A 144,179-nucleotide genomic window follows, 5' to 3' on the forward strand; every position below is an offset into this window, starting at 1 on the left:
ATGCACAGCTCCTGTGACTCATTTGTTCTTGCTTGGGTTTGTAGTTAAGCATGATGGTATTATAGTCTAAGCATCCTGGATTGGAGTATGATTTGTTTGTCCATTTGTGCTGCTTCCACTGTAATCTCCCACATGGTGGAAAATGAAGAATAAGACTCTAATAAAGACTTAGACTCCAAGGCAAAAACTGTTCTGCCACATCAGTGTACACAGTGGCTCATAGTCCCTTAACTTCCCCCCCATTTTGTCACACCACAACCACAAACTTCATTGTACTTTAATTCAATATTATGAGATCAACCAAAATTAATACAAAATAGAAAGAAAATATGAAAAGTGTGACATGCATTTGTATTCACCCCCTTAATACTTGCTTCTGAATTTAGTGCATCCAAATGATTTCAGAAGTTACCTAATTAGTCAAGTGTAAATTACCCAGTTAGTCAAGGTGTTCTGTAAAATACCTCACAAGATTTCTACAATGATCAAGCAGAACCACCAGAACTGAGGAATGCACTGAACCAGTTAGGGGAGAACTTCATAGGTGGGATTACTTTGTAAAACAGTATCCTAAACTTTGAACTTGCTAACTTGTAGAAGAAGGTGTTTTATTTATTTATTTTTGCTTACATGCAAAAGCTGTGTGTGACAGATGTCTTAAAATACACATTACAAAAGTGAAACATAGTCATGGCAGCATTATGCTGTGGGGATACTTTAAATTATCAAGGAAGCTGAATGTTGCTGGAAACTCTACTGGACTGTAAGTGTTCACTTTCCAGCAGGACCACAATGCTAAACGTACAACCGGATCTATTACAGAATGGTTTAGAGCAGTGGTGCCCAACGTCAGTCCTCGAGGGCTGGCATCCCGCATGTTTTAGTTCTCTCCCTGGTTTAACGCACTTGATGGCTCATTAGAAGGGCTAAGAAGAACATTGACTTGCTGAAAAGGTTGTAAACGCCACCAGAGAGAGAACTAAAACGTGCAGGACCGACTTTGGGCCCCCCTGGTTAAGAGCAAAGTGTAGTCACATGTTAGAATGGCCCACCCTAAGTCCACATATTAATCCAACCAAGAATCTTTGGCAAGAGATGGAAGTTGATTCACAACCTATTTTCACTGGGCTGGAGTAATGCTCAAAACATAAACCATGAAAAAGTGGCAGGAGTTGCAGGAAGCTGCTAATGAAAGTTTACTTGCAGCAGCATTAATTTGATTATTATAATTTTTGCATCTGCTCAGACCTCATCCAAATAGGTGCATAATTCCAGGTCAGCGGGGTGTCTGTTTTGAAATGCTCCTCTGCTCAGACGGAGGCATTTGAATAGGATGTGGCCCACATGTAAATGACAGGTCGGCAGAAGTTTACTGTGAAAGCAGTCAGGCAGGTGCAGAGCAGAAACAAGTCCAGGTGTGCTGAGCAGGACAAAGACCCAAACCCAGTCTGTGATGCTGCTAGCCTTTTGTTTATAGACACCGGTGATATATAATTTAAGGTGGAAAGGAAAATGACTTGACTGAAATATTCATGCTCCTTTGCCGAGTTTTATTTTTGCAGCACAACTCTCATCAGACGACCCAAGGAAAGAGGGATTTGCCTAATTTGAATGGATCCTTTTTTTTTTTTTTTTTTTTTTTTTTAAGTCAGCCGAGCATTTGTCAACAAAAGCCAGCAAAGCGAGACAGACAGCTCTGTGCTACGCAAACTGACAGCAAATTAAACAGTGCTGGATTGATTACCGCCGGCCGTCCAGCCTGGATTCATTTTACCAAACAAAATCAGAGACGGATGTCTTTTATTGAGATGATCACGTGAACGTTAAACGCCAGAGTTAAAAATAATATTCTAACACCAAAGTTGTGCCGCATATACATTGTTTTTTTTTGGTCACACTTAAGTGTTTAAAATCTTGAAATTTATTTTAACATCAGACAAATATAACCAGAGTAAAAACATAAGTCTGTTTTTAAATAATGATTTAACTGATTAAGAGGAGACGGCTGAGCCTACCCTCGGCAAATTTTTGACTGAACCATAACTGCCATTCGGTCTTTGCAATAACTATTAATGAGTCTTTTATATTGTTGTGGAGGAATTTTGGATCCATCTTCTTTGCAGAATTGTTTTAATTCAGCAACATTGCAGGGCTTGCAATTGAGCTGAAAGTCACAAAACGACAGCTGAGCATTTTACTTCCAGATTTTATGGTAGAGAGTATACTCTTTGGTTCCATTAGTTGTGATAAGTCCTGAAGAAGTCCCATACGATCAAACTACAAACACTATGTTTGACTGTCGCTATAACGGTCGTTTCTGAAAAAATTTGTAAGTTTTATGTTAGATGGTTCCATCTTTGTTTCACCAGTCTGCAGAATATTTTCTGCAGACTTTATCCCCAAAAGTCTTGGGGATAATCAAGCTGCTTTTCCACAAGTGTGAGAAGGACTTTTGAGTACCTTCTGTTAAGCAGTGGTCTTGTTTTGTCCCCCAGCTCTTTCTTATGGGTTAATTAAAAATACTGATCTAACTTTGAGGCAAATAGAGGCTGCAGTGCTTTGGATGTTCTGGATTCTTTTGTGACCTCCTAGACAAGTCATCAAGGCTCTCTTGGAGTAAGTTTGGTTGTTTGGAAACTCCAAGGAGGGCTCACCTTTTTTCCATATTTCCTCCATTTGTGGACAATGTCTCTCGCTATGGAATGCTCTTCCAGCCTTCTCAGGACTGATAGATCTTAACTACTCTGTTTCTAATCTGATCTTGAATTTCTTTGAATTAAGGCATAATGTGCTAATTCACCTTGTCATGTTGTTCTCTTTAAGGGATATTTTTGATTGTACAAGTTTAGCATTAATTAGGACTGGGTGTGACTTGTGAAATGTCCTGTTAAGGTATCAACTTGTGATGTAGAAATAGAGGACCATCTCTACTTTGGCATCTTTTCTTAGAAAACTATCCTGTTGTCGCACTTCTTAACAGCCCCCAGGGGGTGGTGTGGGGGTACGAAAACATGTTGGTGCCAAACATATCACCTGTTGCTTGAACAAAAATAGGCCACGACTCAAGAATCAGCAATAGCAGTCAGTAGTGCTAAGTAAGAGCAGCGGCAGGCGTGTAACGGCTGATGGTGAGTGATGATTGCAGGCCTTCATTCACAATGAGGAGTCCCCAGTGGCCTCATTTCACTATACCTACCACTAACGGTGGCCTGCCAGCAGCCATACCCAGAAATAATAACCCTGGATTTGGTTTTCTATTTAGACCTCAAGTGAAATTACCAACAGGATAAATGCAATTATTTGTTTGGAAGTGGCAGTTTGTGCTCGATGGCTGAGGTCATCTGTCCCGTAAAGAAAGGATTAGAAAAGACAGAGCAAGCTAAGTGGAGTAAATCCTTTGAGGGGAAAAAAAGATGAAACTCCCATTTTCCCTCTGAAATCTGTATCTGAGTAACACAATCAAAAGATTAAAAGTGAAATAACCAGCCCTGATCAGTAATCAAAATCACAAATCTTTCCTAAAGTACGATTAAGTCATGGCTTATTCGTAATTGTCAAAGACAGTGGACTTTTTTGTTGACTTCCGCAGCTGCTTTTGACTTTTTCCAGGTTTCAGCTTGCGTCTCATCTCGCTGCCATATTAAAACACAATAAACCACAAAACAAATATTTGTTTTTGTTTTTGCTCTGTGGAACCTGAGGGCTTTGAAATCCAAACCAGCAACATTGTTGCTCAAACCAGTCCTGTGAAATCTAAAGTGACAAAGCATTTTTCTCTCTCCCAACAAGCCTTTGGCCTGACTTTCTTTTCTTTTCTTTAAATTTAGCAACTGCAGATGTTTTTTTTTGTTTTGTCTTTTTCATCGTTTGGAAAATGTATCCCTGTCTTTTTTCCTCGGTTGTATATTTAATCCTTTGTGAAGGCTTGTGGTTATTTGCGGTCGTAATTAGGCTGTTTCCATTAAGAAATATTACTGCTAAATGGATCCATTACTCTAGACCCCACTTCGTCATCGGAAAATGCTCGACCACCATAGCAAATGGGAGAAGGCTTAGCCAAGACCTCAAAACAAAAAAGAGTCACACCTGAGGGAGACAAGATGCAAAAGTAGGGCTGCAAATTGTAATCTGAATCAATTATCTGCTGCTCATCATAGTCCAGATCAAATAGTTACAATGTCCTTTCCAGCCTATATCTTTTCACTTGAAAATGTGGAGAATGCTTATGATGCACCAATATTATTTTTGGAGACAATCCTAAAATAAGTTTTTAATGGGTGCAACATACTTCAACTGAAGTCACTGAGTGTTTGAATAGACTTAGGACAAAAACTTGTTTTTTTGTTTTTTTTTGTTTTTTGGTTAATGTCTTTGATTTTTGTAAAAATGCTCTTTGGCAATAAATCATCCACATTATAAAAAGGCTGTCTATTTGTGGATTGGGCTCAGTTGAATATTTGTGTTTCACCCATGAAAGACCTACCAATACCAAACAACTGTTGGAAGCATGCTAGTGTGAGGTGGAGACTGTCTCAATGAAGAGATGAGTTTATTCAACGGGCGCAATCTTGTATCACCCCTCCAACCTTCAAGATCTCAGTGCTCTCATGAACTGAAGGAAATCCAGATTAACAACAGGTGTGTGGAAATAGAGATATGAGGTGTGCCAATGCAGAACACCAAACAAATTGAGATAAAGACAAGAATTACTGTTGTAAAATTAACTCAGATGTAAGTCACCCAGTCCAAGCAAGAATGAAGAAAGGATAAAATAACTAGGCTTACTGAATCTCAAGTTGGCATCCATTTTGGAGCAAGTTTAACCTGTCAATGGTTGTGTAATGGTGCATGATAAAAATAAATCCACAGATAATTTCAGGGTGCTGATTTCTGTACTGCGGAAAATCCAAAAACAGCACCATTAAAACAATGTATCACAAAGCGTTTTCTTGCTTACGTTGGCTGAAAAAACAACTATATATAAGGAAAAAAATGCATCCTAGTGTTACATAAAGTCCTTCTGACTTAAGAAAGGTTTTTCTAATAAGTCATGTGAAAAGTAAATAACCAGTATGTTCAGAAAATGTTCTACAAGTGAAGTACATTCAACACATTGCCAAGACGCTTAATCAGAAACACGCTTAACTTTTGTTGAGGAGAACACCTTTGCTCTCTAGGAAAAGCAGAAAAGCCAGACTAAACTTTGCCAATATAGAAAAACACCATGAGTTCTGGAACAATGTTCTTTGGACAGATGAGTCTAAAACTGACTGACAAACAACAAAACTGTGGACATGACAGCCTTAAAGCTGGGATAAGTAACTTTTATTTTAAAACAAGTTGTTGTTTTTTTTGTTTTTTTTACATGTTTATTAAAACTGTCACAATGTTGTTACAGGATAATAACCAGATAATCTGTGAAAAAAAATAAAGCTCCTCTGTTTCCTCCCAGTGCTTCTACTGCACTCTGAAGAAATGCAACATTCCCAATCTTAAACAACCAATCAGAGCCAGGAGGAGTGTCTTAGTGCTGTCAGTCATGCTTGTGGATGTGCTGCTTAATGTGCTAATGACAGAGAAACAACCTACCATTTATTTGCCATCATCAGTGGCCATGCTAAATAGTCTGAGCTCTGCTGTCGGGAAGAAGCTGCAGCATAGCAGAGAGCAAGAAGGAGGACGTGAGCAGTGGATACATGAGCATGATTGACAATGCTAAGATTCCCCTCCTGGCTCTAATTGGTTGTTTCTGACTGAGCTGTGTATTTCTGTAGTTAGCACTGGAAGAAGGCAGAAGAGCTTGATTTTTTTCACATATACTCAGTCTCATCCTGTACTGTCACAACATAATGACCGTTTTGACAAATATTTAAGAAAACATATTTTTGGTTAAAGCTAAATACCTCAGCTTTAAACAACATATGGCATTCCTGGAAATGACCTTATACAAACTGTGAAGGGCAATTAGGTGGAGGCATCATGATTTGAGGGGCCTTTGTTGTGTCTCATTGAAGTAATTGCTGCTGTATTTAGAAAAATTCGTAAAACAATGTTAACCATAGGTGTCTATTTTTTTTTATTATTAAATCAGTTTGTATTCCAGGAATATGTTTTTATACACTGATGTGTAAACATTTCTTAATAAAGAAAGGAATAGAGAGCCATTTATTTCACACAGAGAGAACTGGGTTATTCCAGAGCACCATCAGATTAATCAACTATAAGAACCACCAGCATTTCACAATAGGTAGGGACATCTACCCAATGCACATTGTCTTCTTAAAGTCTCTGACTCTGCTCCTCCCTATAAGGATCACACCACCACAGACAGAGTCCAAGAGCCCGCAGCATTTTGTGTTGCTGATCCGGCTGCTCTGTCCCCTAAATAGGTGACACCGACACCTGAATGTCTCCTGGACTTTGTTCCTTAACATCCCTGCGCCTCTCCACCCTCACCCCTAAGGGTGATTCCCAGCCTCAGCTCCGCTCACTCCTCCCTTTTTTATTGAGAACAAAACAATGCATCCTAAGGCCTTAAGGGCATTTTTCCACCTCCAATCTTTGTCTCGTCTTCCCTCCTCATGCTTCTTGTGCAATGTGAAAAATTCAAAGGCACAAAGAAGGAACTCTGGAATAAGTGCACAAGACCCATAGGACTGTTCCATAAAAGAAAGCTTCATTATTGTTTGTTTTTTTTTGCCATTGTGGAGGCATCCATAGCACAGCTGCACTGTGGAAAGACTTCCTTTCAGTGACAACAACATTCATTTTAATCATAGGGATAATTATTGCCAATATCAGAAAGTTTTGTCATTGTTCTATAAAAGACAGAACAAAACCGTTGTTTTGGTTTGTCATAATATTATGACAAAACAAAACAATTTATAATATTAGCAAGAACAAAACCCTTGTTAATATTATGTTGCTCCTCGGTTCTTGATTTAGCTGATGGAAGGAAGTTTTCCCCAAAAAAAGAAGAAAAAAAAAAGAAGCATTACTGTCCATTATGACCAGAATGAGCTTATTTTCATAACTATGGCATGAGCGGTTTGGTCTTTTACATTAAGCTGAAATCAGATCACCTCTCTAAAATAAACATACAGCACTGCAGAAGACCAAAGATCCTCCGGCAGACGAACTATGTTTTTCGACCTACTCGAAGTCATTAGAAAATAATGCACTTCCTTAAATTCTGCAGTAAATGCGTTCCACAGAAGATCATGCCAACCCGCAAATTAGCTCTAGTATTCAAAGCTGGCTTTGATTCCATCCAACATTATGCCCATGAAGCGTATCTATGGATCTTTATTCATTGCTATTAAGTTCATTGTATCCTTTTCCTGGGTTTAACTGTGATGACAAAGTTTTTCAAATCCCAAACATTTAGAGCCCAGTAAACAGATTGCCGCTTTTATGCGAGCAAAAACTAAACAATAAATACCCGCCAATAGCGCATATAAACAAATCGCCATAAGAACCTGAAAAAAGAAGAGAATATAAAGGAGGAAAACTTTCCGAAGGTTGGTTTATCCCTACAGTAAGTCTGGAACAAACTACATAAATACTACCATGTGAGTGCTTTGGAATCGTCTGAACAGGGGTTTTGACCGTCTAGAATCCATAAGAGTTTGAAGCAGTCGGGGTTGCCGGCCTTAATTCATCATACTCTTCTCAGCTTAAAATCCAAAATTTATTTGATATTCAGAGTTCTGGGACACACACTGGTAGAGGAATTCATAGGGAAATGATCTGTCAAACCTAATCCATGTAAAGTCATGCTATTGCATCTCAATTATATTTAACTTTGGAATTTGACTAGGCCACTCCAATGTCTTCACTTTGATTTGCTCTTTAAGTTTGTTGCTAGTATGATGTTGTTTTTTCTTAAATGCTATGTATTTTTGATGCTTTATGTAAGTGTAATCTTTCAAAAAGCTGTACTTTTGTCTGGTCAGTCAACAAAGTATTTTCAACAGAATGTTTAGTGGAAAACCAAAGAAGGGTCTTTTTGGTCAGCTGTAGTTTTGGATTCGGAACTCTTCTACAGATACAAATTTTGCTCAGTTCTTTTCTTATCGTTGAATTATGGCCATTTACCTCCAGTTCCTTGATGTAATTTTGTTAGACCAGACACTCCTGAGAAGGAATGCTGCTATGTTCTGTTTTTACATTATCATTACATTACATGTAATTACATGTACATTACATTACATTATTTTATTCACTGGAGTTTCAAAAGCTCCGTCGTAGTTCTTTCCAGATACATGGCAATGACTTTGGTTGCAATCTGTTCTTAAATGTATTCAGATTAGAAGGTGATGTGCTGTTTTGTCTTGCCAGTTAGGTTCTATGAAATGATTTCTCAATTCTACAGGTTTAGACCAATTAGGTGTAGCACTAATTGGTCCAGTGCAAATGGAAAATTACCTCAGCGTTTCAGGATGCGTGTTTGTGTGTGTGCATAATAAATATAACCCTAATTTGAAATGTGTATTTTGTATTCATTCCAGAGATATAAGTATGTCTGATATTAAAGTTTGTTTAATGAAATCAATTTGAATAAATATAACTATTTCCAATAATAAAATTTGAATTGCTGTTTTTTTTTTTCTTTGAGAGACCTCAATTGCAAAAAACAGTAATCTATTGCTGCCACAGAGTTGTTCTGTCAAGTCAGCAGCAGGGGTGTAGCACTTTGGAAATTTTTACATTAGCACTGAATGAATTTGTATCCACTTTACGTTCGACAGTTGGAAGCTAAATCCTTTATACTCCACAGTCTGTGCCTGAAGCAAACTCAATGGTGGATGGATTATCAATCAAATTACTTCCAGACTATTTTTAAGATTTCAATCAATCCCCGACACCCTTTTTGGATCAAACCATCTCTTACTTTAGGTATAGCAGTAAACAATACCACATTGCTATGTGGTACATTTATAATTTAAAAGATTGTGCAAAATTGACATAGACTTAGTAAATATATATTTTAATTATTTATTATTGAAAACACTTTTGTGTATATATATATATATATATATATATATATATATATATATGTATTTTTTTTTTGTGGTTAGAATTTCATTAAGTAAGAAATCTTCTTTCTTTCTTTTCTATGAAATGAATACAGAAGTCCAGAAAAGACACAGGGAAGGAGGCTTCTGTCGAATGTAGATCCTGGCAATCTTCCAATCGGAGCAACGTCTGCCTCTGCCTTCAGCCTCATTTGTGTGTGTAAATAAGTCTGAGATGTGACCACAAAGGCCTTTGGCTCAGACATCAGCAATGGAAATGAGCTATAGCGTGTCAACAGGCCACAGAGCAGTTTTTATCAGCCTGCTCATCTGTCCGTCATGCAGTATCTTCTGTTTAGTCAAAGTACTCAAAGTATGACTTGATGTCCGCCATTTTAGCATGTCATTTGTCTGAGTTTTGATTTGGCTTTAGCAAGTTGAACTTGCAGCAGACGCAGCCAACATCTGTTTCACTGTCAGCTAAAGTGATTCACTGAAAAATATTTTCATAACCAGCCACCACAGATAAAACCATGCAGCCACCAATTTTCTGAGACAGTTTTGAGATTTGAGTATTGAAAGCAACTCGGTGAGCGAAATCCTCCTGTTTGAGAGTTCAGAGCCTGCTGGCCAAATATGTAGCAGCAGGATAATGGTTGCAGTGGAGCTGACCTCCAGCAGCCCAGTCACTCCTGTTCCTAAGAGATGGAGCCTGTCTTTTATCAGTCCCCATTAGAGGGGACAGCAGTCTAGCATGGGTGTGTTGGTGTGTGTGCTTTTGTGTGTCTTTCTCTAGCAGCCACATTAATCTCCATGAGTGAGCGCTAGCAGGTGTTAACCTATGTCACTCCTAATCCTCATAGCAACCGAGTCGTGGCACCTGGAGGTGTCCGCGAGGTTGTGTCACGTTTTGATCATCACTTCCACCCACATCAGACACAGACATGTTTATTGCACTGTTAGCATTTATATAACTTGCATGTGACTCTTTTAGCATTAAGTAGGCAATTAAAAACAAAGCAAACGAATAGCTGCACAACTTTGAGAAAAACTTTAAACGTGAGCACTGACAATGTGGTCAGTTTTTGTAAGCAAAAAACTTTTTTAGTAAAAACTAATTTGCTAAAAGGTTTTAGTACCTTTCTTAAGTGATCAGGTTTTCTAATTTAAAGAATTAGGACATTAAACATGACACATATGGTGTAATATTCAACTGAACAACAAATTAACTATTAGTAAAATTCAAAAGTGTCAAATACCCAATTAGACACTTTTAAAAGAATACTTTCTTAATGTATTGTTTGATTCACAAACAGCTTTCAGTCTTCTTTAATCCGACTCCATTAACAAATATGTTGTACCCGCTCCCTTGCAGAGTTTTCCAAATCTCCCAGATTTTGAAGACATCTCTTGTTCACAGTCGTCTTAAGGTGAACCCTTCTGCAGTCTTCAGTTCTGGCTTTTCCAAAATTTTACTTTTTTTTCTCTGTCAAGGCCATTACATACTACAGGAAAAACATAAAAAAATAAGTCCTTCATTCCTGAGTGCATTTCCAAATTTGGTCTTTAATGTTGCCATTGGAAAAGAAAAATAATTCATCTCCTATGGAAATTTGGTCCATGTATGTACAAGACTTAGTGAGTATAAATGCTGACTCTTTCTGTGGTTAAAACAAACATTTCACACGAAAACATCTGCAGGACTCAGATCCTTCTTCTTCATGGACAGAATAAAGGCTGGACGTTTGCCTGGTGTTTATGCTAGTGACTAAATGTTTGAACAAATGAATCTAGCATCTTCAGAGACCTGGAAATTGTACTGGAGATGATCAAGAGAATTCTGATTAGGCCCAGTATTCTCTTCTAGGCTGAATTTTTAAAAGTTTTCCATGATACATGCGAGGAAACAGTATGTTTGAAGTGTTGCCTAGCACATATCCACAAGTGTGCCTCCATTAAACTCAAAACTTTCCCAATGAGGGTTCGCAAATTGTTTATACATGAAAGGATATGTGAAGTTCTGACTTTACAGAAAGTAAGTGTATTTTCCAACCAAAAACATAAATTATTCTGACAATCAGCAAAAGAATTCTCTTATACAAACTGGATACTGATTTCACAATGCTAACTGTTAGCTTCCAAAATTAATACCAAGCTAGCATAATAATTACAATAGTTATGCACAAACAGAAAGAGGTAATTTCCTTAATATTCCACAGCTAGGTGAATAAGGAAAATAAAAATGGATTTGGTCATCTGCCTCCATAATAAGCAACTAAAGAATAGTATAATTTCCTACAAGGGATGTATCAAGCCATCCCTTTTTTAAGTCCTTTAAGCTAAAGATGAAACTATCTTTTGAGATTGGCTTCAAATATGTTCCGTACAGTGTAATCTTTTCGTCTGAGGTCAAGTGCTGATGGTTTTTAGGAGAGCTCCCTTAATGCGGGTTTAAGTCCTTTGGCTCTTTTGCTACCATTGGCTGGCAGACAGAGGTAAGCGATGGTCTGCGGAGGAAATGCTTTGGGAGCACTCGGGGCAGGAATGTGGCGCAGTGTGTTCCCAGAAGGCCCCGCTGCGGAGGCCCCAGTGTGGCTGCCACACGCCATGATTGCCAGGGGTCACTGCCTGAGCCTCGAGCCATCGGCTCTGTACTCATCACGTATGATTTGGGGTTAACATGTCAGAATATTTCTCCGCCTACAGGCTGAAACCCCCCACTTACCATTCTTGGGGGGGACTGGGAGAACTCAGGAGGATGTGACTAAGAGAGATGAAGAATGTAAAATAGGCATATTCAGATCAGAGATTTTTTTAAAAATGAAGAAAAATTAAGAATAAGATAAACTGTGACACTGCTGTGGTGGCAGCATTGTTTCCCCTCTCAAGGATATGCTGATGAAGCAGCGCGCAGCTAGCTAATGCTGGGTGGCAGCTCTCTGAGGCCGAGTTACCCCCTGGGTTTTGTGTTGGCTTGGCCCAGCTGTCATCTTTCTAATGATTTCTTTATTTTGCAGGAAGAACTTGTCGCCAGGGGAAACGCACCACTTCCGGCATGGGGAAACCCGACGCTGGGCCAGGCCGACGCTGGGACCCGCTACGTCTGCGGCCACATCACAAGGGACTAACACACCCTTTCATCCTGCCTCTGTTTCTTTGCTTTCTTTCTCCCTCTATCCACACAGTCATCAGTATCACCCTTTCTTTTAGAGCCCCCACTTGTCCTCAGGGGTTTAGCTTTACTTTTCAGTAGTAATAGTTGTCTTTTGACTACTAAAATGATTATTTAGTATTTGTTATGCAGCAGGTTTGTTGATACTTTGATAAAATCTCATTAAAATTTTGATTTGAACAGTAGAGAAAACATGATGTAAGATAAATATTTGAAGGTAATGCCTTTCCAAATATTTGACGCTTATAAGGTCAAGACCATTATGGTGGATATTCAACCTTTCATAAAAGTTTAATAGTCATACAATACATTTTACATATTGTGACGTCGGTGTATTTGATGAGGATTTTAGGTGACAAACCAAATGATGTATGGCTACCAAAAATAATAATAAAAATCCTTTAGTATCAATTAAGTCCTGTATGATAACTAAACAGTTTTCGCTGATGTATATTTTTGCACACAGAATAAATTGGCTTGTTCTGTGAATACCTAAGAGAGTTCCAAATGTGCATTCTCTGGATTGAAGGCCAAAGACCGTCAGGCATTTTGAACAAACAAGTATAAATGCTAAGATAAATAATCGTGTGATGGTTGCTAAGATTTTTCTTCAGCAGTGTAGCATGTTAGAGTAGAAGGAAAGATAGATGGAGCTAAAGACAGGACAATTGTGAAAGAAATCTAGTTAGACCTTACAAAGGTCTTGCGACGGGGTTGGTAGTTCATTTCTAGCAGGGCATTTTGGCAGAGGCACTATTTTAATTATAGTTTTAAATTAGCTATAAACTCAGGGGATTGTATACGCATGCAACGCAACATTCAAAACTTTACATATAAATCAATAAAATCCTTGCAACATTTCCACTCAAAAAGCACTACTTTCTGTTCTTTTTACTGTCTGTAAAAAAAACAAAAAACAATTCAGTAGTGTGAAGATTTGTTCAAAGAAGTTAAAAAAATAATTTTGAACCAACTTAGAAAAAACATGAAGGAAATATTTCCACTCTTGGAGACCTCACGGCAGTAAGACACACAGGTTTCTGTCTTAATCAACCAAATCATTTCAATCAAATCTGAACCTTTGTGACTGATTTAGTATATCTGAAATCCATTAGTGAGTTTGGCCCTCGAATCATGAGTGGGATTACAGGCCTGTAATGACTGATCTCACCCTTAGTGAGGCTTCTCTCTGAGGCAGCGCTTGTGCTGGTCCCCGGAGTCCCCCGGCCCTCCATCAAAAACCTTGAGAGGGCCTTGAAGAAAAAAAAAAACAACTCCTTTCTCCTAACCCTAGTCAAGCATAATCAGGCCCAGCCTCCCAATCACAAAACCCCAGCTAAGTGCGGCTTACAGACATTTCTCGGACTTCTCTCTGGGCCCCTGCTGCTGATTGTTCCAGAAACAACAGATGGAAACTGTGAGCGTAAACATGTAAACATTGGAGGAGTCATGGCTGAGAGCAACATGGAGCAGAGGTCCTCTCTGTTTCATCGCGAAGAAGATATCAGAACATGAAATGGTGTAAAGCCTTTGCTTTACACAGCTGTTCTGTGTTAGTTATGTCCCCCCAAAAAACAGGAGCATAAATATCTATTCACCCAAACATAAGACCAGCTAAATACACCTGAATGACAGCATCATAACAGTCTTTTTTTTTTCTAGTGGTTGTTTATTTTAGTACAAGTAAAAATGTGAGGAGACATCAAACAAGTACAATTTCAAATTAATGTAGGATCACTAAAGATTTTTAAACAAAACTCACCCATCTGAAAACTAAAGACAAAAGGTTGCATAAAGGAAATATGTCGACATGAAATATGTCGACATGAGCGAGGGTGTTCGGCATATAAAATTGCTCTAATTTTGGCAGATCTTAATTATGGGGCAGCAATCAATACAGGGGCACCTGAGAGTCAAAGCACGCAGCACCGCTGAAAAATGTAAACATTTTGAGAGACTGATTGGTATCCAAACCACAAGACCGTTACCTGTCAAGTCCCAGAAGTGAGTACTAACCTGATGACTCTGTGTGTGTGCGCGTGCGTGTGCGAATTAGTGTGTATGTACGTGATTATATCTGATTGAAATTGAGGTCTGCACGGGACATTAAAAAAAAAAAGAAAAAGCTCTGGTTAAAATCAGGGACTCTACTCTGCTCTGGACTGACACATCATTATATCATTTAAATTCTCGCAGGTGTGCATTTGAAAATACGGGCGAGTCTCCATAAATCAGAAAAAAAGAGAGACTCCTTTAAAAACATGGCATCAAAAATAGAAAATTAAAACGTAATGTGTGCACACGTTTTGAGGTTTTTTGTTTTTGTTCCAAAGAAATAAACAGAAGCATAATCTGTAAGAAGTATTTGAAAAGGTTTAAGAATGTAATTATGCATTTCAGTTTTTCTTTTTATATTTGAAATATATATTTTTAAATATAATTTTCTTCTTAAATCTAACAACAAGCAGAAGATTCAAAATATTTTATATGAATAATAAACATTTTCAAACAAGTGAAAGGAGTCAAATCAAATGAAAATGAAGAAAAATTATCATTATTTTTCCTGTAATATAATTTCATATTCTACTTTTTATATTTATAATTTGTCAAGTCAGCTGCGATCTGACTGAAACAACTGGCTATCAGTACAATGAATGACAAAACACTGTCACATCAGTTGCAGTGATTCTTTTACTCTTATTTTTTCAGAAGTCTTGATTTTCCTGTTGTGGTTCCTTGAGATTCATTCCCTGCGCCGACGCTTCCGTGTTAAAGCGTACTGACGAACAGCTGGGGCGAGCCTGGAAACGCTGCTTGAGGCTCAACACTATGGGGAGGCTGCCATTGATATCCATTGTGTAATTTTCTATTGGCAGGTGGGGGATGACGGTGATTAAATCTGGGCTTTGGCTTCTGCCGTCCGCATTATTGTGTCGGGATTCCCCGGGTCCCTACTCTGCGGATCCTCTGTCACATTCTGTCATGCCAGCTTTGGGTCCTGCCAGCTGGCCCCAGGAGTGTGGCATAACACTGACTCCCTATGAGATGCCCCACCTTTATTATTATTTGTCAAAAAATAATAAAATAATAAAAACAATTTAAAAAAACTATTAGATGAATATACTCCGTACCAAACTCAGAGCTCTTGCTTTTGTCTGGAAGCATCTTTTGATTTAGATTACTGCTCTGAAGCAATGCATCCAGGCTGATCAGCAGCAGAAGAGATTCTCCTGTGGGTTTATAAAGTTGTTCATGTTGGTACTAGGGATTATTTCTCAAACATGCAGGTCTTGTCTCGGCGGACACACACTGGGACAGCGGCTAAAGGTCAGGCATGCTCAAACAGAGGCGCTTCCTATCGGTGTCTGACTGGGTTGTTTGTTTAAGAGCAAGGAGGCGAGGAGAGCCACAAGAGCTCTCATTGGCTTTGAATGAGGCCACTTTACCTCACACATATAATTGAGGAGGCTTCAGCTTGGGTTTGAATCATCTCTGGAGCCACAACAACATAATTATCTCATTCACCATCCAAACACGGGCAAATTATTCTGAAGTAATCTGACCTTCCCTGAACATGTAAAAAGGGTTGATTCACTGATTTTAATTGTCAGAGAAACATGAAGTTATATGTCCCGAGTATCTTTAGAGAAATTACTTTGAAAGGGTCAGATTTGCTAAGAGCCAGCTTGATTTTCTAACAATGTATTTATTATCACTTAAAAATATATATATATCAGTAACTCACACTAATTAGATACAGTATGTGTGTTAGTGCCACAAACTTACATGGACATCAGCTAAGTTGGGGAACAAAACTGACCTAAAAATCAAAAGTGGTGGTTACCCCCACTTCTTGATCACCTATTTTTTAAGTGTTTCAGAACATCAAATTAATTTAAATTTGCCAAAGACAGTCCAAGTAAACACAAAATGCAGATTTTAAATGAAGGTATTTATTATTAAGGGAGAAAGAAATAGAAAAATCTACCCTGGAGGGTTTTCAAGGATGAAAGGATAAGATTCAGGTCAGGACTTTGACTAGGACATTCCAAAGTCTCCGTTTTGCTTTTCTTCAGCCATTCAGAGGTGAAATTTCTGGTGGACTTTGGCTCATTGTCCTACTGCAGAATCCAATCTGGTTTCAGACTGAGGTAACCAACAGCAAGTCTTCCAGATATGAAAGCAGCGAAACAGCCCCAGACCATCACACTAACGCCACCATGTCTCACTGTTGGGCCAAAAATCAGCTACTTTTATGTCGGATGCAAGAGTTTGTTCGCAGAACATTTTCTCAAAAGTCTTGGGGATCATCAAGATGTGTTCTGGAAAAATTGAGATGTGCTTCAATATTCATCTTGCTCAGCAGTGGTTTTCCTCTTGGAACTGTGCCATGCAGGCCGTTTTTGCCCAGTCTCTTATGGTACAGACATGAACCTTGACCTTAGCTGATGAAAGTGAGGCTGGCAGTTCTTTGGATGTTGTTGCGAGGTCTTTTGTGACCTCCTGGATGAGTCGTCATCATGTTCATGGGACCACTATTGACCACCATTTCATGTTTTCTCCATTTGTCGATAATGGCTTTCACTGTGGTTCACAGGACGCCCAAAACCTTTAGAAATGGCTTTGTAACCCTTTCCAGACTGATGGATCCTAATTACTTTCTTTCTCATTTATTCCTGGATTTGTTTGGATCTTGGCATGCTTTTTACCTTTTGAGGATCTTTTGATGTACTTCTCCTTGTCAGGCAGCTCATATTTAACTGAGGTCTTGAATGAGAACAGGTGTGTGGATGTGGCTAGAGAGAGTGAACTCAGGTGTGATGAACCACATTTATGTTTTAACATGGCCATGTGGGTTGGGATCGTTTTCTCCCTTGGCAATAAACATCTGCATTTAAAAACTGTATTTTGTGTTTACTTGTGTTGTCTTTAAATAATATTTAAAATGGTTTGATGTTTGACACACTTAAGTTTTGACAGCCATGCAAAAAAAAAAACCAAACAAACAAAAAAAAAAAACAAAGATCAGGAAGGGTCAAAGATTTTTTCACACCGGTGTAGGTGGGCGATTACACAAGAGTTGAAAAATAATCGACAGAAAAAAAAATATCTACAACCAAAATGAAACTTTGATTTCAATTCTTCTTACTCACGTAATACGATGCAAATTGTCACATACGCAGTTATATTTCAGCACGAGTGCTGTGCCAGGTATGTACACAAATATATCTGTGCATACTTAAATGGTTTTCTTAAAGTGACTTTTATTAATTATTCATTTTGCATTTTGTACTGTGATCAAAAATAATTGATTAACAAAAGATTTATCAAATATGAAATTAAATAATTTGCGCCAATCAGAATGAATCTAATCTCTCTCAGTTCACGGGTGTTATTTCTTCGGTTTACATCTCCTCAAGGCTGAGCTTTCTTTAATTTTGTCACATGACCGAGGCTGTTCACTGGTTCAAAATTAGCCAATGACACGTCAGCTGGGTACAGTATATCGCCAGTGCCTCGGACTCTCGAATAGCGCACCCCATGCTGTGAATGTGTCAATGTTATGAAGTGCTGTTATCTGATCTATTGGGGTCCATGTCGGTGGACAAGCTGTGTCTGCACACACACACACACACACACACGCACGCACACACACACACACACACGGGTGAATGGGAAAACCAGTTACCCTGCTTATTCCTGGTTATTGTTTTAATGAAACTGTTAATCTGCTCTCAGTTTGTTGAATGCTGCTTTTCTGACTGAAAATACATCTGACTTTATTTTCACTACTATACGATCGCAGCCCATAGACACTCAAGCTCTGTCAGCAGTATTTGCTTGAAGCCCCACGGATGTTGCTGTAGTTCTGTTGACTCAAAATCAAGGCCGGAAGGTGTAACGTATCGCAGCCGGTCCTTGGCTTGTCTGATGTTTGAAATATAACATAATGAACACTTGGAACACAGTGTCATTTGAAAAAATTGGTATAAAATTTAAATCTCCTTCTTCTGTGTTTTCATACTGTCCTGGGCTGTGCATGCAGCAAATGCCAAAAACACACAAGAGCCATTTCAGACGAATGCTCGAATGTCTACCTGATTTCAGCACTGACAATATTTACAAAATAAGTAGGAGAATGGAAATCCACTACGGGTGATGCTTGTTTTTATTCCGGTTGATGTCATACAGTATCTGTAATTTATGTTGGCTTACAGAAAACTTTCTTTTATGTTTATCTTTAGGACACAAATCTGTTTAGCTGGGGTGTGGAGGATTCCTTTGGGAGCTTGAAAGGATTTTGCCAATGACCCCATCCAAGTTTGACACTTGTCAACTGAAATGCGAGTGTGACAGATCCATGCAGCACATTTTGCTGGAGCATTCTTCAGTAAAGCAGATGTAAAAAATTGTGAGAAACTTAACTAGCGCTATGTTGAAAATAAAAGCCTGTTTATTTGTATTTGTAATTTTAGAACCAAGAATTTAGTTTCCATTTAAAACTGAATTGAAAGTTTCTCAAAAGATAAATATTTTTTAGGATTGTAGTAATAAAACCAATATTATTATGAGTGGAAAGCTTTTTGAAGGTTTTCCTTTTTGACTGTTTATCTTTGGTGATAAACTCCCAGTCTTTGAGGATGGAAGGCTGGATTGCCATCATCCCAATCTTTAGTTCTCAAGTCTTGACTCTGGTAGGGCCTCACCAAAAAGATAGTTCTACTTCCAATCAGAAGCAGCATGTAGATAAATGCTGGTGTGAATTTTATATTATTTATATTTTATAAATTATCTTTGTTTTTTTGCTAATTTAGAAGTGTGGCAGCTTTAACATAACACTTCATGCGTAATTGATAACTTTAAAATGGAAATTTGTGGGTCAAACTGGGATTGCGGACATCTTTTCATTCAAAAGAAATGTATTTAAAACCTTGAATGTAAAAACTACTCTAACGAGAAGACATAATTTTTTTTACAAGGATAGTTTGTCACCATTACGAACACAGTCTAAAGTATAAAACAAGAAAAAAGTAGAACTGCAAGCATTTATCAATGGGTTCCAAGTCCAACATATCCTGTCAGGCATAATTATTAATTTATTTAGCACAAGGGGGCTCTCAAATCTGAATGACATTTGCAGTACTTTATGGGCAGGATGAACTCCTCTGAAGCTCCGGCTCCTGGTGAGCTGACTCTCCCAGAGAGAATGAGGAACTGGACACATAAAAATCCTGTTCCTGGTCAAGCCAGAGGCAGAACTTATCACACTCTTGATACTGGATTGTTATGCATGTTTCTCTTTGATTAATGCTGAAATGGATGGATCCTATAGGCTTTCCAGAGGTTTTGCAGTTACTTTTTTGTGAAATATGAAGTGTTTGAGTCAGAATTTTTTGCATTTTGGCTTCTCAAGTAAACAAGACAAAAATTGCCTTTAGGCCTAACAATCCTAGGTTCTAAAATCATTTATTTAAAATCTTGAGTGTGTGCTAAACTTTTAGACATTTTATCCTTTTTATTGAAAAATAATCAATTCCTTGAGGGAATTTTGATTTATTTAAAGAATGTTTTTTTTTTTTTTTACATTAGAGACTCTTGTAACTTATCAAGAGTACCCTGGGAATCAACTCATCAAAGAGGGTAAAATTGCTTCTATAGCATTTTCAAGCTTGACTTCACTTACAGTCTCTTTGAAGAATTGCCCAAAAGTCTAACAATCCAATCAATGATTTGCGTAATGTCTGAAATTATTAGACATAATTTAAATCCATGTGTTATTCAAATACAAACACACACAATCTTACTTACTCCACCCGTGTCTGGGACGCGGCGAATATTGCATCGGGGGAAACCACATTAAAGGTGAGTGTTGTTATTCTGCCTTTGGTCCTGCTAGACTCATCAGTTATCCTCTATGGCCTCCAGAATGTCTGCCATCCCCTCCCCTCCCTTGTGTTTGTTTTAAGAAAAATCCTGCTCCAAGATGGGAGCGCGGAGTCTGACACAAAAGTAAAAACACATCTTTCATGGCTAAATAAATCTGACAAAGAAATGCTTTATGGACTGCCACCTGAAGGTAGTCCTAAAAGCCGCGGTGAGCAAAGTGGCCGTAACGTTTAATCCAATTGGCTTCCTCACTCCAAAACAGTCTTAGCAGATGGTAGGGCGTAATATGAAAGTTATTCACCCACTCACTACTGCAGCGCGTCTGTTATATCACCATGTCCTGTTATTCTTTATGGGTTCCATAGGCACTAAAGAGGAGAGAAGTTATTTTCTTTTCATTACCCCTCTCTCTTGGGGACTGCAAGACTTGGTCCAGCTCTTCCCTTTCAGTCCAGAAATTCTTTTCAATTAAAGGCCTATCCTACCAGATGGTAGAGACATTAGACCAGGGCTCTGCTGATGTGCAGTCCCTGCAGCCAATGGACAGCCATTTCATTTACCAGGCAGTAAATCTTATGGCACCAATGCACCCACCGAACAGGCAGGCGGCAACCCATCAGCTCGCACCAGCCTGACAACAGTGTCACAGATTGGATTGAGTTGAACTTTTGCTGTGCAGATTTCCTTGCCCTCAATCACACATGTATTGTCTTTGCTACGGATCAATTAAAAGGAGGAGGTCTAAAAAAAGGGTCCATTTGTAAAATGGACGTCCTCTAAGAACTGAAACAGCAGCAGAGAGCATTGGAAGCGTGAATAATTTATCCCGAAACCCTATCACAGTGTTTGTATCAGTTTCCATCATAAAGCTTTGGCCAGGGAGCAGGGTGGAGGGGCATACATCAGCAAGTGTGACAGGCTCTGCAGGGAGGGTACAGTAGTGGGTTCTTCTGGCCAACCACATACACATAAATCCATTTGCTGTCACCGGAGGAAGAGGATAGGAGGAAATGGTGCAGTGAAAGTGGTCTTGGCTAAATCACATGCATTCAAAAGATCTCTTTATATAGATAGCTGTTTTACAGTGTTGTGCCTTGTACATAATTTATGTTGTCCTTGGCATCTGTTTGTCTTGTTGTTTTACTTCTTAACTATTCTTTTTGTTCATGATCATAAATTACTGCCTTGCAAAAGTATGAATACTGTGTAAACTTTTCTACATTTTAAGTCACAACCACAAACAATCTGTTTTAGTAGGAGTGTATGTGACAGATCAACACAACACAATGCAGCGTAGTCTGTGTGTTTGTTCAATGTCCATGTCTTGACAGAACAGCTGGATTTACACAAAGATTAAATTACACACTAGTGGTATTTAAAAGGTACTGGTTGCACCGGATCTTATTTAGGCATGGCAGAGTAAAGGAGACACTTTTTAAACTTTCATTTTCAAAGACGTTTTGAAAACAAGGCTTAATTTTGTATTTCCGTAACAGCTATGTGCTATCTTATGTTGGTCTATCAAATAAAATCCCCCTCAAATTTGTGTTTGTAATATGACTAAATTGTAAAAATATTGAAGGGAAGTAATATGTTTGACATTGCACACATTTACCAGTATGCAACTTCAGCAACTTGCACTGTGTTTTTGCACTTTGCAAGTCTGGGTTCAGCTATAGCATTGCACAAACATGTAAAGGAAGTGGAATCACTCTTCACCCGTCTTCTTTCTGTTTGCTTTCCCTTACATAATAAAACTCTGAGTCAGGGATCAAACCTGCTCCTGCGCCAATTCTGACTGCATACCACTTACATCAAAAATACTGCTTATCACAGGAATGTGCAAGAGCCAGAAAAAATTATGCATATGTTCTGTGTTATTTTAGTTTGGTTAACATTATTTGTGTGCAATGAGAGACAGGCTCCACCCCACTGGGAAGAGGAAATTCAGTTGGAAGGATTAATGATGACATTTTATTTTTTTGGGCCAAAATGTAATACTTCTGTCAGCTATGTCTAATCTCGTGGTACATCATTACCCATGCTCATTTTTTTCTAAGTAGCCCACATGGTGGGGAATGATGTATGTCAGGCTGAATCCTTATCTATTCTAAGAATAACCACCACAATCTCCTACCACTCTATCACATTACAGTGGAAAGTTTCACATTTCCTTGGAAGAATCTTTTAAAAGCACATTGACACCCATTGACTTGATTACCAGATTGATAAATCTTTTTTTTTATATGATGATAACAACAACAACTGTGGTTTATACAGATAATTTATCCCTAATTGTTTCTCTTATTGCCGTTAATAGGATCAGTCACCCTAACTTTGCAGATGACAAACTTCTCTATAATAAAATGTCATCAGTTGACTATGAAACCATTGAAGCACTGAACGGATGCATAGAACAAATAAATGCTTGGATAAGCCTTCAACTCAATAGAAACAAAACTGAAGTTATTATCTTGGGACAAAAAGAGGAACAGTCAAGAGTCAGCACACATCTTCAGCTATAACAACTGAAACTTACTGATCGGGACTGAAATCTTGGAATAGTCACAGACTCAGACCTGAACCCCAACAGACACATAAAGACAATAACAAAGTGAGTCTTTAATCACCTAAAGAACAGTTCCAGGACACAATGTTGTTGAATGTGCTCCCACTAAATCTAGTAAAGTAGAGCACATCAGCTTGGTTCTAAAGTCATTACAGTGACTTTAGCTCAGAAAACAAATTTTAAAGGTGCATTCACAACACAATAGCTGTGATTAGTCTGTTTTGATCAAACCCTACTTTGTTAGCCAATAACAGCTTGTTTGTTCTAAATGCACAATCAATCTGTGATGAGAACCAAACTAGCCAAACTCTGGTTCACCTAAAAACCTAGCTTCTGACTCAGATGAAGTGAACTAAAGCACAGTTCGTTTGCATATGTAAATGTCAAGCAGAACAAAAAATGCTCCAAAAGTAGGAACAGGACCATAGCACACTGCATTCTGGGTTAAGACAAGCAAAAAAAAAAAAAAAAACAATGTTGTACTTTCTTCAGTAGTTCTTGGTGCAGCGCCACCATAGGGGCCAACAAGTTGCTCTAAATGTTTTGCTAATTTGACACACTGCAGTGTGAAAGTGAACCGCACCAAGTGAGTTTTCGGGACTTTCAGGTGAGAAAACACCCTAAAAGATTTTTGATAGTTTATAAATCACTAATCTATTCTGGTTTAGCGCCAGAATAGATTAAGGATCTTTTGTTGTATCAACCTTCCAGACCACCTAGGTCTTCTGGTTCAAGTCTATACCCAGAAAAAGAATCAAACCTGGAGCAACAGCATTCAGTTTTTATGCTCCACTAACCTACAGAAAACAAAACTATCCAACAATTTTTCTGTGACTTGTTTGGACAAGAAACCCTCTATTAATATAGAAAATGTTTTCATTTTAAGTTGATAGTAAGTCATTTAAGTAACATACTTCATGTATTAAGTATGTTACTTAAGAGCTACGTCAGAATCCAAAACTGTCATAATAAGTGTGGCAGTTGGACACAGGTGGAGCCAGACGTACACTTGAATATTTAATAAAGATACTAAACTTACAGGCAAGGAAGTTTATTATCAAGTATAAATCCAGGAAGAACAAAGAACAGAGTGAACCATCCACCTATTCATAGGATGGATTCTCTGAGTTAGTAGCTATCTACAGAAAAGCTTTAACCTGACTTTAAGTGAAGTTTAAAACTATTCATACTGCTGCCGGTGTTTAAAATTACCCAATACATTTGTTTCTGATTAGAAATGGCTCAGGGATTTGCTTTCCTCACTTTGTACTTTGAAGCATCAGTAAAGTAAATAACCATAATGTAGCAAATACAAATAGCCAGTAAATAATGTTTATTAAATAGTTTACCAGTTTTCAGTCAGAACTTTGAAATAATCACAAGGAAAGATACTTCATGTTAAATTGGTACTGATAACATATATATATATATATATATATATATATATATATATATATATATATATATATATATATATATATATATATATATATATATATATATATATATATATATATACACTGTATATACTGTATATATAGAGTGTCATAGCTGGCATGTTGAAAAAACAGAGCTCCTGGTGAATGAAAAGCAACTAGTCTGAACTCACATCAGCTCAGTCCCCGCTGGTGATTCCAGACTGTAACTCCCATTGGTTTCAGCAGCTGGAAGAAAAAGAGAATAACGGTTTCAGTCTGATAGACTGCTGCTGCCAGAAAACTCTCAGGGGTCAGCATCTGAGGTATTGGCCAAAATTGGCTCTTCTCAGGGAAAAATGGCTTTTTCTGTAGAACTGGGTTTACATCTGGTTCCAAACGAGAAGCCAGCTTGTTAAGGAGGTGACTTTTTTTTGCTCAAGTTGATTAACAAGACTCTTGGAATATTTGAAGACATCCTGCAGAGTTAAAAAAGAGTCTCAACCAAAATATGCTGCAATTATTTTCCCAAAGTGTCTGCAGTTACTTCATTTATACTAAGAATGGACAGACAGGGTAATGAAGGGTAATGAAGGGATGTTCATTACCTAACCCCTAGGCATTTTTGGACAGCTGTATTACATTAAAAAATAACCTTGTAGACTGGTTATATATTTTATATACTTTTGTTTTGTGAGTCCACAGAAAATGTTTCCAAAAAACGTTAGTGATTGTTTAAGAAAATAGGAAATCCTCATCTTGTCTTTAGTCAGTAGCGACTTTTTCCCATAACACACACCATAGTTGCTGTTTTTGCCCAGTTTATTTCTTATTATTGAGTCATGAACACTTATCTTAAATGAGGCCTGCTGTGCTTTAGCTGTTGTTCTGCGTTGTGTTGGATGAATTATGATGTGCACCTGGAGTAATTTTGATACATCAGGACATCATGTTGAACCCTTTTTTAGAAGAAGAAGAAGAAGAAGAATTACTTTATTCATCCCAGCAGGGAAATTATTTCGCAGTTACAGCAAGAATTTTTTATACACAGATTAACACACACACGACAGGAGCTGCGTCTGCAGGCAGCCAGCTGAGCCGGCGCCATTTTTGAAGAAGGACATGCGGCAAAGGTCGTCGGGACCGGGAGTCAGACTAATGACGGGACCGGGAGTTTTTAGCGTATTTCATGGTGGGAGACAGGTTTGTTTAAGAGATTTTCACTCTGCAAGTTAATAGTAGGCTGGGGATATTAAATAATAAAACATGGCAAATCACTGCGAATTACTTATTTAACAATAACAAATTTTCACAAAGGGCTAGGCTTTTTTGGACAGCTGTATTAAATTTAAAAAAAAAAATTTCTTGGGTTGGATGTTGAACATTAACAATAACCGACAACGTTTACTGGCTAGAAAAAAGTAGAAAACAAAATACATCTGTAAAAGGATGACTACTTCTGTTCAACACTTCAAAAATGGCTTCCTGTATTTATGACTTTACAAAAGTTTGCATGTTTTCCCATATATATTCCAAATATTCTCTTTTTATCTCCTCTGGGTGAATATTTTGAATAGCTTAGCACTGCTACGTACGCAAGAACAGCTTGAGTCTGATTTCTGCTTCTGCAAGTCTCGTCCCAATATGTCCCACATGTAACATATGAAACTGGTCTGCATTTTCCCCTCTGTTTCAACAACACATTTTGAGGGTGAAGTGTCATTTTACTCAACATCCAGAAATAGAACATGCACAGCATATCCCCAATGGAGGTGAATGCATATCATGTTAGCAGGGCTGAGTAGGTGCTAACCTGCTGCTGGCAACCTCCACGCTAAACAATACTTGTTACAGAGAAACACAGAAACTGGATCACTGTTGTGTGAAAAGTGAACTAATGTTATGTGGAGTAAAACACAAGAAAGTGTAACGCAATCTAATGCTTATTGTTGTCAAGTGCTAGCTCCCTTGACGGAATTATATTACAAGCAAAAGAAACAACACGGATGTTTTTGGGTTGCGTCGTGGGACGTATGTGATTGAAGATAAAGTATAACTATGAGCTGAAACTGAAAAAGTCACATAAAACACTGGGTTGTCCGGTTTTCAGCTGTGGTCTTTTTGTTAACGTCAGTGGGACAACAGATTGATGGCTTGCCTTATCCTACTGGCACTGCCAGAAAGAAAATAGTATTTCAACACAAAAATGTGACATTTGCTATACAATGCAGCAAATGTTTGGCCATTACAAAGTATTATCTTATCTAGCCAGTGCAGATTAACACTGGACAAAAAAACAATGATGAACTGGCATCTAAATTTGTTATGGGTATGAAAGATTAATTCAATGAGAAAAAGGTATATACATTTATGTGCACATGTTTTTTAAATAAAAAGAAAATCCATATATATCTGGCTACCAGCTTTCTTCAATAAGAAAGAAATTAGTATTCCATAAATCTTAGATATCAGTCCCTATATCTTGCGTAATCATGTCTGGTTTTTTTTCCTACTGTGATCACTTCAGACCCTAAACAAAAAACTTAGGCTTGTGGTTAGCCAAGCAACAATGTGTGAACATCTGATGCAATAGGACAGCTTCAATTATAAATACCGCAGCACTGCTTTTAAAATAGAGCACAGACAGCACCATTTTCATCTTTGACAATACACACATGCAGGTATTCACCTGAATTTCTATTGGAAAGTCACTCACACCCCAAGATATAGCCTTAGGCTTAAAACAAGCTGCCTGCAAAACCACTAACAAGTCTGCTTCCTTTCTGAACACCATCTCTTACCCAGTAAAAGTTTCCAAGCCATTCCACTGACAGAAAGATGTGATAAGTAATGTAGACTTGGCTACCCTAAGCATACCCTAGGCAATCACAAGCCTATTGTTGTCACGCTCTTTTGAAGCCTGGGAAAGATATCAAAGTGTTGGAAGCAGAAAGAGCTGTAAACAATTAGTTTCTGGCTGGCTGTCAGCAAAAATGTTAGACAACGACAGTGAAAAAGAGTGAAACTGGCAGCTGAGGAGAGAAAAACTTGTGTATCTGCAACAATTTTCTTTTCCCATTTCTGACTGATGAGACGAGGCATGGGTGTGTGAACTGAGATATTAGTCTCCTAATGCATGACAGCTTGACAAGGCAGTCTTCAGTTTAAGCTTCACAAGAAGGAGCATGATGTTCACAAGCCCTGGCACATGAGTGGACTGCCACAGATGCAAACATTCAATACTGTCGCACACCAACACACACATCGACATGTTCAGGAATTTGTCTTAGTATAACAGTATACTGCTACAAGATTGACTTTTCTTTAATGTGTTAAGAGCAGACAGGACAGGACGGATGCCAAGCGCCTTGGTTCATCTTGTTTCCAGAAGAAATATATCTGCCAACTAGGTATCTATCTCATGACAGAGCAAGAGAAGAAGAGGAAGCATAGCAGCTGAGGAAGGTATGGTCTAGCTGAAGCCTGTGCTGCAACCTGGTTCCCAGCCAGTGCAGGAAATGAAGAAATAGGATCACACCAAAATATGCAAGTGCTATCATCCTCAGTACACGTTTCCAAAGGCCACACACAAACCAAGCACTTTTAGTGTTTGTCCAGATGAAACAGTTTTATACCACTTATTGAGAAATGTGTTGTACAAATTAGCAAAAATCACTGTCATGATTGTATTATAAAAAAAAAAATTCAGTCAACTTGTCAGAAATGCCCACAAATACTTTTAAATAAAAGGTATTATGAATGGTAAACAAAGAACCTCAGACTGAACACTATGACTAACACATTTTCAAAAACTTTAGTCACTGAAATCTGACTAAAGTTGATCTGAATTCAACACCAAGTCAAACGAGCACAAAGGTTTACTTGTATTGAATCAAGACTATTCAACAGCATTATAGCAGAATTACATTAGTCTGAGCAATAAAAATGTTTACTTTAAAAAATATTACTAAATATAACAGTTATAAAAGTAAACAAGAAATTTAAAAGGAGCCGGTTGAAACCCAGCATTCTGATGCTGACAATTAGCAACAATGCTAAGGTGAACTAAAATGTAGTCAATACCATGAGAATCATTATAGTGTTCATTAACATGGACTTGCTCCATTCAATATGCTAACATTAGTGTATAAACAAAAATTAGCCCAAATGAAATGGTTAGCTTAAATGTTAGTAGTAACATTTAAGACAGCCTTAGCATTCAGAATGATAAACATAGCTAGTAAATTAGCTAAAAAGCTTATTTTAGGTACAAAACTAACGTTAGCATTAGGCCAATCGCCAGCATGTAGAGTGAACAGCATGTTGAGACTACCAGAAGGATGTGAAACTGAAAAAGCATTTCTGGAAAAGAATATCATGCTTACAGTTCAACAGTGTGGCAAAGGCGTGATGTTCTGGAGTTGCTTCAGTGGACGACTTGTTGTACTTGACGGAGCAATGAATTCACCAACCGACCACCTCTGAATGGCAAAAAAAAATAATAAAGAAACAAAACAAAGATGTCATAAATGCCTATTCAAAGTATGGCTCTAAATGTAAGGTCAAATCACAGCATCACAATTAAACATGCACTTTATAAAACAATTTCATAAAGTGTCTAGATTCCAGTGATGAATAAAACTCATCACCAAATGTCGCAAACACTGGAAGCCAGTTGTTGTCAAACGCAACACAACTAAACAACTTCCCTTTTTTTTTTTTTAACATCGAACCAGGTTAGTTTAATTTTTTGCTCTGAATGACATTATTATCAGAACAAGGTATTTTGTATGTAACCAAAATATTTTTTGTCTGACGTTAAAATTTAGTCCCAATAAAGGAAAATATTTACCTAATTTCAAACTAAAATCTTTGTTATTGACATTTTTGATCAAATTTAAATCACCAGCAAGAATTTGACAGGTTTCAGGACAAAAGACGAAGTCAGAAAGCATTAAGAGAATGAGTGGTAAAGAGAAGGGTGTAGGGGGCACAGGAGATGAAGATGTAAATGTATCACTCTGAAGATCTATGAGAGGAGGAAGCTGCATGGAGCGGAGCAGGAGCAGAGGGCTGGGGGGTGGGGAGGTGGCTGCTTCTCTCTTAGTGTGCAGTGATTACTGTTGGCTGAGGTCCACCATGCCTGCAGCTAGCAAAACATTATCTATGGCTTGGTGAATTCTGTTTTATTCAGTCTGATTTGTTTTTTTTTTTTTTTTGAGGGTGAGGGATGATTTAGCTCCAAGGCAGACAACCATGATGCTAAACTTAGAAGTCCAGAAGTTCAAAACAAGACTTTTGGTGTTATCTTAAACTTTCTACCACTTGTAGACAATTGCTAGAACCAAGGGAGCTAGACACAGGCCCCTGATCAGTTTACTGTTCATTAGGAAACACTTACACCGTTCTCCTGAACACTATCTGTCAGTTCGTGACACACATTCGTAGAACATTTATCAGGATTTCCAATGTCTCCCAGAAGAAACAAAATCTCAGTTGGGGTCCTTAAGCTTAAATATTTGTTATTAAATCCTTGGAAACAATAAATGTTGTCAGGATAAACTTCTAAAGGGGTAAAAACTGAGTCATGGGTATCAGCTTGGCTCCATTCTTCCCCTTTCAGTCAGTCTCTTCATTGAGATGTGGGGAGCTCATAAAGAGACAGCGAGTGGAGGATCCGGGTGATGTAATTTGCTCTTAGCGTCAGTGGAGGAGCAATCCAGTGATTTAGCGGGAGTGCGCTGAAGACATGACAAAGACTAATTGCTTTCATTAATCACGTTTCTGCTGGGCCCATTCTGAGGTAAACTAATAGAAATCCTCTTACCTGTCAGGATGCCAAGCATTGTGCACCCGGCAGGAGTCACGGAGGAAAGAGGGGGGCAAAAAGGTGCAAGGGAAAGAGTGCAGCAGAAGGAACAGACAGGAAATGAAGCTCTAACTACAAATAAACCCTGTCTTTGTCTAGACAAATCTCTTTTCAAGCCATAATGCTCTCTGAAATGTGTTAATGTCATGTAAAGTCTTTCAGAGGGCTGTGGAGCTGAGGAGAAGCCAAGCACAAATGTGGCTTGGGAAGAAAGGCTCTTTTCCAGCATAAAATACCAAATCAAATTATTCCCCTGATCCAGCTGCCAGCGGCAGCGGGAGAGAAAGAGAAAGAGGCTTGAGGTCTTAATACCTTTGTGTGTGACAGGGGCCATTACTAAGACCCCTATATGGAGGAACACAACAGAGACGTCAGGACAGGCAGATCTTAGCAGACAGATGGAAGGTAAGACAGGCAAGACAGAGATGGAAGAGAATGCATTCTCCGGCAAGGAAAGACTGCAAATGGCCTCCAGCGGTAAACTACTTTCACCATCACTTTGTACTTAAAATGAAGCACTCAGAGTGGCTGACTGGTGTCTTCATAAAACGTGAAGAAAAACAGGTTATACATTGGCAAGGATGCATCTAGAAAGCGTTGCAGAACAAGAACATTGTATGTGATTGGAATGGGAAAAAAAAACAGCTTTAAGAGACAGAAAGCGCCGTGATGTTACAGGTATCCAGTAGGCTACCTTATGACTGGAGAAAATGACTTTTTCTTTTTTATTGAAGCGTGCAGCCTGCAAAGCAGTTTCTTTTTTCACTTTTTTGCCACTACTTGCAATAACCAAATCTAATTCCTCAGATCTAATTGAAATTGCACCTTCAATGTAGATATAACATTAACACCATTGGCTATAACTGGTGCAAATACACATACCTAACCTTAATCGAGCACAGCCTCTAGTTTTCTCAAGACATTTATGGATGACAGAACCAGTCATAGCAGGAAAAGGTTTGTTTTGTAAAGTATTGACATGATGTCACCTGTCAATCATTCTAATGGGTTTGTCAGCAAGTGACAAATCGGTGGTCGCTATTTGTCCCGAAGTACACACCCCTTATCTGGAACTGACCATCCCTCAACCTGTTGGTTTATGACTGCAGGCGCTGCAGTCAAAAAGATTTTGAGGAAAATGACCATGGCGAGTCATGGTCAAACTTGCCATGGTCATGGCAAGTTGATCGGAGCGTGTAGAGGGCGGAATACGATTTATTACATTTCCAAAACCCAAATATAGTCCAGAATAATGCAAGAAATGGATCGAGGCCTGCAAAATGTATCCAACACAGAGTTCACACTCACATCCAATGAGACTGTGCCAATCATTCCTCCTCTGGCTGATATAGACCTTTAATGTTGATTTCTTATTACTCTTGATTTTTAATGGAGGTTAAAAAGAAACGTGAAGCATTTTAATGGTCATATATCCGTTTTTTCAAATGACCTTACAGACCTGATGTACTCTGCTACTTGTTAGCCGCTTGCTCTACTACCGCATGGCTTCTTCTTCTTTTGGATTTTTAGAGCATTATCGCCACCTAGGCATATATATATATATATATATATATATATATATATATATATATATATATATATATATATATATATATATATATATATATATATATATATATATATATATATACATATGTCATTGTTTTTTTTATCTTAGATAACAGAAAAGTGTATTCCTTCTGTTTGAGTTTTTAAATTTTGTTTATGACTTATAACTTTAAGAATTATTTTCTTATTCTTTTAAAATATGCTCTAGCTTTTGCTTATTTTTATGAACAATTTACAATTTTTTCCATTGAAAATGTGTGACTTTGTTGTGCTGTTACTTGGCTACTCTGCTCCTACTAATCAGTACAATACATTCTCCTATATGAGTAGTAAATTAAAAAGATACCCCCACCTGCACATGCATGCACTCGTAAGCACACAAAAAGACACCTTTTTGTCTGGCAGTGGTATTCAGGAGTTGCGTGGAGGACAAATGCAGTAGTGATTGCCGTGTGAAAGGCCCTCCTCCTGCCTGCAGAGTGCGTCTCCAGTTACGAGGTCACAGACAATTAGACAGAAAGGATCAGACAGCTCCAACGTTGTCATGGTACTGCGTTGTGACTCTGCTGCAACATACTCATGTGAACCAGCAAGCACGGTCGTAATGCATAAGCAGCACACAAGCTGACAGCTATTTACAGTGACTTCAGCACTCTATGGTTACACACGAAACAGGGTCATACATGACCACATCAGCTAATATGTAAACATGCGTTTTTACTGTTTGCAACTACTGTCAGCTCACACCAAGTCTTGCATTTCCTCTTCCTACTGCACCAGACAGACATTGCCTGTGGCTTTGTGAGGCTTTGAAAGGTGACTGTAATATAAGCATCAGGAATGATTTTATGCACCAAAAAAAAAAAAAAAAACATATCTGCTGATTCTGGGGATGTTCACTTTCCTCTGAACGCCTCTTGTCAGTAATGTGCTGCCTTCCCTGCTGTTGCACAGAGGTGGAGTAGGGCCTGCAGGGACATGGGCAGACTCAAGATCTTATCGCTGCTACCATCCCGTGTTAGGTTACATCCATTTTTTAATTTAGCATACTGGGAGACAAGTCAGCATTAACAATGAAGCCTTTATGATCCGTGTCACCTCGGTACTAGCTATGAGTAGCTCTCCTCATAACCTGTTACTCAAATTATTTAGCGCTCAATCTTGGAAATAAATAGAAAAAAAAATACATACAAATTGATTTATTTCAACTGTTATTTAACTATTTTATTTATTTTATAGACACTATTTACAGAATAATTGGATTGGAGGATATTTAAGACAAGAGTCGCCTTTTGATGATGTAACTTTTTCTTATCTCCTCAAAATTAAATGTTCATTTGTAATTATGTTTGTTTTAGAATTTCAAAAGAGTTTTTAATGCTGTTAATTGTTAACACAAATCCTATCAATTGTTAGAAATACCTTAGATTGTAGAAGACAACTTCCATCCTTCTGATTCTTTGTTGCAATTTCTAACTTTATGTGCTTAGTTTCTGGATATGTTTCCAGGAGGTTTAGTCTGATAGGTGGTGACAATATGATGATTTGCCAGCTGTACATTTAAAAGTGAAATTCTAAATGATTGTTGAAAATCTGGACCAATTTTTGTCCTTGTTGTTGGTAAGTGATAAACGACAGTAAATCTTCTTAAAATGTAATTTATTTTTTTTGCGCCTTTAGTACCAACGTTTAGGTAGAAGTTTCATTATGGATTTATTGAGTTGCTATACATGGGACACCCTGATCGACAGTAAAACCATTTACATTTCGAAGATATCTTTCTCTAAGATTGGTCTCAAATCCAAATAAATTCTCAAAGATGTTGCTTGGCCAAGGTAGCCAACGCTCAATTTTGTGAGGTGAGACTCAAACTCTCATGCCACCCACTGTAGACATCTAAGTTTATGTACCTATCAGTGACGAGTTGAACATAATAAGTAGACAATTAAGTCTATGTTATTAATTATTTAAAATGAACGAATAAATAAAAACTTTCTTGTAAGTAACATGGTCAGTGACCTGCATTTGCGTTGCCACTGGGCCATCTGACTACCTCCAGCAAGCAGGGCAGAGGAAGTGTCCGGCCCAAGGAAGCAGAGACTGAGATGGACAGAGCGGGAGTTCAAATCAACAACCCACCAGTTACAGGACAAACCACTGTCACCTTTATGAAAAACTACCTTGATTCAGACTTTTCCGTCTCTGTCTCTTACAACGATTTTGTATTAGAAATAAAATACGCCACTCAAAAATCCTTGACTGTGGTCCTTGGGTGGGGTTTATCCGTCAGAAGGTAGGTCACTGATCTGGGTATAACGACTGAACAAAATGATGGTATTTGTTCCAAAATATTTTTATTGTTAGAATATTGCTAGGGAAGGGTAAACATTCAAGTGAGTGTAAATAGGTTGACTTTTTCTCTGGTTTATTGCAGCAAACCAGCAATAATTACTTATGGAGTAATTATTGCTGGTTTGCTGCACATCAGGAGAAAAAACCCCTGAAATTATGAAAGATACTAGAAGTAACTTCTAACAAGGAAACAAGGAAAAAACAACTTTGACACTGGACTACTGACATCAAGAGGTTACAGTCTGGTAGAGTTGGAGAATCCCACTGGTCCTGTTGCTCTGTGAGCTGATGCTTCTTAAAAACATCAAGCATCACCAAGGAGACCAGAGGTATAGGAAGACAAGGGAGGAGATAGACATAAATATTAACATGGAACCACCCCAAGCTCAAAAACATTTATAATAAGAACAAAATAAGAAGAGGAAATGCAATCAAAGAGAAATTTCTGCTGGTCTTACATTTCTACTACTTAATGACTTTCATGGTACTTTTAGTTGTCCTCTTCTTCTCCCACAGTTTCTTCACATTCTTAACATTACACTGTATTTGTAATTGGCCCAAAACGCATTTTGCCATTATGAATGATCCACTAAGGAATAAGTTGAGGTGAACTGGCGCAGGTTGTGTGACTGTACAGTCTTGAGCAGCTCATTGACAACATGGTCCAGTTAGCATAGTGGACTATTGTCAGTGCTCCAGTCTTCTGTGTTGGTGGTTCAGCAGATACACTGAGCATATAGTCAAGTATCTGCTGTATAATACTCCTCAGTTTATTTAAGTGAGGTCATGATGCAACGCATGCATCCTTCACAGTTAAAGGTAGAGGAACAAGCCGCCCATCCTCTTATCATCCCTGCCTGGATGTGTGTTTTGTATGACACATTCCACTGTGTGTTCTTTCACAGAACTACAAATGATCAGTGAAAGGGTTTAGCATAGGGTGATGACAGAAAGAGGGCACCACATTTGGTGAAAGTGGGGTGTGTGTTGCAGGGCAGCTTGGGGCATGGGGAATGGGACTGGGGGAAGTGTGGGGAACAGGGGAAAGGGGAGGGGGGGAAGCAGCCTTGGTTTCCTGTTCCCCAAATTCCCAGCTCCTGTCTACAGAGCAGGTACACAAAGCCTCCCTTGAAAGTTTTTGGAGACGGGCGGCGGGATGAAACGCAGCCACTGATGGTTAACAGATCTGTCCCCCTGGACTCCCTCTCCCTTCCTTACACCCTCCCACTCCGCAAACCAGCACTACCAGTTTGTTTACTCTCCTCCAAACCTTTTTAGCATTTTCTGGCCAGGTCCGTTGGTCTTGGCGCGGCTCCATGCTGCTGATTGCTATATTCCCAGACCAGAAATGTCACTTACCACTTTACTCTCCTTCATCCGCCAGTAAAACCCTTTGTAATCCCCAAGAACAGCAGAGTCACCCAGGATATAGAATATTTTATCCTGTCCCCAGTGACCCCTCCATCCCTTCTGTGTCCCCAGCCCAGCTAGAGGCAGAGCAAACCTTTTTCAGCCAATTGGAACAGAACATTAACATTCCTACTAAACCAGTCAAGACAGCCTAAGCCAGACAGAGGAAAAATATAGTGAAATACAGTGATGGTTTGTCTCTGTAGGAAAAAATGTGCTTCCTGATTTTTATGCTTTTGAAAGCTGAGACAAAAAGATAAATACATCTTGATTTAAGTTTATAAAGTCTACAAGTCAACATATTTCTTGTGAAATTAATATTTACATTTTGAAGCGGTTCTGCCAGAGTCTCAACTTAAATTTGCGGAGGAGGCTAATGATTAGGGTGATGGCAAGGAGGCCCTCCAACTAGTGGAGATATGCAAAATGCTGGTCAACTGGTTGAGCCATGAGACAAAACCTCTGCTGTTCTTTGTAAAAAAAAAAAAAAAAAGGTACTGAGATGTTAAATGTTTAGAGGAGGAGTCCTGTTGTTGGATAGTTGACTAAAGTTGGAGTGGTCACACCAACAAGCTGTCCATCTAAAGGATTCATTAAAATCAGTTTGAGAAGATTTTATGTAGAACATGTTTTGGGATTTTATTGGCTGCTCAGACCAGTGGTACTCAACCAGGGTCCCCTGAGCCCACAGTCCTTCAAATTTTAGATGCGTCTCTGCTCCAGTACACCTGATTCAAATTATTGAATTACCTCCTCAGAATGTCATCAATGGTTGTAGAGACCTCTTGATTAAGTCGAGAGTGTGTCAGCCCTAAAATTGCAGGACACTGCAGAGGACCAGAGTTAGAGAACACTGTTTTAGATCATCACATCTAAAATAATGAGGCCTACTGTGGAAACAAATGTATTTTGGTCATTTGAAGAGAGGAGGACTTTTGATAGTGAATTTTGTGTCATCAGCTAAAAACATTGAAGTGTGGGGGAAAAAAGAACAACATTTTAATAGCATTGTGCAGCTAGATGAAAATATTCTGGAGTGTGCAAACACACAATGTGTTAGCTGAAGTAGAAGATAATGGCATGTACGTGGATTGGGGAAAAATGTGGTTCTTTGGACCTGTGCTTGGACAAATTCAGAGGAAGCTAATTCAATTTCCTTTTTATGATAATAAACAGCAGCAGCCGTTCCAAGCCTTTCAAGGAAATACATGCGATTCAAACACAGCGAGTTCACCTTAGAGGTAGAGCTAGTGTTTCTTTTCTATTTTAACCAAAATATGGACAATGTTCCTGCTTATCTATTAAGCAAAAAACAAACTGAGCTGGAACACGTGTGCATTAGTGACGGTACATTAAAACAGCTCCTTTAAATGCCGGTTTGAAGGGGGTACTGCCTGGCCCAGAACCAAGGCTTGACCAAGGAGCAGTGTTAAAATTAACAGCAGAGAGGGACAATGTTACAAAGATACTCACACATGCTCACGCCCTCAACACAGGGAGGTCCAAGGAGATTGCAATTATAAACCCGCAGGGACCTCGTAGCTCACAGCTCATGAGTTAGCTGCAGAAGTCATGAACGAGGACACCGACACACACGTTCTCACTGTAGTGGGGCGGCCTCAGCTCTCCTTATAAATCTTTGCCACTCACCTTTAGATGGACCGGTGCGGTGGGCCCTGTAAATAGTAGGGGGTGTATGTGTGTGTGTTTGACCGCAGATGCAGGTGGAGCTGTGGTGTGGTTGGGTAGATGGCAAGCATCGGTTCAACTCTGGGCTGAGCGTTGCCACTCAATCTCGTAACAACCCAAACACTGCAGCCTCACAGTGGTTATGCACTGTGGGGAGAGGTTACATAAAAGTGTTGCTGAGTTTGTTCTGCCAATTAGTTTGAGTCCAGACAGAGATGTACCTTCATCTGTATAAGGAATACTTTGTAGGAGCAGTTGGAGGGGAATTTTAATTTCCAAAGTACATGAAGAGGGGGGGAAACTTAGTAGGCATCAACAGAAACGCCAACATCTCTAGCTTTTTATAAACGAGGACAGACTGGACAAAGGGACTTTATTCGTCCCCAATATGGACGTTACTCATATTGTGAGACCTATTCTTTATTTGAATCACAAATAAAACTGATTTTACTGATCCAGGTCATAAAATTACAAAGCCTTGTTAGACAATGTTTCATCCCTTCTTATAATTCAAATGTTGACACTCTGTGGCCACACACTTTAATGCAAATAATTTTAAGTTTATGTAAAGCTTATGTAGACCAGCGAAAGTAGTGCACAGTTTTGGGAATAGTGGGACTTAATTACAATTCTTAAAGGAGTTAATCGAGTTAACCGCAGAATTTGTGATCTTTTAATGGTAATTAAATCTTTTCCTTACACTTTAAGAGTGTGACATGGTTTTAACCCATGCCACACTCTTAAATTTGTCACCTGTAAATAAGATACAGTGTTACCAATTGAATGTGACTTAATAAGTATTTCTGTATCCATGATAAATTTATTCTCTGAATAAAATACAGCTGTTCTGTGAAGGCGCCATTAGTTTTTTTTTAAGAGATCTGGTTTAGTGAACCAGCAGCGTCATTAAAACCAAGGAACGCACAAGAAACAAGACCAATGCTATAAATTGGTCGAAAGAGAGTAAGTGGTTAGTTTTATTCTCCCTCTTTCTGGCAAATGTGATGTTTTTTTGCATTGTGTGATGTCACTAATGTCGTGTAATAGAACTTTAGTGGTGAAAAAGGTACAGTAACAGAGTTCTCATCTTGTTGATCCCTGGATGTGTAGGGTGGCCAAACCTTAAAGACCCCTAGGCGGCTCAACCGGCTCTCTGGCTCTATTAACCCCAAAGACCACAGCGATGTTGACCCCATCAAACCCTCTGCCAAAATACATTAATAGCATTTGACAATCCTAACTCATTTGGGAATGCCCAGTCTGCATTGGACAGGCATAGCTGTGGACACAGGCCCACTTTGGACCTGGCACTCCTGGCTGAGATCCCTGGCATCCGCGGCTTCCTGATGACCAGCTGTCCCTGCCCAGCTCCGTCGTTCAAATCCCAGGAACTGAGAAATAAACAGACGGTAAACAAAGAGTCTAGTTTAGCACCACCGACTGCTACAGCATGACAACAGGTTTGCTACCGTCACTGCCTACCACGGCTGACTGAGCGAGCCAAGGACTGGGATCTGCTCAACAGGACCAAGAAGCCTGTCTTTTGTTACTGCAGTCAGTCACTTTGGCTTTGTCTACCCGGCTTCAAGACAAGCAAGATGAGTCAAAAACAAGAATAAAGAAAAGGATAATGAAGCCCACAGGTTGAGCAGAAACTTCTAAGGATGGTCTTTTTGTTTAATTCTTCTTTTTTAATTCCCTCTTTTGCCTATTGTCTCAATCTGTGGACAGCTGCTCTCTACAGATGCAAATTCCCCTAACTTGAGACACTTTAGCCACCAAAAGAACACAACCCTATTAATAGGCTTCCCGCTCGTAAAAGAGATGTGGCTCATGTGCATGTGGATCAGGTTTTTTGGGGCGACTTTGATACGTGTGTAATACGATATCAGTTCAATTGCGATGCATCGTCAGAGGGCCCCTTCTATGGAAATCTGCATGAAATCACTGTCTGGGCAAGGTCGTAAATCATCAATGGCATTGTTTGTTATTGCAGTACAGTTTTATGGAGGGTGGGCACTTTGGTGGGACGTCACAGAGAGGAATGACCAAATCAAGATTTAAGAGGGAAGAGATGCTTTATTTTTATTCTGTAAATGTAGATGCGCAGGAGAAACCACCAATAATAAGCATAAAACTCAACCATCCAGCAGCCACAAACATTAAATCTACGACGATAAATCTCAGCAAAAATCAAAGCTATGACAGAGAAATTGAGAGTAAGGTAAAAGAGACGAGTTGAGCAGAAAGAATCTGGCTCCCCTCTGTTCTGCTAAAACAGCCAGAGCGGCTGGCTGGCTGGCGCGCATCGACACCCACTCTTTTCAAAGAAATGTCTGGTCTGGTCCTGTCTGGCTATTTCTTCCAGATCTCCAAGCATCAGGAAAACTTATCAGAGGGAGAAGACATTTAGTCTGCGACAGAGCAGTGCTTCTCTCCAAGAAGGAGAAGCAAGCCAGGATCTCAGACACTTTCACCTGTTCAGAATTTGGAAATGCACATTTAAAAATCATTGTGATTCTGATGAGAGGATCCAGAGTTTGCTCGGCTCAGTCTTGCAGATGTCCAACACTCTTCCTTCATATGTTAACATAATTCCTCTGGATATTAGACAGTTTGTGCGGCTGTAATAAAATTCCATGCATTCTTAATCATTTGTAGTGGTTCAGGAGGCCGGAGGTATGAAGCACAAGTCTTACATATCAAGACTTGTGCTACATACTGAACCCTTTAAGCAATGACCACCTCATTAAAACCTACATCGCATGCATATGCATTTTCTTTTCATATTGTTTAAACAGTACTTTAACCAACTCAGCTCTCTTTGGATTTGAGTGGTTTGGCCATTTTGCACACAAGACTCCAGACATAAACAGTGATTTTCTTGCCTGGGTTTTAATATATTAGGGATATTAGGCAGAGTATTTCCCAGCTTCTTCTAGGCCTTATGAAAAATACAGTTAGCAGATGTGGGACTTTAATAAAGTTGCTTATCCAGTGGATCAAAGCTGTATTTCGAGTAGTTGATGTATATTTGAGCATTTTGAGCATAGGGCAAGTGCGCTCAAACAACAGACGTTCTAATTCAGATTTCTTGAAGTGTTCAGAGGTACAAAACAAGTGAGGAGAAAATCCTTTTCATTAAAATGAAAAAAAGGTAAAGACAAAAAGGCACCTAATTCCTGGTGCAATTGTTTGTGCATGAGAGTAAGCTGCTCTAATTGCTCTAAACATTTTCTAGAGCAACTTTTTTGTCTTGTGATTGTGCCAAATTAAAAAACAAAAAATTACCTTGATAACTTCATTACTTATTTTGGTTTTTAATTTTTAATGTTTCACAAAGTTAACAAATGTTTGTCCTAAAAATATTTGATCATATATTTGAGTGTAAATTTCAATGGCCCAATTAAAAAAGAAAAGAACAGAAAGGAGGAAAAGAAACATTAATTGTAAATTAATTTTTCTAAAACTGTTAAAAAGTCCGTCAGAAACCTACGAAAAAATTTTTTTACAATAAAAACAGAACAGGTGTCGAATACTTATTATTATGAGTAATAATCATTTTGAAGGTGGTGAAGGTTTGCTGAGGTGATACGTAAACATTAGCTTGTTTTATTTTGATTTGGCTTGTTGATAGTCTGGATCATAAAACATTTAATGGTGGTTCCAATGAGTTGTGTGGACGACACTTCGTTACTTGCATTATTTATAAATTAAGCACTATTAAAAGCCGATATTGTTGGCCTTACTTGTTACAGTAGCATGATCCATTGCACGCAGGTTTGTCACACGAAGCAGCCAGTGAAGACTCAGCTGAACATGTCTTAAAAATAAGGGGGGGTCTAGATTGACTTGCTATTTGGTCCACATCCAGGTTTGAGTGCAGACTTTATAAATTGATGGTGTATGGGATGATTGCTTGCTGCTAAGCATTACTGGATTAAGTTCTGGGCCCTCCGATTTAGTCTGAAGTCCAGCATGATATCAGTGAACCTTTTTAATCTTGTAACCACATTAATTCACATTTGAAAAATGAGAGAAAAAACCCCCCTCTATTTTAGAACATGCTAAAAATACGCTTTTGCATACCAAAGAAATCAGACGACATGCAACAGCTCACAAATCAATTTTATTAATTTAAACACAATCAAATAATAATGTCAAAAACATCTGTACACATATTTTTGCAGACACAACAATCTTTTGCGTTTTCACGATGAGGCCCATGAAGTGTAAATTATTTCCAGTTTGCATTTATGATTGCAACATAATAAAAAAAAAGCGTGCTGTATGAATCTATAAAACATTTTCTCTATTTACCTACCTTTACCTTGATCTAGCAGCAGTATGTGTGTGTCTGTGTGCTCGTGTAGGCGTGTGTGTGGAGGTTGTTTCAACACAAAGGGGGGCTCTGTTCGAGCAGAGAGGGATCTGAAGTTAAATGCGAAGGCCAAGAGTGAACATGTGCAAAGGAGGGAAAAATTAGAAACACAACAAGTCGGTTTCTATTTAAGAAATTCACAGTTGATAGCACATGTCCTGTAAGTTCCCCAATCCCTTAAAGTTAGTGGCTTTTCTTTCACTGTTAATTATGATTACCCCGTCGAAGTCAATGTTGAAATAAAAACACTACATCATACAAAATTACGCTCACTGTACAAGAGTTCTTATAGTGCTTGTATAAAAGATAATAAAACCTATTCAAGCTTGCTTCTTTAAATATCAGATTTATCCGAAATGCAGTTAAAATGCCCCTCAGGAGGCAGGAAACTGCCTTTTGCTGCAATTCTTTAAACCTTCACCAGAGTTAATTTTGTCTTTTTAATATGTTGAGATCAGGGTTGCAAGCTGGTGAAATGCCATGAGGACACAAGTGGAAAGCTTCCTCTCTGAGTGACTAAAATAAACCCTTTTCCCCTTCAAATATGGAACATATAGTAGAAGAGACAAGGATGAGACACAACTCAGAATCAAAAGAAAGCTCCTTGACACTTTGATATCAACTATTTTGGTCTTGACGAACAATTGATCACACAATCCCAATATCTACACCGTTTTAACAAAATTCAACTTGAATACGTCCAACACTTTCAGGTGTCCTCCACAAGCTTGTGGGCAATTTAATTCCTTTATAGTTTTACTTCAATTAAAAAGCAAAGCCACCTTTCAAGAACATGTACCTAAATGATTATAGGAAGGAATAGTCCAGTGATTACAAACTTACACACAGAAAAAAAGGATTTCCTCTGTACACGATTGTCTTAGCGTTGTAAATAAGTTTTTTGTTAATTTTCTTAAATTATTAGAAAACCCCCTTTTATTTTTATTTTTTGATTCTTCCATACATGTCTTCCTCTCACCGTTTCTTTGTAAAAGGCACAAGTCTTATCGAGGTACCTTCTCAGTGGCGCGGGGGCCACTTGCAAAGTCTGTTCATAAATAAGAAGCACAGGACTCCCACGCTGAGGCTGACAGAAATCACCCCAAGTCTGTCGGTCCGCTTACAGAGAGAGGAGACGTAAAAGGTGGTGAATCGAAAGAACAACTGGTAAAGAGCAAAGTATGTGGAGAAAACGGCGGAAAGCTTGGCCGGCAGCTGAAGCTGAGTTCTGCAGCGCGGAAGGCGAGGCCATCAGTAGCTCTGCTCTCCTCTAAGGTGTGAAACCTGACGGAGCCCCGGCACAAACGGGAAGGTGTGTAGGGGCCGTAAAACACTTTGGCAGCTTCAGAGAGCAGCCGATTCACAGTAACCAGGGTGAGCAGCTGCTGCACCATAAATTCACCTCTCTCTCCCGTTCTTTGTGTCGCAGAGAAGAGAAATGAAAAGTTTCAGGGTTAAGACAATGCGTGACTTTATGTCAGCACATTAACCGCGTGCTTCTTTTTTTTCCCACTCGCCTCTTCTTTTCTTTTTCATTCATTGTAGCGAAAGACAGACGGGCAGCCGGGCAGCACATGAGGAAGAGCTGGGGTTTGTGTGTGAGAGTATTGTGGGGGTGCTTTTCCTATTTTCTGAGCTCTGGAAGCCACAGCAAAGCAAAGGATAGGGGCTAGAGGGCAAAGGTGAAAGGTCGCTCTATGTCCTGATGTGCAGAGAGGGGTTTACTGTGGTGTTGGTGTAGTGCTACAAGTACTCCAGGTCGAGAGCGTGGTGAAGGGCCATGAGGTCCGAATGACTGGAGATCCTCCAGAAGGGCATGTTGTGCTGTGAGACAAATAGAAGCATCATGTTAGGACTGCATCGAAACATTCTGTCATGATGCATGACTCACTAATGAATAGAAAATCATCAGCTATTAGCATTGAAGAGCTATGGGAAATGTTTAATACTAGACATAAATGTCCAAAATCAATGCTTTGAAAAGCTGGGATTGAGCTTTTCAATCTTGAAAAGTATTTATAGCCTTTGATTTTTGTTTTCTTTACATTTGGTCACATTACAAGAACAACAATTGGATGTAATTTATTGAGATTTTATGTGGTTGACTGACAAAGTAGTGCATAGTTGTGAAGGAATACATCTATAGACACACATTTTTGCTTTATCTTCACAAAGACTCAGATTGGGGAGAGGGGGATGGTGAACATAGTGCCTAACTTGTTGCACTTTGAGGATTTATCAGCATTTTTTTTGCACGGCATGAAGCTGCCACCAACATGCCGTGGTGTCTTCAGTGTGGTATGCAGTGATAGTTTCCTAACATGGATGGTAGCTAGCTTCAATGGGACTTCCTCTTGCCACTCTTTCATCAAAACCAGGTACGGGGAGTGTGTGAGTAATGATTGTTGTATCAACAGAATCCGACTCCAGAAATGTGAATTGTTGCACCTCCCTAAGTGTTCTTGTTTACTTCTTTAATGTTAAGTTTGCAGTTGTGTCATACTCCTTGCCCTTTAAGATGTCAGACTGGACAGTGCTTTATGAGATATTACATTTGAGATTTTTTTTGTAAAATTTTTTGAAAATGTGCCCTTTCCCTGAGACCTCACAGTTAAGCAGTACTTTGTGTTGTTGTATCACATAAAACCCCAAATTAAACACCTTAAAAGGTGAAGTTGTAACATGACAAAACATAAAAAAGACTTCCAGGGGTGTGAATACTTTTGAAAACAGCGAGCAATACTGATGTATAATTATAAACCATGAAAGTATTTATTGTAGATTTCATTTTTTTATTTAAGGCTGTCCATTAAATAAACCAGGACCATATTGTCAACTTCCCAGAAAAACAGTTGTAACTCTAAGACACATCATACCTCAAAATTACTTTTTCTGCAGCATCAGTGAATTGTTTTATAGCCCCGATCTAAGCCAGCAGCTTTTTTCAGGCATAACAGAAGTGAACTCCCCATGGTGTCTTTTCACTGAGCTTCCTGCTTGCCAGTGTGTTTTTAGGACAGTGCAAATGAGCTGTTGTTCCCGAGCAAAGGACGGAGGAGAAACCCGAGTCGCAGAGAATGAAAGGAGCTTGTCAGGTAGAGTCCTCAGCTCTTCAGTGTGTGGAGCCCATTACCCTCCCCTTATTAAAGGTATGGCCTCTCCCAGGCGTATGTTCCGCTTAGGAGAGCCTGCACTGACCCTTAAAAAGCTCTTTGCTTTTTGTTTTGTAAATTGTCTTTGCTTTTAAGTTTAAAAGCTGGAGATGTTATCTCAGCCTTTTCTCCCAGGCGATGGTAATAACTGAAGACAGAATTGTTTCGGGGATTTTTTTGTTGTTGTTTAAAAGGTGAAGGAATGAAGACTTTGAGACTTTTGCTTTTGTAGTTCCACGCGGTGTCACGTCTGATATGCGCCTCCTGACGGGTGAAATTGTCGTGTTATTCCACGTCCTCTCTGATGTTGACACAGAAACCTTTTACTCTGTGCCGTCTCATGGGACTCGCACCACTCATATGGGAAAAATAACACCTTATCCTTCCATCAATGTCACACTCCAACAACTCAAGACTGAGCAAAAGTATTTGCATCTATTTCAACAATCGTTTCTCAAGATTGGATTCCCAGAGTGTGTTCACTTTTCATAATATAGAGCTATTGCTTTACACTTTAACTCACAGTAAAACGTTGTTTACTCTTCTCTAATCACTGTCCATCTACCCCTGTGCTTCTGCTAAGGGTTTCCTGACACACAGGTGAAGGGACAAGGAGCTGGAGACGTTTCAAAGAAAATGTGAGTCTTCAGCCTGACAAAGAGCTCCATGGTAACTGTCAGGAAGACATGCTTCAAAGCCGCTAATAAATTTCATAATAAGTACGTCTGCAGCAAACAGCCTTTTGATTTGCATCTACACTTGACAGAAATGCTGAATACACAACAGAAGGAGCAGAAGCCAGCTGGCAACATTTAAAAACGGCAAGTCGGACTCGTCTGAAGAAAAAAAAAAAAAGTTGTTTCCGCGAACGGCTTTGAGCCCAATCCATCTCGTGCTAACAGGCCTGTCATTGCAGTAAATATTCTAATTTCATCAACAATGATTTAAGTCTTCTTTATGTGCGCTCTATTTACGATGCACCTTCAACATGCCTGAAAGGGCTTGTCTAGCATTACACATGCAGCTTTCACACTGCTCCGAGCAGCGAGCAGGAATATATAATTATGCCATCTCCCTCCTCCCCGGCTCTGTAAACCTGAGATGGAGGAGGAAGAGCGCTGATTACAGCCTACCAACTTTCCTTCTTGTACTTGGACGCCTAATAAGAGGATAAACGGATGAGATTGTGAGGGAGAACTGGAGTGCTAATTACTTTCTTTGGAGTGGTATGGCAGGTATGTTTTGTGTGTTCTCTGAGTGCCTATAAGAAGCTTCTGGCATTATGGAATGGAAAGTTGAAGGAATAAGCTGTTTTGTGCCTCTCACCTTTTTTGAGCCTTGCTCTTCTTCCACTCCGTCTCCGATAACAATGTAAACAACTTTCCTCCCGAATCTTTGAATTACTCTCTCAAAGCAGCTTTCCTTCCCTGCGAAGAAAGTCAGGATGTTAGTGGAGCGTTGCATAGATGCAAGCACAAACCCACTCCCGCAATGGCCACCAAGTCCCAAGTTGATTCAAAGGCACGGTGTGACAAGAGCCCCTTTAAAAACACCACACTCACAAAACAAGGAAGAGTGTAAACATTGAGCTCAGGAAATAGGTGTGATAAGATCAGCCCTAAAATCTTAAAAGCATTATGGTTGCCTCATTGCTACAAGAATTTGGGACAAATGATTAAACCACTCTTGAGTTTGGTCCTGAAAGAGGTGAGCACAGCTAGACGTGGGCAAAATGCTCACATAAAAAGAAAATATAAGACATGATAAAACCGCTTTAATTTTAAAAAGAAAGGCAACACTTATTACTATTGAAGCAGAAAGTCAAACACATTTATTTTTATATTTATCATAGCAGATTAGGAGTTTTCAAGTCCTTATTGCACAGAATAATGTTTTTTTTGCCAATGTGATTTATATAAGGCAACACAAGTTTAACAAACATTTATGTGGTGGACTTTTGTCTGCCAGCACATTGAAAGACATGCAAACCGAAAATGTATTTTTTTAACCTGGCTTTTACTTTAAGTTTGGTAAATCTAACAGTAACAGCCAGGCTAAGCTTTCATTTTTTATGTTGATCAAATCTCATGAACACATTTTTTATTCTACTCCATTTGTAATTAAAAATGCTTTACATGACTTTATTCGTATATTTTTTCAGTTTATTATTTTAGATCTCAAAATAAATCAAAGTTTGTGCGTATGCTTTATTATTAGTATGCATTTGTCTTATGGTTAATAACGATTTTCTATGTCAGAGATTTTAAGTGTTTTATGTTGTTTTTCTCCTTATTGTTTATTCCTTAGTTACCCTTTTTAGAGCACTACATTCTAGTTAGTAATACTTGTTATTTTATTAAATAGATTAGAATTTTGTTTTTTTGTTGATCAATATTTGCTAGATTTTTTTTTCCTTTGTCTGAGTAAAGCACTTTTTGCTACATTTGAAACATGAATAAAATTTGATTGATTGATAAATTGAAGCTATTTATTCCTTGCCAACTGCAGTATGAAAATAATCTTAACTTCAATGTGATGGGTGGCGCTCAACCCATGACAGCCTGTTTTTTCTCACGCAGAAAAAAACAGCTTAGTTTTTCCTTCTTGTGAGCAAAATGTGTAATAGCCCCCAAATCTGCTCCAATATTCCATAAAAAGGATGCTGGCTATTTTACCTCCTTTGCGTGGTTGGTACACGATGTACCAACCATTCGTCAATTAATTCCCACCAGGGGTGTCATAGCTGGTTTGCCAACCAACGGTGTAAAGTAATTTGCTAGATTCTGCATATTTTCTACTATAAGGAAATGTGTTTATATGACTCAATTAAAAGTTTAATTATTTTTGGTTTAATCTGGGGTCAAATACTGAACCAAATGGTGATTAAAAGTACAAAAAAAACAACAAAGAGCGCTACATAAGGTTTTTACATTATAACTTAATTCTAATTATATGTAAGGTTTCAGCATCTTGATGACCATTTAGCTCTCATTTATTACCTACAATAAGAAAAATAACTATTTACATGAGTGCATAACTACATGAGCATACAGTAGTTTGTTGGTGTGCTCAAAATGGAAAGGACACATTTAAACTGTATGCCTAAAATCAGGATATGAAATTGCAAAAGCATGAATTGATCCAGAGACATTGGAAAACCTCCCAACAGGGGAGTTTGATGTTTATTTTGTATATGAAACAGTGAAACAGGGCAAAAGTGGAAGGAAAATTGGAGGAATAAGAGGAGGAGGAGCAGGAGAGGGGCTTCTGTTTCTCTAGAATGACATAAACGCGCAGAAGTGGTTTCATATGCAGAGGCGAGGACCAGAGGCCCAGCACAGGTCCTGCTCCAAGAAAATAATCCCAGGTTGATTAGGACTATTCCCTCACTGAAGAACATCAACCCTCTCCGGTGACAAAAATCCACGCCTTCCACCCCATCCCCCCAGCCGCAGTCCTGTCACTGAGCGTCTCTTGGAAGCTTACACTCACAATGCTAAAACAATAAGCATGTCCCAAAGCAAAAGGCTCAAAATAGTGAAGCAGATAAAGGAAAGCATACTTTACCTATTTTTGTTGCGCTATAAATATTCTCTATGGGGAAGACGACTCCCAAGCCGTAGAGCAAGACCTTTGCCAGGGCTGGGATGAGCTGCGTGGTGGTCACAAGAATATTCACACAGTTTGACCTGAGGAGGAGAGTGGAGCGGTGACATCATTTCAAATCACTTTGAGAGAGGAGAAAAGAAAACACAATGTGCTGCATAAAAGACAAAGCAATGTATCAAGTCCCCAAAACATGTCTTACATTGAAGGATTGGCTCGTTTTTCAGCTCAGATCTTTTAGCACACTTATTTGTCAAAATTAGAATAGGCAGGCTGTCCAAAAAAAAAAAAAAAAGATCCACAGCAGAGTTTCTTTTCTTTTTTAAATTGCCTCAGACACACTTGGCTTATTTACACCATATACAGGCTTATAGATGTGTGTTGTGGATCTGGGTACTATTTTGTTCTCTGGAGTCCTACCTTGAGTGGATTAATGTTAGTGCTTTTAGTGCCAGTGTTAACCAGGAGTCCGTCAAGGCTTCAATTTCTGCTCGCAATTGCAACCAGGCTTCCCTTTTGGCAGGGCCCAGCAGACCTGAAACACAGGGTAACAATGTTTGGGTTGGACCAGCCATCCGAATACCACTGAAATTTTCAAAATTTGACCCCCCCAAACATACGCAGGCACTCACATAAACGCCCACACAAAGAGGGCACACAAGCACCCACACGCATATGTGCAGACTCATTTTTGCCCAGCAGAACTGTGAATGCAGCACTGCTTGTTGGGGATTACCTCCAACGTTATTTTTGTAGGTGGTGTAGATTTCTTTTACTCGTCTGTAGCGGAAGGCCAGTTTTCTCATCCAGTCCACGCCTCCCCGAACGCCTGTGGCCAGACACAGGTTGGCACTCGTAGCTGCTGCGTGGAAACCATCAGCGCTGAAGTTATACGTACTAAAATAAAAACCAAGATGAGATGTGTTAGCTCTAGCTACTCCACTGTTTTTGACAAATCATCAGATATTATGAACCTTAGATCCTGGCCATTATCATCCGAAGACACATCATCAATATGTACCTGGTCACATTCCTGAAACACACAAAGCGTTCATCTTAGATTATAAGACTATCAAGACATTTTTGATTTTGTTTTTTTCGGAAACAGTTTTGTTTTCTTGTGAAAATACTTGATAGAGATTTTTTTTTTATCTGGAAAGTGTGCTTTGGCTTTAAAAGTCTTTCCTTCAGCTAAAAAAGCTTTATACTTTTTCAAACCACTCTTTGCATTTCTTTGCTGAATCCTCAAAGTGGCCCCAATCAAATTTCAAGTGTCAAAGTCTTCCTTTTTTAACTGATTGGCTGGTATTGAGGTCACTAGGTGCACCTTAACTCTTGATTGCCAGCGGTTTACATAATCCACACTTTAATGTGGCTTCCCCAGAAAGTTGTGGCAGGAGTTTTTTTATTTAATTTTTTACTTTTTGTCTGCTCAGTAGAAATATGCTTGAGAGGAAAACAGGAAACATTTTCTGGCAATGTTAAGAACTTGTGAAACATGCCTGAGCAGAAAGTAGCTTCAGAGTACTCGCAAGTTATTAAAGTAGAGTGAGATGCTAGCATGGTAGTTAAGCTAACAGCTGTTAGAAAGCAAGACCGGCACTTTCTAGCATTTTTAACCAACTCATTTAAGACTGCAAGTAACCATTTGCAGTTTCCTGTTTGACATTTTTACGTACAAAAATGAGAAATTTTCCACAGAAGGTATTGTACAGCAATTTGCCAATTTGTCCTCCTGGGCTGCTTTGTACTTATTGTTACAACCAAAGACTTAAGGTAACTTTCTAAAATTTTGAACTCAAGGTATTAAATATTATAAAGTAAGATATAATTAAGATATATAAAATTAAGGATTTAAAACCTTTAAGGGTTACTGACCTCTATAGTTTAATAAAATATCATGAGAAATAAACTGAACTTAACTGCAATGTCAAGTACAGGAGAATGAAATGGTTTGTTAATAGATACAAATACTGATTTCATTCAGTAAACTTCAAATAAAAAACAATAAAATAAAAAGAGACTTCACAAAGTTGTTCTGCCTTCAGTATGTCAATACTAGTAAAGACTGGTGCATTTACAAATAACCTGTAACAATATGCAAAGAACAATATGTAAATTTTGTTGAGAAAATCTATGTTATGCATTTTTAATTTCTTTCAAAATTATATCAGCATTATTCTGAAAGGAGTAATTCTTCGAGAGAGGTTTTAAAACAAAGAACTTTCATATGAACATCTGTTGTAAACCGCAGACAAACACAGAGATTTATATACAAAATGTTTTAAAAGAAGATTCATAGTTAATCTGGTTTAGGGGTTTTGGGGTTTTAAAACTGATTAACTTAACGCTAATAGACTGCCTGAATGTGTCTCTGTCTGTGCATTTTCTAAAGTCTTGCATACTGGAGTTCTCCTTTGCGGTTGCCTGGCTTGTCTTGGAAAGGTAGAGGGATCCTACAGCTCTGCACTGATTCCACCGTTACACAGTAACACAATCCAGACTTTCTGGTAAATGTAACCTACTAGAAAAATTGAACCTGATGCTAACCGCCAATGAAATTATGACCTCTGATTGCTGCTGCGCCACACACCAACACTGCCCCGGGGCTAGTGAGCCAGCCAGCCGGCCGGCCAGGATGCAGCAAGCAGAAGAAAAAACCTATTAGTTTTCCATTTATAGGAGTGCTTTAGTGCCTATCCCCTACTTCCACTCTCTCAATACCATCATCATGTTTGAAATGCGAAGTTATCCTGCCTTGAAATTCAGTTCAACACACTGCATGTTTTGCAGAAGTAGTGCAGGATAGCTGAACTATTTATTTTTACTAAATGTTAATTTAAAAAACTCATGTTAATAGAACAGGAGGTTGAGCAATGTGTTTATTAATTGTGAAGGATGGAAATTTGTGAAATATTATGATTTAAATTTGTTTCTGGCAGCTGGCAAATGCTGTATTAACAGATAGAGTACTAGATATTACAACGATGCAGGTTATTTTCCAATTTATCTAAAAATCTGCAGCCTTTTAAAAGGTAAAGTAACTGCCAAACATGTCAGTTTCACCTGTTTAACATTATGTGAGAAATAATCATTTCTCATGGAAATTGATACTTGAGGAAAAGAATTTCCCTGGTTTAAAGTATGAAAAATCCATTAAAATTTTTTGAGCTTTTTAATTAAGTTTTATCCGGTTGTTAAGACACCCAAACACAAAAAGAACTTCCTTGTTTTAGGTCAGTCTAAGCGAGGCCAAATGCTGACGTTATTGCATTCCTCTCTAATGCTCGAGCAGGGTAAGGGTAAGGGCTTTGGACCGTAAACCTTTTTTATTTTACTGGTTCCCCTCTGAACAAATTTTTCATCTCCCTGGATTTGTGGAGAGAGGGAGGGAATAGCGACGTGAGGAGAAACTCAAACCAGCTGTTCTTTAACAGAATTAAAATCTTGACCCCCAACCCCAGCTCTAATGCAGCCATTCTCTCGCCAAGTCTCTCCCAGCAAGCCCTAAGATCCAAAGAGGAAAAGACTTTGACCCTGTGACCCCTAGCCCCTCCTCTCGGAGGCTCCGGCACCCCGATAAGGGGGGAGCAAGGGTTGAGAGGAAGAAACAGAGGAGCGCAATGGGTAAAATGCTAGGAGTCCATGGTGACCTCACATGGAGCCAGCACACAGAAGATGGACTGCCAACTAACACTGGCGGGGGCTCATTGCTCTGTTGTTCTAACATGTTTCCACTCGCTTGTAGATTGTTAATAGTTGAGGAAAGTTGTGGTTGGTCCCATCTTGAGCATCTTGAGCAAAAGCTAACCTTGATGTTGTTGTTCGCAATTCCTCGATTGTGAAGGCAAACCATTTTGTTTAGAAAAAGAAAAACAACTCGTTGAGCTAAGCCTCCAATAGAGGATGCCTCAAACTACCCCCCATTCTGGTGCAAGCGACTGGAATGCTTCTATTATCAAGCAATTATCTGCCATGAATCAGACACAATCTTCCAACAATCAGCTCCCACCACGTCTTTCACTACGTTGGAACAGAGCCATTCACTTCCACTCATTTGGCACTGGATCCAAAATTACACGCTGTCTCCTTGTACCCTGTTGACAATAGCTGCCCATGTTTGTTCTCCCCATGTAATTTGTTTCTTTCAGAGTGTGACAGCCAGCATGGATCAAAACAGATATTTGAGAACAATGTTTTTCTGTGTGTTAATTATAGACCCATTTAAGTTCCTACAGCCAAAAGAATCCCAAACACATACATATGGCTCAGTAATTAGGCCAAACACAGCCGCCATAACTGCAGCCTGATTATGAATGACTTTTTATGGACTCAAAGCTAATAAACATAGCAAACCTCAACAAATGTAAAGCATTTAAGACTCAAAAGGCCAAGAACAATATAATAGCCTGAACCTACAACTTGAGTGTCTCCTTTCCCTACTACATTGTTTTTGTATGTTTATTGTATCTGAACTATGAAACAATGCCCAATTAAATGATGGACATGGTTTTGGGACCTCCAACAAAGAATTTTGTCTGTTTGTGTGCACATGGGAAAAATTGGGGAAACTTGCTGGAAGAATGAGCAAGACTGCAGGAATTACTATTCCCAGCTGGTGCTGGTATAAACCTCTGCACCAGCTCCCTGTGAGGACTGGAAAAGCTAATAGAGAAGGTGGCTGCGGGGAATGTTGTACAGTAACCCTTACACGTACTCATTAGGAGCCACTTCTGACGCCCTCGTAAACACCACAGAGCCATGAATGGAGCTGTAAGAAGCGGATGCAATTGAAAGAAATACTGTTAGGTGGTGAATTTTACTGTTCAGACTATCATTTGGAATTTGACAAATTAACACCTGGTAGAGAACCTGCAGGTATAATTAATGTTGTAAATTGTGGAGAGAACAAAGTCAGAGTTCCTTTTGTAGCAAAGTGTCTGATGCAGATAAAGTTATTGGAAGAAATGCACAGGTGAGAATTTTGTGGTCAGTTTTCATTCAGGTTTTATAAAGCTTTGTTCAACACTGATAATGATTTTAACCTATTTTTATTTCTCATCAGCAACATAAGACGACTTAAGAACCATAGGGCAAACCCTCATTCTACTGACTCTTGTTTTTATTATCATCATACAATGTCCCCAAAGCTTCTATGAACTTAAGTATTTAAATGATCAAATATATACACTGAGTGGGGATATCAAGGCCAACTAGCGGTATGTTCACACAGCAGGAAAATGCAACCCAAAGCCATTTTTTAGGGGTAGGGATCCATATATGACTTTTTCACTGTAGACCCAATTCGGATTTTTTCACCCAAAAAGAATATAGGATTTGTGCCACTTTGATATGTGGTACTAAACAGGATACATATCTGGTAGTTTTTAAGGCGTCTCAGATTTTAAGTCATTGATGTGAGACATGCATCATAATTCTGCACCGGAAAACACCAGACATGTTAAATCCGTATTTAAACAATGGCTGAAAATTTAAATGATGAAATTATGAAAAGTCTGTCAGAGATGCACATCACATCCCATGGTGCACCATTCCTGGTTATGACTACTCATCCAAACAGACTTCTCTACAGAAATTGCAGTGCATGCTCCCCAAAAGCCCATCACTTTTTTATCACCTTCTTTCATCAAGATGTTGAGCTTCCTTCATTTCAAGATCTTGTGACAATACTGTCAACTCTTTAAAATCAGTTCACTGACAATCGGATCCTTTATTTCTTCTGTAAACAGTGTGCTGCTTTGTGACGTCTATGTTCTTCTGCGGATGCGAGACACTTTGGAGTCGTAAACTGTTCACAGAGAAGGCTGATTGTGGTCACATTATATAATATGTCTGACCATGTGCATAAAAAAAGCTTAATTTACACTACAAATATCTTACCAGTACTGTATCCAGGCAGTCCTTTGCGATTGCAATAGCGCAGTGAATTTGTGGGAGTAACAATATATATTTCCTGGAATAAAAGAGCTTTTCTTAACAATTAGAAAAGGGTTATAAACATTTCAAAATTGAGAATGTTCTGTGACAGACAGGCTTTTTTTTATTTTAAATCTCACTCTGGTTGCCTGAATAAACCTTAGAAATGTGTGTCCTCTGACTTTAGTAATCTCTCACTGATACTGAAAATAGATAGCAGAAAATGTTCCTCTCTCAGTAACAGCATCCACACCAAAAAATGTTGACAATACTTTTGCTTATGTACATTATGTGCGATCAAAATATATGTTTATATAATAGTGGCACGTTAGGGGGCAATCTTCTTTAATTTCTTAGAAGGTTTAGAGCATTGCTCTTCTATTGAATTCCCTTTTTTGCTCCTCACCAAGCTCTACAATTATCACTAACTAACACCAGATGTTCTTACTGTACCAAATAGTGAAGACCCTCTAACAGAAGCCATTGCTACTGGTCTATCCAAACACTGAGCAGCTTTGTTCCTTACGTAAGCAACATTATTTTCTTTTATCTATGTTCATTTGACTTTCAAGCAGCTCAAGAAAAAAAGAAAAAGCCAAAACGCCAACAAAAAATCCCATAAGAACTCAGGATGTTCACTGTCTTCCTTTTTCTATCTCTGTCTTTCCACTGGAGTGCTGAAAGCCTTTCACTGAGGAGGAGGCTATCAGAGCCCTCTTTGTTCTCTCAGCATCTGTCATTAAGCAATCAGCAATGACGGCCCGAGTCTTCCTGTAGCTCTCGAAAGAGCTCAGAGTGGTGACTGGAACAGTCATAGGCATGGAGAAGAAAGACAGGGCAACTCTGCCAAAATACATACAAGGAAGGCCATGTTCATTTTCTTTGAGAGTTGTTTTAACTTCTTGAAGGCGTACTTCACTCAATGACATACAATGGTGTCAGCTTTTTAGAAATAGCGCCCTCTCTTCCTCTGTTATGTCTATCAGGTGAGCTGCAACTTTGTCAGAGTTGGGGTGGGGAGCAGCAGCCATCATGGCAAAAGGTATTGTGACCCTCCAGGCTAATGCCATGTGAACATGGCTCATCAATTGTTCACAGGTTCTCAATACTGCCACTCTACTGGCAAGAGGCTGTCATCCAGCCCCCTCCCGCCTCTTCTGCCCCTTGTCTATGACCCCCAGCAACTTCCTTGTCCGTTCCCACCACAGGGAACCCTGTCCAGAGGTGGGTGGAGGAGGGTTGTGATTATCTGGGGGTCAAACACAGGATGTGGGTAACAAAGGGAGAGTTCTTCAAACCCTCTTCATTCCAGTCCGCAATCTTTGCTTGAACAGTCATGGAATTCAAACAGCAGTGCCAAACAAAGCACAGGTACAGAGATGTCTATGCTGGTTTTACAGGAGGGGGGGAGAGAAATCCCACAGCTGGGCATGGGGATACAGGGAGGAAAACTGTATTTTAACAAAGTGGGTCTTTGAAGCCCTGTTTCTGAGAAGTTGGGAAAAGAACAAGACCCCACGCCTCACAGGTAGGCAGTAAATTAGTTACATCTGATAGATGAGCTGCTGCTCATTATTTCCTAATTTTGGCATTTTACATCCAAACCACACCTCAAGGCAAGCAGCACTAAGTGCTATATCAAATCTCAGTCACATCAGCATTTTCTCCTCACAACAGTGAAACAGTTTTTTTCCTGCCAAGTAGAACAAATCTGTGAAAGTTAATGCTCATTTTTCCCATCAAACCCATGTTGAACAGGTGTTCTGTCTCCCTTTTTTAGAAAATATTAAAATATAATTTGTCATCAGACAGTAATGCAATATTTTCCACACACCCTCAGCACTGATTGGCGTGTGGCTGCGAATTGGTGCTACAGAGTGGATTTGAAGTGGAACGCTGCAATGTGATGACTGACAGGGTGGCTTTAAAACCTCCACCTTCTGTCTGTAGTCTTTCCAGAACACATCAGGGGTGCAACCTTGAGACTTGACGGAGGAGTATGACAGAATTCCTGCATCAGTGGCCAGGCAAATACTCAAATGAGTGTTTGGAGTATACCTGAAAACACATAGCTTCTTGCAAAGATGTTTGTAACCCCTCAACCTCTTCACATCTTGTCAAATCACAACCAATATTTGGAGACCGACCAAAAACAAAGAACTGCTTGGTTGTAAAGTGAAAGAAAAAGGAGACACTGTTTTTAAATGTTTTTTTTTTTTTGTAAGAAAATTGGAAAAGCTTATGTTCTGTTTTTGGATTCAGAGCAACGCTGGAAGACGAAACGTCCATGCTATGTTCCAGACTCCTATCTGGTGCAAATCTTAATGATTTGAAAAAGGTATTGGTCTTCATTTTAAAATAAAAATAAATAAGGCTGTACCGTTTTAAGTGCTTATAGGTAGCTAATCAGTAGAGCAACTTATTATCCAAATTCAAAGAAAAGCATCAGGTTCCACCTTAGGAGGAGAGAAAATCACAGAAAAATAAACCATATGGGAGAACATAATTAAAGCTACCACTCTTATGGCATGGCAAGCACAGGATCTGACTCTTGGCAGTGGGATGTTAAACTAACAGAACGGCTCCAACCTAAGAGGCTCAGGAGGACCATTTCAGCCACGAGGCAAAGGTAACCGTGCATTTCACTGCATCCCTCATTAACAGTCAGCCTCTGGGTGAGAGTGACAGAGGAGGTTTCAGCCCTGCAAATGCAGACTGGGAGCTATAAATGGGAGTCAGCATACAGTGTTATAGGACTGCTACACAGATATGTGTGCGTTTGTGTGGGTGGGTTCACTAGCATGTGTAAAGTAAGTACATGTCTGCATATGTGACTTTGCAGCACCACATGTTTTCAGGGCATGTGCTGCAACTGTTGCACATAGAACATTCTATTTAAAATGTTCCCACCTTTAAAGACCTCTTACCCTTTCCCCCTCTCTCTGAGTGTTTTGCCCCCATGGCCTTTTTTTTCCAGACAGGGAGGGTTGTTTTCTCGGCAGCCCTCGTACCCCACTGAGAGGGGATCACAGGGGGCTCGGTAAGCTAGAACGAGGCCCCCGGTTCCCACATACTGTTCGGCACTGGAGTCCTGGCTGCAGCAACACACCTATAGTAAACCCTCCACCCTCCAATGACCTGAGCAATGGCAGAGCTGTCAGTCTTCCCAGCAAACTCAATCTCAGTGGGCTTCATTATAAACATCACTTCAGACCATCAGTTAACTCCACTGTGTCACAGATTTTCCAGTTTAGGTGATTTTAATAGATTTCACAATGTGGACAATAAATCCTCTTAAGAATCCCCTCAAATAAATCAGTTACACATACATAGAGGCAATTACAGTGTTGTGCAAAAGTATTCATGCTGTTTTTGTTCACATAACTGTAGCTGTCAGTGAATCCCGGACCTGAGCTGTTGATCTCTCTTTGTGACAGCATCATTCCTGGGCTAATTTTTTAAAACCACTTCTGATATCTTTGGGCTTGGTCTTCATGATGCTTTCCTTACAAATGTCTGAGGCCTCCAGAAAATGTATTTATAGCGGAATTAAACTATATGCAGGTGGACTCTATTTTCTATTTAGGTGATTTCTGAGAGTGACTATATTTTATTTAATGGTATTAGAGTAAATGGGATTGAATTCATATTAACGTCACACCTTTCAGGTTTTTATAAAAACAAACAAAAAAATTAAAACCAAGTATAATTTTCCCTCCACTTCAAAGTTATATGGTACTATCTGTTGTTCTGTCACATAACATGGTGAAATCTGTGGTTGTAACATAACAAAATAAAAAAGATAAAGTAGAACAAATAATTTTATAAGACACTGTAACTACATTGTTCATATTAAGTTAGCATTATTATGATTTTGTAAAAAAATATGTTTGATAGATGCTTTGTCAAAGCAATTTGCTCATCTGTGATGCAAACCTTGATGATGTAAAAATAGTACAGACGGAATCACATCAATGAGGATCATATTGCCTTGAATTACTTTTCTCATGGCTTCACTGAGAGCATTTCTGATGCTAACCCCCCCCAAAAAACAATGTTGATCATATAATACTACACCCGTCCTTTAAAGGGCTGAGCGGTAAACGGTTTGTGCCAGACAATCAATAAGAGATCTGCAGGGGAATGTGCAGAATTTTTAGGAGTCTTTATTAGGAGTCTTTTGGTGAAGCTGTAGTATTTCTAAGACTCACCTAAAGAAAAAAAAAAAAAAGGCAACCTAAAAAAAGTGTGCCGATCCAGAAAAAGTTTGAAGAAAATACAGGGAGAGAGAAAGAGAGACATAAAGGTGAAACTGATCCCTGTTGACCCCTTCGGCATGCCCTCTTTCTTTTTATGACTTTCCCCCGAATCATCACTCATCAGCTCTATCAACACGGGCTGGCCTCCACCCACACACATCCACACTTGAACACACGTAGAACATTAGCTAATATTGTGCCTTTGTGGTCTCTGCAGACTGGGGACATTTTTATGCTTTAAGGTAACGGTTAAAAAAAAGTCTCCAGAAAAATTGAAAGCTATAATTTATCTTTAAAAAATATTGCAAAATTCAAACTGTGTGCAAAATTTAAGAACCTTATCTGATGTCTTTGTACAAAGGCCGGCAGTGTTAAAACTTGGATGCACCATTCAAACACTATTTGGCCACTAACTCTGCACCTGTGTTCCTGCACAGCCTCTGGGGTCTCCCTTTATGGCTTAGACTAAATTAGATGGACCAAATGCATTTCTGCACATGCTTAAATACATAACTGCTGTTGGCTCCGGTATTTATAGTGGGACTCTATTTAGCTCTGTTTGAGATGGTAGACTGTAAATCAGGAGAGAGGAAACACAACTGGTAAGGCATTGCTGAGAACTGGTAATTAACACTCAGATAGGCTGGGCTCAGTTTAGGAGAGAGGATGAATATGCCTTTGAGAGAATGTCACCCCGTCTCTGGTATGATTATTAATGACAATCAGTGCAGCGTCTGTAGAGTTTGGTCATCCTGGAACGCGTTCCTTGAACTGACCACATCATTTTCAGTCATCACAGTTTAAAGTGGAAAAAACGCTGAATCTTTAAAGTGTCAAAACAAAATCTAACAGTTTTGTTCCTGAGAAAGAGCAGAAGAAATACACATGCAGGGTTTTCAAATAATTTTTAAGTAGTCTGAGCTGCCAATTCATCTATGAGCACATGAAAAGAAATCAAAACACGGGACAGATGTTGAGCAAAACCACATTTAAGAGTTGTCACAAACTGCCATTTTTTTTTTCTCAAATGATTGGGGCACATCTATTAAATAAAGTGCAGCTAGATGGATTCTACACAGCCAGAGCATAAGGAAATATTTAACCAGCCAATTGGAGCCAATTAACTTTGATCACAATGACTGCATTTGGAATCTCAGTCACTTGTCCATCTAAGGGAGTTTGCACATATTTTCCTGTCTCTTGACTCTCTGTTTGAGGAGTTTTCTTTTTCTTACTGCTGGAAATGCTTTGTGTAGCAAAGCCAAACATGGCGGTAAGCAATGAGACTTGGCAAACTGGCTACAGATCTCTTCGCACTTCATTATCAAGAAAAACATTTACTCTTTTGTGACGTGAGAATAAAACAGGACACTCTGGAAAAGAGAGGAGCCATTGTGATAAGACGGAAGAAATTTGGATAAAATTAAGAAAATTCTAAAGCAACAAAAGCAGAATCAATTACTGCTAAATTATGTATACAAAATGATAACGGACAGGGGCAGGGACAATGTTCGGATAAAATGTGTATCCGCATTTCAACAAATGCAACATATCATTTCTGTGATACTGGTATGTTGCCACATACCGTTTCTGTACACTCTGAGTATCTTAGTGTGGAAAATACCACGCTAGTCTGCCTGTCAATCATGGTCGACAACAACCTATCAGAGTCTTAATGTGTTGGAACTTTCTAGAGTGTGGCAGAACGTTTTTTTTTTTAAGTAGTGGCTTGCAGTAGTTCAATAGTTTAGGAATTGTATTATCAAAAATAAGTTATAAGTGTGATATTTGCTGATCATTTAGTTTCGTTGCATCAATAATTGTAAGTTGAGCTATAATAAAAGGACGCCACATCTTTGAACGGATGCCTGCAGTTTTTTCTAATACAAATCACCATGCCCTTTAGGTCACTGAGTCTCTAAGTTTTCTTTAGTATTTATATTAAAGAAATTTCAGATATCCAAAACACACAAAATTACAGAGCCTTGCAAAAGAATTCACTGCATTTTCTATACTTTTTACATTTCATCAACTCGAAACTACTCACTTTATTTTATTTTTCCTGGGATTTTATATGACAAACAAACATAAGATTACAATTCATTGTGAGGGAATAGGAATCAATACATGGTTTTCAAAAGAGGTGCACTGATAAACCAACCAGCCGATAAATATGCCCCAATTTTCTTACTTTTGGGAGACTGGTGATGGGCCGATACTTACATGTGAATCAATTCTTATCCAACAATCTTATCTACCTTGACAAAGATCTAAAAATCAGCTACTGTTCTCTTTTGCTCTGCGGTGAGAGCGGTTTAACTGACAGACCCACCCACCAGGTTATGACTCTCTATTTGGAGTAAACAATAGTCACTCCACTGTTACCAACTCAGCAACTTTCTTGCTATATTGAGCAACATTTCAGACGAAAAATCAGTATCAACCAAAATCGTAGTCAACAGGTGCACCCTTGGTTTCAAAAGTTTTAACTAATAACAATCTTATAAGTATGCTATGCGTATGAATCCAGGCCTTTAGTCAGTGCAACCTCTCTCCACTACAGCATGTAGCAGGTTTTCTTGCAGTGTGTCTCTCTTCCTATCAACACTGACTAGCTTCACTGTCCCTACTGAAAATAAGCATCACCACAGGATGATACTGATACCACAATGTGTTTAAGGAGCTGTGCTGTGTTAGTGGACTACCACACAGTATTTTGCATGTAGGCCAAACTGTTTAATACTATTCTTTTCTCACCAGAGCACATCCTTGCTATTTTGTATTTCCCTTATATGGTTTGTGGGAAACTGTAAAATGTTCTTCTTCTATAACTTTTTCTCAACACAGGCTCTCTTCTTGATACTCTTGACACTTTATTAATGTCTGATTTGAATAGTGCATCACTAATAATTATCCTGTACACATACTGTCACATTTGAGCTTTGAATTTCTGCAGCTCTTGCAGTTACCTCCTTCAGATTGCTCTCCTTGCCCAGATTGCCCAGTTTACGTGGAAAGTCACATCTTGGGAGGTTTGCAGTTTTGTATTTTTAAAGACTAGGATATTGTTTCACAACCTAAATCAGCTTTACAATTTTCCACAACTGTCCCTGACTTTTCTGCTGTGTTCTTTGGTCTTCATGATGCTTATTAAAAGATTTGAAAACCATTTATCATTTTCTCCCAACATAATTGTACACTACTTTGTTTTGGTCTACCACATACATTTCAATTGAAATACCTAGAAGTTTGGAAATACAAAGTGAAAAGGTTCAATGAATCTGAATACAATATACCTATCATGGGTCCTATCATGACCCATGTATTGATTTTCCCCCAGGGGACAATCTTACACAACATGAATCAGTGAGGCAAAGACCCCTGAGAGGGATGATGGTAGGGGATTGTGTGCTGTGATGGTGGAGTTTGTGGAGTAGAAAGCCAGTGACACCAAGCACACAGCATGACACACCGGCAGACAGGAGAGCAACAGAAACATTAGAGCCTGACAAATTGCACTGGCGGCCATTAGAGTGGGAACGAACTGGAGGCGGGGGCAGGGCTGGCAACCCAGGAGACTGACAGCACATGTGAAATTCACTGTATCCCTTAGGGACTGAGGTAATACTTCACTGCAACGGGGGATAGCTGAGAGAAAAGCTCTATGTAATACTGCAGTTGTTGCTTCCATTACTACAATTGGACTTATTCAGCTTCCTTCCAAATGTGATTATGCCTCTACACCCAGTAAAATCAACTCAATGTAAATGGAAGAGATTTGTACATTATCAAACAACAGGAGAGTAAAATAGGACCAGAGAAACTCACCTCTAAGTCGTTAAAGAATAAGTGTGTGTCTGCCAAGTTGAAGATCATTTCTTCCATCCTTAGTCCTAATGATACAGACGTTGGAGGGTCCTTAAACACACAAAAATATCTACATCAAACAAAGAATTATTAGGTTTGAAGTGTGTTCTGGTGCTTTGTTCAAAAAAGCAAATTAGGCAGATCTGGTAAATGCAGTAAGTTACGATTTTCACTCTGAGTCACTCAATTAACACACAATCCCTTTAAATTCCACTGCAGGCCTCTCCCATAAAAGAAGACTTGAAAGTTTCAGCCTCTTTTTTATGGCCCTCTCAAAAGGACCAGAATAGTCATCAGAAATGCCACAGACTTGAATGAAGGCCATAAAAGCATGTGTCTTCTCAGGAAGGTTGGTTGATTTAGAAGAGCCAAGGTCACAACCCAAAATCGTAAACAGCCTTGTTCTCCACATATTTGTGCTAATGCATGATTTGACTATATGTGTAGGTGATATAACTCTGTTTGCTTAGACATTTTACAAGTAGGAGGTTCCAAGTATGGCAGAGAAAATAAGCTGAATACAAAATACAAACTTCAAGAATTTTCATTTTAATTAATTACCGTAAAAATTATGACATGTTAGTAATCTGTTTATTGCTAAAATGGCAATATAATCCCACCACCTGTGAGGTAGGACCTTTTAAAGATTTACCTAAATAGTTATTGAAACTGTGACAATGTGAGCATCTTTATTTTTAAAAAGGTAATTTATTTTTTAAAGATTTACATCCGAGAAAAGAATGACTTCAGATATCTGCTTCTTATTCAAACCATGTTTTTGTCTTAACTCTAATCAGCAAATTGTTTTTAGTAAGTAAAGGATGAAGGAAGACAATAGCTGTCTTCCCAAGCAGCTGGATGAGATCTGCCTTTAAGTCAGGCCAGGCAGGACCAGAAGCAGGGATTACCGAGTTAAACCACCAAAAGACACACCTGAGCTCTCCGCTGATTAGCTGTCACACCCCACAATCCTTATGTTTTCACTAAAATGACAGAGTGCAAACCACACAAGTAGAGCTCAATCCTCCACTTCTCCAGGCTTTCTCCTTCCTCTCAGCCTCCCAGTTTGAATCAATCTTTCAGTAGGAATTCATCAAAAACAATTACCCCCCTCCTTACATCAACAAGCTACCTCCCTCTTCCCAACGTCTGCCACTGCTGGGAGATTTAGCATTACGGACGGGATCGGTGGGAAAAGGCGATCCTCTCTGGCGCAAGTGAATCCTTTCCAATTAAATCTAAACAATCAGTCAGTGAGGGAGTTAAGCATACAAGCAGGCCAGAAGGCCAAAGTGCTGCTGCTGTCAGTGCTGCAGGACCACCTGTCCTGAGATGTCACTGCCTCCAGGGGGGTGCCAATATCCACCCCCACTCCCTCCAAACCCCTTAGCAATAACACCACCCCCACCCACACACATCCACTCTTACCCACTTTGAGCCTGAGCTCTAGCCTGCCCAATAGCAGCACAGCTGGCCTCAGCCATCAGCTTTATGGGGTGAGTGTCTTGATGCCAATTAAAAGGGCTGATAAAAAGAGCAGTCTGTTTATGTGTGCATGTGGGAGGGAGGGGAAGAGTTAGAGAGAGTGGCTATGAGGTCACAGTGAGTAAGAGAAAGTGTGCATGTCAACTTGCTCAGATACTCATCCATTTATAGTAAGTGCAGAGCAGCAAAGAGAAAAGAAACTGCTTTGTAACTTTTTTGTATATACCCCTAAGATATCTGTCAGTCAAATAAATTTGACTGACAGATATGCAGGAGGACAAAGAGGGAAAAGGCAGGTTGATGAAGCAAAGTGGTGGTTGGGAGTAGAGATGCAGCAAGAAATCAACAGTTGAATAGAATTTGATGCATTTCTTGTTAGTCTGTAGGTGGTTGTATGTTAAAAATCAGTAAAAACCACCATTGTAGTAAATGTTGTTAGGCTGCACTACCAACAGTAGTCTTCTACTGAGTAGACTAGCTATTTTCAGTGACTTTAAAAGTTATTTCTACTAGATAGTTTATTTGAGCTTCAAAGAGCAAGAACCATGTTCCCATCTAGGTCAATTGGGGACAAGGACTCAGATCTTTCCAATAACTCTTAAAAAGGCAACTGGCACTAAATCTAACCACTTTTGCTGGTCTTATTAGGGACTTTTTGACATAACAGACTCGCACATGAAAGCATGTGTAATTTTTAGTAGAACACACACCACGCCTTGACTCATTATTGTAGAAACATCAGCACATCTAAAACACGTCAGATTTGTTGTGCTAAAGTGCACAAAAATAGATCAGATTACTGGACGTCTGGTGTGTATTGTTTCATAGTATAAAATAATAAAACAATATATTTTAAAGTGCATCTGACATCACCTTTGTGCGTCAGATGCACTACTGTTATTAATGGGCAGTGGGGACTGCAGTGGGTTCCACCCCATCCTAAAGAGCTCACAGGCAGCCCAGTCCTTGTGAAGCCGTACATCCCAGCTGCTCTCAGAAATAAGATGTTCACCTCCCCAAGTCTAGGCTACAAATAAATCAAGGTTACCATTAATACTTTTTTCTATTGGCCCTGTTTGGTCAGTTTATTTTGTATAGATTGCAAAAAACATAAGGATGTTCATGTTCACTGTGACTTGTGTACTGTAAGTTCCTGATCATGAGAGTTAAAATCAAACAAGACTTAGCTGAAAATAAGAGCTAAAAGCTTAAATAAAAACACAAAATTAAAATCTAAAGTAACTCAACCAGAGTGTTTTGTTTGGCCCTTTCTACTGCTCCTAGCTCAGATGAAGAAGGTTTTTAACTGTGACATAAAAGGAAAGCTAATATGAAGGTCTAAATACATTTAGGATGTTTTTTTTCTCACGTTTGTTTTCCTTTTCCATGATTTCATTCGAGTATCCTAAAACATTCATTACAATTATGTGTTAATGGTTAATTGTGCAAATTAGCTTATTATTTTATGTAGCGACTTCTAGTAACCTTTAGGACAGCTAATATCTTCTTTACTGAGAAATTAGGATTTGAAAATGTCAGCAGACTTTTGGAAGTCTTAGTGTTAAGTAAAAGGAAGACAAACAGAAAATGTGCTTTTAGTATTCTTGGTTGCAATAACTGCCAATATAAGATGTCATAATCATTTTGTCTTTTTTTTACATTCATAAAACCAGTTGGAGCCTGACAAAAAAAGTGAAAAAGTGACTAAACTGTGCTTGAAGGAGAAAAAGAGGGAACAAAAGGAAAAACAGGGAGTGAGAGAGGGGCTTTAGTGGTTGTCACATCCCATATGAGCTCTGATGGAATGGGCCCTTATGGAGTTAGGAGTGTTTCCTGTTTCAGAGGAGCCCATTGGAGAACCCTATGGGTCTTTGCGTGTCTGTTCGTGTGTTTGGGTGTGTGAGTGTTTGGTGTGAGTGCCCCTCATCATGGAGCCAAAGCTCCTGAGCTTTAGGTCTCCCTTTACCCAGCATGCAGGCCTGAGAATAAAGTAAATAAACAGTGGAGGGTCGTGGGGCAGTCCTCCTTCACCCCAGAAACAAAACACTGCCCCCATCAAACACCCCCTCAATACCAGAACAAAGGCACAGAGCATTGGCTGCAGACACTAAGCTTTCTGACACTTGAGTAGTAATATTTCACATCTTGACTTCAAAACCAGTCAAATCCATAGCCAAAACAGGTGATAATTTGAGATGGTGCACACAGGCTAAAACACATCAAGTTTGGATGTATTGATGACTTTACCATAAACAATATTTCTATTAGTGTTCTACATGTACAAGGAAAAAGCAGAGAGATAACCTGTGACCTTAACAAAACCATGAGAATATAATTCTGCCTTATTTCCCAAATAGTTTGTTTTGAAAGTTTAAATTTAGAGAAGCAATTTAAATGAAACAACAAATAGCAAAGCCTGGAAAAGCAAATTCTTTATCTTATGAGAATCCACATTGACCTGGGTAAGAAAATGACCTTCTTCTTCTACAATAAATAGAGAGGCACCAAAATAAAATCAGTTCCTGACCAGAATATGATCATTTTTAGCTTGATCAGCCTGACTGATCACTGGGTATTTGGAAAATCAAAATTCTCCTTTTTTTTCTCTTTTTTTTCGAATTGGTGAACATACTGTCAAGAAAAGTCAATGTTGGCAAATTTTCAGATGCAGAGAGGAGTTTAAAATGAAGTCAGTGGAAACATTGAAAGTATTTTCTAGGATATGCTAAGGCAATGTCTGTGGTTCATTTAGGCTGTCGGAATAGGAGAGAGCAAAACTTTTATGCAGATTTTGCATAAACCTAGTGAGTTAACTTGAATTAATTCAAAATCCACAAAGTTGATGAGCCGTCAATAACTGAAAATACATTTTCTTTGCCCCAAGTCCAGATATAGGTAGGTCCTAAAATAATTTGTATCAAACATACTTTTCCACTCAATAAAAAGAAGACCTATCTGTCTAGTCTGAACCCTCGCTTCCAACACTCAGGTCTTCTTTGGGCTCCCGTATCACAACTGCTAACCATGCTAATTGCAAATAAACATGCTAAAGACATTTTAAAATGTCAAAATTATAAGTCTTTTGCCATTGTTTAAAATTTTGTTTCATATTGTCAGATGTCTTACACATTTCATGTTTATTAGTCATATCTGTTCTTAATCAAAATAACTCTGCTCACAAGAGAATGGCCCCCAAAATACTTGAATGCTGATCTTATATCTTTTTATGTTATAGTTCCTAAAGAGGAAATGGAACTGACAAAAAAATCTTCATCTGAATTACAAAATTTGGAGCTCAAACAACAAAATATTAATTAATACATTTCTAATAATAAATTTTTTAGGATTTATCATCCTGGATGTTGAAATAAGCCAGGTTTAAGATAATCTCTCCATTTGAATTTGAATGAAAGCCGTTTGTTGGACTCAGCCTTGTACGGTCTCCAGGGAGATCCTTGCCTGAAAAGAACGCATTGAGCAGCACTTAATTAAACTAACAATGTGGCATTTCTGAAGAAGAAAGAAACACTCGAGATGTGTCAAGAGTCAGTCAGAGTGCAACTGTTGCGAGCTCCTACAACCAAGCCCTGACCAGCCATGCATAGCTCCAACAGCTGCAAAGAGAAGTCAAATACTTGCCAGGCCTCATTGGACATATTAAAAAAAGAAACAATTATCTGCACATTGAGTTCCGCTCTGTCGTCTTTAGACCAAAAGTGAACTTTACCCCCTGCTCAATGGCCATTTCCACCTGCTGGACCTTGTTCTCTCCTTTCAATATTTAAACATTTTTGCTGATGAAGTGCACTGCTGCCGCTGCCACAGACTTGATGTCACTCACCCGTCCATATCTGTTGGCATAAGACCCCGTGAGCAAGGAATGGAAAACGATGATTGTTTCATCCAGGTCCCAGATGAAAACTCGCTAGAGAGATGGCATCATGAGGCGGGGTGTGGGGTTGGGAGAAAGACACAAAAACAAAATAGAGAGAAAAGAAACAAAATCAATGGTGCACTCTGTAGGGTTGCAAGGTGATCCTGCTGGTCAATAGGCCAGGAGTGTGTATTTGTGTGCCACAGGGACCGGGATCCATTTGCTTGGACTGGTCACCGCAACACTTCTCTCATCACCCCACTACACACATTCCACCCTCTTACCCTTTACATTAGCTTAATCAATACTGACAAACTAATTAACTAGATATGTTAACACGCCATGATGTCAGCGCTATAATAGCAGCTATTATCCTTATTCAAATTAATAAGGTATTAATGAGATAATTCTGGGTTCATTTTGACATATTGTCCCCATCAGGTAGCAAGCAGCTCAGAGACTACAACATATATTCTCCTCACTGAGTGATCACTCATCGAATTACAAAGCCTTGTTGTTTATTTAGAAGTTATACACATGAACTTTATATATGATATGCGTTGAGTCATATATTCCACAATGCTTTTAATAATTTATTGGTAGTTAAGGAACAAAGCGTTAAGATTTAATGCCCATCAAGAGTTTAAGTGGCAGCCATAAAGTAAGTGGATTAACGTCTATGCACTTCAGACAGGGCGAGGCCGTCTGTCGCCAAGGTAGCGGGCTCATCCTACCTCAAGGTCAGAGTCGGGCGGTGGTGATGGGTTGTTGTTCCTTCTTCCACGGCCACGTGACTTTCCATCCGAGGCCCGGCGCAATCGATCCGAATCTGAATCTTTAATGGGGGTTGATGGACTGTGGATGGTGCTGTACTCTGCTGAAAGGAAGGAAAGGCCGAGGAAGGAGATTATAAAAGGGAGCACATCAAAGATCAGCTGGTATTCACTCTTAGAAAAGATGTCTGATTGACCATTTGTCTTTATGCAGGACAGACTGCATCCTGCGTGAGACATTTTTCAGAAAGAACTGATTTAGAAAAGCAGATAACATGATAATTCAGTTACGGAACAGAAAAGCTATTGTGCACTGGTCTGATTAAATAAACAAGAGGTAACGGAGTGCAGAACAAAAAGACATTGAAGGGACTTCTTTTATCTTAATTGGATGAGTGCGTGAAACGATGTTAAGTTAAAGCTGGCTGTCGTCTGTGTTGTTTGCTGACAATTTCAAATGCAGTTAAAAAATTTGGAGTGACTGGCACAGATGCAATCTTAATTGCCAGGTCATGCATTAATGTCACATGAAATTACAATGAATTCCACATCTGATTTCAGTTTAGACTGAGAGTTTTTCATACCACAGAAATACCTTCTCTATTTCCTAAAATGTAGCGTTAGTACCACTATTTCAATCCTATTCTTGGCACCACTGAGCCTGAATCGGGAATGATTGTTACCTGCAGGGTTGTCTGTGAGAGCTTGACTGGTGATACCAGCAGGAGGTTCCTGGAGAGTATATGTGGTGGTGGTGGAAGGCGTGCTGGGGCTGGTGTTATTACTTGTCATGTAGGGTGAGGTATACGGGGAACTGTTGTAATACTGAGCGTACTGGCCCTGGCCAAAGCCTGGATATCCGGGGTAGTCCTGTAGAGCAAGACAATAGAGGAATAAGAAAGTTTAAATCTGGATTAGAACAAAAGTGAATGTGAGATGAAAGTTCAGGCTCTTCTTTCTTGGCATTTTGTCAAATTCTAGGTATTTTGTAAAATAGATGTTAGTCCAGGTAAGCAATCCTTAGTATTTTTAGGCTGCAAGAGAGTACGTCTTAAACAGAAAACAAGAGGCTAAATAAAGCTGCTCTTCTTTATTTCGTCTGTGCTGGGAGGACTTTGTTTTGATACATTTAGTACATAGAGAACAAAATAAAATCTGATTCTTCAAATATTAGACCCGATCTGAGAAGCTCAATAAGAAATTGAGGAATTTGGATCTCAGGATAAGGGTATTTGTAAAGATTTTTAATCAAAAAGGTGGAGAAAAAGAGAGAAAATGTAGCAGAGTAGAAGAAAAAAAATAAGTGGGTGGTTTGGCAACGTAATCTGAGATATGCCCTGCACCAGTGTTGCTACTTTACAGAGGAGATTCCAAAAAATAAATGCAAACACATGTCTGTTCGCCCCTACATCTGGACAGCGATATGTCTTGTTTTTTTCTCTCTTTTCACTGTGGCATAATACATATGTTCAAGAGGTACAATAGATAATCCTTTTGTCATTCTGAGTGATTTATGATGACTGAGTCATGGCTGAAATGTAACATACTGCGTTTGCTTGTTTCAAGATTTCAAGGTTGGAAGTTTGAAACACAAACCTTAGCTGTATTTTCAGACCAGGTCAGATACTAAGAAAGATAAGAAAGATGTGTACACATACCTGTTGTGTGCTGTTAAAGCCTGTCGAGTTTGTCAAAGAGTTGTTTCCTGCGTACAGCCCTGATGTTGTTGTGAAAGAACCACCTTCAGGGACAAGAAAAAAAAAAAATCAGGCATATATGCCATCTCAATGTGAATGGTTAGAATTGGAGAGAAATGCAGTTGTACATATAAAATGACATAGTGTTAAAATATGCCGCTTTTTCCCTTTTTCTTTTGAAACATCGATTTGAAAACGTGAACAGAAGGAATCTTAAGGGAGTGCATCTAACAGTGGACTTATCTTTCTCCTCTTCCTTTCTTATCAGTGATTGGATCAGGTCTGATGAATGATGGGGTGGGTGGTGGGGGTGCAAAACCAGCTATGAAGCCCGCACAATGCGAGGAACAGAGGAGCCTGTTGTGTGTGAACTACTGAAGGGTAGCGTGGGGTGAAAAGAAAACAGGGTGAAAATGCTGGGAGTGTGCATGAAGAAGAAGGGGACAAAACAAGGAAGGTCTGAGCTTGAAATGAGTGGGGTTGAGTGGGTTTGCTACTGAAATCTAGTCCTAATGAATATGTAGGCTTTTCTTTTCACTTGCTTGAGGGGTGGTCCTCCTGGGTAATTAAGTCATTCAAAAGGGTTGATAAAATCTAATGGCTTAATTATACAGAAGCTACGGGGTAAACAGAGAATAGTTACGTCAGGCTTTTGGGACAAAATATCTACTTAGTAAACTTTAGCAAAATATTTCAAATAACTTTGTAGCAATTTTGTCTTTGGTTTCAAATAAAAGTTAAACCCTGTTTAACAGGCATTAACCTCTCTCACACAGTGTGACATTACCTTTTCTTGTAATATAGAATAATGAGCACTCATGGCGGGAAAGATAGAAACCAGTACTTTGAATAGTATTTTTGTATCTAACACTGTAGTTGTTAAAGAGAGCTTCTTACAGGTGAAAAAAATAAAAACAACATGAGGTCAGAAATTGGCTAGAAAACTAACTGTTGCAACTTTAGTCAAATAAGTTCTGACTAACACAGAGAGCTTGGTTGTTCCTTCTAATTCTTGTGCACAGAAATAAAGGTATATAGACATTTAGCCACAAGGGACAAAAATAGGCACTTTATAAAGACCATTCTCCCGTTTCATCGTAGCAGAAAAGGTATCCCACAGTTACAGTGAAAACCATTCAGGAGATAAATTTACGGTACTGTTTCTAAATGAGGCCGTAATTACACCTTTGTTGTCAGAGACAAACAGAGGGAGCTCCTTTCATCCTCTGGTCATTGACCCCATCAGAAGGGCCCTCCCACACCATGACAAATGTGAAGCAGCTTTCAGAAAGAAGGAAATGATTTGGGGATGCTTTTGGATTTTTTATTTATTTTTTTGGCCTGGATAGAAGCAAGGGCTTGAATGTTTTGTATAGCAACATAAAGAGAAGACACAGTAGTGTTTGGCCTTGTGAGTAACAGCTAGAGTCTAAGCATGAGATAACTCTGTTAAGAGTTTGGTCTCTATCAACAATTTTATCAAAACGCTTCACTCGCCGTGTTGTTTTGTTTAATTGGTTCAAGATGAGCTGGGGATTAGGAACAGATTTTTGATCTGCGTTGAAAGTTCAAAATCAAGTGAAAGTGCACCAGAACAATAAGAGCAAGAAAAGGAGGAGTAATGCTGTGAAGGACAACAAATTAGCCTAATACACAGTTCAAACAGTCATAAAAACTCTCACTGGGAGTGTTTGAGGGTTGCTCTAGGGAGACTAAGGAGCCACATGAAAGCTTCGGGGACCCTTACTACCCAGTGAGAATGAACCCATGCTGTTGGGAGGGGTGGTGCTGGTTATGGAAGGGGAGAAAGAGGGAGGGAAGCGGGACTGCTGCGGTTTCCCGGGGGGCATGTTTTCTCTCCCTCCCCCTGTCCTGCTGTAGTTAGTTCACTCACTCAAGACCAGACACCATCCCTCCCTCCTATCCTTCTTCCCTCCTGCCTTCTGGCTCCACAATTGGAAGTCCATTTGCTTTGCTTGATCAGTCCCTTTGCCACAGGCTATGTCTATCATCAGTGCACAATATTTGTAGCAGAAGTTTGTATGCTCCACTTGGGAATAGACTATCAGGACCAGATGGGGTTTTACTTTCAGAAAAGGTAACTGAGGCTTCAACTTCTTCAGTTTGCTCAGACTTTGGGAAAGAATGCTGGAATCCAATTATTCACCTAATTAGCATCTGCATGGTCTTACTTTCTGTAGCCGTTTTAAACTAATCTTAGGTTATAACCTTTTATTGACATTAAAATTCCCAATATGAAAAAAAAAAGGATTCCAAAAGTGACTTTGTCCCTTATATAATGTTGGTTTTGGAATTGCACAAACTTCTAAAGGCAAGAGCTAGAAACATTAATTTGATCATTTTGTGTGTTGACAGCTGGCTGGTTGCAGAGACATTGATAGAAAGGGGAGTATCAGATGTGGAAAAAGTCTTTGGTTTGGGACACCCAAGCCTGAGGCGCATCGCCCAGGCAGATCAATAGGCCACAAAGAGTAATGATGATGGTGTGGCAGTAGGCCAGAGCCACAGTTAGAGAACCAAGGGCCAGAAGAGTGGCCAATCTGTCATCTAACATGCCTGTCAATTACTGGTGCACTTAAAACTAACAGAACATGCAACAGTAAGAGATAGCTGGAGAGAGTGAGGGAAGCAAAAACAGGAGAAGCATAGTACTTAACAGATGAATGAGCACATACTTAAGTCATTTTAAGTCAAATTGCCAAGAACAATATGGCAACTTTTGTATTTCCCTGTATTTGTTCTCACTCTTGAGTCCAATTTTAGCTACTTGGATGCACACTGCAAAACTCTTACTGTGGCCAACTGTATTTGCTTAAGAGGTGTGGAAACAAGGTTTTTCCATAAGACATCTGCTGCTGAGCTGGCGTTACGTATTGTGAAATGCTCTGGAGGCTTTTCAGCAACATGTAGAGATATTTCAAATGTGACACTTAGAGATATCACAGGAGAGAAAATAAACACGGAGCTAGCTGCTTGCTAACTGTTCCCGCACAGTGAAAGAGAGACGGTTTACCTCATTAGGACAAGCAGAGTCTGTATAAAATTGTTACATTTAGCTAATATTATATCTGGTGTAAGCTTTTTGGTTGTTTTTTGTCATTTAGAAAACAGATGGAAAGTGAAATGGTGAATGGACAGTGCAGTTGTACAAAAAAATTGTGACAATTAAAAAATGAGAATTTCGGAAGAAACACATGGATTGTTAAAAACTCAAAACTTTTTGTCAGTCCCTCTTTTTAGCATAAGCTGACATTGATCTACATGGGAATGCTTGGTAAGAGAAACGACAAACAGAGAAACGACAAAAGTTGCCTTCAAATAAAAATAAAAAGATTAAGACTATCACTATGTAGGTGTTTACATTTAGATTTTAAATCTCCTATTGTCAGTTTCTAACTGGATGCCATCCAGTGCAAGTGGTACAAAAATATTTGCATATATTGCTATACTGATGTTCTGAGATGGTAGAAGTTCAGTTCTCAGCCTTCAGAACAAACTTAATGAGATGAAGTGAAAACTTCAATACAAACTCTTTTCGACCCTTTTAACAGAATCCTGCTTCAGAAGTCTTCAACTATCCCCATAAGAACCGATCTACATTTAAACAGAATGCATGACTGGACAGCAAGAGGAAAGAGAAGGGGTGGACAGAGTGCCACAACTCATCGTTATTGGTTTCAAGGCTATAAATCTCCTTGGTCTCAGGGCTTAAACAAATACAAATATGATCACAGGGAGAAAAAAAACAAAGGATGAAGAGCACTATGGCTGATGTCTCCTAAGTGCCTGACATTTTTCCATCTGTGTTGATTTTTTTAAGAGGAGAGAACAGGGAGGCAGTCTTTGCGGCTGCACACCGCACTCCTGGGATGCAACCATCATCCCGCGTGAGGACAAAGCCTGTGTCTTGACTCAGTCTGGCTGTGTGTGCTACGAAATCAGAAACAGAGGTCTGTTTCTTTTATCCTTTTCAAAACAATACAGAAAACCTAATTTAGTTGGCCAACCGGGGGGATGAATATTTATACAAGGGACTGAAAAACTACAGATGCCCAAAGAGATAGACCAATTAGAGAAAAAACAAATTCAACAAGAAATTAAAGCCACCATGTCTTCCGCTATTTGGAGAAAACTGTTTTTGCACAGATGTCATCATGTTAACCATTTTATACATGCTTATTTTAACCTCCTGACAACAAAGCTTTCTCCTCTGAAGACACAGAGCTAGATATAGACAGAAGTGACAAAAGATGTCCTCACCCTGCATCTGGTAACTGTAAGGGGCCTGTCCCGTCTGTGGTGTGGTGAAGCCAGAGCCGTAGCTCAGGAAGCCCGTCTGTCCCGGGGACTGGGACTGGCTCAGACCCCCCTCGGTCTTTATGCCTGCCCACAATGGACCTAAATCAGTTAGTGACACCAGATCGGTTTGATGCACAGACAACAGTCAACACAGGTTTAAATTACATTGGACACAGCAAAGGGACTCTGACTCTGTCTGTTAGCATAACACACTAATCACAATGGCTGAACAGAGATTAGCTGATAACTGATTTTCACTATGCTCTGCTGTTTAGAAATACTATCTCGCACACATAAGGAGCTACTTGGCTGTAAAAACAAAGACATATTTAGACTATCCTTGTTTTATTTAGTAATAAAATATAATATTATCATTTAGGTCATAAGTGAAATAATGCACAAGTAATAAAACATGTGCCTTGTGTTTGTGACTTACACTGACCACTGCCTTGGCTGAATGAGACAGAGTGTTGTTTCTGTGCAACAGTAGGTTGCAGGGCTCCACTCAAATAAACAGTGTAAATTCCTCCACATATTGCAGAATTTTCTGGGGTCAAAACGCTCCAAAGACTTTAGACAAATAAAGACATTTATTCTTTGCTTTCTCTTACATTGCCAGAGGAAACCGGTTTCTGTTTTCAGATTTATGTCACTAATCTTTCTGATCTATCTGAACAGCTTCACAAGCAAATCTTGCACTGACTGCGAATATGCAGGCACTAAACAACAACTCAGCATCTCTACTGCTCTTGTTCTGCTGGAGAAATTGTGGGAACATGAGTTTGTTAGGAGCAAGGTGTTATTCCTGACCTTCAGCAAAGAAAAAAATGACAATCTCGTATTTAAAGAATTAATTGTTTGATGCTACGTAGCAGAAGTTTTCTGATGTGTGTAAATCTCACCATAAGCAGGGATGCCATAGGGCTGGCCTGGCTGAGGGTAGCTAGCATATGCTGCGGCCTGCTGCATTCCTGTGGTGTACTGCGTCTGCCCATACGCAGCCATGTTTTGAGACGAAGGAGTAGGCAGAATATGTGGGTATGTCCTGCTATTAAAGGGCAGAAACAAAACATGAAAGTGGAAAAAGATGACAGGAAGATCCCTAACGCTATAGTTCCAACTTTACTAACAGACAACTTCTTGTACTTGTTGTCCTTTAACTAAACAGTTAGCCAACTCATAAGACTGATGGCGTCCCAAAGCTCACATACAGAGAAACAACAATAAATGGGAAAGGAAATTTTTACAGGATAACAATTACAACAGATTCAGAAAGCACAAACTGAAGACGTTTAAGCAATCAAAGCCAGTCAGAAAGCCTCAATCTAACAGACGGATCTGATTAAAGAGCCAAATGAAGCTGGATGCTGCTTATTTTTTTAAAAGGAAAAATAAAAGAAACCTTACTTGGACGGGTAAATCTGTGGAGAGAACTGGTGAGTTTGTCTTGGGCTGAAGCCACTGGTTCCAATAGCTGAGGAGAGTTGAAAAAGAAAAGAGGCAAGCACATATTTAAACATTAAGAAATAAGGTAAATATTATCTTCTGCCAAAAAGAACTGCTGGACTTCAAGAAAAGGGTAATAACAACGCTCTCCTCTGTTTATTGTTGTAAACTTATTTAATGTTAAGAAGAGGGGAGCAATAATGGAGTCAAATAATTAGGTAAGTAAGAACTGTGTGTATTTCTGGGGCACTTCAATCACAATGACACCCACACAACTGTCTAAATCTCAGCCCGCAATTTAAAACACTTACACATAAAGATGCACAAAGAGATTGGATGATGACTAAGATTTACCCATTTTTAGCTTCATTTTCCAACCGTTAATCAACTGGTTGGAAAATGAAAAAAATAAATAATCTTGTTCCAATCAATGCACGCAACATTTCAAAGCATCACTCCACACGCTGACAACTTGGGGTTTAAAAATTAGGTAAGAAGAAGCAGAGATGTAAAACGTTATGTAAAAGGAAACATCATTACTAATGACACATAAAGACATGCCTGCAGGTCCTTCAGGTTTTGATAGTGTGAGAGAACAAGACTTGCAGTGAAAAACATAATGGTTAAACAAACTACAGCAATGTAGCTCAGTTGTATCATTTTAAACTTTTAAGTTGTCTGTATTTAAATATGCTGAATTTGGAAATGTTGGAAGTCTTTTGGAAATTCTTGAGTTGAGCTAAGGGTCTACATTTTCTGAGTAATTCACACAGAGACTGGATTTAGCATTGCTAGCCAAAGTAAAGGTACTCATTTCTAATTTAGTATGCTGAGGTCTTTTTAAATAATTGACTTCGCCTCTGCTCTTAATTAAAATAATTAATAATTACCCATGACACAAAGGTTAGAAAGAAATTTTTTATGTTGTTCCTCATCTTCTTGAAACTCTTGAAGAGAAATTGGAATCGGCTAGTAATTGACGAGCAAATCTTTCACATAAAACCACAAATTTCAGTGCATCTCTATTTATAAGCTTTCAGGAAAAATGGAAATGACAACCCTGAATGCAGATGGTTGATTGGTAATGCACAATTTTAACCTAGTTCCACAGTGCTCTTTTTTCACTGCAGTTTTATCCATATTTAAAAAAAAAGACGCATGTTTTTCATGTTAAATTATTAACACAAATTTGCTTTTTAACTATTATATATTGTTCTAAAACTTTTACACTGTTTAAAAAAATATATTTCTGTTGCTCTCTAAATACTAACTGAATGATTTTGCCAAAACACTATGTTCCTTGTGGACAAATAAGAAAAAAGTAAAAATAATAAAGTATGATTTATCAAAATTACAAGAATTTCAGCCTGCAAAATATCAGTTACTAGCTTACAGATAATTATAATATTAATAAAAATTAAATAAAAATCAGCCTAAGTATTAATAAAAAACCTGCATGATTATATACATAAAAAGAGTGGTAAATTAGAATATTTTTGATTTATAAAACTTAATCAAGATTCCAGGATGCTGCAGTTTTTGTCGGTGCAGTGACATGGCAAAGTTTTGAAATATCTGTCTAATTGGGCATGACATGTAAAATGAGGGATTTTGCTGCGGGGGAGTGCTTACTGTATGAAACTGTATGCCTCTGTAACCCCTCACACACGTTATTAATACTGAACACTTTTCCCACATCGGCAGCACCTGCCACTGGACAACACTTTCTCCTCTGAACAGAGCTTTGGGTTTCCCCACGGAGGATAAGGGGTATAAGATTACTAAATTTCATTAATATTGTCAGAGACAAAAGTCATGCAGTGATTTATGCTGTTCTAGCGTTAAGTATCAAGTACTTAGTTAAATGGTTGAGAAAATACAGGAAAATTTGCAGTAAGTTAATACCACACACTTCTATTAATGAATTTTAGCACAAAATGCCTCATTCTGCAGCAAAGTGATATCACAGAGGGTGGAAGAAAGACGGCTTCGGCCTTAGGTAGCAATGTGTTTATGTGTGTGTGTCTGTATGATGTTTCTTTACTGAAAGGAAGGTGTGAAAACACTGGCTCTGACGATAGGGTAACAGCCCATGGAGAGTGAGGGCCACTGGGACGCCATGTCACTCCACTGGACAGACAGACTTTGGGCCCAGCAGGTCATAATTCAGCCCTCACTGACATGGGAACCAACAGAGTGAACAACTACACCCACACATGTAAGCAAGCGCAGCATACAAATTTGCTGACAAAGTCAGGAAAACGTATTTTGTGCCTAAACGCACAGAAATACAAGCACACACATTAGATTAGACTGACTGCTGGAACACTTACTAAGGCCTGACTTATCAGCCACCCATCTCTAGGCTCATCACATAATCAGTTTGGGTGTGTTTGTGTGTGTTAGTTCACGCATACTCAAAAACGTTCACATGAGACAATGTTTTCCCCTCACCTGATCCTGAGAAGCTGTCTAAAGCAGAGTCTGTGACTGAAGAGGCGATTTCGCTGCTGCTCATTGGCTCTGTTTTAACTGTAAATAAAGAGTCACATTGTCACCAAATCAAGTTAGGATGAAAAATGGACATTATCTTCAGCGCTAAAAAAACTAAAATAAAAAACTAAAAAACCCCACAAAAAACAGAAAAGATCTGAGAGGGACAAAAAGAGCAACAGCTTGCTTCTGAATTTCAAAATTGCCAAATTTAAATTCCTTTAATATTAGTTTGTCATAATTTCTCATATGTATAAATAGAGATGCACAGATAAGGCTTTTCCTGACTAAAACCACTTTTGTTTCTTTTGTCTCATCTACCGATTCAGATTTTTAATCTCTTCAGAGTATTATTTATTTGTGAGGAGGGCAACATGTAACGGATAAAAAATAAGGTGGTAGTTTAAAGTATAATAGAAAATTAGGAACTTACAAGAGTATTTGCATTAAGTATCCAAGCCTATTCCTTTAGCTCCTTTTTTGTTTTTTATCAAACAAAAAAAGGATGTAACGTTGGTTGATGCACTTAAATTTGTTTTTCAGTAAATATGGAAGGTATAATTCTCATTTTTTAGTGTTTTAGCAACTCGAGTAAAAATGAGCTGATTCCGATCGATCACTGCAAGTTATTTATACTAAGTTTTGAAATAACTATAAAACTGTATTTTTGCAGTTCTGAAAGAGCACAGTCAACTTGTTATATTTGACTAAGAGATGCATTTGAAAGCTACAGAGAAAAAGAACGTGTGTAAGACATGCAACTTCAATTGACGTGTCAAGAAAATATATAGTATATAAAATCGTTTTAAGAGTGTAGCTAACACGGTTTGACCTTGACTCCATTATATAGCCCAGCAATAGATTTGCAAAGACAATTTCACAGCTCTCTGACAGCTCAGGAATCTTTGAAATCAATCCATTTCACTTCAGGCGGGCTAAGGGATTTCTTTTTTCTTTTTTGTGGCAAAGCAAATTGACAATGTGGGCGAAGGAGTCATGCTTAGTAGAATCCCTCATGGTTGAAGAAGCCATTTGCTGTCATGTTATACATGTTTCTGCAGTGCTTGCACACATGTTGATGAGGGGTAACACCTTTGAACAACACAACGGTAAAAATATGGTCACATAGTGCATGCATAAACTAGCACACACTGGGGGTCACATAGCAAACAATGACCACTATGTTCAAGAGGCAGCATGGAGGATCCCAACAAGAAGTTCACAATCTGACCACTTTGTAACAATGAACTCAAGGCCAGATGGTGTCAAACCATGCTTGAAACAAAATACCAGAAAATCCAAATAGTTTCTTAATGAAAGGCACAATAGTTGAGGCAGTTTTGTACTTTTGGCAACTAATGAAGTTTGCATTTGAGGGAGATTTTGATGAACACAAATTACTTTACCAAGAGGGATAATTGGGGAAAAATGAGTACTTCTATTTGAGTTTGGGAAAAACACCAAGTATTGTCCTTTCATTGTGTCACTAAAAGTAGACAAACCTGCTGTAGACTGTAAGTTAGAACCTAACAACCAGTCTGCAGTGGTAAGCATTGTGATGTTATCTCCTATGGGAAAGACAGAATGGCAAAAGGGACACATGACAGTCTGCAAGGCGAGAAACATAAACTCTGAGCCCCGGGCTAATATAAAACATGGAGATTACACGGCAAGGGATCATTTAAATAATTTGTTGGGTTGTGACTGCTTCACTAAACAAAGGCTCAGATTTAAAGCACAGGCGAATCACCTGAGCAAATAAGTATGTACAGAGGAGACCACATTCAAAACGCAATCATTTCCATGCTGCGGGCTTTGAATAATTACATGGATGCTTGAATAAACAGCTAATAGTCACTGAAAACAACTACTGTGCAACATACACATTTACCAGCAGAAAATAGAATTAAAAGCTTCACAGTAACAACCACGTTTAAGCTACATGAACACTTCCTGGTCTCAAAAAGATTTTGCTGCTTCCATTCTTATACGTATATCTTTACATTCAAATAGCTAATTTCTATAATAACATTCTAATATTTCTGATTAAAACACAGCAAACGCACCTTCTGTGCCATTGGGTGTCATGGAATTGTTGCTGATATGTGAGTTGTCGAGGCTGGGACCATTAGGAGATTCGCTGCTTCCACTTACTCGGCTGTGAGGACTGGCTAGATCCTGCATTTCCATAGACCTGAAAGGACACACATACACACACACAGCAAATCAAATTACACAAATCATTGTAGTTTCAGTGAAAACACAAGACTCTGACATTAATTTTTTTTCTTTTTTTAAAGCACAAAGTTAGTGTAAACTAGGGACAGCTATATATATGAAAAAATATGTGTAACTGTGTGTGTGTTTGCAATGGTTTCGTCATAATTTTACAAGTTGTTTTACGAAATGTTTACAGTCTAATTAATCTGTTTCATGCAGCTAAAATGATCTTAAGTGTATATCGTTTTGGGGGTGATGATGAGTGCAAACAGATGTTTTGCTGGTTTGAGGCAATGCTTAATGTGTTAGGAGCACAGCATTCTGCCTGATTATAAGAGCCAATACCTCAGTGATGGGCGGATGAGAAGTTCATGAGGCGTGTGTTTGCTCTGGCAAGCTCCTTAATTGTTTCTGTGTTTATACAAAAGACCACGCCACAGAAAACATTATTCTATCTTCTCATCTGAGCACTCAAAGGATTTGATCGTCCACAGACAACAGTGTAGATAGGAGGCACAAGAGATTTGAAAAAAAAGAAGAAGAGAAGACAAGAAAATAAAACTACTGTTCTTATCGCAACGGTTTTGGATTTATTTTTTTTTTTGCTTCAATTAATTTTCAAAGTTTCTGTATGTCTGCTGCTGATAAATAAATACGCTTCTATAAAGGGGTTGTTACAATAATACCGGGGGCAAAAACCTGATTTTAACTAGATGAAACTATAACTATTAGACACTACATTTTGACACACACACGCCTACACCCACACAAATGTATATGTATGTACAGCCACCAACACACCGCTACACCCCCCCACATGCACATATTATATTTATATAATATAAATGCAATAGTTACATGGTTGCTACATGTTTATTCTGACCAAAAGTAGTCTCATCAAAAATCTATGAACGGAGATACATTAAGGTGATGGCAAGGAGCTCATCACCACAGAGAAATTATCAGAACACCAGTGGAAACATATATACTGCTGCTCAACAATTATATGAACGGTTTGAATGCTGTAGTGCCATAACGGATTTTTCCAAAACTTCTTGATAACGGTATAACTTATCATTTATCTCCAACTCTCCAAAATTCTAAAAAAAGTTGTTTATAAAAATGTGTACTTCTTTAATAATTTTTTGAGATGCCTGTCTCATTTCCTATCACCAAAAAAAATAAGAGTTTCTTGGTTGAATGACAATAATTTGCCACGGGTTTAAATAATTTTCTGCTTCATTGCTTTGAACATTTTACCAAGGACCAGAGTGTACTCAAAAAAGGTGGGTAAAAACATGAAATAATTAAAGAAAAATACAAAACAGAAAAAAAAAAATTACTTATGGGCACAAGAATATATTTTTCTCCTCGGATATACTAGTTTACTCATGTTAAAATTATCACACTCTACAAGCTTGAGGAAAATAAAGGGACACTAAACCTTTTCCTTGTAAAAACTTTTCCTGCAAAGTCTGCACTCTCCTATGTGGGTCAACATTTGCAGTCACATACTGCCAGCTTAAAAGTCTACTGGAGTTAGGAAACAAATTTAGCAGAGAAATGCCCATTTTTAAAGCAATCCCTGATGCCACACAAAGAGCTACATTTCTTTGGCACTACTGGAACTGACACAACTTTGCTCTTACCTGGACCTAGACAGCTCTGAGTCCTCTCAAACCACACTCCCTTTTCTTTATTCTGCCTCCACCTGCCCCAGGAAGGAAACAATGTCAGTCCTTGTTACTGCAGCTTGATGTCACAGTCCGGAGCCATCCATGACACAAAAAGGCTTATCAGAGAAAACATTATTGTTATTCTGGAGCAAAATGGGAAGAGAGGGCTGGCGAGGGAACAGAGGCTCACATTGTCTGTCTCTGAGCCGCAGTCCTACTCCACTGTTGTTTCCTCCTCCAGGTCCTCCCTCCTCCCTGAGTAAGGGGAGCATGGCCAAATGACGGAAAGGTGATTCATCATTGGTCTACGACAGCTGCAAACTGGATTAGCCCTCCCCCAATCAACATGCAAAGCAGCTTAGCCAAGGTAAGCAGGAAGGCTGGGTGGGGGGGAACTGTGTAGTGGGGCTAAAGAAGCGAAGGTAGGCAGCAGGGTGAGGGGCTGGGGGTGCAAGGGGCTGAGGGGAACCGGAGTGTGGGAGAGTCTTTCTACTTTCCTGCTGACTGAAAGAAGATGGGACTTGTTGAGCAGAGGCTAGTCGACCGTGACACCCCTAGCATCTTCAGCAAATCTTTCATCTGCAATTGACACTATCTGAATTTATCAGCACTCCTCCTCCAGGCATAATGACAAGTCCTAATGACCAATGGGGCCCCTTCCTACAGGCCTGCCCCAGCTTGTGGCTATTACACAGAAAGAAACTATGAAACAACCTAGCTCTGAATCCCCCAAAACAACACACAGAATGAGTATGCACACTCACACTATCAAGGCATACCAAAAATTTAAAAAAGTTTAAGACTGCTAAGATTTTCTGTCGTAATGTTCCTGTAGTTCAAAACCCTTACAACAAAAGGGCAGAGATCATGTTGGAGTGAAGGGCAAAGAGCAACGCATCGGTGCCCCTCACCCAACTGTTGCTACACACTTCCAGTCAGCTGACTGAAAGAGAGCTACTACAATCTAATGCTAACAGGAAAGGTTTGAGGAGTGTGATAAGAATGTAAAATCACTACAGTTTAAAAGTATGATGTTACAAAAAATATTTAAAAAACCCCAAAACAGTTCAACATAATTCCCTTGTTTTTATTTAAAACGTAAAGGAACAAAAACTATTTCTACTGCCATAAAGTATTGTAATAAATAGACTACAAGGTATAATGATGTTTTCATAATATTTGTCAGTTTAATTATGATAGAACAAAAGTTGAGTTCTTCTAATTCGTAGTTTGCCACCTTTAGCTATAAATTAAAGTTTCTTAGTAAGAGCAAAAGGTGGTGCTCCTTTGGTTTATGTGTTTTTTGCAACCAAAAATAATTCTAAAATGCCAGTTTTGTCTTTTTTCTTAGCAAGGGAAAGTGCATTTCATTAGAAACAATATAATGTTTAAGATATTTTTTAAACTAGGACTATTTAAAGCAATACTCTGTCTTGATACCAGTAATCAACCAATGCCTTTTGGAAATATGAAAACAATTAACAGATAAAAAGGTAGTTAAAATTATTAGTGTAATAATCAGTATTATGTTATTTGGACGGCAGTAGTAAAATGCATTAAATTACATAATTTATCAATTTTTTGTATTAAATTTGTGTGGAACTTTCCAAAAAGTGTGGTATTTTGATCGGAATTATTAAAAAGCGATAATCTCATAGCTTGTTATGCATAATTAGGCTAACCGCAACTATCTGTGTCGATGGCTTTACTTTTGCAAACAAAGACACATAACTCATGCCTGTTTGCTTGCATATATCTTGCGCAGGGCACTCAGGGGCCCCAGATCAGAGTGGTGTAAATGTACACACACACACACACACACACACACACGACAACACACATCTCTCACTCTCTTTCACACACACCAACGCAAGGCACTTTAGAGGCCCCCAGATCAGTGGTGCATCTCAGACAATGAAGCAGACTGGAAACAAGAACATGGAGAGCATATGGAGCCACATATGTTTCCTATGATGCCGCGAATGCCTCTATTACTCTCCTTTAGCTGACAGTTACATTTTGCTGTCCAGTCCAGCTTGGGCCTGCCTCTCTACGAACATCAAGCGGGGTCATATACTTGCATGGTTATGGCATTGTATTAGACTTGACTCTGACCCTCCATGGGAATAGATGGTCCAGAAAAAGGTCAAAGGTATTCATCTGTTCAGGGAAATAAAAAAGAGAGATATAATGTTCTTTTTTCCCCCCAGATCGGAGCAGGGTTTTTTTTTTAATAGCCCACTGTTTACATGAGCCAAGGTAACCTGAGCTTGATGGTCTTAAGTTTTTTTTTTTTCAAACAGGCTTTGCTCTTCACACCATAGCAAAGTCTTCATGAATACCATTCTATCTTTACAATTTGCCTCCTCTCCCATAACTAGCAACAGAACATAACCATTATATTCCATTCTAATGTTTAAACAATAAAAAAACACCAAAAAGTGGGTATTTTCATTCAAAACCAATCTCTGTTGAGGGGAATAAAAATAGAACAATATTTAAGAAAAAATAAATCTCAAAGTAAAATCCACAGAGCTAAAAACTATAAAGAAAGAGAAACACATTCTGCCACAGCACATTAACAGCGATCACAAGGTCGGGAGGGGGCTCCTGTGGTGGACTAATGTGGTATTCTAAGTGGTGAATGGTGCAGCCCAATAAAGCCATTACCTTCCTGGTGTCTCTACCACCTCCAGCAGGTGAAAACATGAGGAAAGTAAAAACGAAGGGGAGAGGAACGAAAGCATAATTTTAAAAAAAAGAAACCTTTTGTCTTTACCACAAAATATTTATTGTGTAAAGAAAAAAGGCCACATTCAGCATCTTTGATGTTCATCTTGCTTCAACCTGAACTGCCAGGTCTTTGAAGCCTTAGCAAGAACAAAGACCAGCTAGATGAAGCGGTAGAAGTGTCATTAAGAAGACGAAGTGCCACAACAAGCTTCATTCACGGTGGTTTGCTAGCCTTTTAGTTTCGCTTTACTTATTTCAAGACCTGCATTGCCAAAGGTAAATATAGCCCGAGCCAAGCTTTTAACATAGATGATCACAACATGCAAGGCGTCTGATCTGTGTGACCTGTGTTACGATGCATGCGATGCCCTTCTCATTCACATTGATGGTATTGTTTTGAATGCAAAATCTGGGGACTTAACAAATTCTTTTTTTTTCATTTTATTTTTTTACATAAATTAAAAAGAATATGCCTAAAATACAATACACATGCTATGAGATATTTTAAAGTGTATACTTGAAGTGTGGTTTGTTATAACATTTGCAAAACAATTCTTTAATCAAACACGGAGTTTAAAACATCTAATCTCCACTTAAACTGGTCAGCTGAATCCACATGGTAGCCCAGGAAAAATAAATCTACTTGCAAAAGAATGTAGATGTAGACAACAATTGGACACAGATGTTAGGGTACAGTTTGCAAAAAGCTGTGATTCACTCGTGATTTTTCTGCATAAAAATACTAGGTGCCAAAAACCCAACACTAAAATATTTGGATTTGTGTTTAATATTTTAACAAGTTATATTTCTGAACTTACTGTGTGTTATTATATTTTAATTTGAAAATTGGCCATTACATATATATCCACTAAAAAAGTTTACTTGTTCAGCTCCATGTTTAAATTTTATTTAAAAATTTTATTCAACAGTGTGACTTTATTTTCTTGTCTGTGAATAAAAACATAGCTGTCAGCAGATGCGTGCTGATGCGCAATTTGTCGCTGTAATTTGGATTTAATCTGCTATTGTGCCTCAGCAGGTCCTTCCGCAGCTACGTTAAATCTGTTAATACCACCTTCTTCAACCCTCAAAATTATTTCCAGAAGGTGGTTCTGCCTTTGAGAGGCTATCAAATAAGATTTAAGGTGGACATTTTATCACAACCTGCCAACCACTGTGGCCACTGAGGGGCCAGGAGATATTTTTTACAAGCTAGAGCAGAAAGCAGGTCAAGCGACAAATGTTAATGATTTTGTATGTGTGGCGCTTTTGACTTGAACTTTTAATCCTTTCAGTTATGAAATATGTATTTTTTTTTTTATTTTGAAGAAAATATTAGGATAAAATACCTAGCACAAACAGTTTGTGTTTAAAATAATACAATATATAGTGCCTGGACAATAGGCCAATTCACAATGATCCTCACATCAAGATATTTACAAGTAAACACAGGAAAGATTTTAGTGATTAGAGATCTGTAAGGCCTTCATCTAAAAGCTCATTTCCTGCTCTTTCAACCACATATTTCAGATCCAAACAGTGGCGTGTTAAGAAAACAACACCCCACGGTATTTAGTAAACACCCCCAGCCCACTAATCACCTACTACAGGCTACTTAATAGAGGGTCCCTATTACCTTCTTCCTTCTCTTGTGCCCTGTTTTCAACTCCCCATCTTTCCTCTCTACTTTCTGAATGAAGATGGATCAATTAGCGCTGTGTGTCTTTCACCGTTTTCAATCTGCAGGCCAAGAGCCCGACCGACTAGACGCATCCAATACGAAAGACATCAGTCCCTAGGCAAACAATGCCACTGTCACCGGCGCACACTGCAGCTAGACATGCACCCTAATCTCTGTCTGTGTAAAGCAAATAGGCAGTGTAAACAGCCTTTAAATCAGCCTGCTCATTATCTGTTAATTGAATAAATACGGTTATTGTTTGTGTGTGAATAGCAGCAGCAGGCAGTCACACGCGCTGTCAAGCTTGTCTTCATGGCACAGAGGACAGGCAGGCTGCCTCACTAACGCTCATTTCCTCTCTTTCATTAACACACAGAAAGAGAAGGAATTAGATGCTGAACAAAGTCAACAGAAATAAAGGCCAACCTCTAAAAGATATGTTCCTATCACACATACTTATACACCGAACTGTAATTATTATTTTTTTTACTTTCAAGGTAAGCAAGGACTCAAAGGCAAGAACATTAAATCAGAACGTCCTTCAATTAGCGAGGCTGGTGATTACGACCGGATGAATCATCATCATCTTCCCTGCACGTGAAATGATGGCGAGCGGAGACGCCGCACAGCCGGGAGTCGAGGCCTGTCGTCGTGGTGAGACGCGCGGAGGCTCTCGGGTCTCCCCACGGCATTCCTGGCCTCAGCAGATGGCATTGGATGTCAGCTGCTTTGACTGTGTTCGTTTTCTTGAGTCTGCTTGGAGAAAATTAACTACTGCAGTGTAAAATACGCCTTCTTTCTCGAATAAAAAAAAAGAAACTAGACTGCACCAAGGAAAAAGACAGGAAAACTAAATTGGGAAATATTTACATGAGGATGTTAAATTTGATGTCACTTAAGTAATTTTAATTTCAAATTTTTATTAACAAACAATAAAGGTTATAGGTTTTAGAAGACATCTAAATACATATATTTTTATTTATGTATTTATTTATGCATTCTAAACCTTGTGTGTCACATGTATTATCGCCAGCAAAAATTAAGTAAAATTTTTAACAAATATTTAACATGCAGGTGAAAATTAATACCTAAGTAACAATATTTTTATATGGTGTTACCAGATTCCTTTTTTAAATTAAATATTGCATGTAATTTTCTCTTCAATTTTTTTGTTTGAGTAACTTTGTATTTTTGTAAATACTCAAGAAGGCCTTTATTTTATTTACTTGTTGTTAATTAATTTTCTAAATGGACAAAAATCTCTTAGGTTTTTGATTTTCTTTTTTTTTTAATAATTGCGATTTTGCAGGGTTTCTTTAAATTTTAATGATATCACAAGATTTGGCCAAAAATAAAGAGAATAAATAATACAAATTTTCTGGAAATTTGCAGTAATTGGGAATTACATACTGTAATAGTAATTTACGTGATAAAATAAGTAATTACGGAGTCAGTCACACCAAAAGCCAAAATAAGTTAAGACAGGACAGTTAGTTATGTCAAACATGAGAAAGAAATTAAAGTAATACTCACTACTATTACAGTTGAATCCCTGTGCGCTTATCCCCTCTTTTTATCTTCCCCTTTAAAAAAGAAATCTTCTGGAAAAAGGGTCGGGCAGTCCAGCAGAGAGGACAACACGCTGTCTTAAACAGGTCTCAGACTGTTGGTAGAATCTGTAGCGCAGTAAATGTAAACTACAGGACTACTTTTTTTCTTTCTCATTTTAGGTGTTGGAACCCATTGAGCCCAGCTCGGTATCTCAGGAGACTGTCTTATTGAGAACCAGAGTTGTCCGATTACTGCTTCAGGCAGTGACTGGTGAGTGTCTGAGGAAGAGGGGGGAAAAAGGAGAGAGAGGGAGTGTGTGAGGGCAACACAGAGGGAGGGAGGGAGGGAAGCGGTGAATGAGTTAGAGGGAGAGAGAGGCTGCTGCTGCTGTTTGAAAAAGCTGAAAAGTTGCTCGGCGCTCTCACAGGAAGACTTTGGGGCTGGAGGAGGCACAAGGGAGTTGTGCCGCACACAAGCTCCTCCATATGTCATTCACTCCCAGCTTTAAGAAAAAGAGTCCTCTCCAGATTGTATCAGTGCAGACTAAGACAATGCTCAACAGCAGGCTCTGCTCACATAGCCCGAGGGCTCAAACTTTTCTCCTCACCCCCCTCCTCTTTCTCTCTTGTTTTTGGTATGCTCATTTTTTCTCCCCACCGCAAACCACATCTTTTTTTTTTGGTTTTTGCTTTCTCTTGTGAGCTCAGGGTCAAAGATGGATTTCTTTCTGACACAGAAGGACTTCAGAGAGCAAACAGAGGGCTAGGTCATTAGCTTATAGGTGATGGGGAGCCAGAGGTTTAACAACGGCCGAGAGTCTCGCCTCTGCCCGTCTCCGCAGCACTCTAGTGGAAGTCCTCCGTCAACACATACGCACAGCGTCTATGTGCAAGGTAATGATTGCCTTCTGTCTGCTCCAGGTTATTATTTCAACTGAGCGAAGCTGCATCGCAGGGCCGCAGTGCTACCGATGAGCTGAAACTGGTGATTTATTCAAGCTGGTGATGAGGCCTGAACAGATTTAGCTGCAAAATGTCATGACATTATTTCTAAGGATATCATTTGTGTGTAAACTGGTCAAAATACCAGTGAACCATTAAAAATTTGTTTAATTTCCATGCCTTAAAAAACCTGCAGATGAAAAACCAAATGTAATACTGACAAATGATTATGAGGAAAGAGGAAATCATACATTTACTATGGTAAGGAGGTGGTGAGAGAGAAAAAACACCCACGGCTGGAAGAATAGTCTGCTGTGTTTCAGTCTGGACTTCTTTTAAAACTCTGTTACCTCCTAGTCAGTTCTTTATAATAAGTAACAGAGATGGGCTGGTTCCCGGTATCAAGGTATTGAAATATTTCAAAGGTTACTGTTTTAAAAACTGCTGAAATTTGCCATCATTCTGTCCCTATGGTTACTTTTAAAGTACATTTAAAGAGATATTGAAAGTTCCTATGAACACGCAAAACCCAAGTGGTTAAATTAATTATTATTTTAAATAAACATTGAAATAAATGTTCCCTCCTGTTGTATTTCTGTCTGAACTCTGTTATAAATAATTAATCTGGTATAAAAAATAGCCATGTAAGCATCACTATAGGGATATGTCTAATATTAATGTCAAGGGTTATAAACAGGTTTAGCTTTAAAAAACACTAGAATTTTCATGATACTATTCATACAGACTGAAGTCCTTTTAATGACATAGAGCTGGAGTGATCTAATTTTTCTAGGATAGTTTGAAGCTTGGAGAAACAGTGCTACTCCTCTCCAGCTGTTGCTGTGCACTGCCTGTTAGCTTGCTGAAAAAACCTACACTATGTTGCTTAAGGAGAGAGGTGGAGTAAATACACTTACACCTACCAACAACAAGTTTATATTGACTATCTTGTTTTAGCAGCTGCAGTTAGACATGGTTCAAATGCCATCACATTTGGCATTTGAACCATGTCAAAGTACACCAATGCTTTAAAAACCTTGAAAAACAATTACGTTTCAAAACCAGTGACAATTTCCAACCTACCGGTCCCACAACTTTAATATGAGTGAGCAGAGTTTTTTTTTTTTTCCCCCCAAGTTGTGTGGTGGAGCATAGAGTGACTCAAAACTGTCCTTCCCAAACTTGTTGCTGGTCAGCTGGTTGAAAGAAGGCATACAGAACAGACAAATTTGGTTGTTTGGAAATATTTTCAGCTTCCATGGCATGGAGACCAAAGGAGAACCAGCCATCAGCATTATTAATTTAAATCTATTCAGCTATATAGCATTAATTCATAACAAATGTCATCTTCTGGCACTTTACATGATCCAACAGATCCAAGGTGTATACAGAAAAATATAATCTAATAAAAACTTTCACATAGGCAAATTTACGTTTGATCCCATTCACTCCATTCTGATTATATTTGTAATACAATGCAGTGAAATTCCTTTTTTGATATTTCATTTTGTGCAAAGGAATGACTTTTTAAAACTCATCCAGGAGCAGTCTGTGTCGGTCCACTTCAAATTGGCTAGATGAGCATTTAACCAGCTAATATCAGAGTGTTATACAATAGAGTGTCACTCTACAAAGAAAATAAAGATAAAGAGGATATTGTAAACAAGGAGTCATTTACTTTAAGAATTGTACTAAATTTTGCATTTTTTTATTCTGCAAATGCTTGTTAACTTGATGCTTAACTTCAAGCGCCAAAATAAAACAAACATAAATATGTTTTACACATAACAAAATACCTATGATAACTAACATGTAACTTTAAGGGCAGGATGATTATTTGACCCTGTGTTTAATATAAAAAAGTATCTGATTATAATGTAATTTTTTTCCTAAAGTTTGTGTGGATGTAATCTAAAACCGTGGCATAACCATTTAATTGTTGCATGTCATCATTACCTCTACTTTAGGCTGTGCAAATCTTTGTAGACTTTTATTGACAGTAGTTTTGCAATTCCAGCTGATTATATATGCCTTAATTCTTTAAGCTGGCAAGGAACACTAGTTGTAAATTAGCTGTGACCACAAAACACTATACATGATATATAAAATGTAAAGAAATATTCACTACTTTTATCTCTTTTAAATAACATAAATAAATAAAAAATAAACTGATTACCATACTGTGAGAACCTCTAGCGATCTCATCTTAAGGAATTTAAAAATGTGTTAATGAAAGACAACCTTTTAAATGTGATTTATAATGATTATTAAAGTTATAAATTAGTCAGTTCTTTTTGAGTAACTCAGGTGTAACTTATCCAGCCAAACAAAACTGTGCCAACATGAGCATAACTGAAATCAATAAAGAAATGAACAAAATAGATCAATCATCTTTCCTGACTGAAACACACAGCAGTGACAGTATGGACACTGTCCGAAACAGAACACTCTGGTTCATTTTCCAACCCAAATGCCCAAAGGTAAAGCTATACGATCACATGATAGCATCAGAGCATGAAATATATTGCATATAGAGCAGGTTGCTGATAACTCAATTGACTAATAAAAGATGCTGGGGGACTCTCAGGTAACTATTTCAATAGCAGTTAGGCACACATTCCAGTTATGTAGTTGCATTCAGGCATTGGCTCTCTCTCTCTGTGTCAATAAGCAGCTGTATAAAATTAGATGGAGACGAAATTTTGCAAGTGAGTTATTTTCAAATTCCATGGTATAATCATGCAGCATTGTTTATGCCTTAAATAAACTTAGATTTTCCTCCTGAATGCAGTGCTCTGCGGCATGTTTTGAATAAAAGCTCCAATCATCGCAACAGTTTGACTGAAGAAGAAATAAATTAAAGGCTGTCAAACCCAAACAATCTCACTTAAAGGGCAAATTATGCTTTAAATTTTAAATTGCGATTGCGTTTACTAACTAAAATTAAACATTTGCACATGTTAAAAAAAGTAGACCGATTTAAAACTGAGATGTGTTATGCAGAAACAATAAAATTATAATTTGTGCAACAATAAAACCTAAATTCCCTTGTGTCTGCCAAATGGAGGCTTAACAGAAGATGCACAGATACGGTCCAGTTGACATAAGCGCTAAAACGGCACTTGCCAAAAACTATATCAAGTAAGAAATTTGAGAAGCAAGCTAAGATTAAATGTGAAGCCGTTCTTTATTAAGGATTATCTTGATGGGACTCAATGGTCTTCATGTGGGGTTGCAAGGATGCCTGTCTGCAATTTAGAATGAGGAGAGATCTGAACTGTCCTCCGCTGCCAATAGGTTATCCCCTCAGCTACTCACACACATGAAAATAGATCTAACTCCAATTTCCAGATTCTGTTTCTAAGATAAGGGCTAATGCAAATTTAAATAGACTCTTACTACTTTTTAAGTGACTTCTTTTTTTTTTTTAACAATCTGATAAAGTGAGTTTACTTATCTTGATTTAGAATATATAAACAGTTCGAAGGAGGTAGGAACACTGTGACAAGGGATCAAATGGTTCAGATGAAACAAAACGCTCACACTCTGGTGACACAGTTGCAATATTTTCATATGCATGTGCTGCAACATTGTTTGGGTAGAGCTACTACAATGTTTATTCAGCATCACACATTGGGGGGATCAAGTTCCTTCTTTGACATACGTCTCAGCAGAGCATTACACATTTTAAACCTTTACCCCAAGTAGGGAAATCTGAACTTAGGATAACTTTGAAAAAAATAACAGTTTTATATATTTTTACAGTCATTAGCAACTGAAGTGTTCAACTGTTGATTTAAAAGGAAATACAAAGAAAAAAGAAAGCTTAATTATATATGCCTCGTTTAAAAAGCTTTAAATATTGCCTCTGAGTCATGTGGGACAAAGTTTGCATGATGTAAATTTGTTGAAGAGCTCTGTTACTGTGAGGTACTGGAACATCCAGTACCTTACGGAACCAAAACAATAGTGGTTAAGTGAAAAGCAATACCCGTTCAAATAAATTTTGAAGTAAAGCTTTTTTCTCTTCCTACTGCCATCTAACAAATCTCTGTTCTATGTTATTTAAAATCTTGGTTAGAACATAAAGGAACAGGACACTTTCCAATATCAAGGTATAGAAACATTAAAAAGTCAATTTTTTCATCATGCAGTTTTTTCGGTTCAGTGTACTATTAGTGACCACAGATTTCTCCCACTATAGGGAGAATACAGCACTGACCTTCCTCCAGATGTTACTGATTATTACTGGTCAGTTGGCTGAAAGAAGTGTACTGTACTACACCTTTGTCTTGCTGACAGAATTAAAAATCCAGCCGTTAGGAAATACAGTAATGGTGTGGAAACTAATTGGGTGTCATCTTTCAACCTTATCAAGGTAATGTGAAATTACAGTTATAAAGCAATGGGCATCATTTATGTAAAGTAGCAGATTTTCTCATTGACACGCTCAGTTGGAGGGATAACTATAATTAGCAGAGCAAGCTGAAAAAACTTTGGTGTATATACTGTGATACCACAAAACCGTGATATTTTTACTCCGTTTTCATATCATCAGGATCTCATGCCTAAGCTCATGTGACAAATAAAATAAAGCAAAGTAAATAAACTAAAACCAGAACTACTTTGAGGATCAAAACCAAGTTACTGTGATATATAAAAATGCCTTTCAGCACAGTGTATACAGCAAAAAATTCACTCATCTAGGAAGCTTTCATTAAACTCCAAAGGAAGTCTTTCAGGATGACAGGCTATGACCACAAAAAAGATTTTGACAGTGCAGACAGATAATTTTGAAGTCCCTTTAGGTAAATTAGTAGCAAGTAGAGTGCTTTCAAGTGGTGAATGAAAGTTCTGAACGTTTCATAAACAAACATCAGGTTGGCCTGCGTTCTCTAAGGAGTAGAGATGAAAGTAAACACAGCATACCTCAACATGGAAATACATGGGAGTTTTCTTCCACAGACAGCCAGGAACAAAGAAAATGGTTAACCTCTTGGAACGTCAAAAGCTAAAAATAACAGAGTGGCCTTTCTGCGTAGTTATTACAGGTCCAAACAAAACAAGCACAATATTTTTCTGAATCAGGTGAAATATTTTTTCTTCCACCATATTAAAATTGTATCAATTTAAACTTTTGCTCATGTAATTATCAAAAAGAATTAATATATTCTGCAGTTCTTACGGTGCATACAAACCAATCTGTAGTTAAAATTCTCTATGGGTACTGGTACATTTGTCTATGCCATGTGAACAGAGAACACTTTACGACCAGTGAAGCACACCTGGGGAAAGTCTAAGAGGACCTCGAAAATCCTCAGACAAAACTTTATTGCTCTCCAGTGGCCCTAAAAGAGCAAAACAAGCACACTTTGGAGACCTATTACTCAGAAAGAGACCTTTCTGAGGCAAAGTACCACTGAAGGCATTACACAGCGAACACATATCCAAATGAAAGTCGTTAATCACACATATAAGATAATTAAATTGTGTAACCACTGGCATCTTTTTAAAAGTATAACTTAATATTATTTTTTATGATTTTATAATAAAATGAACGGAAAATACGTCATAGTTTTGGCATGAAATTATATTTAAACACAGCTTTAAATATATATATATATATCGATTTTAGAGGTGAATAAATCAACAATTCAAAAATGGGGTCCTGATCAATGCTCAGCCAAACAAAGAAGACAAAAATTGGTAATTAAATTACAAGGAGATGTAAGATCTTAAAATTATTCTAGGTTTAATCTTTGTAAAAACAGCAACAATTCAAACTAAATAGAAAAACATACTGTGGATGGTCTTTTCAATTTATTTCAAAACAGATGAAGAGACTGAAAATTAACAATATTTTTAACAACTTAAACTTAAAAATTCTAAAAAAGCCCAGCATGTTTTATAAAGCTTCACTAGAGTTATAATTTGAGTATACATGCAAGAAGCAAGTAATCTTCACTCACAAACTGATCAAACAGTGTTAGATGTTTTAAAAGTATTATCCAAAATGGCAGTAAGTGGGTACTGTGGTGATAATCTGACATTCTGATTTGAAGACAGAACCTCAGCTGGAACACTACTAAATCAAAATCAGCTGCACCCTAAAATACCAATATGTTTGGTAATAAATTTTCAACACTGCCCCTAATGGCAGCATTTGTCAGGGTCGCCCCAACTGTCTGAGATTGGCTTCTTACTGGGACGATCCAGGCGCCCAGTAATGTGGCACTCCCCATCTCATCCACAGCTGCCCAGGTCCGTGGTGCGCAGGGAGCCAGGCTGCTGATCAGATGGCTTGCAGTGGGATCTAGGCCACAGTCATCAGTAGAACTTATGTTCAGCACACCACCAACTCCCAGTAGGTTAGAGTGCAAAATGCAGAGGTTATACACATAACTGTGGCCTTGCAATCCCCCTCCCTCAGGCTGACTCCGTGTCTCCCCTCTCTGACTCACTTATCCAAACCCCCACTAGTCCAGCCACTGTGACATTTGTGAAGCCAGGAGTCCACATAACAAAAACACATTAGGCAAATGTCTGGGGTCAAACGTCTGTTTGAATTGGCCAGATGAAAGACACTTAGACTGGGCCTGCGCCATTCTCCCCAATGACTAAACCCAGTTACAAAAGACTTAGTGCTGTGCAAGCTGGGGTTTGTCTTACTGACAATATACAGTAGATGTGCTTCCACTATATCAAAGCCAGGAACATTACTATACAGCCATCTAACTCAAAGGGCTTTAACAGACACAACACAACTGGGAGGTCATTTATATTTAACCTACATCCACATTTGTCCGAAAGAAGCAAGTGGAAGTGAGCACAGCTTGATTAATAGGAACTCCCACTGGACACTAGCTCTAAGAATGACTCCAGACTTAACAGCTGAGGTTAGCTATAGACGTACATGCAGTGCAAAAAATTATGCATGGATTATTTGGTCATGAGTAATTTATTTCCAACTACAGCAGCAAACATACTGAGCATTACAACTTTAAAGTATGCACAAAAGTTACCATTAGAACTATAGAAACTTTCCAGTCATGGATAAAGCTGGAGGGACTTTATAACTTGCATATGATAAATTTTACAACATTTTTGTAACTTTTTCATTTCAAACATAGGATTCCAGCTCATAAGTATTTATAAAAAACATAAAAGAAGAAAGAAAAATAACAGTACATTTGGGATGCAAAACTCAAATGTCAGAAGCTGCAGAGTGACAAAATATATTTGGTGAAAAAGTCAGGCAAAATTTAACACATTGGAGTCTTAAATCTGTGGTGAGCAAAGTCTCCTTGTAATTTATCACAGTGGTAAATGAGCACTTAAAATAAAAACTGAAACAAAAAACAAAATAGTTCTAGCATAATTTAGGCAGACATTAACATTAATACTACTGTTCTCACTAGAACTGCTTCCCCGATGCACAAAGACAGTTTAGCCTCTTGGGGTGAGCAATGATTCATGAAAATATCACTTTTCTACACATAATCAATCCCATATTTTACTCAATAGGGCATAATTGTGCTATAGTAATGTAGCACAATTCAGAGGACACAATTAGTCATGCCGTTCAAACTGAGCATTTGTGAAACATGTAGTTTCTACTCAACTACATGTTGTTTGATCCTAAAAAAGCTACTTTAAGTGGATAAAAGAAGGGAAGTTGCAGCATCTGTATTCACATTGCTCAGACATGGAGAACTAAACCAATGGCAGGTGCATTTAATTATCAAGGATAAACACACAGGAGGAACATTTGGAGAGAACACACTGTGTGCACAATTATTAGGCAAGTCTTATTTTTGAGGATTATTTTTATTAATCATCAACTAGAGTGTTCTCAGTTAATCCAAAATACTAATAAACCTAGAATGCTAGAAAGTAAAAATGGAGTTTGGGATTTCTTAGGAGAATATCCATGTGTGCACAATTATTGGACAGCTATTACTGTGCAAAATTATTACGTAACTAAACGAAAAACACATATTTTCCTCTTTCATGTTTTCATTTTTATCTGTTCAAGTGAGATAGATAAATAAGTCAAAACTTTCCAATAGACATTTCTGAAGTAAAGAAGTCAAGTAAAGTAAAGTATCACTGTTTTTCAACAACAGTGATAAATCTTTCATTCATGACGTCTGACATTTTTTTGATTTACTGAGTATCAACCTTTTATACAGCAGCAATCCCAGCCTCCCAGACACTGTTCGGAGAGGTGAACTGTTTTTCTTCACTTTTAATCTCCTGTTGAAGACCTGCCCACAAGTTCTCATTTGGGTTCAGATCAGGTGAGGAAAGGGGACCATGTCATAACTTTTCATTTTTACCGTCGTTACTGGCTAACCATTAAGAGGAGTATTGAATGCATATGATGAAGTTTTGTCCTGCATGAAAAATAACCTTTTGGAAGATGTAGACTTCTTGCAGTCACATTTCTTGCGGCCCTTTTGACTATTTGAAACAAAGCGTTTGATTACACCCCAACATATTAGTGAGGTCAAGAGTGCTGCTTCCTTCTGAGAGACTGTATGTAATTACTGAGTTTTTAAGCGTCAGTGAATAAGTAGAAGGAGATGCTAAATAATCACATCTTGATCTAGGGTATTTATCTTTTAGATCACATCACACACAGATATGCGTCACCTGCACTGGTTAAATCTATTAAGCATTCAAGTTTGTCCAGTTTAGACTTAGAAAATATGCTTAAAAATGATCTTGTGATCACAATACTCACTTGGCTAATAATTGTCCTCACAGTGTTGTGTTAATTCATATGTCAAATGAATGTGCAGCAACTTAGTCATGACACAAAAGAGGATACTGTGATCTCTTTATTTTCCGATACCGTCATGGCAGAAAAGCATGAGCTTAACGACTAAAAATAACATTTTCTTAAAAATGCAGTATTATTTAACAATCTAAGTCATGGATTTAAGGTTAGTAATAACCCAAAATTAAGGGATAAGGAAATAACACAGTCTATGATTGGAAAGATATCTTGAGCTAGGAGTCCACAACTAGATTCCCACAAATTGATCAAGTTTATTAGGTTTCCTTGTACTATAGGTCTTACGTTTTGTGTCCTGTCAGTAGAAAAAATCTGCTGAGGTCATCTTTTTAGCAGGAATACGATGCATTTTCTGTCTACAGCAAAAAAAAATTGATTGGCAGGCTTCCAGATGCTATAGTAACGGATGTTATCATGGACATATGGAAATGTGAATCTGATTTAGAGGACTATTTCTTTACCAACAGAGAGAATATTTGTGATTTATTTATGTTTTGTACTTTTTTCCATTTTCTGCCTCTAAAATATAATAAAGGAGTATTTCAATGGAGGCCCAGTCCACATGCTAAGTTCTGGTGGCTTCCATTTATTATTATTACTTTTCACTGTAGTCATAATTAGGAAAGAAGACAGCCTTTCATTCACTGTTTTTCCTGAACACTATCTTTGTGCTACCACCATCAAGTACACAGGACGTGCTGTCAGTTAATTTGAATATGAAAAAATAACCAAGACTTTATCATTAGAGGTAAAGGTGAGCAAAACCAAAAGCAAAAAACTACATGTTCCTAAAAATGAAATAATAACTAATATTGCCTTTGCACAGAGAGCACAGACTTCCTGATGCAGCACATTCTTTTTTACAAACACATCATTGTGAGGTATTCCAATAAAACTTAATGATATGCAATATTTGTTTCCTCTTGAGGTGTTTGCAGCAGCAGTTTCCCTACTAAAAGGTGATTTCCCCTGGGAGGAAATAGAATTTGCAATGAACTCTCCACAAAACACTTAGTCTTTGTAAGGAAATATCGACACGCACATGCACAGTGGTGCAGTTGGTACCACTGTGGCCTTGCAAGAAGGTTTTGAGTTTGAAACCTGGTCCGAGGTCTTTCTGCATGGAGTTCCATGTTCTTCCTGTGCATGCTTGGGTTCTCTCTGAGTATTCTGGCTTCCTCCCACAGTCCAAAAATATGACTGTCAGGTTGACTGATTTCTCTAAACTCTCTTTAGGTGTGGGTGTGTGCATGCATGTTTGTTTGTGCTGTCTTCTCTATGTTGTCCTGCCAGGATGTACCCTGCCTCTCGCCCATTGACCTCTGGAGGTAGGCACCAGCACCCCTCATGACCTCACAAGGGATAAGTGTGTTGGATAATGGATGGATGGAATGAACGAAATATCTGTCTTTTTCACTGATTTAAAAAAGAAAAATCATCAATTATCTTTGTATTGTACAGTACATATTCTTGGTTTAATTAGCTTGCAACACTATAGTGGGAAATACATAAAAAAAAATCTTTATGGAAAATTATCCTTCAGAAGCATATGCTTACAAAAGTTGTTTTTCTTGTTAGTATTTGGATTAAACTGCTTAGTACAAGCTGATATGTAGTGAGGATTTTCAGAAGCAGTAGAGAACGCAAGTGTTTTTTGGGGGGGATGTCGGGGGTTGCAGCAGAGCACATACCATCCTGGCATTAGCTTTATGCCCCATTTACAGAACCAGTTTTCAGTGAACCCATTTGTTGCAGTCCAGCTGCCCGTTTATTCATCTACAGTGATTAGAGTCTCTCATAGTGGTACACCCCCTGTGGAGGTGTGAAATAGTCCACAGGTGTAAAAAACAATGGCAGATAGCCCTGTACTGCGCATGCTACTTAACCAGTTCAGTATAACACAACTTCTGATGCAGAAAATGTGTTAAATAAGCACTTATTTCATCAGATGCAGAGATGGGTTACTGTTTTCCAAATGAGGTGGTAACTAGTGAGGTGAAAGTTAAGGGTAAAAGCGCATGTGAGTTTCGACAACATGCTAAAATCACAGCACCATATATTGCCCTGCCATAAAGCTACAGAGGAAACAAGGTGTCTAAACATGGAACTTGTTCCCAATCAAAATGCAAAAATAGTAGCAGTTGCTCCTTTCTTTCCAGCTCATTACCCTTCTTCTCATCCTTACAATAGTCCCAAATACAATCGTCAGAATTCTCCTTGAAAGTATGAAAAGTACTTTGTGCATTTAAAACACACCCGAAAAGCCTCACAATTTAATTCAGCCAACAACCCAATTTGGACGCGTGTGTCCGCTTCTCCACAGCTTGGAGCCTAGCACATACAAGCCACGGAGCTAAAGGGGTCTGATCATCAAAATGTACTAATATTTTCTAGCCATTTGGTGAGATCCTTTAGATTGCAACCACAGCAGTGTCTGTACATGAGCTGCACAATAGAGTTCAATATAGACTTGTTAAATTACATGGAAAGCTGCCAGTCCGGTGTGGGTGTGATTAGATTGTTGCCTTGGCTAGAGGCCAGTCCTGTCGCTTGTCCTTCAACTTCTCTGATGACTAATCCTCGCAGATGTGTTCAGGCTACATGTCATTGGTAAGCTACCACTGCTGCTGTACCACTCGTCCATACAGGCAAATGTAAGCAATTGATTAGCGTAATCTTTGTAAATGAATACTTTTAAGACCTTTTCTAAAGGAAAATTATGAATTAAATTCAAGACAAACATGTTTCTTAAATTACCCAATAGAGTTATATTAAACAATACCCATGTCAGCTTAAAAAATGGCACTTTTTCATCCTGGCACGTGACCTGAATACTTTTACAACTAGATTATTTAACTTGAACACTTTCCTAAAGTGAATTTTAGGTATCATAACAAATCCTAGGAAAGAGTTTGCCATGATGAGGAATCCAGGATTGGATGATGTAGAAGAATGTTTAGAACTTGTCAAAACAAGCAATTATGAACTAATAAGAAAGCTCCAGGAGCAGAATTATTTTGCACACTTTTAAGAAAGACTGAACATCCAAGAGTAAATTTTGTCTGAGTTGTTTGTTTTCTTAGAGTTTGATAATACTTAGATTCCTCGGGCCAATTCGCAGTACTGTTTAATACATCAAACATATTTTTTTAAATAAAAAAAGTTGTAGAAATATGCACATATTGGATGTATTTGCAAATTTAATACATGACTAAATATTTGCTCTTTTATGGTAAATCATCCATATTTAATTCTAGATAAGATCCTATATTGAGATTATTAAATTGAAGAGTTTCCAACTTAACAAAAGTCTTCAATTTATTAATTGAAGACTAATTGAGGAAAGGGATTTTGTTCTGGAAAAACTGCAAAAGAACAGTCCCTGGACTTGTAGAGATCTTCCCTGTTCTGGCTGATTTATGTCTGGTGTAAAAGGGGAATAAGGAATTTTGATAAAATACATTACAATTTTAATCCTGTTATGCCACTAATTTTCAGCTAGTTCTTGATACGTTTTACATTTTAATAAAGCCGTACAATCAAAAAGAATTGAATATTTGGTATATTCAACAATAACAAATCTCAATTTAACATTTATTACTATCATGTAGCTCTGTTCATTGGTACAAGTCAACATTAGAAGGACTGATATTTACTTTATGTGCTGTCTAGAAAGTAAAAGAAAAGGCTATAAGATAGGAACTGGAGTTAAACTTTCAACTCCTTTGCCTTTAGGAATATTTTTTTTCTTAAAATCTGGACCGTAGATCTCTTCAGACAGTAAATACATATTTTATGATGTGATGAAAACAGATAAATTCTCCTTTCAAAACTACATTGTTGGAAGAGAAATGTGATATGTTTCAGTGAACTCTGCTGATATATCCCCGATTCAGCAGGTCTTTGTTAAAATCAAAAATGAAGCCACAACAAGACTGCTTATGCTGGGATTCGCCCATTACTCCAAAATAAACACTGCATTTGTTACAGGGATCCATTTCTACAATGAGAAGCATAAAGCACAAAATGGGAAATTTTGTAATGGACTGTGAAGTTTTTATCCTTTTAATTAGGTTATCTTATGACCGAAACAGCAGGTGTTTTATTTCTAAAAACATCTAGTTGGCTCAACCACAACAGCAGAAACATTGTCTCCTTTCAATATGTGACTTAGCAAAGCTTTGTGAGCTCATGTCTACCAGCTAGACAGGTCCAAAAGTAGCAGCTCAGCAGCCTTGTATTGAAACAAACAGTAGCAGTAGCAGTTCACATTACTTACTGGAGAACAACATTTTTATAGCCCAAAAATAAATAAATAAATAAAAACCTTCTAATGCCACAGAAACTAGGTGGAAGAATAGAACATTTTGTAGGTAGAACAGGTAAAACTAGTCAGACCATTTAGAAGACATTTTTCTCTCAATGGAAGCTGTCAGAGGGCTGGCAAGGGGTAATTGAGAGATTTGTTTATTTATTAGGTATACAGCTCTGACACCTTAAACTGCTCACAATTGAATGAAAGAAAGGACAAAGTGCCTGCTAGTTCTGTTTGTTTCTTTTTCTGAAATCTGTCAGCGACTTATATCCATAGGGAAATCCAGTTTCCTAACAATAACGTCCATGTTGTGTTCAAAAATATAATAATTCATAGGCAATTTGAATTGTTTTATTTCTATTTCTATTTCATTTTCATTTATATTCTGCTTTGTTTTGTATATTCTGCTATGTTATTTGAAAAAGGCTTCTGTTTTTCTCTATTTGACTGATTGATTATTTGATTGATTTCAAATGCATACAATTAGGTATAGATTAGGACATGCAATAATACATAAATACATATGGCAATGTAAAATGGAAAATTAAAAAAATATATACATTTAAAATTTTATTTCTGTGCATACAGTGTACTTTTTATTTAATATGCATAAAACCTAAGTTTGCTGAGATTCAGTTTGTAGCCAAAATAGCACAACTAAAATGAATGATTGAACATTATCAATTTGTTAATTTCTTTTACTCCCAGTATCAAAGCTTTCCTGATAAACAGAGACTACTCTTGGTAAAGTATACTTTATGTATAAATACCCATATATAGTTACCTGTTGCTTACAATAGATTGCTCATTCCATGTTTTTATGCAGTAATCTTTCTATGAGGGCCTCTTACACCTTTCATCTTTTTCCTCACAGTATATCTGACAACATTACAAGCACATCTGGATTAAACTTCAGGGAGACGGCCCTGGTCCATTCACAGCATGATGACTAAGCAATTTACAAAATTACAAGCTGGTTGAAACCCTGCCCTATAGAAGCCCCAGACTGTGCCTGAATTATTAATTAGGTATTGATGAAGACCTGATAAATGCACCCAGCTCTCCATCCCAATGACATCCTTGTCTCCTAGATTAAGTCACTTCTGCTGTTTTGTTTCCTCTAAGCTCTTATCTGTTCATGACACTTTTCATTGTAAAATGTGCTACCTAAACCATAAATTTCACAGTGTCATCTTACAGATCTCAAATGTGCAATTCTGGCTGCCCAGTGAAAGCAAAAAAAAGCATATTAACAAGCCAGCTAATTTTAGTTTTACACAGTGTAACAATCTTCCCCAATGCTGTTGGCCAGACACCAAAGTGGTTTAATGTGATCACACGTGGGGAATCAACCTACTAATCTGATGGAAATATGCAAAAATCAACAAAGAAGGGAAACAAGTTGTGATTACTTTTCTGCTTCAGGTATTGACTGAAAATCCAGTTAGCTTTAAGCAACTCAAAATAAGTGTACTAAAAAATATCTATGCTGTTTTTTTACAGCTATGTGGATAGCTGTATTACTTGGTCCATATTTATTACCATGACAGACATTTAAATATAATTATGAAGCAGTTCAACAGCCGGTCTAACCGACCTTTACGTCTGGACGTCTTCACCACTGACACATTTAGCAGCTGCACAGCACTTAATAAATTACACCTTTAACAAAAGGAAAAGGCATTGAATTGAAAAATGTTTAGCCCTTTAATGCATTATTAATGTTGTCTCTCCCTCAAATCGGCCACTGATGAATAATTAAAATTAATCTCATTATGGCTGTTTTCATTATAAGGTAATTTAATTAAATGAAAGCTCAAGGACCTCTGTGGGGCCTACAGGCCACTAGGGGCCCCATGCCCTGCTCCTCTAATGGATCGAAAACAGTAGAGTGCACTGTTAATGCACAACAGCCCATACATTTTTTAATGGATTTCACTATGGGCAGATCAATGATAACCTGTCATCTTTTTAGCCTGTTGAAGTCTTCTGGGGACCACTGCGAGGTAAATCCCTCAACAGAAACAGCAAGGATATCTTTGCACACAGATAAAACATTTTGAACAATGAGCAAATACATTTTTGCATTATTTTTAGAAGACAATTTCTTGATTTTTTTGTGGTAATAGGCACTCCTAAAGAGAGAATACAAGGATTAGTATTAAGAAATGACAATGCAACAAGAGGTTATAAAATAAAGAGTAAGGAGTAAGCCTTTAAGTCTTTTGCCCATATTACAACCATTAACATCGAGAATGCTTCAGCACGAATGGTGAATGGTACAAGGTGTACACCTGATACCAAACAATAAATGATATCTGAGTCAAATGGGAGCCATTAAAGACCTTCTTAGTGAAGGAGAGGAGGGGCTGAAGAGGAAGAGAGTATCTAGGTTTGTCTTTGCTCAAGGAGCACTTAAGCACTCTAATTATTACATTGCAGTAAAGAGGCACTCATATAACTCACACTAAGAGGACTTTAGCCACTTTTCCTCTACACATGCCGAGGTGTCTTGGCTGTCTACAAAAGCAGCTTAGCAAATAATGAGTACACAACAACAATACTTGAATGTTCAACTACAAATCAGTGTAGTACCTGCTTTAAAAGATCAGGTAATAAAAAATAATAAAAATACTGGCTCTTAAAATCTAATATTTGTATAATCAAACATGCTATTAAAGCATGTTTGAGCATGTACAAAGGAGTTCAGAGTACATCCAGCATGTGTAGGAATAAGTCCTTTTATTACATGCTTTCAGATAGGTGAGGAATTATTGCAAGTCAATGATTTGATGCAATCATCTTGAAAACTATGTGGTATAAGTGCTGCAACTCAGATGCACCATGAATAGCACACAAATGCAGTACGGTTCTGAAATGTGCATAAGATCGGATGATACTATTACTGAATCCCGTGCTATGCCATGCAGACCTTTTGTCTATGTACTGATGAGGATTCACTCATGATCAGGTAATGACTAAGTATGTAAAAATGAACAAGAACATGTCTATTTTCACAGCAGAAAGTAACTTATTTTGTCCATAGGCAGTAGCACACTGTTAAATTCATACCTTTCATCCCATAGACACGTATAGTATCTTATCGGAGCATACTATAAACACAGGTACTAAAATAAGTTTTTTCACCTCTATATCCATGTAAAAGGCATTTTACATAACGGGGTGCACATGAAAAAGTATTAAATAATCTTACTGCGTATGTAAGAATATCAGCTGTTCTCAGTTGTTTAAAATACAGTGGCTTCAGCTGTAAATGTCAAATAATGCAGTGAGTTGTCTTAATAGTTAAAGGGTAAGAAACAGATCAAACTTGTTTTTCCAGAAGTAAAAATAATTTTGTTTCTGCTGTGTGAAATGCACTTTTAAAACATGAAAAGTTTTGTTACATCTCAGTAAAGAAACACTCACATTGTCACAGCAAAAAGGAAGCAAAATACACATTTAGCCCAAAGTTGATTACGTTTCTTACCATTTTCAAAATCAGTTTGCTACTTAGACCTTCCTCTGTTTGCAGATGTATAGAAATTAAATGATGAATACAATTATTTTTGCTTAAATCACAGTGGAAAGTGTATGTATATGCACATCAGGTCTGCATTTCAGAGAGGAAATCTTTAACATAAACATCTGCATTTTGTGAAAACAACTGGGTAATTAGTTTAAGGCATAATAAGCTGGAGTAGGCACACAATGAAAGAAATCATTCTGGCTTTAAAATGAATAAAAATTGATTGTGTCCCAATAAAAAACGAATTGGCAGAGTGTTAACTGGATTCCACATAAACGTCTGTAGCAGTCCCTGGCCGCTTTATTGTGTGCTAATGCAATAGAGAACACTTAGCAATAAATGCTCCTCTCTGATGAGCTCACAGAGGCTTTCCAAGATGGCCTGATGAAATTGTAAAAATTAGATTTCAGCTAGCTGCTAATGACTCCTAAAACAAAGGAAAATCTCCAAATAGAATTAGCCTGCCCTCTTCTTCTCTAAATACATCATATGTAAATTACTGTCATTTGGAGAAATATGCTTGCCTGGAAGGTAAAGCCTTCATTAGGAAATCTCAGTAGGTTTGGGACTCAAACCAGAACTCCTCCAGGACATTTAAAAAGTTTGAGCACTAAGTGAAGGTAGGTATTGTTCACTCATAGCAGCAAACCATAGGCATGACTTACAAATTAATTTCATATTATCTTAGTCAAGCGGGACCAATTTTGCTCCAAGGCTGAAAGCATAAATAGCTTCTATAAGAAACAAATAATTTATGTAAAATTACATTTCTGTTATCCATTTTTGTATTTAATTTAAAATCCACAAACAGCACATTCGCTTAGATACAATATGTTCTGTAAATCACTTCATTCATGCATAGAAAGCAATATAGTATCACATTGAAAGTTATTTAATACTTTAATTAAATGACTGAAAGGCTGATACATTATGATAGCCACTTAGAGCATTATATACTGTTATTATATTAAGCTTTTAACAAGATGGACTAACTGCATCAAAATCTGCTGTGAATGCTAAAAGTCGCCTTAAAACTATGAAAGATTATAGTTTTACAGAATAATATCAATCATAATAAGGCCTGCTTGCATATTTGCCCTTAAAAATGCACTTGATTACATTTCAAATGCATGCATGTAAATACATGTAAAAATACATGTATTCTTAAATACATGTATTTCAACTGTAATGTATGTCTTCATTTAAAAATTGGTTGAACAGGTATTATATCTGAGTGTTTCACTTGCCAAAGACAAAAGAACATCAATATTGAATATTTTACACATTCTGTCAATGTAAAGCAGGAAAACAGAAAAAACAATCTGCATCATGACTTCAGAGCAAACACAAGATTCTACTATAAAGACTTTGAAACCAGTAAGGTAAGATTGCACTACTTTTACGCTTTAGTTTAGTTTTTTCACCGTCAGACTCAAATAAAAAAAAGAAAGTACCATTATATTTCAACTTATTCTTAATAACTGTTTTCCATAGATTAAAAAAATCTGTGGAGTAAAAGAAAAGCTTTTACTTGTTGCTTATGGGACACATTTCCAATTTCACCAGTCACCTCCTTGTACGGATGGTTTATAATGTTGAGGTTTTTTGCCAACTTGAGGCAACATGTTTGAGTCCAACTCATTCAGCAGAATTGAATTTTTAAACTCATAATGTTTTTATGATGCTTGGCTGTGAAAGGGACAAAATTTCATACATGGAATATCTAAATTCTGATGGTTAAAGTCATTTTAATGAAATGCCAGATGAAGTGTGTAAGTGAGTGGAGTTTTCTTCTGTTGTATGCAGTTAAAGCAGCACTATCCCTATCTCACTTGTTACTGCTGAAATTTAGCAAGGTGGATGAAAGAAGTCATCAAAAATTGTCCATTTGTTTACAAAAAAATTGGCCTTGTAGAAAAAGTTGCGGTTGTGAAAAACACACATAGTCATAGCATGAAGAGTTAAGGAGAACGACCCATCACTCTAAACGTAATACTGTTTATAAACTACAGTTGGGAAGCTTTGAATAGCAAGTCGATTACGCAGCTAATCTCTACTTCAGCAGATAGCCCAATTAATGCTTGTTTTACTCCAGGTGCTACTTTTTTAAAGAGGAGAAATGCAAAGAGAGATCGATCTAGGAGGTGTCTATTCTATATTTTTGCTTCTCGCAATCAAAATAAGAAGGATTGATAACACTATTAATATAAATGTAATGATTAATGTATTATAGCAACAGTAAAATATAGTTTGTGATTGTAAATATGTCATACTTGTGTTTGTTATACAACAAAATTATTATATTTTTTTCTGTCACTGTCATAGCTTGAAAAAACCTTTTATAAACTAAAGAAATTTTAAACTGGCTATATAACTAGCTATGTGCCATTTCAGAAAATATGCAACTTACCAAGTAAAATGATAATTTACAACAACTCATAATTGGTGTGTAGGCCAAGGGCAATATAGATATGATAACTCAGTAAGAATTAATTATGTGGGGTGTAAGACTCTTAATGGGTCTTACACCCCACATAGAGTCTTTCCGAGTCTTATCCTATCCTAACCCTAAAATTTAAAAAAGGGGGAAAGTGTGTAAAAAAGCTAGTTATTTAATCTAATCCTGTAACGGGTTTTCCACTCATTGTAGTTCTGTGCTCAAGCTCATATGAAACAGTTTATCATTGTTTTCATTTACCTTCAAAATCTTATTTTACCAATAAAAAGTGCAGGTTACCCAGGTGTTGTCTTTTTTGAGTTTCGCTAAACAGTCTGCCTGTATTTCTGAACCGCATGCTTGTGTTAATTAAATGACAGCTGGACTGGACACAAAGTGACTAAATTTCACAAATTCTTAATTTTTGTTGCTCTTAAAGTGCTTTGTTCTCATTTAGGGAAACTATGATAAAGCCGTATATAAGTGAGGATAGCAAAGCTGTTTGATAACAATCTACTGACCACATTCTGGTTAGTAGAGATTTTCGAAAGCTCTACTTATCACGATCAGTGGGTTTGTTAGACATATGTTTGCAGGACTGGAAGTGGCAGAAGGGCTGCCCGGCTGTGAAGCTTGAGTGTTTTTTGGGGGTCACTCTTGGGGCAAGAAGCAGACTGCAGCTGTGGGGTATTTCCACCATCTATAAGCACCTATGTATTAATGGGCTTACACAAACTGAAAAGCAAAGCTTACATCTGTCAAACCAAATACTAGGCAGTATCCTATATCCTCATTTTCCTCCAAAGCAAAGTATTGCTAATATCTATGCTATTGCCCAAGGGAACAAGACGGATAATAAGGCAAGGGGGTAATTACACTGATCAGTATCTGTAGATTTTATACCCCAAAATGACACTTTTTAAATTTCTCAGCTAATTTATCCGTCTTTATGGCTTGTACTGTACATGTCATATCTGATGTATCTAAATAGTGGTTTTCTTGAAGGAGTGAAGCACCAGATTACAGTAATTGAAAGTCTATACTGTGACAGAAATAGCTGTTCTCACACGGGGGCTAGACCCACTGGTGCCTTTTGCTGTCTGTTGGCGAGAACTAAATATATTTTCTGCATTCTGAATGGCATTCCACTCTAAAGCATATGTGCCAGTAGTTAACTGTGCCTGAGAATAAATAGCTTCCTCAGCCAAGCCTTGAGACATGTCAAAGATGTGTGCACATGTATGTGATTTATTTGTTTTGGGGAGAAATATTAATACACTTGCAGCAGGTGGGAAAAAGTGTCCCTTTCTCAGTTTTTAATTCAGTAACACAAACTCACAGTAATATTTTTTTAAAAAGTGACCCAACATTTTAGGACCAAATTTTACGCCATTCTGACCACCTGCGCAGTAGACAAACATCACCGACTGCGAGGAGTTCCGGCACGCATCCAAAATGTGAACTTCTGAACCAGGGAGGCTGCCGTTTCATTCGTCCAGAAGAAGGAGGCAGCAGTGTGTAGCAACAGGCACTCTAATTTCGTGGTGGCTGAGGGAAGCTTTACATAAGTGATGTGATGTTCTGTGGCTGTCACTCAATCTGCCTCAGATTGCCAAGCAAATAAATGAGGTTGATTCACGTTCACGTCATCTAAAAGCTACTGTAAGATTGAATATCAGCAGCAAAAATGTTAAGCGGACATTGTCCTACGCCACTGAAGCAGGTTAATAGTTCCTTCTTTGGATGTTTCCTACATTTGTAGTCGATGTTACCCAGAAGTGAGGCACATTTAAAATATGGATCTTTGAAAACAACTGACAATTGACCTTAACAACACTAATGTGAGAGAAAGCTGAACATGTTGCGGTTTACGTCTGTCCTCAAGGCAAAGTTACAGTACAGGTGTAGAGTAAACATACTTTGTATTTCTCTAGGTCTGAGGCTTGAAAATAGCTGTGCCAGCACTTGTGGACCACACACAGCTGTTAGTGCTGTGGTTCCGCTCACATCGTGGAGGTTTTTGCCAATTAGCGGCCATGCCTATTTGTAGGGACTCTGAATGAAAATAGGTGAACTGTTCTCCAAAATCTTGTGGCCCTGCCGTTGATGGGACTAACATATTCTTAAAGCAATTATTATCTGCTGATTAAAATCTGACTCAATCTTAGGGAGTTCTCTGGGTCGCACTAGTTTTGATTTTTTTTTTTTCTTTTAAGAATCACGAAACAAAGACGTAAGGAGCATTTAAAATAGTTTTTAAAAATGCAGTGTCTTTTGGACCTCTGTTTATGTGATAAGAAATCAACTAACAAAGATGGTATTTTATCAGCTGATCTATGTTAAAGGCTGACAAACCATGTAAATAGTGATATTGCTTATCTTCCTATTTTAAAATACTGGGAGACCTTACAAATTATTGAGCAAGACAGAGACAGACATACAGAAAAGGGTGATGTTTTTCAGCTTGTGCTACTCCATTATAGAAAATCCTAATAAGTTTTGTTGAGTTTCATGTTTGCCATGAGACATATTTCACAGAAGATGTATAATTAATTAGCGACAAACCTATATTACTACCAACAGTGCAAACAAATTAGCCAATTTTCAGCATGTATTTTAGTTTCTAGGATGTGTGAAATGATGTGTTTTTTCAGTGTTGCCTTTTTGACACTAGTGACATAATGCAGAAGAAAGCTGCTGCTGCACAGGGAACCTTCTCTGTTCTTACTTTTTATATACCTATTTAAGAACAGCAGCCTTTCACACCAAGTTCAGCAGGAAGACGCAGTAAAATGAAATGGGCAAGACCTACAGTATTTCATAATTAATAGGTAGCTCCAACAAGCGGACTGTGCACTGACGTAAAAAGATCAACAACACATAAAGGTGATCATTCACTCTCCTTAAAATTACAAACCCCCCAAAAAATCTTTTTTTTTTTTTTTTTGCAGAGGGTTATTCATTTTACAAAAAGAAAAATAACAATCTGTTTGAAATGTGTCAGGCTTTTTACAATCTCTAATTGCTCTGTTTCATTTGGACATCCTACAGAGTTGCTACTCTACCTGGCTAAATGATCTAGTTTGTTGCTAAGGTGGTCCCTGGCTCTTTCCAGGTCACCACCTGCGAGCAGTACTGTAAATTACTCGGTGAGCCTAATTGCCCGTGTCCGCTGTGTTACTATAAACTACTAGTGGTGTGCTAACTCTATTGTCAGATACTTCATCAATGCACCAGATTTATTTCTCAGACTTAACTTTGAGGACAAGAGTAAGTGTTCCTTGGTATTGGAGACCTTTTTTGGCATGCAAAATTAACCACCTATTCTTAGTGACATCTGAGGGGTTAGAAAAGATAGCAATAATGTTATCAACCAAAACCATATGAGCCCTTGCCTTCTTAGTACAAGCACGTACAAAAAAGCACAATGGGTCCAGATGTTGCTCAGAATGACCCTACCTAGGGGGGTATGGGGCCATTATGCCAATCAAACACTGTAACACTTTAAGTCACAGCCCTAAGGCAGAATGGTGAAAATGTGTTTCTTACCTCACACATACGCACCAGTAGCAACAGGGACTGAAATGAGCTCAGATCTCCCTTTGTACGCCTAAAGCAGAAAAAAATGCACATTTTTAATTTCCTGAAATACCATATTTGCTTTGTTATTTTACATATTTCCAGCAAATGATTATGTAAAAATGGATCAGACAATTAAGATGAAATTATTTTAAAATGACACTCTCCACCACTGATTCTCAAAATCTAGACTCAGATAGGTTTGACTCAATCCAAACCCTGTCCACAGTACACTCTTTATTAGGGCAGTCTTAGCTGAGCCACAATAGAGAAAAGTGCAGTGTGGTGCTATAATTTTTATTATTAAATGATCTTCAAACAACAACCTAATTTTTGGATCAGGAAAACAACACTTTCTGTAGAGCTCTTCCAAAACAACAAAAACCATGAAAAAATATTATGAACCACAAAGTCATCAAGTCATGACATGTTATTCATCAAATTGTTAACAAGTCATATCAAAACTCAGAGGAAGCATGATAGTCTAGCTCTTTACTAAATGTATCCTTGTACAAAGATCCTCAACAGAGCAAGACGTGATCACTAAAGCAAGAAACTGCTATAAAAATATGTTTTTACATATTTTTTTTAAAACTGTCACTATATCCTGACAATTTATGATGCAGATAATCAGTGAAAAAAACTACCTCCTCAGCCTCTTCCCTGTGGTCCTACTGCCATCTGCAGACATACGTTGCTTGGTCAGAAACAATCAATCAAAGCCATGAGGAAGGTCTTAAAACTGTGAATCACTTTTGCGTACACACTGCTCAACACTCCCTCCTTTCTACTGTGCTATAGCTGCTTCCTCCCAGTGGAGCCTGCCTTGAATGTGACTGCTACTTAGCATGCCACCGATAAACAGTTCATCTGTATCGGTAAGTTGTTTCTCCTCCATTAGCTAATGATTGATAGTGGTAAGACCTAACTTCCTCCGTCTTGGCTCTGTTTGGTTGCTTCTGATCAGGAGCAGTGGATTTCTACATACGGCAATAGGATTACAGGGAAGAAGCAGAGGAGCTTGATTTTTTTTTAAAGAATATTTGTCTCATGTTATACTGTCACAACAGTTTTAAACATACAGTATATGTTGAAAACATATTTTATAAAAGTTATCTACTGCAACCTTGAAATGGGTAAGGCAGTTCTTTAGAAATAAGTGGCAACATTGAGAGTTTAGCTGAAGTGTTGTTAGAACATTACAGCAGCTTTCTGAAATCTAGCTGTTGAAGCAAAAAGACACAAATCATGTCCAATAAATATAAATCTTGGAAATTCTTTCCTAGCATCTAGCAAGAAATAGCAATACAACATATCCATAAATGCACAAAACTCTTAACCAAAGTCAATAAGAGTAGATTCTTAAACATGCAAATATACATACACACAGAGAGAAAGAAAATTAAAAACTTAAAAAATAGAAAAAGCAGGGGAGTGGGGGGAATGAACAAATGTTTAGGAATCTCACTTCCATTTTTCACTTTCTCTGAATTATAACCATTTTACAACAGTTGTTTTGTTCCAGTATCTTGTTGTGTTTTGAGTTCATTTTATTGCTACTATATTCATGAGCACAAAAAGAAGTAATCTGTTGAGCTATTAACACTAATTCAGTTTTGTTCAACTTTAAGATAAAATTTTGTGTAAAAGAATTGTGCTCATTATGCCCAACAAATTTGAACAAAGATGGTCACAAAGAAAATGTTATAAACATAACGTACCATTACCTTTGCTTATAAGTTGTAAGAAAATACCATAAAAATCAATGGCTCATCACTAGTTGTTCCTGAATTTTTAAACTTGTCAAGATTTTTTTTTTCTTTTTTACAAGATCTCTTAGAAACCATGTTGAAAACAGTCATTTTATCATTGATTTATTTGATCTCTTTGGCAAGAATGTAAGAGAGTAAAAGCACAATTTATAGGTTAAAAATACATAAAATTACACAAAAAGCTATATACTGGTTTTAATTTAACCTGTTTGAAAAGAAAAACATTTTCAATTACAAAAAAAAAACTACTTACAAAGGATTAAAGTGAATAAGTTCATAACAGTGATTTTCAGCATCAAAAATGTTCAGTCAATGATTTAAAAAAAAAATCCTTTTATAAATTAAAATAAAATAAATCTGAAGCAATAAAATGCAGCAGTGTACAGGCTGAGAACAGAGTAAACCCCGAGCATGCACAGGGGATGTGGTCAGTGTAGGGATGTCAGAAGCATAATGGGCCGCTGAGTCATAGGTTATAAAAAGCTGTCATTAGGGATTTCTGTCCTCAGCAGCTCATCACGCAGGACTTGTGAATTATTTATTACGCTGGAAACTCAAGTGGCCCGTTACTCAAAGATTGCCTAGTTTCCTGCACTTTGCTTTCCTTGGGCCTGTTTATTAAAAGCATATCATCTTCTTGTTGCAATTAAAGTCTGACCTATATCTGCTAGGGTGACTACTGCAGGTGTTTTATTCAACAGAGCATTCAATCGTACAGGAAGACAGATTAAATATTTCATATATACAGTATATATATATATATATATATATATATATTCCTTTCAATCTAAGGAAAATAAAACTGATTTCTATGGTTTTGTTTCAGATCTGATCTGCTGATACCAACTTTGGCTAATTCAAAAAAAATTTGAGAACAATAAGACATGAAAGATTTGTAAAATGCTGCAGCAGTTTTTGAAAAGAGGCAATGGTTTTAAATTCATCATTAAAAATAAGGAATTGTCCAAATTTATGCATAAAAGCATGAAGTTGTTTTTTCCATTTGATTTTTACTAAACACAATATGGTGCATTAAAGCTTTTGGTCAATGCTTTTATAGTCTGATAATGGAGGGTGTTTTAATGCAATTAATTAATGGGAAAAACATATGTTTTGCATGTAACATGTCAATAGCAGAAACATTGACTGAGTCTGATTTTTGAATGAGTGTTTGGTACACCCCTAAAAATAACCCAGAGAAGGTCTACCACATAATAGACATTTTTAATGTCTATTTTCCCTTCATGTGTTTTTAAGATGATCAAAATGATTAAACTCCTATGCAATATATCCATCCTCTACTGAACAAATTTTGGGTAAAAAAAGTCAACTACTTTCAGCCTCACTTAAATTGTTCCTCTCTGTTTTTTGATAGGAAAGTCAATGCAAATCAGTTCAGGCATTTTTCCTCACTTTGTTTTGTTCTCAGTATATGAAAATGGTTAAAAATCCCATGGGTCAGTGAAAACGATCCCCCCTCCACTCCAGTCGCCTGCTCTAAGTCAGCCAAAACATTCCAGACTTCAAAAGACGGCTTTAGCCTACCAGGGCCATTTCAGTGTCCCAACCTCCATGGCCCAGGAGGACTTGGTTATTTGGATAAATTAATTTCTGGAGTCTGCCTGAGTTGCAAAAACAACCTCCTGCCTGACAGCAAATTAGTCTAACTGGAGAAAAAACTAGAAAATATATCAGGTTAAAGAAAACATAGACTTCTTCTTTAGACCAACCTGATTTTTGTTTAACCGCTCTCCTACTTTGTTTATGATTGCACCTAGTTCTGGAAAATTTTAATATTATCATATAAAAATATCATGCAATACATCTGCAAACCAAGCTGTTGGCAGGTGAAGAGTTTCAATAGGCACCATCAGCACAGCGGCCATAAAACACACAGGCTGTGTACAGTACACAGCTTACCGCCTGTGTACTATAAAAGAGCCTGATGTGAAAGTTTAACAACTGTCAGTGGTATTAAAAAAACTGTTATAAAACTGAACTATCTTGACGACAAACATTTGTGAAGGAGAAAAAAAATATGAATCTGAGAAAAGAGACTGTGAAAATAGGAAAAGGAAAATGGTTACGGAGGGAACATTATGCAAACAGATGAAGACAATCCAGAATTAATGGTCCGCAACATTTTCAGGCACACAAAGAGCTGTCCAAGGACACCATGGGGGAGACTGCATGCCCCCCCCCCAGTAATTGGAGGAGCATGTAACTTCAAAAGTAAGGAGAATAGACTGGAGAACTCGCCTCTGAAGTTAAGTCTTAAAGCAAACGTGAAGCACATGTAGTGTACAGTAGGGAATATAGTGCATGTGTGAATGAAAATCGTTCTGTTGAGACATAAGTCGAAGCAGTTTCGCTGCTTTTACAACTGACTTAGCTCTGAGCTGCAATCTTTTGATTACTGAGTTTCCTTCTCGAGTTGTTCACTTTTGATGCATAACGCTCTGAAGCTAAAACTATATATTCCATAATGTCAATAAATATTTCCATAAAATGCAGCATTCAAAGGATGTGAGATCATGGTATTAAAATAAAAAGCTATAGCATATTTTGACCGCAAGTATTAATAAATATGTCAATCACAGTGTGGGATTGTGACCACATTCCCACAAAACAGATGATCACAGTCCAAGCAACAGTCATTAAACCATGCAAATGTCTATCTCTATAGGCATTTGAAATTCACTATAGAGTAAGTTAATTTCCAATATACAAGTCTGAGTGCAAATTTTCTCCTAAAAAGTCCTAATTGTATGCATTTTTAAAAGTGTATGCAATATTTAGAAAAAAAGTATTCCCCCCCTGTTAGCATATACTTGTAAAAATACAAATGTTCTTGCACACTCCACCCTGGGGCTCTTCACACGGAAAGTTACTAACATTTGGTTGTATGTGACTAGTCAAAATGACAGAAGACTGTCCCTCCAGACAGGGTGTGCACACATTGTGTCATGAGAAACAGCAGGTATGCCCAATCATAATGCAGCACAGTGCAGGTCAGCTAACCAAGCCAACCCTAATTTACCAGCTAAGATCTGGTTAGTGGTCCTAACCTTTAGGCCAGTTAAAGCGACTGCACAACCTTAAAATTTGCAACATTTTTATGGATTTTTGTTTGTGCAACTTAACTTTTTTTTTCTTCAATTATTAAAACACAAAATAGTAGTAAGAACATATCACTCAAATTAAAACAAAAAATAAATTGCTGCAACTAAGTAAAAAACACTTCAAGGCTCAATTTAAATGTTGCCTGAAATAACCTTACGACTGCTTATCTGACACTGGTTGCTGGGCTACATTAGAAAAACAGAGACTGAATAATACAGACAAAGAAAACATCATTAGTGTATTCTGGTCCACTTTTTTAGGTTGTGATTGCTACACCACACAGTTTATATAACCATGAAGACCTTCTCGCATGGCCTCCACTGAGAGGAAAGCCAACCTGCAGCAGCAAACCTCATCATAACATTTAATAAGGTGTACAAATTTGACAGCTTGATGAACTCACTTTTAGATACCAAAGAACAACTGATATCTGACAATGTTGCCTAGCAGGAAAAAGAAAAAAAGTGAAATGGGGAGGAAACACTCGCTTTAAACAGAGGATCCAGTGAGTTGTGTGTTCAGTGCTGCAGAACAAGCAGAGAGGGCCTGCCTCTGCAAAGACTGTAATCATGATGGCATATCTTTGACATAACCTACACTTCTGTCTTTATGATGTGCTTCAGCTATACATCATGAAAATGAGTCCAAGCCGGGGTAAAATGAAGACAAAGTGTATCATGATGGAATGGGAAAAGCAGAGAGGAACAGAATCTTTCCAAGGACCTTTGGTCCAAGGGAAGAATGCCATGCACGCTTGAGTCAATCCAACATACACCACGTGAGAAGAAAATATCCATTTTTAACCTGTTATCCATCACTGTCAAATGTGGTGTGCAGGCAGAGAAAAAAAAGGACATAATCAAACAGAAAAATGACTGCCATCTTGGGCAGAATGGATGAGAGCAAAACCTACAACTGTTGTTAACTTAAGGCAAATGAAATTTTGACAAATGTCTCTTATAAAACTTGTACTAACTGCTCCTCATTTCACAGAGTGAAAACATGTTATTTAAAGTGAGTGAACAGCCATAACATAATGCACAGGCAAGTTTAACATTTTCTTGATATTTACTAAGGTTCCATAACATTCAGTATTGCTACAAGAAGTTGAATGTAAATACATAGAGCACATCAATTATTTTAGGGGTTTGTTTTGCAAACAAAATTCTCATGAAATGCCCATTTTTATTAGAATTGGGCAATTTGTGACATGTGGTCAAGGATATTCCAATAAAGTTGTAATCTTTAAGCAGTTTCTATAGAGGCACTTTAGAAGGCTCCAGAAAAACTTGCATAGCTGGAAGCACAATGCAGAAAAATTAAAAGATGTAATAACTATTCACTGTGCTATTTTTGCAGGTGGGATTTTGTTGGGATGTTACATCCACAGTAAACAGTAAAAGCAAATGATTAAATGTTGCATAAACTGTCCATGATGGCACAAACTCACTATTCAGCCTATTTATTTGCTTCCTGTCAGAGACATAACTGTAGCACAATATAAAACTTTTGGTCTGCCAAATTGTCTGGTCTGACAGAAAGTGAGCAGATTTGTTTCTTTACAATATCCTAATATTGTTTTTCATTGTTTGTCATTCTTACTAACACTAAACTCATATCATATTTGCAATACATTTCATCAACAGTTTGCAGAAAAGCACAGGTGTTATTACTGAATTAGATTCACAAGAGTAGCAGATGGTTTCCATGACAGCCAACAGCAACACTAATATTGTCAATGCAATCTCTATTTAAAGCAGGTAAACTCATTTGTTTCTATCAGCAAATGAAGATAGATCTGCAACTGCCATTTTTCTCACTTGCCTTCAATGCCTCCCTTCAAATACGATTTAAAGTTGAGAATACCATGAAACTCAGAATACAATGTATCATCCATTCTTTTTCAATCAAATCCCCTGTTAGAAACTGCTAGCACCTATCAAGGAGGTGATAAATTGCTTCACTAAAGCCTCCTTTCATATTTTAATAAATGGTCCAAAAAGTGCAGTGTAATGTTCTGGACCCTGCTCATAGTCATTTTGGTTTGACTGCAAAAGCACCTGTGCTGAAAACTGGTGATGCATTTACATCCTCCTGCCCCCTCACCACCCAGCAGCTAGAGGGTGGTAGTAGAAATACAAAAATATGCACACCAAACACCAAAGTGTTGTGAACGGCATGTACAAAAGTCCAGCGTTTCTTTTGCTCCGTTTAAGACGAGTTGCTAAGTGTACCTCTGAGTTTCTGACCACATTTTTCAGAAAACAGACTGAATAATTTTTGCAATGTTTTAAGTTTCCATATAAATAAATAAGCACTGCATAACATTAAAGTAAAATTGAAAATTCCTCCCTAAAAATTGCAGAACATTGTATGAAAAATGTGCAAGAACCCCTCTATAGGGATATGGGTTGCATTCATATGAACAATAATTAAAGGAGTATGAAAACTGGATTTTGGAAATTGACATTTGGGTTTAAGGTTGGTTTTTATACTCAGTAGTACCCACTATCACTTTATGTAAGGACCTCTAGTATCACCTAATAAATAATATCTTGGCCTTTATTATACAGCCCATAATAACAGCAGATGAGCCTTAAATAAAGCTGTTTCCGTTTAATTTGCTACTTGGTTTATTTTTGCTCGTCACAAATCCTTCCGCGACTTCAAACTCAGCGTCGTAGCTGTCCACCAGCTCCAACAGCTCTGTCTCCGCCCATTTTTAAAACGTCTCAATAATACGCTGTCACTCAAAGTCACAAATTTGACAAATTGCCAGAATCACAATGGTTAAAGCGGAGAGACGTCTCCGAAAATAACAGACCAAAAAATAAAAATAAAAAAGAAAGAAAAAGTGCTTTCATATCCTCCCTACCTTCACATAAAAAACAGCCGCTGCTTGTCACCACATGCAACAAGTCTCCCTGTCTATGAACAAGAATGTCACAGACGCCTCCTTTTCCTCCTCCCTGCTGCCGGTTGGAAGTAGTCTCTGTGCGTATAAAACTCTAGTGGAAATGACCCTTAAAAAACGTATCATTGCTTACTGCGAAGTTCTTCTGGGAGCCGAGTCGGAGGAAGGTTACTGTGAATTGGAAAGATATCCGCGTGCGAGTGTGTGCGCGCCCGCGCGCGCTCTGAGTATCAGATGTAAGCGGAATAATTATTTGAAGAAACGCACTTTTATTCTTCCATATATGTGCTTTTCTACACAGCGTATTTTTTTATTTTTTTTTACAACAACTTTATTGTGAGTATAAGAAAATACTCTGGCAGATTTTATTACTGTAATATTAAATCGAACCAATAGTTACAAGGAAGGCACAATGCTACTGAGTTATTATTGTAACAGTAATAACTGAATTTGATTTAGAACGCCACCTATAGGCCCACATGCATATCAATAAAGTTATTAGCAGATAAAGTGAAATGACAGCAGTAAAGTAAAAACAAATACAAACATCAAATTTAACCATATTTTTAATGCCAAATTTTAATGGAATTTATTATGTATACATTTCTAGATAACTAAAGTTTATGATTCCATCTTTTTGTCTAAATTCATAATGTAAAAAGCAGGACAAACCTTGTGGCATCCAGAAAAAAAATCATAAACTAGTTCTTTTCTAGAGGAAGTTAATCTTTTTTTTTGTTTGTTTGTTTTCAACTCATTGTAATTTAAAATAGGAAAACATATTTTGTCAAAGCCTTGTGTGTTATAAAAGTAGTCAATTTCAGTGTAAAGATATAATTTCAGTTTATTATTCAATGTGTGAAATTATGGTGTCAGAAGTGAAAGTTAAAAAATTGCCAATCACTTGTAAAAATAATATACTATTTAAAGTTTAATGCAAAAATGTATATGCTGTTTTAGTATTTACCGTTTTTTGCAACACCCCTTGAGCTTTTTCTTTTCATCTTGTTAGGTTAGCTTGTTGTGCTTTGTGTAATAGACCAACATAAACTAAGGACCTCAATTTGAAGTGAAAGGAATATTATGATTGCCATTTTTTCATGATTAAAATCTGAAAATCAACATGTGTAATCTATTATCTCTAAACCCAAAAGGAAAACTCAATATAGCAAGTGACCTTTTAAGCAAGTGAAAAGGTCACTTGCTTTCAGAAGTGACCTTTTCTTGATATAATCCATTTGAATACAACTGAACTGAATACAACTGAATATTAATCGTTATGTGAAGGCCTCAGCGGTTTCAACCAAACGATTTAGCAACCAAATCGTGCAGACCTATTAACACACCAGACAGGTCCAGCCATCTCTGGAAGCAAGGTTCAATCTATCATTTGAAAATGGAAAGTGTTCCATATCTGCAAACCTACCAAGTTTTAAAATGTTTTTCTCTCATGTGCCAAATTCTTGTTCGGAAGAAATGTAACTTTTAATGTGAATACACAGTTCCTGTGGTAACACATGATGTTGGCAATAAAATGTTGTTCGGATTATTTTCTTCAGTAGGGAAAGGGAAGCTGGTCAGAGTCAAAGATTTACAGGGAAATCCTGGAAGAATGCCTTCTGTAAGGCACTATATCCTTCGGGATGGACTGCCCTTTCAAATCAGGTTTGCATTACTGTATGGGCTCCTAAAGATTAGTTTGTCATCTCCTGAAACTTTCCTTTTTATACATGCAAATAGATGTATGAATGCAATGACAATAAAACCATTTTCTATTCTATTCTGATTTTGAGAAAGTACTGTGTGAAAAATGGTCCTTTTGAGGTAGATCCGTCATTCATGCTCGCTTGAATGATCTCCATTTATTAATCAGACAGGATGATTGGATGGACAGGCTCTAACAGCCTCCAGCAATACATCACAAGGCAATTGTGATGATTTGTTGCATCAATTGACAATCACCGTAATCTCATTTGGCTTTGAAGATGCACTCAACCGAAGGTTCCAGTCCAAGCCTTTATTTCAGCTCAGCCAATACACCTTCGGAAAAAAAGGAGAATGCAAGTGGATGAACGGTGCCACATATCCTTGAGAGCATTTTTTAATTTCTTGGTGCTCCATCTGTTGAAATGATAAAGTGCAGCCATTATGGAGTGCAACGAGATTAAATTAATCAGGTTTGTCCATTATACTGCCACAGGCTCTTCACAGATGATTGCAATTTTCTCTGTCAGGCCCATTATTGTAAGATGTGTTTAGTGGGCTTGATGCAATTAAAATGGACTTAATGTAAATTTAACAACACAAATAACACTTTTCTGTGTGTATGTTTGAGAGGGGGTGCGGCTGAAGGGTCCTGAAGTGCAACGGTAAACACCCACTGTAACCGTTTTTAACTTCAAACAAACCAGGGTGCTATTTGATTAGTCTGGACTCTGTGATCAATAACTATGTTTCATGTTTTCATGTTCTCCGTTATGTCAAAGGATCCGGTTGCACAGACCACCCTTGTCTGGATATCAGCTGTGAGGAACACAACACCTTGCACAAGCGTATCATGATGTCCATAGATCACTTGAACCTGGTGAGGGGGGAGTTTAATGGAGTCGCTCTAATGAAAGCGTATAAAGTGCAAGCATCTGAATCTCACGGTTCAGTATGGTAGGTGAGGCAGACTTGAGAGAATTTTATTAATTTCTCCCCTAGAGCTGATCTAATATCCTTCAGATTGGTTGCTTCCTCCTCCTGGATCGGGTCACCGCCACGGGACAAAGCCTCCAGGATGTGTGCTTAAACGGTGGAGATCTCTGCCTAAGCGTCAGAAAACTCTCGCCGACATTTACATGCGGGAATGGCGGAACTGTTACGCTAAAAGTGTCAGCTGCTTTTTATTCTCAGCACCTCCATAATGTCTGATTTATGGAACACAGTAAAGTATAACAATGCACCAATGCTTTGTTTTCATGGGGATATCCTCCTACACATTTTTTTCATCTGTGAGAGTTTTTCATTTTCCACATTTCAATCTGAATCCTCACATCAGCCACATCTGTTTTGGGTGATTTCAATAGATTTGAATAGCCTGAGCCTTAGGTTATTGTGGCTAAATGAAGAATTACCATAACCAATCAGGCAATGCGCTTTATTTTATTTTACACAGAATTACAACTTGAGGGCGGATTTTTTTTCCATCCCTATCCGATTCCAAATAACATGATACAGTCCACACCTACAGAAAAGCTCATGCACACAATGTCTTGCAAATGTATTCTTTTAAATCTTTATCAGGTTTCATCTTCAAAATTCACTGTATTTCATTTTATTTTTTAGTGACAGACCAACACAAAGCAGTACATACTGTAAAATAAAAAAGAACACACGTGTATTAGTTACAAAACGTGTGGCTTCTTTTTACTCTGATTAGAGTTAAGTATTTTGGGTTGTGTCTACCAGGTGTGAACCTAGGAGACAGTCCTGCTGGAAGATGAACCTCCAACATAGTTTCAAGTTTGCTTTATGTACCAGGTTTTCTTTCAGGATTGCACTGCATTTTTGAATGGTCTGTCTGAGTTTTCTGCCACTCAGGGGTGGGGACAGGGGGGGTATGTTAATTTTTGAGTTTCATATGACAAGCACACCTTCTTTTACACATTTGCTGATTCTCCAACATAGCTTGTGGCAAACCTTAAAACTTTATTTCCGTCATTAACCGTTGACATTTTCCTCCTACAAAAAGCCAGACTGGTGGATTGTATAATAATTATCTAACCTGAAAAGTGGATCCCTGCAGCTTCTCCAGACTTACCCAGGGGCTCTAGGCTGTTACTCTTCTTATGTTTTTTTTTTTTTTTTGCCTAACCTGTCAGTTGAGGTGGACAGGCATGGCTTGACAGGTTTGTAGTTTTGGCATACTCGTTCTATCTTAAGATGACGAGGATATTGCCTTATAGCTGAACACAACCATACTCTTCTTCATCCCGGACCTACGTGTTCTGTCACATACATGACAAAGTTTGTTGAAACCTCCAAGGCCATCAGAGAACAGCTGTACTTTTACTCTGATTAAATTACATGTGATGTAATCTGCTGTATTGACTCATTTGGCGACTTCTAAAGGCCGTTGATAGCACTGAATTTAATTTTGGAGTATCAGAAAAAAAGGGGGAAAAACACATACATTCACATAAAATTCCAAAAAGATAGATTTGTAGTTGTAACAGAAAAAAATGAATGTGAATACTTTTACAATGCACTGGATAGTCTAGACTTAAAAAGATTCATTTGTGCCTTTTTTCCATATATGTTAAGATTTATAATAGCTAGCGTGCCAGGCAGGTAACTCGAGGAGCAATCTACCAGCGTGTTTGTTTGACGCACAATTCACACACGGTGCATTCCAGAGGTTCGGCAGGCTAACAACAAGTCAATCAATCATATTCCCTGCTCCAGTAATTCAGGAGTTGTCACATTATCTCTTTTGTTTGCCACAGGACAGCAGGGCAAGCAAGAGAGAGAGAGACATGAAAAGAGCAGAGACAAGCAAATCACTTTTAAAACATGATATGGACCATGGAACATTTTGTTCACTTTGCGTACATCACACAATTCACGCATTATCACAATTTTCCTGCATGAATTAAAAAAAAAAAAAAAAAACAGGAATCTGATAATTTATTGATATGGTTGTTGTAATAAGGGTCTCCAGAATGTTTTTTGGAAGATTTTTGTTTCCAAGCTGGCTCTGATCAGTAATTTAGAGAATCATTTTGGTTGAATTTTTTTAATGACAAATAAAGGTTTTCAATAAGCTTTGGCCCACTTTTCCAACAATAATAAGTCACTGCCATTAGTCGGCATGTACGTGCTTGACTTGCCAGTACCCTGAATATAAAAGTATAAGTAACAACCAAATTACTTTGATTCATTGCTCTGGTTTGTGATATGGCCTTGAGGTGAAGGCCTGTCCGGTTGCCAAATAAAATACGGCTGTAGGTATGTAGAAAAATGCACTTCAGTGTGTCCACTATCAGCGGTTATGGTTAGGAAAAATTATGGTCGCAGTTTGCAAGTGGAGCTTGAAATAATGAGCAGTTAACTCTAAAAAATATGTTTAATGTAAACATTGAAGCATGGGTATCAAATCCCAAAATCTACAGCCAGGAGAAGTTCCCCTAAATGGATCGGGTTTGTTTTTAGTGGATTTTTTTTTTTCAAAATGAAATGATAAAAACTAGCATACATTCATTTTTATTACTATTGCTGTTTAGGTTTTAACCTTCCCAGAGTTGGCACCGCCCTTACAGTGCTCTCCATGTTAATTTGCACCCCAAGACAAAGCCTATACACCAATTTATATTTTTACTGGATTAAATTTAAGAAAATTTAAACTTTTAATTTGAATACATTTTCTTAGTCATTGTAATTCAAAATGAAGCCAATATTATATCCAAGAAAATCTATGGGTTCACAATTAATGGCACCTCTAACAATTCTTATAAATTCAGCTGTGATGTATACTTTACTTTCTAAAGCTGATGAGGAACTTATAAAAACTAATACATAATAATAATCTGAATAATCCCTGAGATGTTTTTGATGTGACACAGATGCCCATATTTCTACCTAGTCTTCAAAAAGGGAAAGATAATATAAAATGAGGGTATTTGACTTTGTATTATATTCATATTTTCTTTTTTTTTTTTTCTGTAGTCACACTTAATGATTGTCATTGCTTTTATATCTCCTCTCTGTGACAAAGTGGTTCAGTTTGTGTTCACCACTTGTCCCTTATTCTTCTTTCCGATACATTTACTATTGATTGAACTTTTTTATTTTGTTTCAGAGTATATTCATGGTATTTGTGTTTCTTTTTACCTACCATTGTTTGTCCCTTGTAGATCTGCAGCAGGGCAGGGGTATGGGAGGGGCCGGCCCAGTATTTCCTGCTTAAATGGCTACATGATGTCACTGATTGCCTTGCTGGGTTCTACCAATTAGAGGGTTTTCTTTGAATATTGATCTGTTTGTTTTTTCTTTAAAGTAACTTTTTGAGTTATCTTACAGGGTTTATTTTGCAGACTATTTCATTATGTAGATGAGTTTGTAAATTAGATTAATAATTGTATGTTTGTTTCTGTTTAGACTTTGTTTTTTTTTGTTGTTGTTTTTTACCTATTTAATTGTGGCTTGGTCCACTCATGTGCAGGTGTGTTGCCAATTGGCTATAAAAAGAGTGTTTTTGGGAAGCTCAAAAGAAAAGGTGGTTGTCAGAGTGTGAAGAAGCAAATAAAAATTAATCAGAAGACTCTGGAAACTGGTGGCTGGTGCTGTTCGTTTTTGTTCACCTTGTGGCTCCTTGACCACACTATTTTACACTCTCGATAAGCCAAATCTTTTAGCATTCAAATCTTGTCATTTTTATTGGCTGGTTTTAAGGCAATACTTGCAATATTTTAGCGTCATTATATTTATTATAGCATAATAGCTTTCTTAAAGGATTGTGGGTATATTATGGTACTTTGTGGATGTCATGACAATGGTCAGGATTAAAACCAGTATTAGAATTGTTTTGGTCATTACAGGCTTTTCTTGATTCCACTAGATTACCATTGTGTATTTGCTATTCTACGTCACTGAGAAGCCAAATTGTAAATGTACCAGTCTATTTCTAATAAGCACTCTTAAAGAAAGAAAAGAGAACATATTGTTCAATATGGGTGGTGACTCTGGCTCTGGAGGTGGGAGTTTGTCCTCTAACCGGTGGGTTGCAAGTTTGAAGCCCATGTCCATATGTCTTGATACTTTTTTGTAGTTGTACCCTTGGGCAAGACACTTCACCTGGTTTGCCTGGTGGTGGTGGTGGTCAGAGGGCCCAGTAATGCCAATTGTATGTCATTTTGCCCCAGGGCAGTGGGGGCTACAATGTAGTTCACCACCATCAGCACTTGAATGAATGTGTGAATGGGTGAATGTAGTGTAAAACGCTGTGAAGTCCTCTAGACCAGATAGACAGGCCATTTTACTATATCAGAACATGTAGAGGAAGTGACTTCAAGAAAATGGAAACTCAACTAAATGTGACCAGTTTTATAGTCGCAACAAAAGAAAATTGTGGAACAAGGCTGGAAAAGAATCATAAACACAGATGCTTATTAAAGTAAAAACAAATATTTTCATGGCCTGTTTAAGGAACCACTGTTGTACAATTGTGTACAAAAACGTGCTAGTGCTACTGCTATTGCTTCTGCTACTGGTTCAAAAAATAACTTAGTTTAAGACTTGTTACAGATATTTACCAATAAATGTGGAGGATGCCATATCATAGACCCTCTTTCCGTACTCCAAAAAGATATGTTACCATTTTTAAAATGATCATTTTACCTATGTCTCTTCACCTTCCAGTGGAAATGGACGAAATAATTTGTTTTAAGGTTAAAAAAGTCATAAGGAATACTATGCAGGGGTTACCTTACTGGCTCTTCTTGGACTTAATGTGATTCCGCTGATGTGCCATCTGCAACCAACTTCTGAAATCTCACTCCTTTCCTTTAAACCAACATCATTATCGGGTAGGTTTGTCTTACATATGTGTGGCTTTAATACAATCACTTGTAGATTTTGAGGAATTATTTTCCAATTGATGAAAATGTTAAACATATCAAACATTACACCTGACATCCTGGTTATGCCTTTAAAAGCATTTATGTGTATCTTGTCGCTAACGTGGCCTTTTCTCCTAAAGGTTATGTTTCATGAGGATTTTAGTCTTAATTTTATACGCACAGATTTTTTTGAGATCCACATTGGCTTTTTGAACTGATCCTAGAAAGATGTTTGCCTTAAAAACAGGTGTATCTCCTCCAAAGGAACTCGTGTTTTTGAGACATTTGTCGTTTCGCCATAAAAAAAACTGTCCGAATATCGCAGTGTGCATTTTGTTTTTAGCCTCTCGATACGTTTCAGAACTACTTTTTGCCGCAACTACAGATAGAATTTATTATCTCTGTTCTTCAAATTGCTAACAGAACACTTTTCCTCCATTCCTCAGACACTCTTCAAGAGCTTGTTGAACAACCTTGTCAAAAACTCTACTGCCACCTCTCTTAGAAATGTTCGTACTTCCATTGGTACGTCATAAGGACCAATTGGCTTTCTCGTCTTCATTCCTTCAAAGCTTTCCTCTCATTAGCCTTACTAATTTTAGCTACTTCCTGATCCACAATAGCCAGCTCTTCTACTTTATGTTCTCTATTGTTATTCTCATTCATCAGCACTTCAAAGTACTCTTTCCATCTTTCCATCTCACACTTGGCACTGGCAGTATATTTCAATCCCTATCCTTAATCAACCTAACCTGCTGCATATCCTTTCCACCTTTATCCCTCTACCTTGCCAACCTACACAAATAATGCTCTCCTTTTTCCCTCTCCAATCTAGCATAGCATACAGGTCAACAACCTTTACTAAACATTCACATCTACTTGTACTCTTTTCTACTTTCCTCAGTCCTCTCTGAGTTTTTCTCTGTATATGCTCCTAGACTTCAGTATGCCATTACCAAGTTTCCTTACTTGCTTTACTCTTTCCAGATGACACACCAAGTAACCTACTTGCCTTCCTTATAAATGTTCAAACATCTGGGAGCACCTCCTACATGTCACTGGCTGTCCCGAATAATTATAAGCTAGTTTCTTTATTTCATTACTCAATAGATCCTTTTGTTCCTGCCTATCAACCTGTTGTCTTGCAATCAGCCTGTCAATCATCATGTTTTCCTCATGGTGTTCTCCAGATTCTCTCGTGACTCATCATAATATTTAGATCTTTTTTTTTTCATAAATTATTTTTATCAACATGAGAGGTGTGTTGCTGTTTGTTCACTTGTGTTCTCTAAGAAACCTTAACACAACGGCATTATACTGAGATTAAATCTCACACAGGCGAACTGTGTCTCCAAATTTGGTGACAGCAGTTAGCTGTACTGTGTTTTCTTTAGGGGTTTTATATTAAAAGTGAGCTGAATACAAATTCATGCTACACCTTTCAGATCTTTACATTTTAAAAATAATTATATCATATATAATCATAATCATATAAAGTCCAAATAGAATATGTAAATGTTTGTAGTTACAACATGACAAAATGCGAAAAACGCTAAAGGAGTATGAAAATTTTGCAGGGAACTGTATATCCAAGGGAGGAACAATGTCAAATAAAAACTCGCCTCAAGAGTCGCAGGTCAGCAATAGGTGTGGCTGAGATGGCGATCATGCCTTGGATTAAACAGCATTCAGCCACGCTTCCCTCTTGAGATTTTCCTGGCCACATGTGTGCAGATGTTGAGCCAGAGCCCAGCTTAGTATTTTGACAGCGCAGCCAGAAATTACAATAGTGTTTTCCTTTCCTGCAAGAAAAAAAAAAGAGCACAAAAAAGAAAGAGGAACGTTGTGGAGAGAAACGGTAGTCCCCTTAGCCACTGCCTTACTCGATCCATATGCGAGGCTTAGAGGCAGGAAATACCCACAACTCATTGTAATCAGGGCAGAAGCTGTCTCTGACATAGGAAAAAAACTGATTGGGCACCATTTTAAAAGATCACTGGCTAAATATAATGGCATAAACACAAAGTATTAAGACAGGTTTTGTAGAATTGCATTTGATCTAAACTATTTGTTTTGTAAGGCTGTCTCATTGAGTGCCTCACTTCTTCCTCGTTCTGAATACCAAAGAACTATGAGTTATTGTTAGGATACATCCACTATGGCAGCATCGAGTCATAAGGAAGCCTCATAACAGTGCAAACGATGAGCATCTTAGAGGATCCACCAGTTGTTTGACAAATGGGTGGGTTTGTTTCATGATGAGGCAGAACTTCTGGCATGTTTAACCATAATAACACTTCCCCCAAACTAGCGTGATAGCTCTGTGCCAGAACCAACTTGGGGTTTCCCCCATCATGAAAACAGAGGCTGTCTGACTTCTTGTCTGTGCAGCTTGACATTCATGGAATCTGAGCGGAGCCTGTGTGTTTACTGATAGTTGGTTTTTGGTTCATCCTCCTTGGAGAAATAATTGGGGAGACTGGAGCAAACAAGGGGAGCGACAGCTGATGTGGTTTGGTCAGACGGAGAGCGGACATCTGCCTCTGATTTCATGTGTGGCCTAATAAAAAACCATAACAGAGCTGCAAAATCTCTTTTTGTGTTGCAATTTCTCTTAGATCTTCCCTACGCATATGCTTTGTCTGACTTTTCTGTGTAGTATACAGTCCCTTAAAAAAATATTTAGACCCCAATGAACTGATCTATATTTTGTCACATTACAACAAAAAACCTCAACGGATTTTCTTGGGATTTTCTTTGATACATCAGAATAATGTACAACATATTTATGATGTGGCTGTAAGTTGCTGCATGGTTGGTTTCACAAGTAAAAATCTGAAAAATTGACTGTATTTGTATTCAAACTTCTTTACTCTGATAGCCCCAAATAAATATAAGAGAGATAAATTGCTTTGAGAAGTCATCAACTTTGTAAAGAGAGTCCATCTGTGTGCAGTACAATCTCAATATAAACACAGCTGTTCCATGAAGGCCTACAAGGTTTGTTAGGGAATATTAGTAGACAAACAACTTTTTCACAACCAAGGAACAAAACAAGTTATAACATTTAAAGCTGGGCAAGGTTGTAAACGCATATTCAAAGATATAAACATATCACAGAGCAGTGTTTAATTCATAATCAAAATAATGGAACAAGTATATCTCACCTAAACTCACAGGCCAGACAAGAAGAGCATGAATGAAATAGGTAGCCAAGAGGACCTTTGAAATTCCACAGCTCAGGTAGGGTAATTTGTTGACTGGACTACTTGTCAAGTGCTTTCAAACTGTGAAAAATGTCTGGTAGACAGATGAGACAAAAATGTAATATTTTGACCTACATGGTCAATACTGTGTGTGAAGGGATCATACCTTTAAGGTTACTTTTTCTCAAAAGAGACCGGAAAGCTGGTCAGAGTTGATGAGGAGATTGCCACTGCTAAATCCATGGCAATCCAACAGTAAAACTTGGTGTAGGCAACCATAGACTTGACTGATGGAGGCTCACTTTCCAGCAGGAGAAAAGCTCTAAACATACTATAGATTTTTTTTTTAGATAGAAACAGATTCATGTGTTAGAATGGTCTAGTCTAAGTTCAGAGCTATTGTAAATTCAACTAAGAATCAGTTGGAAGTCCTTAAAACTGATGTTCAGATAGCTTCCATTCAATCTAAACAACTTCAATTATTTTAGAAAGAGACGTAGACAAGACTTACTTTTAGCAGAAAAAGTTAAGTTCTTCCATTTTGCAATGATGCACTTTTAAAACTTCAGTAAAATATACACTGAATTTTGTGTTTGTAACCAAACAACATGAAAAATGTCAAGGGATGTGAATACTTTTCCAAAGGCTCTGTAAATGTCAGTATTTTGTGAGTCACCAATCAGAAAGCACCAACCCAACACTGGCCTGCACCTTGTGAGCTGCACAGGGTTGCCGGAGTAGTTAAATCCTTGATTTGTACCTCGCAAAAATCTCACAAGTCCCCTGTGCCCCCTCTCCGCCCCTGCTCTGCACCTCCCACACAATTCCCAGGTCAACAGAGCTCTCAATATGAGGCGCGTCTGTTCTACTGTGACAGCATATGGTTATCCACTCAGCATCCGGACACTCTCATTCTTCATGCATTAAGTGCTGGAATTATCCAATGAAAGCAGGTACGCTGCTGAAGAGGCAAAGCAACCTGTCTGGATTTGTAAGGTCTTTAAAGACATGTAGCCATTATTGTGTTATTTTGCTTATGAAAGCCTGTGTTTAACGTGCTACACCAGTTCAGTAAATTGGATTGAACAGTTTCAGTCTTTCCTTCATTTTCTCCTCCACTCTGTGCAATCAGATTTGCCTCTTTCTCACAAGAGGAGCGAACGAAGAGTAAACACACCAAATTAGAGGCTGATTGCATCATATTTCGACTTGGGGCACGCGGTGGCACTGTCAGTTACCTTTTCCACACAACACGCTCACCATGGAGATGGTGTTTACTTTAAGAAAACAAGTGCACGTTTTGCCTGTTAGGAGCGAAATTCCATAAGTGCTCAGCCACTCCAGGCAGATGTTTGAACTGTAAACATATCGCGAATATTAGAGTGACGTCAGCCCAGAAATGAAGCGAATGTCTGCAGCCAATTACCACCTCTGCAGCTTTGGCTCTTTGTTTATAATAACAAAGTTTAAAAGCAGAGCTAATTTTACTCTATCCTCATTAAATTTGACTTAGGCAATATGTTGCTCTGATTAGACCTCAGACAGGTGCTGCCCCTTTTTGTTTTGCATGGCGACACGGACGAGCATCGAGGAGACGTGTGCTCACTGTGATAGCATCTCTGAAAGGCTGTTCCCCAGGGTTAATGGGAGAGTTATCCTATTAGAGCCCCCTCCTGTGCTCCACTCCATCTATTTCTCTAGGAGAGCAACCATCATTGCTTGGGCTCTCCTACAAGAGGGGTAGAGGCTAATGGCCTCTGCCAAATTCACTGCTGCACTCTCTTCTCCTGTCTCACAGTCTCTCTCTGTGTATGTGAGGACTTTATTCTCCCTCATTCGTCATTCCCAAAATTGAAGATTCTTAGCATGTCACATTGCATTTGTCTCTTAAAACAACGGTCTGTAAATCACTCTTCTGCTTGTCCAACAGTAAGGATGGCTCAGATAGAAAGCATCTCAACCTTGCTCAGGTCAGTGAGAGAGGTGAGGACAGCTTAATGGAATGTCCTCTGCTCATCCTTGCCTCCACTGTCTCAACAAGTTTGATGAGAGTTGAAAATAATACCGCAGTTTGTCAAGTAGGACTGTGACCTTAAACTTTATTCTGAGAATGGACAATAGGCAACCTGTGTTCACAATCTTGCAAGTTTCAACATTATTCAGGGTTATAACGGCAAACTTTCTACTCATTTTATTAGAATTTTATGTTCAAACGTAACACAAACTGGTTGGTTATTGAACAAGAAAAGCGATGGAATGTTTTGGGGAGCTGGGGTGGGTGTGTTTATTTATTTTCTTACAAATTTAAATGCGTGAATTCTGATGAGTATTTGGATTTAGCTCCTTTTAATGTGATCCCACTAAATAAAATCTAGTTTGTTGGAAAACATTAGTAGGCAAATAGCATCATAAAAACCAAGAAACCAAGGTCAAATACTAAGTTGATGTTCAAAGTATGGTAAGGCTGTTGAACATCTCTTAGAGCACTCTTCCATCTATAATCCAAAAAGGGAAAGACTATGGCACAGTTGTAAACCCTTGGCCATCTAATTGAAATGACAGGCCTTTCAACAAGTATGTTAATCAGACAAAGAGGTCAATAGTAATTCTGGAGGAGCAGCAGAGATCTACAACTCTATCCTGTTTGAGTCAGACCCATCCACAATACTAAATTGACGAGATTCAAGCTTATAAATGTAAGGACAATGCTATAAAATAATCAGATGTATTGGGCAGGTTTAACAGAGACAACAAATTGTACTCTGAGACCTGCAGGACATCAAAGTGGTATGGTGAAAGTGACTCAGTCCCAATGGGGCAGGCTTGAACAGCACAAGGATTGAGGTGGAATGAAACTGGTGTAAAGGTCCTACTGCTGGAAGCTCTTGAACAAACTCTTGCCGTACCTTGCTATACTTTACATGTTTTCCTCCAGGACCAGAAAAAACTTTGTGAGTGTAACCACTACTTAATTTAATTAGCAATAAATTCAGTAGATGATAAGCATACAAGTTTTAACAACTCAAGTTTATTTTTCTTTCCCCACAAAAAAATAATAATCCAGGTAACACTAATTACCTTAATAAAATTAAGGTATAAAACTTAAATTGTCCACCCTTATATAAAAATATCAGATTAATATATAGAAAATTGAGGGTAGTTTTTTTAAACAGTAGCTTTAAAGCTTATTTCAACAAAAGAAATTACATATTCCAGTTAGTCCTTCAATATAACAGTTTAGTCAATGTGCACATAAGTTGTCCGTTATGAAAATGTTCATGAACAAATAGTTTGTGTTATAAAAAAAAAAAGTTTTGGGGCCCCCTTTTTGTTCAATAAGCTTATCTGTTGTCCACGCAAAACATCCAGCTCCAGCAGCACCAGGCCCTCCGTCTCTCCAGGCTTCAGTCCGAGTCACAAAGATGGCGGCGGGACCCTCCTGGTTCTGGAACCACTGGCTCGTTCAGGTATCGGTCGTCCAAAAAAAAAAAAAAAAACACAACCGATCATGCAGGCATACGGAAATCATAGAAATCTTTCAATTACTTCTCAGTGAAAATCAAATTAGCGTTTAAAATAAACCAAAAACGCTCAGTAATAAAGAAGTGACTTAATAAACATCACTTCATCATAAACAGTCTCATTTCACAGAGCTATGCTGCTTACAGAGCGACACTTTATACTCAGGTTGGTTTTTTTACAGTTCGAAAACACTGAGCAACGTTAGCTCCAGCTAGGTAGCCATTCTGCGTAAGTAAGCAGCTGAAATAAAACAACAGACTCACCGGAGAAATCCCAGAACAGAATGTACATTATCCAGTTCAAAATAAACAGATTTCTTTCATATCACAGCAGCTCTTATGCGTAGTAACTTCTCTACTTCTGCTGACATGTGCTTAGTCTGCCATTTCTTTTTTCTTCTTTACTCTTCTTCTCGTACAGACAGGAGAAATGTGGGTCTAGTGCCCTCTACAGGACATTCTAAGAACTAACAAACAAACACATTAAACATACAGACAGATCAGCATAGTTTATGGGGGTTACATGAGGTTAGTATAAGCAAAACCTTGAAATATTTCATTCTTTTACTGATTTATCCATATGTTTGAAAAGTTCTCATAGTCAGTGTTTCATTTGTAGGCACTGTGAGGTCTGAAATGATCGGCACTCCTTTGTTTCTGGAGGAGTTGAGTGCAAGGAGAGAGGAGCCAAAAACACCCGAATAGTTTAAAGAACATAAAAAAATTTCTGATTTAGAGGGCAAGGAACATTAAAAAGAGGCTAACGTTTTCTTTTCTTTTCTACAAACATACCCGATTCTGACTCAGGAGCTACAGGAACTTCACCTCTTTCCATTTGAACTAAACTTTGTCCTTTACAGCAGCACAGGCAGGCTACTAAATCTCTGCATTACGATAAAGAATAGATAAGTGGATACTCATTGCACACAATGGCGATTCTATTGCAAGTGTGGGTAGTGGCCTTGCATAGGGGCGCACAGTGTTTTGGCAAATTGCACCAGATTCATCTGGCTGCAGGCATCCCCTTTCCTGCTCTCTCCTCAGATTTCCTCCACCCCATCATGGCGAGGCGGCCTTATCGCACTGCCCACTTCCAATAGTCGGGGGCTACACTAAGATTTCAGATGCTGGCCAACGTCTCTGAGGGAACAGGTGTCCCCTCTGTCTGGCAGTGGTCGAGGTCTTGTGGTGGAAGCATGGGAAAGGGCAGCCACCACAGAGGTTCTACCCCAGCGGACAGGTAACAGTGCTCCATTCAGCTCAGTCTGAATTCAGTTAAATTGACATCCTTTTAGGCTCTCCGGGAAGCAGTTGGGAGTAGAAAATAGAGAGCGGAAATTCGCCCAATGATTCCCAGTTGACTTTAGGGAGCAGAGTGTTCTCACAATGGGAAAGGAGACGGACTATTTGATGTGTAAATGAGATAAGGAAAAAAGGGAATTTGTCCAGGATTGCTTTACTTTCCTGCATACCTTTGCAGAAAACACCAATGTAATGTACACAGTGCATTGAGGTTAATTAAATCAATCTGTCTATCTTTTAGGCTAAATTTTCACTTAATTTGCAAGGAAATGCTGCATTGCCTGGCAAAAGTATTTATAGCCCATTCATCTATATTTAGAATTTTTCCCATTTTTTAAAATCACAATCTTGAACTCACTGGATTTGGTTTATTTTTTAATCAGCACACAGTAATGCATGGTTTAAAAGGGAACAGAAGGATTTATGGAAGATTTAATTTGAATAAAGTGGTGTGCATTTGTATTCAATATCTCGTTTCTCTGACAATGAGAAATTCCCTTTTTGGTTAATCATTTTCAAAGCATTTATTTAAAAAAGAAATACACCCAGTGGTTTGAGAAAAACAGCAGAGAATAAAACTGAATTGTTTGGCCTATATTGCAAAAAAACTGATTTTGTTTGTATTACTCATGTTACATGGGTCAGTAGATCAATTTCACATAAGAATGTCACATATCTATTTGATAATTATCTCTTACTTTGTGATAATTGAACACATAACATCCTGATAAAGTTCACTGTGGGTTGTGGTTGTAATGTGAGACAATATAAAGAGGCAAAAGGGCTATGAATGTTTTTGCAAGTTGCTTTACATCTGCATGCGGACGAATGCAGTAAACAGAAGAAATCTAATTTTTTGTCCAAAGAAGAGAAGGAAGGACTCAAGGTCTGGGGATGAGCAGGTCATTGTGAAGAGATCAAAAGAACAGCAGTGTGAGCCCTGGAGCACCGAGCTCTTCAATGTGACCTATGATCAATGGTGCAGGTGTGAAGGAGAGCAGAAGGCCAGGTAAATATCTCGCAGGCTAACACTTGGACAGCTCATTAGGGGAACGTTTGCGGACTTTGGCAGATCGAAACAAAACAAAGTTTGAACCACTACAGGATTCAAAATACAGCTTCGGTAAGAAAAACACATTATTTAGGATACTTTTGAAAATTTGACATGTTTATTTTTTTTATATATCTTACTCAAGACACCAGGAAAATTGTATACTATAAGGAGTTTCTACCTGCTTCTAACTTTATCTTTTGGAGATTTCTTTGGCATGAATGGCCTTTGTTGATAACCACCAAAGCAGAAACGGACAGAGAGAGACTAGGTTGAAAGACATGTGGCAAATGTTCCAACATCATAGCATTCGTACATGGAGCACCCGCTTCACCGTTACACCACACAATGCCCCAACTGATTCTAAACTTTTAACAGAATCTCAGTTCAAAGTTCTTGAACTGTCTCTTCAAGGCTTTTTAAGTTTAATTTTTGTTTTTTATGTTGCAACATTTATTAATTTTTCATCCCACAAATGCGCGCATTCCCCATACACAGACGAGGCCTCATATAAACATCTACACTGATCAAAGTCAGTTATGGCCTAAAGAAAGTGGCTGAGGCAACAGTACCATTTGTAAAACGTCATTTGACGACCTCTGGACTCCCAATTCAGCACAGTGATAATATATCGATGGGAATGCCATTAAAAACAGTTTCAGGCTCCTCCTGGATTCATTTGCGCTGACCCAGAATGCAGTATTTTCTTAACACAAGCAGCAGGCCCCTTTGATGTTATCTGCCTATCCAAACAGTGGAGGGTTGGCTGCCCCCCCTCCCCAACCCCGCCTGTGTCCGCGAAGGACGGCGTCGATTAATCACAGTGAGGCCTGTGAGAGCTCGTCCATAAATCGCCCCACCGCTCCTTAAACAGGAGAGTCCCAGGGCGCAGTGCCGTCATTTATCAACACTCTCCCCTCCGGATGAGGAGTAAATAAAACTCTGAATATGGAACGGAGAGGAAAAGGAGTTTTTTTTTTTCTTTCCCTTTTTCTTTCTAGGACTTTGAGCACTTCCAGTGGCGTAGTGGTAAATAAAGAAATGCCTACACTCTGACCTCCAACCACTGATCAGTATTTTTTGTTTATTTGTTGAACATGTGCCTCCATCATGAAAAATTTACATAAATGTCACATTGCAATGGGTTGGAAATAGTTTAACTGTCTGCTCTGAATGAAAGAGCCCCTTTATTTTTTAAGTTTAACACAATTGTTCTTTTGATCTTTAAAAAGCTGAGTTAAAATAAAATGTGTCAGCTAGGTCTATAATCTACTCCAGATTATCAGTTTCTTTTGTAAAAAATAATCTATAACTGAATCAGTAATGACCTTAATATGTTTATAGTAGGCTATATTGCAACAAGTTCCAACAGATTTTTTCTATCGGATACATTTGCTTCCTTGCTTTGACACTCGAGACTCCCTTGAGATGAAGAAATATGCCTTATTCTTGTAAAACAAAACATCATGCCATCTCTGGTGATTTGTGGAATCTGAATGTACACAGTAGGTTGTTTTGACAAGCAATGCTTTGGACACCTTGTGAGTTCAATTTAAGGGTTATTAATTTTGAATTACTTGAGCACGTGAGTTTTATCTTGACGTTTTATTTTTTTATGAGCTGGCAATCACGTCTGAACTCTGACTTCTTCACTCTTACCGAACTGAATAAAGAAATTTTAGGTTTCCTGGGTTTGTCAAATTAACAGCATTTTTTTATATGATAAAATACATTTCATCAGAAAACTTTCAATTTGTGTTTAAAGGAACAACATAAAGATCAAGGTAAAGGAATTGGCTGATTTTCAGATTGATTGAGTTATACAAGGTCTGCAGGTTCAGAAACATATTAGCCAGCATGCTGTATCAGCCATGTTGTAATAACAGCAAGATATGACAGAAGAATTTGGGGTTCTTGTGTATTAGTGAATTGTGTAACTCTTTGTACAACATTATTGTGAATTTGTTCCAAACTAAGACACACCCAAAGTAATCCGTATTCTGTACATACCAAGGATTGTTTGGCAGCACTTTACCATCATCTAGTGGTTGCCATTGTGCCCAATTATACCTAATTTCACCAACTTCTATACTAAAAACCTACATTCATATTTTGCGATGTATTGATATAGATCTCTACTTAATTTAGATTATGTCTTTTAAAATATGATAATTTACTCAGTGAGTGACATTGTGAAGCCCAATAGATGTATTTTTATGAGTGGAGCCTTATGGCTATCACTATGCGCCACTTGGCATATGTGAAATATGTAAAACATTATTATTACATTGCTTTGGGTTTATTTAGGAAAAGAAAATGGGAAAAAAGAAAGGGAGAAATGTGGGGAATAGGCTTAAAGAGAAAGAAAAATAAAGAGAACACAAGAAAAACCTAGAAATCTTGTTTTTCTGCATACCTGCAGAAAAAGAAAAAATAGAAAACCAAAGAAACCATGGCAACACAAACATGCATTATGTTACAATAACAAGTAGAATGCCATGGAAAAGTACACTGTACTAAAAAACACAAGATGTATTTAGTGACAACTACAGCCCAGCATCGAGTGTCTCTGAAAACAACAAAATCAAAACACACTTCTTAAAAATTAATAACTGCTCACGTAAGGAGAGCTGGATATTTCTTTATGAACTTATGTTGGTTCATGTTTATGTCTCATTTTGTTTGAGAGTTACCATAGTCAGATTAAACAAGGCTAAAATTTACTGTAACAAGGTCTGTACTGATTACTTTACCATTTAAGTCAGAGTATGGAAGTACTCATAGTATGAAAGTAATGTCACTATGTTTGAGCTCAGGTGTTTTATGGGACAGAAAATGGTGTCGGATTTTGAGATCTTTTCTTAGTATCTATATCGACTTGGAAATTTTAGTATTGTGACAACCATTGTACCCACACTCGTCATGTCTAAGACTCTGCATTTAAGTTTTCTATCACATAGTTCAAAATCTAACATGCCCAAACTGATCAAACTTGAAACACTGAAAAGAAAGTTTTTATAGCACAGTTTAAGAGTTACAAAACCTTTTATTGTGAAAACCACTGAAACAATATCTTTTTATGTATCTTGGCATGAAATACATAAAAAGATCGGTGCAGGTTCACATCATCAAATCTGACCCATTTCTCCTATTTCCCTCAGTAATACCGCTTAATAATGGTATGGTCTGTCACACCCAATAGTGCGATTCAGCTGAACCTTAATTTGACAGAAGTCTTAAAAGCACAGTGAATGCAGTCAATAGGTCAAATTGAACTTACATATGCTACACTGGTTCAAATGCAGTTTGGATTTGTGAAATGTGTATTTGTGAAAAATAGAGAGAGTTCTTTAAAAATTGAGAATTAAATAACTTCAGTTTTGGTCATATGCATGGGCAGAGAAGGCGGGCTACCCAACAAAGGTATTCATGTAAAAACAGTCACAGACAACAAATCCTACTGTCTTCATTGCTCAAAGACAAATAATATCTGTTCATCTGACTCATGTTCTGTGCTTTGAGTGGTGTGTTACAATCAGCCCAAAGAAATGACCTGAATCCTTAAATTCTGAGAATTAGTTGGAGAAAGTTGGAGTGAAAGAGTCTTTTCAGATCTACTTTAAGAATTTTCAACAAACACTTAGGATCATTTCTCAAAATGACACCTGCCTACAGGCTATTATTTATAATGATGGATAAGTTCATCAAAACAAGCCTCATGTCTATCACCAGCATCGGTGCAGGTTCACATCATCAAATTTGACCCCTTTCTCCTATTTCCTTCAGTAATACCATTTAATAATGGTATGGTCTGTCACGCCCAATAGTGCAATTACATGCCTTGCTTTCAAGAGGTTTTCTCCTAACAAAGATGAATCTCTACTCAGAACTCACGTTCCTCCACACCTTTGAACTGAGGGCCAAGTTTTTAGTGCCATGACCTCAGATCCATTCCCCCCTTCATGTGTGCTGTACTTTTTACCAAGACAGTGCAATCCCTTGGATCAAATTCTTCAGCACAGTCAGGACTCTGTGACTCCAACCTGACATGTCAAGAGATGCTAGGAATCTGGACATCATAAACTCCGCCTTACATTTGATTTTATTGGTGCTTGATTGGTAATCTTCATTGATACTGCAATGGTTCTGATTCAAAAACAACATAATGGTTGTATATGACTCTAACTGTTGCAAAATCAGCTGCAAAATTACCAGTGTGGACTGATGAGTCTGAATTAATGTTTCCACATTTTGTCACATTTAAGCTTCTACAACTTTGTTAGATTTTATATGAATTTTATGTGGTAGACCAACACCAAGTAATGCATAATTGTAAAGTAGAGGAAGAATAGAATCAACTGCCATTTGCTGAAATTAAAGCTGCAAATCTTTCAGGGGTTGTCTCCACTAGCTTTGTAAATCTAACAACTGCGGTTTTTGTACATTCTTGTTTGCAAAATAGCTCAAGCTGAGTTTAGTTGGATAGAAAGTATTTACAAGCATTAATTTTCAAGTCTTCCAACAGATTCTCATTTGCATTCAGGTGTGGATGCTGAACTAGTCCAACACATGAATGTAAATTATTGTATTTATATCTTTCTGTATATTTACAGTTCATCAACTGCTGGAGAGTAAGTATCACATCTTTCACAGGCTATAACAAGTTTTCTTTCTGTAAACCAACTTTTTCAGAAAGAGTTTCCTAGTTCCTGCAAAAGAAAAACAACCCCACATCATGTTTGACTCAGAGTGGCTAAATACACAACACACTTTACTATGTTTGTTATTTATGAATAAAAAGAAAGCTATGCATCCTTTGACTTTACAAGCATGGTATATATTCCTGTTCATAGTAGTTTGATTGTCTAACTTAAAGTTCAAGAGGCATGATTGCTTTTGCACGTAGCTGCATTTATTCCTCTTTTTCTGTGCCAAATTCTTCCAGTTGTTCTTTTTCAAACTCCTATATTCCTTTTCCTACTTTCATTTTGTCACCAATCTGCTTTTCTAATATTCCTCCTTGCCACCATCTCTTTTCCAACTCACGGACTTATTTTTAACCTCTTAATCCTAGTGCTTGGCTCATTTTAACCTCCCTCTACAAAAGGAGCAGAGCCTCCTTGTGCGCAGCCTCTGTATCTGCGTGTCATACATCTGGGTCCAGGCCTGCTTGGTGGGAGCCCTTCACCTCCAGCACAAGGCAAGACCTGCCTGTCTCCAAGTCTCTGCAGCAGCTGTCCTGAAAACCAAACAGACACTCCTAATTGGCGTTCCAGACTCAAGGAAACTGGACTAAAATATTTGCATAATTTCACAGAGGACGGAGGAAATTGTTAAAACATGTGAGCGGCTGCCTCTGGTCGCTGTAACCCTAACCCCCTCTGTGCACCGGCCCAGGCAGCTCTTGGGTGCCACCCTGTGCCGATGGTGCCAGGAGGAAATGGGGAAAAGTGGGGGGAATGGCTGGGGTGAGGAAAGACAGGAGTGAAAAGGTCAGCTGATCCTATCAGTGGCTCTCTTTTTTTTTTTACATGGCTCAAGGCCAGAAAAGATTTTACAGACACAAAAGTGAGTAGTTCTTGTTAGGGTAAATCACATTTTATTTGTTAAATTATAACCTTTTTTATTTATAATTTCAAAGTTATACAGAATTTAGATTATGTGTATTAAAAAAGTGGCACAAAGTAGTATTTGTTTGACTTTGCCCATGATAAACTCACAAGTGTGATGTTAAATGAGCACAGGGATGGAGCAGAGTATTTTCAACTCAGCAGTAGTTATTTATTTTATGGAAGGTCCTGGGTTTGAATCTCAACTGGTCTTTGCTTGATCTCGTTTCTCGTGCACAGCCCAAAATATTTCATAGTAGGTCTACTGAAAAATCTAAGTGTGAGTCTTTGTGTGCATGATGATGTGTCTCTGCAATGCACTACTCACCTGTTCATAGTTTGCACTGAGTATTGCTTATTGACTACCAAAGATTGGCACCATGTCCTCCAGCAGTCCTTAAAAGATTAGAGCTGCAGTATATAACTTTTACAAAAAAAATAAAAATGTTTTTTTTTATATAAATTTGTTGAAACTGTCACTATGTTGTAACAAGGTGAAAAATCGACCTCCTCTGCCTTACCCCTACGGTCCTACAGTCATCTGCAGAAATGCACAGCTCGGTCAGAAACAATCAGTCAGAGCCAGGAGGAGGGTCTTAGCACTGTCAATCATGCTTGTGTTTCCTTCTCACACCCTCCCCCATTTCTCTCTGCCACACTACAGCTGGTTCACCACAGCTGATCCTGCCACGAATGCTCAGGCTAGTTAGCATGGCTACCAATGATGGCACATAGACAGTTTTCCTGTAACTGCAAGTTGTTTCTCCACCATCAGCACATTGAGCAGCATGTATACAAGGATGATTGACATTAATGAACCATTCCTCCTGGCTCTGGTAGTATGCAAAGTTAAGGTATGTATGGATTGACACATGTATAGATAGATGGATATTTTTGTGCTGTCCTGCTTCCTAAAGTACAGTGTTTTGCAAAAGTCTTTACACCCCTTGAGTTTTTTTCACCTTTTTGTCACAATATGAATTGAAAATTTATTGTCATTTATTGGGATTTCATGTGACAACATAGGATATAAATGTGAATTGAAAGTATAATAGCAGCTATATTCAAAACATTTGTACAGTTACAACATGTATTTGTACTCAACCCTCTTTACTCATTGTTTAAAAATCCAGAAAGAAAGCCAGAAAGACTCCTCCTATTTGCAGTGTGCCTCAAAACCCTATAGAGAACACAGAAAGCATTTGGAATAACATGCAGTGGTCCAAATAACACAAAATGTTATTTGATGGAAAACAAATATTGCACATGACCCTGAGGAAACCATGGACACAACAATTGCCACATCCTGTAGTGACATGGAAGCTGGTCTGAGCTGAAACTACGGTGGATGGAGTTAAATGCAAGACAGTTGAAACTTGACTGAGGCAAATGAGGCCTGAAGTTCACTCCATGTTGTTCTTAAATCCTGTGACCTACTCGACAATTGATCAGTGCACTCTTGGTTCACCATGTTCCCATGTTTTCTTAATTTTTGGATAATGTCTTCCCGGGAATCTCAAGCCCTTAAAAGTGGCTGGACACCCTTTCCAGACTGAAACATGTCAATGACCTTGTTTCTCATCTGTTCTTGAATTTCTTTCGACCAAGGCTATGTTGCCATTTGAGATGCTTTAGTCTACTTCATGTTGTCAGATAAGTTCTTTTAACATATTTTTTGATTCTAAGTCTGGCATGCGACCCAGGTGTGGCTCAAGGAACTACACCCAGCCTGTCAACAAATCTGGTTAATTAATGGCTTAACAATGGGAGTTGTTATTTCCACACAGGCTTGGTGCACAGATTTTTCCTCTTGACAAATAAAATAAATTTTCACCACTGACTTTGTATTTACTCAAGTACTCATATAAATGTGTTATCGCTGAAATCAGCCGTCAAATACTTTTCACTGTTCTGTACGGTGGCCGACAGGTGCAAATGCGCAGCAAAAGAGAAAACATGCAAACAAAAAAGAAGACACCCCCGAATGAAATGCAGCAAACAAAAAGAGAGACGCAAACACCCCCGAATGAAATGCAGCAAACAAAAAGAGAGACGCAAACACCCCCGAATGAAATGCAGCAAACAAAAAGAGAGACGCAAACACCCCCGAATGAAATGCAGCAAACAAAAAGAGAGACGCAAACAACCCCGAATGAAATGCAGCAAACAAAAAGTGTTGAAAACGGAAGTGCTCCAGACCACTAGGGGGAGTCAAAGAAAATAGTATTCATTTCTATGGGACCAGATGCAAGATTCAGAGAAAGAAATTTGAAAGAAAGTAAAGGTATCTCTCTGAATCTTGCATCTGGAAAGTGTGATTATTGTGAGAAGTCTGAAACAATAGAGCATGTTATTTTAGAGTGTTGTAAGTATGAAGAA

General features: G+C 38.0%; 1 protein-coding gene across 15 annotated transcripts; it reads right to left on the reverse strand.

Moving 5' to 3' along the window:
- Window positions 1-41,071: 41,071 nt before the first annotated feature.
- On the reverse strand, window positions 41,072-119,695 carry eya1 (EYA transcriptional coactivator and phosphatase 1). 15 transcript variants are annotated; one of them, XM_023326853.1, is made up of 20 exons: window positions 119,644-119,695; window positions 111,672-111,732; window positions 82,109-82,390; window positions 80,306-80,433; window positions 79,742-79,807; window positions 78,201-78,278; window positions 75,708-75,774; window positions 75,203-75,348; window positions 74,262-74,399; window positions 69,942-70,024; window positions 68,967-69,153; window positions 68,245-68,387; window positions 67,478-67,561; window positions 62,113-62,202; window positions 49,063-49,121; window positions 48,825-48,985; window positions 48,509-48,623; window positions 48,050-48,171; window positions 45,809-45,909; window positions 41,072-43,154 (listed from the first exon to the last, which is right to left on the reverse strand). In XM_023326853.1, exons 4-20 carry the CDS (start codon window positions 80,427-80,429, stop codon window positions 43,074-43,076), a joined length of 1,845 nt encoding a protein of 614 aa, XP_023182621.1. In that variant the 5' UTR covers window positions 80,430-80,433; window positions 82,109-82,390; window positions 111,672-111,732; window positions 119,644-119,695; the 3' UTR covers window positions 41,072-43,073. The 15 variants fall into 15 exon arrangements, with proteins under 15 accessions (XP_023182621.1, XP_023182622.1, XP_023182626.1 ...); XM_023326854.1 differs by having other exon boundaries at window positions 82,109-82,170; window positions 119,472-119,688; XM_023326858.1 differs by having other exon boundaries at window positions 75,203-75,345; window positions 119,472-119,688.
- Between the last annotated feature and the right edge of the window lie 24,484 nt (window positions 119,696-144,179).

This window comes from Xiphophorus maculatus, chromosome 21 (assembly GCF_002775205.1).
Source record: "Xiphophorus maculatus strain JP 163 A chromosome 21, X_maculatus-5.0-male, whole genome shotgun sequence".
NCBI lineage: Eukaryota > Metazoa > Chordata > Actinopteri > Cyprinodontiformes > Poeciliidae > Xiphophorus > Xiphophorus maculatus.

What these genes read in the sequence shown, in the direction of transcription:
- eya1 (XM_023326853.1), bottom strand. Translation starts at nt 80,429, where the DNA reads ATGGAAATGCAGGATCTAGCCAGTCCTCACAGCCGAGTAAGTGGAAGC. An exon ending in CTAACATTAATCCACTCAAG is followed by an intron (nt 48,172 to 48,508) that starts GTAGGACTCCAG and finishes TCTCCTCCTCAG; the next exon opens with GTCAAACTGTGTGAATATTC. An exon ending in TTATAGCGCAACAAAAATAG is followed by an intron (nt 45,910 to 48,049) that starts GTAAAGTATGCT and finishes CTTTCTTCGCAG; the next exon opens with GGAAGGAAAGCTGCTTTGAG.